Source organism: Capsicum annuum, chromosome 4 (assembly GCF_002878395.1).
Source record: "Capsicum annuum cultivar UCD-10X-F1 chromosome 4, UCD10Xv1.1, whole genome shotgun sequence".
NCBI classification, from domain to species: domain Eukaryota; kingdom Viridiplantae; phylum Streptophyta; class Magnoliopsida; order Solanales; family Solanaceae; genus Capsicum; species Capsicum annuum.
The window spans coordinates 225516448-225641157 of NC_061114.1; the positions used below are offsets into that span (position 1 = coordinate 225516448).

Sequence of the window (124710 nt, forward strand, 5' to 3'; positions counted from 1 at the left end):
CCTAACTTTTGTGTGCAGACATACAAGATAACTTTTGGTCTCATATGTCCCAAGTGAAATTAAACATGGTAAGAAGTTTAGATTGCAAGTTCAAGACCCATCAATTTACAAAAAGCTAAACATAATCATGTTAAAGATGATGGCAACTTGTCAAACTCCAGAATCAATACACATCCAACCCAACATTGTAGAATTTGTGATCCTTCAATTATTATTCATGCAAACACAACTTCATAAATTAAATTAGTAAGAGAGTATGTATCATTGTTTACTGAACCGTTCCATCATGAGGGGTCAAGTGGTTCACCCAATAACAATGCAATTATAATATCCCTGAAGTTTACGAGAGATCCATTCACAAATTAAGGCAATAGATCCCTGCTTTTTTCATCAGGTTTTGTAAATCTATATCAAAAAAAAAAAAAGAACTAGTACTACATTGAGAATACGAAGCTCAGAAGCTGAGCGTAACAAGCAAATTTCATCGAAGATCCAAGCTTTAAATAGATCTCCTTACATGTTGGCACCTCATCACCGCAAAACAATTTGATACTTAAAACAATTTGGCTACTTTAAATTTGAAGGAATGTTGGGGGTAAACAACAACATCCTCCAATCGTGATAAGTAGCAACGTATAGGCACCGTGCAAAAGGTAATTTCTTACGGGAATAAGAAGAAAATACCCGTTGTCTGAGAAATGCCATATACAAAATAGAGCAACAAATACAAATATATCCAAGATATTGTGTCAAGAGAGTATACAATAACTCAAATGGATCTTCATATTGTATATTAATTCATTTAGGCTTCATGCTGCAGACGGGTTACCATTAACCGGCACCGGCTGCAGACTCTTTTTTGAAGCCCAGTCATTAAAGGATTTCACAATGCAGATCTTTTTAAACAATTTTTCTCACAATAATGTTTACTTTGAAGAACAAAATGACACTAAGTGAACCAATCAAAAACTACTGAGTTTTGTATTTACTCTAATAAAATGGATTTAGAGATTACAAGTAACATAGATTCATCTATTAAATGTTTACTCAAATTCACTTTGTGAACTAAAAATTCTTTTGTACTGCAAGTCCGCAGGTGCAAACTAAAATATTAAACAACTTTATATTTGCAATTTATCAACAATATTAGCAAGAGTTTTTCCAATGTAAAATCATACGACAACAACAACATACCCAGTATACTCCCAACATACCAAGGTCTGTGGAGGGCAAGTAAAGTGCACACAGTCCATACCACTACCTCCAAAGAATTAGAGAGACTGTTTCCGATAGATCCATAGCTCAAGACAAAAGAAACAATAAACAAAGCCAAAATAAAACATAAAACATAAAACAAGATGAAATGAAAGAAATAAGACACCAACAGAGCAACTATACACTATTTAACCAAAAGCACACACCACACCCAAACCTCCAATCGAAGAGCATAGCTCTACAATTACTAGCATGACTACACCAAAGCAATTCTATCTACTAGCTACAACCCACTCCCACAAACTAGCCCTCTAACCTAATTCGCGTACTTCATACCTTCCTATCTACGGTCATGTCCTTAATAAGCTGTAATTGCTCAATGTCATGTCCAATCACCTCCCTCCATTGTAAATTCATGCAAAGTACATATGTTGATGATCCAAGTTTTTAACACTATTCTCCCGTATGGGCAAATACAACTAGCCAAAATGCTAATTGGAATTATTCTCCACTTGTGCTATAATTCAACAAAAAAGAGCTTAACATACCCTTGACCAATTCAAATTGGAACAAAATTACCCTCCATCACATCTATTAGACCTCAAATATTCATTAATATTATTAGAAATCATAATTTGTAAAACAATCAGCATACAAAATGCTTAGGAACAGAGAAATAACAAAGCTGCTCAGATATTGCAATTAACTAATCATGTATTTAACATAAGTCCAGACATAATTTTAGCAAATTCATCACTGCAACCAGATAAAACTACAAAACTTAATTAATAAATACCAAAATTTGTTAGTAATAAATAAGAGTAGCAATCAACTCTCAGAGAAATTTCATAAATGGAAGTTTGTGCAGACAATCAACATGGCATCGTTTGAATCGTGTGAAATGTACAAGCACATACTTTAATGGAGGTCCACTAGAGAAAAGCACGAACTACTTACATCGCATTTGTTTCTCTGAATTAAAGAGTGTACAGATAGAGCAGCAAGAATCTGCCAGCAAGAATCTGCAGTCATGGGTGGCTGTCTTTCTGTACTCGATGTTCTTCAACAATTCTACTCTCCTGCAGCATATCTGCTTTTGATGCCTTCAGCACTAGTCCTATCCCAAACACTTTCTTCTTCTGCTTTATTCTCAGTTGGTGTTTTCTTTGGAACAAGCTGTCCCACCTGGGCATACTTGTCCATAAATTTATATTCCCAGTCTTGCAGAATTTCAAGTTGAGCATCACTTAGGCCTTCAAGGTTCCCATTAATATCTTCAGGTTTGAATGATAACTGAGCTAAGGCTCGGCTTGCATCTCTTCCAGCAAACATTGCATATGAACCACCAGGACCATAGAACATCTTGGAGGTAGAGACATCGTAGATCTTTCCTTTGATAGCCATCAACAATGGTTTTTCTGAGTCAGAGCCATTATAAGCTCTAAGTTCCTCTTCCGTCATGTCGCCGAGGTGGAGAGGCTGTCTTTTGATGGGAACAAAGTCATCAGCAGAGAAGAACATGCCACAAACAACTTTGTAAGTCACAACCATCAACGCTACAATGGTGAAGAACGCTGTCGGCCATAACCCCGTGTACTGCAAGATGATCTCAGTCATTGTCGTCCATACCGCCGTCGTCATTCTTCTCTTTTTAGTTTGGTGGAGAAAGAGGAAAAATGAGTTGGAATGCCTACCAACTAAGTTTTAGCACTTTCAAAACAGTTCTTAAAAACCAATTTTTTTTATTCTATCCAAACGAGCTCTATATCCTGAAATATAAAAAATCATTGTATACTTAAATTATACCTTAGTATACCTCTACTTCTTTAGAGGTAGAAGTATGGACTACGTACATCTTACCCTCCCCAGACCTCACTATGTGGGAATAGAATACACTGGGTTTGTTGTTGTTGTTATACCAAAATTCAGAAACTTCAACCATAAATTGCACACCATACAGTCGGTAGAGTTTACAAAAATGTCGGGATGCTATCTAATAGGACTGCATATCGGTCGGTTCAGTTCGGTTTTGAAAATTATTGATTTTACTTATTCATTATCGGTTTGTATATATGCTAAACCATTAAAGAACTGTTAAGATATTGGTTAATCGGCTATCGGTTTATCGGTTTGTATATATGCTAAACCATTAAAGAACTATTAAGATATTGGTTAATCGGTAATCGGTTTATCGGTTTTCTATTGTTATCGGTTCGGTTATCGGGTTAACCGTTAACATTGAACATATATATTTTAAAGTCCAAAGCTACTGCGGACTGCTTACTGCTTAGTGCTCAAAACTGTCCAGCACAAACAGAACACAAATTACAAAACATTCAAACTAATGTCACAAATTTAAAACTGTCTACTGGTTTGGTCTAGCACAAATTGAATAGGAAAAATCCAAAGACCAAAACAAGTACTGGAAGCCCAGCTATAAAATAAGCAAGAACTGACTTTGAGGATCGAAAAGATTTCATTCACATTCAGCACCATAAATATCAAGACAATTTAATAGAAAACAAAAAGGGTTCAATATCCAACTTGACAGCTTTGAATTAATAGATACTGAATTATCACAAAGCATATTACTTGCACAACGTTAGTTCATCAAACCAAAAATATATCTACTGAATTTTCTTTTCTATGACAAAAATACACCTTACATATCCATTTGACTTAACAATCAAAATGATTCCCAAAAGCCAGTAGCCATGACTCCACAAATTCAGTACAAAGAAAAAAAAAATTGAAAAATTGAGAAAGATGTATTCCCTTGTGCCTCATAAAATTCCACAAAAGGACCAATTTGAAGCACAAAGTCAGCGGAAACCTAAAACAGACAAGACTTTCAGATGACCTTTAGACTCCATACCTTAACGAACACAGAAGAATAGTAAATTGATAATCAACATCCAGGAATAAAATTGGCAGTGATCAGTTAACTACTATTCATTACCTATAAATATCAAGAAAAAAGAATGAGATAGACAAAAATTGAAAAAAGAATTAGATAGACAAAAATTGTTACCTAAGTGAGTGATTGTGAGCAGCAAGCCAAAAGACGAGCAAAAATCGAGCGAAAATTCAACTAAGTGAGCGATTGTGAGCAGCAAGCCAACAGACGAGCAAAATTTGAGCGAAAATTGAACAAAAATTGAGCAGTTGTTGTGAGACGGTGAGACTCTTAGAGAGAGACAGATGAGACTTGAGAGAGGCGCAAACAGTGCGAGTGAGTGAATAGTCATAAACCCTATTACCTTTGCCCTTTGGGCTTGGGTTGCCTTTTGGGCCAAGATAATAGGTATTGGAAAATTTATGTGGGCTGTTAAATGTTGTTAATCTGGTAATGCTTGTACTGTATAGCCTATTTGTCATCGGTATATCGGGTAGCCCAAAAAGAAAATTATACAAAGACGCAAACCAATAAACCATTCACGTAAATACAAAATCCATAACCCGACCCAAAAAATATAGAAACCGACCCATAAACAAATTATCAGTTTGGGCTATAATTATGAAATTCGAAATAACCTGGGAAATTAGATTTTTAAATCGAAGTCCATGTTTACATCCTGATATATTGCTTCTAAGCCCATAATGTTTTATCCAGAGTTGATTCCTATCATTATTATTTAGTGTTTTTTTTTGGCCATTCCACGCGCCAGTACATTACACATATTAATCGTGATCGTCCTTGAGCAACTATATCATCTCATTTTACGTATTGACCATCTTGAGCAACTATATCATCTAATAATGTAAGTTCGAAGTCACATTCTCGCACTCCACGAGGTATTGCCAAGGTCTTGTTGAACTTGGACAAATCTTATTTTGCTAGAAACTTCGTAGACTGGATTTTAAAAAATGTTTGTTATAATGTTTTATTCAAAGTCTTGAGACTTCTATTTCATTTAGTTTAAAAGACTTTTCTTGATTTTCATTGTACCTCCACACTTAAAGTCAGATATACCTTCCTGATCCGACATGCCCATTGCAATCAGAACCTCAGCTCGAATAGTGACACCTATCAAGTTTACATAAAGAGCAACCATTTGTGCTAAGGACAGACTACATAAAATTGTAATTATTGATTTTCATGTGTGCAGACATACAAGACGACTTCAGGTCTCACTTGTCCCAAGTGAAATTAAACATAGTAACAAGTTTAGATTGCAAGTTCAAGACAATCAATTTCCAAAAAGCTAAATATAACCATGTTAAAGAAGATGGCAATTTGTCAAACTCCAGAATCAATACTACAACATCCAACCCAACACTGTAGAATTTGTGATCCTTCAATTATTATTCATGCAAACACAACTTCATAAATTAAATTAGCAAGTGGGTATGTATCATCGTTTACTGAACCATTCCATCATGAGTGGTCAAGTGGTTCACCCAATAACAACGCAATTATAATATCCCTGAAGTTTACGAGAGACCCATTCACAAATAAGGTAATAGATCCCTGCTTTTTTTCATCAGGTTTTGCAAATCTCTATCAAAAAAAAAAACTAGTAGTACATTGACAATAACGAAGCTCAGAAGCCAAGCGTAACAAGCAAATTTCATCGAAGATCCAAGCTGATCCAAGCTTTAAATAGATCTCCTTACATGTTAGCACCTCATCACCGCAAAACAATTTGATAGTTAAAACAATTTGGCTACTTTAAATTTGAAGAAAATGTTGAGGGAAAACAACAACATCCTCCAATCGTGATAAGTAGCAACGTATAGGCACCATGCAAAAGGTAATTTCTTACAGGAATAAGAAGAAAATACCCGTTGTCTGAGAAATGCCATATACAAAATTGAAAACAAATACAAATATATCCAAGATATTGTGTCAAGAGAGTATACAATAACTCAAATGGATCTTCATCTTGGATGTTAATTCATTTAGGCTTCATGCGGCAGACGGGTTTACCATTAACCGGTACCTGCTGCAGACTCTTTTTTGAAGCCCCGCCATTAAAGGATTTCACAATGCAGATCTTTTTAACCAATTTTTCACACAATAATGTTTACTTTGAAGAACAAAATGACACTAGTTGAAACAATCAAAAACTAGAGTTGTGTATTTACTCTAATAAAATGGATTTAGTGATTACAAGTGGCATAGATTCATTTGTTAACTGAAGGAGCACACTTAGATATTAAACAACTTTATAATTGCAATTTATCACCAACATTAACTAGAGTTTTTCCATTGTAAATTCATACAACAACATACCCATATATTCCCGCGGGATCTAGCGGGGTCTAGGGAGGGTAAGTAGAGTGTGTATAGTCCATACCACTAGCTCCAAAGAAGTAGAGAGACTGATTCCGTTAGAGACCATAAAAAAAGCCGTAATAAAACATATAACAATATGAAATAACAGAAATTAAACACCAACAGAGTAGTACTATACACTATCTAACAAAAAGCACACACCTCCCCAAACCCTACGAACAACAAAACTCCAACAGCATAGCCCGACTACTAGCATGGCTACACCAAAGCAATACTATCTACTAGCTACAACCGACTCTCAAACTAGCCCTCTAACCTAATTCGCGTCCTGTATACCTTCCTATCTACAATCATGTCCTCAATAAGATGTAGTTGCTCAATGTCATGTCTAACAGAAAAGAGCTTAACATACCCACCTATTCAACTTGGTACAAAATTACCCTCATTAATATTATTAGAAATCATAATTCGTACAACAATCGACAGAGAAAATGCTTATTAACAGAGAAATGACTAAGCTGCTCAGAAATTGCAACTAACTAATCATGGATTTATCATAAGTCCAGACATAATTTTAGCAAGTTCATCACTGCAACCAGATAAAACTACAAAACTTAATTAATAGATACTAAAATTTGTTAGCAATAAATAAGAGTAGCAATCAACTCTCAGAGAAATTCCATAAATGGAAGTTTGTGCAGACAATCAACATGGCATCAATTCAGACCGCCCGTCTGCTTGTATCTCATCATTAAGCCAACAAAATTAATTTAATAAACAAAACATTCCAAAAATAATAATTAATTAGGAGGCATCAGAAAATTAATTGAGAGTTTTAATTTCTTCATTTAATTTCAGTGTGTAGTATAAGATTTTGTTTAACATCATTTGCCTCCCAATAAAAAAATTAAATACATAAAAAAAAAACAATGACACCCAGAATGAAAATTCAACATAATTATTCAGTATTTACAGTTAACAATCAGCTGCAAAAGGATTGATCATAAAAAAAAAAAAAAAAAACAATTAGGAGTAAGTGAGCATACCATTCATTAGATCTGAATCTAAGAGACAAAATGGCATCAGATAATAAGCGGAGTAAATAATCGACATGATTATTCAGCATTTACATAATATATCATCATCTGCCAAAGATAAATCACAAAAAAATCATCGGACTTACAGAAAAAAATCGTAAATTTTGGGATTTCGGTAGGACCATTTGGCACAAAGGCAATAAAATAAAAATGCAATGAGCTGGTAAGCCAACCGTATTAGTATATGCATCAGCTTTATCTCCTTGTTCACATAATTTTTAGTACAAGAAGAGGGTAAATTTGATGCTATAAACACCCAAAAAATAAATAAATTATACAAACAAATATAAAAATAGAATAAATTCAAATTTTTGTAGAGTTGATTAATGTAGATAAGCAAATTGATTGAAAAAATTGTGGAGAAAATGTTGTTTAAATAGGGGGATGGAGCGTGCTAGGGTTTAGAGTATGCGGCGTTTGGCGGAGAAAAGTGAATGAATATCCATTTTTGCCACTGTAGTTTTGAGAAAGTACATTTTGAGTCCTAGATAATTGTTAATTACCAAAATACCCCCAACTTGTATGTGTGGTGTGACTATGAGAAATGATATCGAAGGAAGGGGTCGTTCCTCAGTTAGAGGAGTTTCAAGTCTTGGTATCAAAATGTTTTTGATAGAGAATATTTTTATTGAATGAGTCTTACATGTTGTGAACTCAGATTAGTCTGATCTATTGAATGGGTCCTATCTGTTGTGAATTTGGATTAGTCGAACATCATTGAATGATCTCTTATTTGTTGTGATTTCAGATTAGTTATAGGAGTTTCAAATCTTGGTATGAAAATATTTTTAGTTGAGAATATTTTTATTGAATGGGTCTTACATGTTGTGAACTCAAATTAGTCTGATCTATTGAATGGGTCCTACTTGTTATGAATTCGGATTAGTCGGATGTCATTGAATGATCTCCTACTTCTTGTGAATTTAGATTAGTTATAGAAGTTTCAAGTTTTGGTATGAAAATGTTTTTGATAGAGAATGTTTTTATTGAATGGGTTTTACACGTTGTGAATCTAGATTAGTTCGACCTATTGAATGGATCCTATCTGATGTGAATTCGGATTAGTCGGATGTCATGAATGATCCTTATTTGTTGTGAATTCAAATTAGTCAGACCTAATGCAAGTACTTAATATCGAATGGGAGTTACCAATATCAACAATTTAACAACAAATGATGGAACCTAGGGCTCCTCTAATGAATCAAACTTTATTCAACTTCGCTTGTGAGTGTACGTAGTCGTGATTATAAATCATTGAATACTGAATTACCAATTGAATTAAGATTTAACATATTGAAGTTTGATTTATAGAAATTGAATTTTTAAAATATCAAATCAAATACGGAACATATTCTCCTAAAAAAAAAAAAAAAAAGGGTTTCAATCAGAAAGAAGGGTGGTCTTAAACTCCTTCCCGATTTAAAGAAACCATTTCTGGTACCATTCGGAACTTCCACCATCTTCTCTCTAACGGCTCTCTCTCTTCTCTCTCTTCCTCCCTACCCTCTCTCTCGCTCGCACCGGTCACCGGCCCCCGTCGCCATCGCCGACCCAGCCCGACCTCCGGCGCCGCCCTCCGGCGCCGCCCAAACGGCTTTCTCTCTCTCTCTCTCTCTCCCTACCTTCTCTCCCTCCCTCTCGCGCCGGTCCCCGGCGCCGTCGCTGACCTTCGGCGCCGACCCGACCCGACCGCCGGCCCCGACCTCCGGTCCCCGGCGCCGACCCGACCGCCGGCCCCCCACCCTTACCTGTCCTGTCCGTACTCCCCCCCAGCGGGGTACACCAGCCCTCTCCCCACCTCGACCTTCAGCCAGCCAGCCGCCGCCCGCCGTTCCGTCTCCAGCAGCCGCAGCTCCAAGCGTAATCCGGTGACTTCTAACCTTTGTTATTTTCGTTATTTCATATTCCATTTTATTTCATTATTTCATATTTCATTCTTAGTATTATGCGAGTAGTAGCCCCTGTACTTTGACTTGCATGAAATTTGTGGACATTGTCTGTTGTTGCTGTTGCTGTGGTCGTTTCTTCCACTGCTTTGGATTGGGTTATTGGCTGGGAACCTGTATTTGGGGCGGTGGGTGTTGAGTCCGGTGGTGTTTGCCCCCTAATTGAGTATAGTTTTATTTCGGGAGTATTCCTTTGAATTTGTGTGAGCCTTGTATTTCCTTGCTGCTGATTTGATACTACCACCGTGTATATCTGTATATTTTTTTATACTTTCGTGTAGTTGTGGCTGTGGGCGGTAATGGGTGGATAGGGTCATGTTCGAGGGGGTTGGGAGTGGGGCCGTGGTGGGGGCGGGGGATGAGGAGAGGGCGGGAGTGGGAGGGAGGCCAAGGTTTGGCTGCGGGGGGGGAGGTAGTGGAGGGCGGGACGGTAGGCTGAGGGTTGGGTCTTGGAATATAGGGACCCTTCAGGGTAAGTCCATAGAGCTTGTGAAGATTCTTAGGAAGAGGAGGATCAACATTGCGCGTGTCCAAGAGACCAAGTGGGTAGGGTCTAAGGCTAGGGATGTGGATGGTTACAAGCTGTGGTACTCGGGGAGCGACAGGCGTAGGAATGGAGTTGGCATCTTAGTAGATGAAGAGCTTAGAGGTCAGGTAGTGGAGGTGAAGAGGATCAACGATAGGTTGATGACTATTAAGTTGGTCATTCGGGGGTTTACCCTGAACGTGTGTAGTGCTTATGCGCCGCAAGTGGGATCGGAGGGGGAGGAGAAGATGTGGTTTTGGGAGGCTTTGGAGGAGGTGGTGAGAGGCGTGTCTAGTTCGGAGAAGATTGTTGTAGCAGGGGATTTCAACGGGCATATCGGGGCGCTACCGGGAGGCTTTGGTAGCGTGCATGGTAGTTTTGGTTTTGGGGAGAGAAATGATGAGGGGGCGACCCTACTGGAATTTGCGAGGGCCTTTGGGCTGGTGGTGGTGAACTCGGGCTTCCCGAAGAAGGACGAGCACCTGATCACCTTTCGAAGCGCGGTAGCCAGGACTCAGATTGACTTTTTGTTGCTTAGGAAAGGGGATAGGGCGTTGTGTAAGGACTGTAAAGTCATCCCGAGTGAGAATCTTTCGACCCAGCATAGGCTCTTGGTTATGGATTTGGGTATAAAGAAGAATAGAAAGAGGAGGACTAAGGAGTGTAGACCGAGAATTAAGTGGGGCGGCCTGACGCCAGTGAATGCGTGGGAGATAGGGGAGAGGTTGGCGGGAATGGGAGTGTGGGAGTGTAGGGGGGACGTGGATAGTATGTGGGACAGGGCGGCAAGGTGCATCAGGGAGAATGCAAGTGAGGTGTTGGGTATTTCTAGGGGCCGGGCCGGGCACCGTCGGGGGGATTGGTGGTGGAATGAAGAGGTGGAGAAGAAAGTGGGGACCAAGAAAGGGGCATATGCTAAGTTGGTGGAAAGTAAGGACGAAGAGGAGAAGCGGGTAAACAGGAAAGAGTACAAGCTAGCGAGGAAGGAGGCGAAGTCAGTAGTCACGGCAGCTAAGACGGCCGCTTTTGAGAGCTTGTATGCAGGGTTACAGGAGAAATGAGGGGAGAAAAAGTTGTTTAGACTCGCTAAGGCTAGGGAGAGGAAGGGTCGTGACCTCGATCAGGTGAGGTGCATTAAGGGGGAGGACGGTAGAGTGTTAGTGGAGGACGGCCACATTAAGAAGAGATGGCAGTCGTATTTTCATAGGCTCTTGAATGACGAAGGGGATAGAGCTATTGTGTTAGGGGAACTGGAGCACTCAGAGGAGTGTCGGGATTTTAGCTATTGTAGACGTTTTAAGGTAGAAGAGGTTAGACAGGCTGTCCGCAGGATGCGAAGGGGTAGGGCGACGGGGCCGGATGAGATACCGGTAGAGTTTTGGAAGTTCGTTGGAGAGGCTGGTGTAAGGTGGTTGACTAGATTGTTTAATGAAATCTTCAAGACGGCAAAGATGCCCGAGGCGTGGAGGTGGAGTACCATGGTCCCTCTCTATAAGAATAAGAGGGACATTCAGAGTTGCAATAACTATAGAGGGATTAAGTTATTGAGTCACTCTATGAAGATCTGGGAGAGAGTGGTCGAGGTGAGGCTGAGACGGATAGTGTCTATTTCGGAAAACCAGTTCGGATTTATGCCCGGCCGCTCGACGACGGAGGCAATCCACTTGGTGCGGAGGTTGGTGGAGCAGTATAGGGAGCGGAAAAAGGATCTGCACATGGTGTTTATCGATCTGGAGAAGGCATACGACAAAGTCCCTAGGGAGGTGCTTTGGAGATGCTTGGAGGTGAGTGGAGTACCGCTGGCATATACCAGAGTAATTAAGGATATGTATGATGGAGCAAAAACCCAGGTGAGGACGGCGGGAGGAGACTCAGAGCATTTCACTGTCCTGACAGGATTGCATCAGCGATCTACTCTTAGTCCCTTTTTGTTTGCGTTGGTGATGGATGTGTTGACGCGGCGCATTCAAGGGGAGGTGCCGTGGTGTATGCTTTTTGCAGACGATATAGTTCTGATAGATGAGACTCGAGGGGGTGTGAATGACAAATTAGAGGTGTGGAGGCAAACTCTTGAGTCTAAAGGGTTCAGGGTGAGCAGAAGCAAGACAGAGTATGTGGAATGCAAGTTTAATGACGTGAGGCGGGAAAATGAGGTGGTAGTGAAGCTGGAAGCATAGGAGGTATGTAAGAAGGATAAGTTCAAGTATCTTGGGTCCGTGATCCAGAGTAACGGTGAGATTGACGAGGATGTCTCGCACCGTATTGGGGCGGGATGGATGAAGTGGAAACTCGCGTCGGGGGTGCTGTGTGATAAGAAGGTGCTGCCCAAGCTTAAAGGCAAATTCTACAAGGTGGTAGTCCGTCCGGCCTTGTTGTATGGAGCGGAGTGTTGGCCAGTTAAGAACTCCCACATCCAAAAAATGAAGGTGGCAGAAATGCGGATGTTGCGCTGGATGTGTGGACTGACTAGAGGGGATAGAGTTCGGAATGAGACTATCCGGGAGAGGGTTGGTGTGACTTCAGTGGAGTGCAAGATGCGGGAAGCACGATTGAGATGGTTCGGACACGTGAAGAGGAGGGGCATGGATGCCCCGGTCCGTAGGTGTGAGAGGCTAGCGTTGGATGGTTTTAGGCGGGGTAGGGGTAGGCCGAAGAAGTACTGGGGCGAGGTAATCAGGCGGGACATGGAACAGTTACAGCTCACCGAGGACATGACCCTAGATAGGAAGGTCTGGAGGGCGCGAATTTCGGCAGAGGATTAGGGTCAGTTTGGGTCGCTAGTGTAGGAAATTACTTGGTGGGGGTTTTATTCCAGTTATGATTTCGTCTTCCGTGTTCCATGTTTTATTACGAATCTGTGTGCTTTCCTCTGCTTTCCTCTGTTTTATATTATTTATGGGTGCCGTATTTATGTTATGTAATCTGCTTCTGTGCTTTACTATGTGTTTGTGTGGTATCTCGTGTCTTGAGCTGGGGGTCTATCGGAAACAGCCTTTCTACTTCATCAGAGGTAGAGGTATGGACTGCGTACATCTTACCCCCCAGACCCCACTAGGTGGGAATACACTGGGTTTGTTGTTGTTGTATTCTCCTAAAAAATTAGTGTCTGGCTTCTATTTAAAATATAAACCGAATAAGTTAAGATCGTCAATTTTTACTAAACAAAAGAACTTTTAAATTATAATATGATCAAGAAAAGAAAAATAAGTTTGGTACTCAAAATTTGGTAAGATAAACTCATCAAACTAGTGTTTGACTAAAGATTTTAAAAACTATCTTTAAATATCTGTTTGACCATATATTTTGTATCAAATTTTAAAAATCTATCTTAAAAAAATCAAATTCCAAAAATTAATCCAACTAGTAATCTACCAAACCTCCATTAAAAATCCTATCACCATTGTTTTATGGTCCTATAAAATGTGAAGTCCCTCCATTTGCACAACATCACAATTGGAGAAAACAATAGCACATTTTCTTCTTGGCTTTCTATTCATTTCCCAATATATATGGTCATAATATAATCCAAAATGACATAACCTCCTTATCTAGATTGTACTTGGAGTGGAAATCAGTGCAAACATTTTGGATTTCCAAATCAATGTGAGTAGCCAGAGTTGGTAGCTGTTGATGTCATGAAAGCTAAAGCCGCAATAACAAGGACAAATCCCGATTTCACTTTTGTCGTGCTAAAGGATGGCTGTCGTGCAACATCGGGCCTATATGTTGCAATCGTGTGTCGCTTTGCCCTGATGGCCAAGGTCGTGTTAGAGACCCGCCTAGGATTGGGATATAAAACTTCATCGATAGGAGAATTAGATCTAAGTATATATATATAGATCAGAATCCTCAACTTTTGCTCATAAGTTTGGTAATATAGACTCATTAAGCTAGTGTTTTATCATAGCTTTCTAATCAAATTTTGTAAATTTATCTTTAAACATCTGGTTGATCATTGATTTTGAATAAGATTTTATCTTTAAAAATTGATCCAAACTAGGTTTTAACTTTTCAAGACTTCTACTCACAAAACTTAAATTTTTTATTTTTTTTCAAGTAAAATGTATGTCAAAACACAACTTCAAATTTTAAAAATCAAATTTCAACTTTAAAATCTATGCCAAAACTAAAGCTAAATTTGTGTCAGGAGAGATTCTTTTTTTCTAATGCATTGAACACATAAAACATTTGTATTACGTAACTTGATAGGAAGAGAATGAAATTCAAAATCTACATCTCACTTTTCCATGAATGGTAATTGACATAAAAAAAAGTACTCCATATCCATAATTACCCAATAATACACATGAATTGCCTTATATGTTCCCATTACTGTAATAAATTTACATCAATCTTGACAGATTATTACATTAATCTACTCCCTACGTTTCATATTAGTTGGCCCCTGTTGACTTGGCATATTCACTAAGAAAATATTAATTAGGGATTTATTTTATCAAATTAGCCTTATTAATTATGCTTTGAAAATATAAATTTGAGTAAATACATTTGTTTAGTCATTTGATGTGAAGGATAGTATTGAAAATACATAATAAACAACTAAATTGAAATAAATATTTTTTTAAAAAGGTTCAACTAAAACGAAACGGAGGAAGTATCAATTCTCTATTAGTAAGCCTATCACCATTATTTTATGGCCCTATAAAATGTGAAGTCCCTCCACGCCCTTCTTGTCTAGATTGTACTTGTACTGGAAATCAGTGCAAGAGTGAAATACACCATCAATGTGAGTGGCCAGAGTTGGTAGGAGTTGATCTCATGAAAGCTAAAGCCATAATAGAAAGTACAAATCCCTATGTTACCGCCGTCGTGCTAATTAAGGGTAGCTATCTTCAATCATTGGACGTATGGTTCAATCGTGTGTCGATTTGCCTGAACAAACGACACGCTGAAGATTGGGATATAAAACTTCATTACATAGGAGAATCAGATCTAAGTATAGATCAAAGCGCCGTCATTTTGATAAGACAGAATGATACTTTCCCATTTTCTTGTGTTTGATTGATCAAATAAGTGGCATTCGCTGCTCTCCGGCCCCATACACCCCTTGACTAGATTATATATAAAGGCTTTTGCCATTATATTTTTACGTACGCTTACTAACCGAACACCATAAAGTAAAAGTAAAAAACCGTATTCATTGAGATACGACACTGTCTTTAATATTCTGATTTAAGCTCCATCAACTATCGCAAATAGTATTAGTCGAAACGTACCAAATAGTTCAGGATGTCCAAAAGGAGTATAAGGAAATTTTGTTTTGATGTTACTAAAAGTTTGAGTAATATACAGCAGCAAGATAGAAAAAACTTCAGTTAATAAAATGCTATGTTGTAATTGAATATTTCTTACACATGAGTTTTACACAAGGTATCGACGTATGAATTTATTTTCTTTGTGATCTTTGCAGTTAGTTTTTGAATCCAAGAAGAATACAATAATATAGGCTGAGAAATCACATCAAATGGCGAAAATCAGAATATTGTTTCCTGGTATCTCAATTGGTCAAATTCGAAATCAAGCTTCTCCTTTAGATGGATGATCGAAAGAAACACTTTACGTAATGAATATTACTTGAATTTTGAGACGAAAGGACTATTTTGCTATCAAAATATCCAATATTTTGGGGGAAAACAAGTTACTGATTACCCATAGTCATGGCAATAAGAAGAAGAGCTAACATGCTATCTATCTTATATATACAAGAACATTTTCGGATTAGCATACAGTTCTATTTCCAGCTAAAGAGCTCTAGAATCCCATTCTCCATGTTCATTTTCCTTGTTAGCATCGGCAGGAGGCAAAAAACAGTCCATCGACAAACCACTTATGTTAAAATCAATCTCTTCAATCCTCCATGTTTCCTCAAGTTTTGCTCTATAGTCTATGTTCTTTCCGTATCTATAAATAGTTGCTGAAGTTCTCCCACAGTGTGCTATGTTGATACCTTCGACATTCCTATAGTCATTAAGTGTCGATTCCATGCTTGTTTCCCAGAATATACTGTCACCGTCTTTTGCTGACTTCAATCTTACTAGTTTTGAGTCCTCGAATTGGATGAGAAGTCCCGAGCGTTGGCTGAAGTAGCCCCATATGGTGTGACGAACAACTTCTGTGTTGGCCGTGCTCTGTGTCTTCAACGTGTCTTTGCTTGTGTCAAGTTTTAGTATAAAGCATCCTTCATCCTTAATCTTCTTTTCTCCAATACAAACAGCATTCAGAAATAAATTGGCAGTTGATCTTGGGTCTAATCCCTGTTGATCAAGAATTCATAAACAAGACATCGAAGGAATCTGAACGTTATCAACATTGATAAGCTTTCTAGCTTGTGCAGGCAGCAGAACTGGTATACTTAACCATGTTGACTGTAATTGAGTAGATCTAGTTGTAGTATGATTCCATAAAGAACACAAAGGAAAGAGTGTGACTCGCAATTCAAAAACAAGAAGTATGTTACATTAGCCCATCCATGAATGATAATGAATACAACAACAACAAGAAGATACCCGGTGTAATCCCACAAAGTGGGGTTTGGAGAGGATAAAGTGCATGCAGACCTTACCCCTACCTAGGTAGAGAGGCTAGTTCCTATAGACCTTCAGTTCAAGAGAAAAAAAGTAAAAGAGTTACGTTTTATGTCTTGATGATCTTAAAGCGTTTACACAATCAGTTCACATGGTAATTACAAGTTATGGTTGTTGCTCATATACTCCAAAAATGTTCTTGGAAGATCCGACATGGGAGCAGAGGCATTTTCGGAGGATCTGAACAACACTGAACTTTTTGTTACAAGTTTAACTAATTATACTGTCAATACATGTAACTTTCTTTAATCCTAAAAATTATGTAATTCAGGCCTGGAAAACGACTGAAGCGAAAGAGTATACCTGAAAGAACCTCCTGAGTGGTCTTGGAGGACCTTTTGATGCATTAGAATTGGTGGAAGAGTGACTCCAAGCTACTGTACCATTACTACCAGCACTGACCTTGCAATCGGAAACAACCAATTCTAGGAACCACAGATCAGGATTCTTTTGCCAAAGAACGAATCCTCCGTCCTCACATGTCCTTTTGGAGTTCATTTGGTTACCACTTTGTTGAATGTCTGACATTGCCATCTGCAATTGCCCCACCGCGTACATGCTATTGATTGAATTTAATGCAGCCTGACCTCCACTAGCTGCTAGATATTGTTGTACTATGTATTTCGCAGAAGAAGCCATCTGATGACCACGATATTAGAATGGTTTCAGCATGTTTTTTGTTTGAGAAATTTAAGCAAAATCAATTAGATAAGGTATTCTGATAAAATTTAGTAAATAAAAGTGCGCTCTTTCTAACAACTTATGTTTTGAGATGAGATGGTCACGCAGACATAGGTCTTATGATTGAGTCTTGCCACCAAATGTTACCAAAAAGAATTTCCACGTGTTTGACCCATGAAAAAGAATCAAGCACACAAGTGAGGGGATCAGAGTATCGAGAATACAATAAAGTGTGCTCTCGCTAATAGCTTCAGTTTTTAGATGGGATCGTCACACACTTCAACGCTAGCAAATGAGGACTTTCATTTACATTTTAGTAGCCAAAAAACTGCTGCTAGAGTCTGCCACGGATAAACCTTGGACACCAGTGTATAATCAAGTTACTACTTATTAGCAGCGGCAGAGCCACATATATTCAAGGGGTATCAATTGATTTCCCTTGGTTTCTTCGTGAGTTCACTCCTTTATATTTTGATACTTAAAAAAAATAAGGACCTTGCCACTTCTTATTAGCAATATAGTATTTGGAACTGGACATTGTTTTTAACTCTCTCAAGATTAACATAAAGCATGAAACACTTGAATAATTTAAAAGCATAAAATTAGTACTTGATTTTGCAAGATTATTACAGTATGATCAGTTTCATAGAGATAAACAATTCGATTAAAAAAAATGATGCTGATGTATTGATTGATTGATTGATATAAAAATACTAACATTCTCATTAAGGAATATTCAAATTTCATCAAATTCCTTCCGATTTATGAAAATATTATTTTGTCCAATACGAACTTCCCAAAGAAGGACGGCTTTGGAGCAACCGTAAATTTAGTCCGAGCGTGATCTATAGGTCAATACCAATAACAACATATCCAATATAATTCCACAAGTAGGGTCTAGCAAGCAATGCAGACCTTACGCTCATCTTGTAGAGATAGAAAAGCTATTTCAAATAGACGCAATTTGAAAATGGGGATTCCGAAATGACAATAGCAACAAGAACGAAATAATGTGAAATGGAGACCCAATACATAATAGGGAAAAAGGTGCGAAAAATATATATACTTTAACGAAATTTGCAGTTACGCTTTCTGAAATTTGCGGGGTTCCATGACCCTATTAGACTATTTTTTACCGTATTTAACTGCATATATTTGGCACTTGGACCACTCGTGTATTTGTATTTCACGCACATTGAGCGCGTGAGAAAAAAATGTTTGATAAGAGACAAATATATGTCAGTTAAATACCGTAAAAAATAGTCTAGAGGGTCATACGATCCCCGCAAAGTTCAAGATGCGTAATTACAAATTTCATCAAAATACATGTATTTTTCGCACATTTTTTCCTATCTAAAATCACTAATATTTTCTTTTACATAAATATCCAAAAAAAAAAAAATATATGAGGAAGGAGAGATTTACATAGGACTTACAATGCAACCATCTGTAACAGGCAAAGTAATAGCATGATCCAATTGAACCTGAAAAGGTATAAGAGCCGATCCAACGAGTTTCAGTAAGAACATAAATTGATCATTATTTCTAGAACAAACAGACTTTGATCGATCATCTAATTTATCAGCGCGCATTATATGCAGCATATTCCTCCATCTGATCGCTGCACCACCACAGCCCGTCTTGCTAAACATATCCTCCGGTAAAGGCACCTCCAATACTGTATCCAATCCATCTTCTTTCTCCAAATTACGACTCAATTTTCTCATCGCGTAAATTTTCTTATTGGGAAAAGGAAAGGAAAGGAAAAATTTTATTTTGCACAAATAATTGAGAAAATGGTGTTTCCTTTTTATTTATTTTTTCTTCTTTGAAAGAGATTTGAATGGATCAGATGATTTTGAGAGAAATTTGGGGAGAAATGTATAGTTTCTGTGACACCTTTTATCCAAGGAGGTGTTTATTTGGTAGTTGCTATTGTGTGGGTATGATTTTGGCGGGAGTAATAATAATCTTACTTTAAAAATAAAATAAAATTAAAATTATGTAGTACATATTTTTTTTTCTGATTTTCTACCTCTGTTCATATCCGTATTGGAGTTCCGACTAATTCGGATCACACTGCAGAGCCTATTGTGGGGGTAGCGCTCCCAACATAATTTCTCCTTTCTCCATACCCAGGACTCGAACCTTTGATTATGCGTGGAGTAGTCCACCACTACACCACAACCTATATTGGTAAATTATATACATATTGTTTATGGGATAAGTAGGCACGTTGAGATGAATTTGAGTAGGTGGAAATAAATTGAACGAATAAGAAAGACATTGGCAATAGTCACTTTTGGGATATTTACACAAGCGGTAGTAGGTGTAGTAGTGGCGGCGGTGAATATAATTAGAATAAAAGCGGTAGTAGGTGTGATAGTGGTTGACAATTGTGGTTGGCAGCGGTATTTTTTGTCGATGGTGGATGTGGTTGGTGGTTTACAATGGTAACGGTAAGAAAGGTGGTTAGTGTTGGTGACTGTTGAATGTGAATAGAATAGTGAATATTATCTACACTAGAATATCCCTTCAGACTAAGACTTGATTCTAGATGTGAACCTATTCATACCTATTAAGAGTTAAAACCTTAATAAAAAACAAATGCACTTAATGGTCTAAAGTCTGAACCATTCAGATTCAAACCTTCATTAAGTGCAAATAAATGAGTCCTTAGTAACACACAAAAAATTGTATGAAATTTAAATGGAGGTTAAACGTTTATCAATACAAACATTAATGACTCTATACGGAGATTGAAATAAAACTTCAAATAAACACAATTTAAACGTCATAAAAAAATGTTGGAGTTTGTAGTTAATTTTATAAGTCAATGATCAAAATTTATGTAACCAACTTTTTATCAAAACATGTCGTTAACAATGGTGCACTTATCCTACTATGGTGATATTTCACATTATAAATACTTAATTTAATAATTTTTTCACTTTTAATTAATATTATTAAGTAGTAAATTTGTTGAAATTAACCCAACAAATCACTACTTGTTATATAATATGAATGTCATGTGTGATGTGACATATATATGTGTGAAATATTAGAGATAATAGTGATTGGTGAAATGAAATTTGGATAGCAAGAGTTACTTGTTCAATTTGAATTTGAATATCTAAGATAGTTGGTCAAATTATCAGTTTGAAACTACTTATTTAATTTGAATTTCAATAAGATGATAGTTAGTCAAATTGTTAACTTGATGGTTAATATATAGTCACTCTTTTATACATTTTATAGATATATCAAAGTAGTAAATAAAAATAATATTGAAATTCTCTAAAATTGCGTAAGTGGTTATATTAATATTTTATCTTTATTTTACCATAGTAGTGGCTATTTTTCCAAAAGGTGCCCAAACTTTTTTCTCCTCTTCGCCGCACTGGAACAGACGGGGCAACCACATTGGTACGATACTGACCCTGGAAAGGTTAGCTATTTACAATGTTATTCTCATTTTCATATCATTATTACTAGTAAGTTCGTAAGTTAGTAAAAGTTTTCTTGTGTTAAAATGATAAACAAGAATAATAAAAGGAAAAAAAATCTGAATAAAGTTAATTTATTGATGTCCAATGCAATATAGTATGGAAAGGGAAAAAAACTGAATAAGGTTAATTCTATTGATGTCCAAGAATAAGGGTGTGGTCTAGTCGTTCAATAAAGTTGTATTGAACGCCGTGAGGTCTCACGTTCAATTTTCAACGGAGATAAACACTGCGTAATTTTTTTCTATATGTTTTAGCATCTTGGTGGACAGAGTTACCTGGTACCAGTTTGTCATATAGTTAGTTTAGTTACTGTGATCATTTTTTTAGTTTTACTGTTACATTGATTTACGGTGCATCAAGTTAGTTAGTTACTCAATCAGTCGTGTGGTGAGCTGGCAGCTTAGAGTGTAGTGTGGCTGAGCTGAGAAGCTTCTAGAGGATTTTAGAAGTTGTACATTCATCTCTCTCTATATATATAATATAGATAGATGCCTAGCTGGAATAATGCAATGTAATGTGACAGTTTCTGAATAACAGTTTTCTTCCTCTCCTTCTCTGTTAAATGGAGCTTGCTTAGACAAGCTTTCTACTTGCTAGTTAGTGTAATTTTCTCAAGGTGCGCACAAGCTGGCTCGGACATCACAGTTATCAAAAAAAAATATTTGTCATGTCCAAGCATAACCGCAAGTAAATTAATGACATACCCACTGCCATAACCAGTTCTCATACAAACTGTCGAAATTGCAGTGGATTGATTTATTTGCTCCTTAGTTTGCTTATGTAACTTATTCGTCCAAAAATAAAAAGTTGGCTTATTGTGATGGTAATGCTATGGCTTGATTTGGTTTCTGATAAGGCTTGAAGTTCCCTTGCGTTTTCTTAGTTAGGTTGGCCTCGTCTTTGAAAGTTGGCATTGGCATTACTTGTGGAGGCAAATTTAGAAGTTTAAGCTAGTTAGGATAGAATACATTATATCCACTGCTACTTTGTGGCGAGGAATATATAATTCGTATAAATAAATAAACAAACAAATGGAGAGGTGTTTGCGTGTGTGTAATGTCTAAATTATTCAAATATACTCTCAATGTATACCTTTGCTACAATACTGCACGTGGCCCTATGACGGGCTTGTCTAATTTGCAGCCTCCCTGTGGTATCATTTATGCTACCAAGAGGGAATTTGTTTTTGATGATTGAAAGGTGTGTCAAGAGCCTCCGTTGCGTAGACCTTATGAGCTTGTTTTGAATTGGCAGGAGCTATCTAAGATGCTTTCAAGAATTGCCAAAATCCTTCTTGTGAGTTCACATCCTGAGGTTTATGAACCGTGTGATGATTCATTTGCATTGGTCGATGCATTAGTAGCTGATCGAATTAACTTGTTACAACACCAGCCCTCGATTTGTATGGAAATTGGTTGTGGCAGGGCATGTTATTACTTCACTTGCAGTTACGCTTGGGCATGAAGGAGTTTTTCCATACTATATTGCAACAGACATTAACCCTCATGCACTAAGGGTGACTAGTGAGACCGTGGATGCTCATGGAGTTTATGCAGAGTTGGTAAATATAGATATTTCATCTGGACTTGAGAAGCGATTGACAGGTTTGGTTGATGTGATGGTTGTGAACCCTCCTTATGTTCCTACACCTGAAGACGAAGTTGGTTGTGAAGGCATCACTTCTGCTTGGGCCGGAGGAGAGGATGGTCGAAGTGTTATAGATAAAATACTGCCTGCGGCTGACAATCTTTTGTCAGCGAGGGGGTAGTTATATATGGTCACGCTTACCGCTAATAATCCATCAGAAATATGTCTTGAGATGAGAAAGAAGGGTTATGCATCTTGAATTATCCTGCAGAGATCAACTGAGGAAGAGAGCCTTCATATTATCAAATTTTGGCGAGATTCAGATAGCCAGTTGGAACCAAAGAATTCGAATTATTGGACAAAAATGGTCAGAAATTAGTCAGTGATCGAGTCTCATTTTGCGATGGATGGAGGTTTGTCATCTTTATTCAAAGGATCCTCAAACAAGCTGACTCGCGTTCTCAACTCTATCAAGTACTTTTGTTGATTCTTTGAGCCGTGCTCCTCACTTGTATACACAATTTTTGAATAATTTGCACGTCTGGACAAGCTTGTGCATTAATATCATCCAGTGAAACATGAATCAGTTAATGAATATGTTTGGATGCATATTATCTGGATGATTGACTCATTTTGGTGTCTTACTAACTTGTTTTCTTTGAAGGGGAGGGGAGCCTTGGAGTAATTAACTGGTAAAGTTGTTGCCATGTGATCAGGAGGTCACTGGTTTAAGTCTTGAAAACAGCCTCTGATAGAAATGCAAGGTAAGACTATGTACAATATACATCCTTATGGTGGGGCCCTTTTCCAGACCCTACCCTGCACATAGCGAGAGCTTTAATGCACCGGGCTGCCCTCTCGTTAACTTGTTTTCTTACTGCAATTTAAGTATGTCTGTGCTGAATCTGGATAGACTGTACATACGTAGGTGAAAGCCCGTGGAGACATACGCTGGAATCCCAATAGTCACATTCTTAATATGTTGCAGATTAACTAAAGATAGTGCGCGTTGGAAGAAAAAGATTCATATCGGTGATATCTACTAGTAGGAAATATGTTTGTCTTGTTAGTTCGTTTCGAATAACATAGCTTTTCTAAGAGTATTTTGACTTGTCTATAAAAATACAGAAAACTTTTCTTCATTTTTTTTTTGGTATGATGATGAAGACATGAGTTAGAGCTTAAATGGAGAAATATGGTCGGTGAGATTTATATTCCCGACCCCAACTTGTTTGAGACTAAGGCATATTTGTAGTTAGTTTTGTCTAGCATAGGGTTCTCAACAACTTCACCCTAATGACTTTGTTGAGTTGTTGGTTCAAATCTAATAGTAGGTAAAATTTATTAGATGTAACTAACTCTGGCTGGCATCTAATAAAGCTTATGACCCCACCTTCAACAATTTTGAATTTTTGATTTTGTATCTTTTCCATTTCATTCATGAATTTTGATTTTTTGCATCAGAATTGGATTTTGTTTGGTTGTATTTGGTTTTTTTCTCTATAATAGTAACTAATATTGTCTAGCTCACCCAAAATGAAGGTTCAACACCTAATCAATTTTATTCAAAATTTGGAGCAGTATAGTTTTCAGATGATTCGAAAGGGCAGCAGGTGCACTAAGCTCCTATTATGTGCAGGGTTTGAGGAAAGGTCTGACCATGAAGGTTTATGTACGTAGTTTTACTTTGTATTTCTGCAAGAGATTATTCCCGCAGCTCTAACCTGTGACATCTTAGTCACATGAAAATAATTTTACCAGTTACTTTAAGGCTATGAGTCGATTCACATAATCTAACAATTAACTTAACTCTCAAATATCCTGTCACTTTCTTAGGACCAAATTTATGGTATTGAATAGCAAGGAATTCTTCAACGCACGGCTGGATGGATACATTGTAAGATTTTTTCAAAGTAAAACTTTTTTCAGATGGCTAATTGACGACCTTTTATATATTTTTATTTAGAATAAAAATGAAGACAAGAAAAATATATTGATATAAATATTGGATCTTGCTGGCAACAGTTGACAAATTTTGCATTTGATATTATGGAAAAATCCAATGTCCTTTAAGTGTGTTTGGTACTATAAAAGTCATTTTTCCGAAAAATATATTTTGGTGTTTAGTTAGTGTTAGTGATTGAAAGTGTTTTTCAAAAGAAAACATACTTATTAAAAATTAATAAATTGAAGATTGTTAATATATAATGCAAACTCCAACACCATGCATTAGACTTTTTTGTGTTTCACTGAGGTTGTCTCAATCTAAAAAAGTGATTATTTTTGGATTACATTTAAATAATGACATATTCATAGGCGGTCTTGAAACTGGCTAGCTCACCTAATTTTCCATGGAATGTCAAGGAAGTTGAATCCAAATTATTATTAAAGTACAAAAGATAAATACAAGAGAAAGAAAATCTTTGATGTCACACTCAAGAAAAAATACATTAAAAAAAATTTTGAGACCATTTCCTATATTTCTGGTATGACCTCAAGGGAATTTCTATGTAGCTTTCACATCTGAATTATATTACATCACTCAGATTTAGTCGGTCAGGAAACTCCTTATATAAAGGCAAAAAAAAAAAAAGTTCTATAAAGAGTTTTATACCGTCCTAGTAAATATTGTTTTACACTATCAAGTCATTCAAAAGATATTTACATATAAACTTGAGATAAGCATCCAACATCCCCCACCCTTCGAACTGTGATCAAAGTCGCTACGACACACTCTAATTTCATAGGGATCATGTTACCTCTGAGCTCAATTTTAACGTATTTTGTCACCTTTTTGTGCTGATATAGCACTTTTATTACATAAAATGAGGTTCACGTCAGCTAAAAAGGTTAGACAAAAGATGTCAGGCCAGTTAAAAAGGATGACAAAAATACGTAAAATTTAGTTTAGCTGTAATAAGAAATCCGTGAAATTGAAGAGTGTCGAAATAAATTTGATTATAGTTAAGGAAATTTACTCTGTAAACTTTCTTAAAATGTGTTACCTGTGATCTGATGGTGTACAATTATGTACACTGACGGTGTATATTAGTTACTTGTTAAAATTCTTTCTTAAAAGACTTGCCTACTGTCAGCTGACCAGAGCCGGCAATTCTCCTCAATTTTTCTTATATAAAACAACAGCATATTCTTGAACTCTAAACTCACAGTGCATATAGCTAATCGGTACTGAACATTCCGCCTGTAATTGTACAGTCGCTTGTAGTAAATAACATATTTTGGTTCACGCATTTTGCTAGCGAGTTTCTTTGATATTTCTTTAATACGAGCGACCATAGCTATAACATATTTTGGTTCAGGCATTTGCTGGCGATTTTCTTCAATACTTTTTAGGCTCAATATAAGTGCATCATCTCTTCTGCTACTAAAAGGAATTGTCTTTCTAGATATGACAAGGAGATTTAAACTCAAGCTTTCTATGCCTTCTTTTCGATTCTGTCGATCCAATAAAGCTTCTTTTCTGCCTAAAAGTCCTCTGCCAATTTCACTTTACAAATTTTCAAACGGCAGTATTCTTGATAACTCTCCTGTTCCAGTACCTCCCTCAACCCCACATCACTATTCTGCTTATATATTCAGAAAAGATCACAATTTGGCACATAAAACGTACAATTCGCCGAGTTCTGAATATTCTGATCATGACAATAACAACATGAGAAGGAGGAGAAGTAGAAACAGTAAGTTGAATATGAGTTTTTCCTCTGCTGATAGTGGTTGGCTCAATTTCACCAGTGAATGTGATGATGAGAAACCTAATGATGAAACTGAAAGCTTTATTTTTTCTCCAAGTTTTGAATCTTCATTCGATGTGGATTATCCGATGGACCCTTTAACCGGGACAATGAACAGGACGAAAAAGAATAATAACGCGAAAGTAAGGAGGCTCAAACGTTACCTTTCGAATAGTTTTAAAGATTCTGTCACAAAGGCATCTGTTGTGGAGAGACTGATGCCATCATGTATGGCTGACGGCAAAGTGAATGAGAGTTTTGCTATAGTGAAAAAATCAGCTGATCCTTACGACGATTTCAAGAGATCAATGATGGAAATGATACTGGAGAAAGAGATGTTTGAAGCAAAGGATTTAGAACAACTTTTGCTTTGTTTTCTTAGCCTCAATTCAAGACACTATCATGCAGTTATTGTTGAAGCTTTCACTGAGATATGGGAGGAGTTATTTGATAAATCTTTCGAAGTCTCTGGATCTAAAGATCCCAAAATTTCAATGAACAATCATACTTGACATCATATTGGTTGAAGTTCAATTTCCAAAACCTACATGAGGTGCATCACATCACATGTTATTTTTTCATTTGCTTGATCATATTTTTCATATGCTCTTGTACTCTGGTTAGTGTTTCTTTTGGACCCCACACATAATGGGAACTTTGTGCACCAAGCAGCCCTATTTGAACTGGTAAAAGTACTTGATTTCTTTGTCAAATTTTAGTAGTAATTTTGCCAAGCACCTTTGCATCACCTCTTGGGGAGACTTAGCTAACAGTGGTTTTATCTAAAGTAGATATCAGAGTATTAACTAAAAAAGTATTAGGTTCTTGACAATAGAAAAAATGAAATTTCATGTTACATTATTGGACACAAACAATCAGGAAGATACACAATAATCCATAATTTGAGATATCTCCAGAAGATGAAAGTCGAGGCCTCAGACGTCTTCTTGTTGTACACTATCAGATTCCAAAGTTGTATCGGTATCCTCAAAATAGTTGAATTGACAGAGCATACCACCAGATTCGTCAGCAAAAGAAATTTTCCTCCCCTCTCTGTGGACTGAGTTCTTGGAATCTGTCACGCCATTTTGACTCAATTTCTACATCACAGAAAAATAAATTTGACTTAATGATAAGTCATGAGGTTCATATTTTAACGTTAGAAAAGTTTGAAGTAATGAGAGGTACGAACCATGATTTTACAGAATCTGGTGCAGTCCCTAGTCATCATGGACAACCACTTTCGTGTTGTCTCTTCAACTTTCGTAGCACTTTTTATGGCAGTCTTCACCTGGCAAACAAAAGATATAGCACTTGAGAACAATGCGCATACAAGCAAAGTGCTTCATCCGAGCATGTTGTTCTAGCATAGTCATATATCATTAGCCTTTTTCCGGTTTGTCAAATGCCTATTTCATGTTATGACCATTCCTCATGAACCAAAATGAAGATCAAATTGATATGTTTTCAGTTGTTAGAATTCAGAACGCCACTAGTACTTAAATATTTTAAGAAAATTATCACTCACTATACCAGACATAACAGGTTCGCTATGACATACTTTGGTTGTTTAACTCAAGTATATCTGGAAGAACATACCTCGTCAGCATCATTTTTCAAGGAACTGGTTCGATATGCTTCAAAGAGTAATTTTTCTTCTACCATATCCTTCATGGACTTCATTTCATTCATAAGCTTCAATGCTATAGATTCAATATCATGCATCTGCCGCTGTGAAAATGCTATAGCACTCTCTGAACAACGCTTAATTGAGGTGCACCCAGTGCTAAGATGAGGTAGAGAACGAGAAAGACGAGGACCTTCTAGATTGCCCTTCGGAGGGGAACTTCGTTTTTCTAGATTGCCTTTTGGAAGGGAACTTCGTTTTCCAATCTTCAATCTCCTAGCGATCTGCTTGGGGCCTATAAAAACTTTAGCCTTAATAAGCTGTGGAGATCCTTCAGATTCTTTAGTTGTGCTAGCATCAGCAAGGGATGATCTTTTAGAATCCTCATGTTCTGCAAAACTGAGATTCTCTTTACATTCTGGACAAGAAAAAACTAGTCAGCTAGAGTCCAAGACAGTTGAGGACATTTAGGAGGAAAACTATATTATCTTATTACAAGCATACAAAAGGACAGCATCATGAAGAGTAAGAGAACCAGGAAATTCAGAGCCAAAGCCTCTATCATCACACCATTCTATTGATTAATTCGAGTTTATTGTCCATAATAACAAATTTGGCAGATAAATTGAGTTAGAATTGCAATGTTGAAGTATGAAATCAAAAATACATCATTCATTTGCCAAGATCATTCACTTCAACTATAAACTAAAAACTAGCTTGCTAGTTTTGCCACTTCGCAGGAGACGTAGCTAAAAGCAGTTGAAAATTTGATATAATGCTAGAGTAGAGAAGGTAAGGTATAGTAAAAATTAAGTCTGACAAGAAGTAGCTGTTTTTATTCTATTTTCATTTTATTACAAGTTCATTTATCAGCACATAAAATCTGGATGACATTTTTTTTTTTTTCACAATTAAAATCTGGATGACATTTAACTTTGCACGTTGTACTAATTTGTCAGAATTACTGTAAATAAAAACACAGCAGAACTGAAAAAAACGACATCTTTGTTTAAAGCAAAACCTATAGAACAAAAGATAAGTTTCAGACATCCGCTGGATTTGCTTCGTTGGTTATCGGTTCCTGGGATCCACCAGAAGTACCAACCAAAATGCTTAAGATAATACAGGTGAATTAATTTCTCTGATGACAGGTTTGTCGTTAAAGAAATTTGAAACATCATATAAACTGTGATTGTATTTGCAATGCATATACATCGATTGAATTATATAGGAAGCGGATAAAACACAGAATTAGTCCAACATATGATTGCAAACCAATTTTTATCTATGACTTACTGTAGTTCTCCAGGTCATCAATTAAGTCTATGGAGTTCATAGCCAAACAAAGTTGCTCTTGAGAGGATGGAGAAATAGCCTGCATAATAATATATTGTTTAAAACACTTTAAGAAATACAAAGAAAACAAATTATCTTCAGCAAACACCCTTACCTTTCGTGTCGAAAGAAGTCTCTCAGGAGGCGGTGACAGCTCTGGTGCTGAGATCTGATCTACAACATCCGGAGGTGGACTGCTTAACATCATATTTCTTTCTTCCAAAATATTTGAAGATTTCAGAGGTTGATTTTCATCATCCAAGCAATTTCCTGAAATCAAACTAGTTGCTGCATCAGTAAAGCAACAATCTGTTTGCTGCCCCTTGTCATTGATTTTGACTGAGGATGGCAAACAATTGTCACTGCCTGAGCAAGCTTGCAAATTACACGAGGAGATACAATTGTCAACATGACCATCAACTGAATTAATCTTCTGATTTGAGAGCAAAACTTCCTTGTCTCCATCTCCAAACATGCAAACATCATCTGCACAATGAAGACTGGCACTGGTAGTGCTAGTTGGTACCATTGCCTCAGGAACACTATCGGTACTCTGATCAGAACTCTTGACTGTACCAGAACAATTCTTCCGGCAGTCATACATGTCTAAACTCTGATCATTTGCTGCTGCTATCATTTCTGTAGTTCTTGCTGGAGGAAACAACTCATCTTGACTGGTATCTGAATTACAACTGTCCGCCTGATTATTTACATCTGCAAGCACTTCACTAGCTGAGGAGACATATTTAGGTCCTACAGGTTCCAAGTAATCACTGGAAATCTGATTAAGAGTACAAAGTTGCTGATCTTCAGCAAACAAAACTGGTGTGTCTTCCTCAAAGTCAACTACATTTGGAAATTCACTGCATGTAATTGTACCAGAATCCAGTTTGCTAGCCATCTGGATATTAGAGGAGCAATTGGAGGAATCTGGGCTTTGGTACACTGAGAACTCAGGTTCAGAAGTTTCAGCTATGGGTTCCGCCACTTCAGGCAAACCACTTATGGGCTGTAGAGAAATTTCAGGCTCAAAAACCACTTCAACTTTAATTTGTACAGGCTCTTTTGGAGATGCAAAGAGATATCTGTTGGTACGCCTTTTTTTACCATTTGCTTTTTTGGATATCCCCGACTTCAACTGGCTAAGGGGTACTTCAAAATCATCATCTTCCTCTGGCTGATAACATCCACTAGCCTGGTTTGGACTAGTAGAAGTAGGACTTGGAGTAGCAGGTTTCCTTTTCTTAGATTTGCATCTATACTTGAGTTGTTTCAGTGTTATTTCTCCAGAATTATAATCATCAAACTGACTGACCACTTCATCATCAGCATGGCAACCAAATTTGTTTATTTCAGGTTCTATTGCCTGTAGTGTCCTGTCTACCACCGGCAGACATTCGCTTTCACACTTAATATTTCCAGTATCATAGATGTCTTTTAACTTCTTGAACATTAAAGCTGGCTTTCCAAGAGAATCTACATTAGGGACTTTTACTATCAAACCTCCACTCCTAACCTGGATAAAGTGCAAGTTGTTGCAACTCCTTCGCTCCATTGTCTGACAGGTTTGATTCAACTTCATGAACTGCTGGTAGAACTGCAGATGCCTGTTGAGTCTTACTATAGCTCCAAGATGCCACGCCAGTCTTCCGGAAACTGCAAAAGAAAGAAACCTTAGGCCACAAGTAGAGTAGCAAGAGAGCAAAGAAAGAATCAATGAACATTTCCACTTAATTGGCTTTACAGCCTACAAATTTCACTTAGGTAACCTCCTTCGAGTCAAAAAATCCTATTTTGACTATTCTTACAGGAGGAAAAAAAAATAGACCGCAAAAAGAAGTAAATGGAACAAATGGAGAAATGAAGCTAAACCAACACAATAATGAAGAATAGTTCAACAAATGACTGAACAATGGTAAGAAACAGCAATGCCATACATTCCACCTAAGTTGCTTGGACTCTTCAAAAATGTCTACGGGTGCGTCTGATCCTCCAAAAATAGTGTATTTTTGAAGGATCCGACACGGGTGCGGCAACATTTTTGGAGAGTCCGAGCAACTTAGCATTCCACAAAGCTAAAGATCAAAATATCTATCTATGCCCAAAGTTAAAAGGGGATGATACTCCTACCAAGAGCTTTCACAAAAATTTATCAAGTTTCTAGTTAGTTGTGTCTAATAAGGTGAGATCCAAAACTCATTAAAATAAGTCAACATTTCAATTTACTTGGAGCTGAATTAGAATGAGAAAAAAAAAGTAAAGGAAAGCAAAATTTCAGTCAGTAGATTACAGAAACGCGTAAATAACAGCAACCAAAGTGTTAACAGTGAAAAGATATGTAACTTACGCAATGCCAATTACTTATAAAAGAATTATGGCACGCAGGTTTCTATCGAATAATCTTATAAGTTTTCTCTTGACTATACAACAACATAACCGGTGTATTCCCACAGAGAAATAACCACAAAAAACATAAAAATAAACAACAAAATGAGACAACACACCACTAGATAATAAAAGAAAGAAGACATCGATGTTTTCTCTTGACTATATTGAGAAATAATCACCATCCCTTACCTCAAACAAGTTGTTAAACACCATTTTACATTCTGAAACTTGTAATTATGAAAAACTAGATCTCGTTTCAACTAAACAATATCTCAAACTGTGTATTACACTTTCAATTACCCTATAAACTCAACTAGAATTGTCACAAATTAATCTCTCAATTTATTAATTTAATTAAGTCACATTTTTTCAAAGAAAACACAAATGAGTTTATATAAAAACAATTTATTTAACGTACACTCGCAAACGGTTCTTAAAGGAAATTGGGCCCTGAAAAATCACCAAAATACTATTAACTATGTACCAATTTATGTTACATACTTTAATTTTAATCCGTTCAAAAAGAATGTAATATTTCCATAATTGAAAACAATTATATTTTTACTCTTAATGAAATGATTCATAGACTGGGATAAACTTCCTTCAAATATGTACCCAATTTCTTCGATTCTAATAAAAGGTGGTTAATAAACACACAAATAGTTGGAAAGTATGTTATCATTTATTTCTTAAAATATATGTCAAATCATACGGCCAATGACGCATAAATTGGAACGGAGAAAGTACTGTTTTGCTATAAATCTTCTGGTTTCTTTTAATCGTACAATAATGCAGTAACAGAAAAACAAATCAATTATCCCCAAATATTTATTTTTTTTAATTGTACAAATAAACAAAAAATGCACTAACAGAAAGACAAATCAAGAACTCTAGAAAACAGATCTAAGATTAAAAAAAAAAAAGCGAATTGAGCTCACCTGATTTTGAATCGTTGGATTTCAGCTGCAGATTTAGATTCAATAGTAAAATGAAAAAAGCTAAGAGGAAGAATGGAGAGTGAAAAATTTCGCGGGAAAATAGTGATATATATGGAAAATAGTGATATATATGGATAATATGTTGGTTAGATGTGAAATCGTGCCAATAATATTGGCGGGAAGTAGGGCTTCGTATTCTTTACAATTGGGCTTCTTCTTGTTTTTTTTTTTCATCCGGTGTTCGGTGCCCGCATTGAAACCCGACTAATCCAGATCGCACATTGCAGCGCCCATTAAGTTGGCAGCTCTTTCAATAGAATTTTCTCCATACCCAGAGTCGAACCTTCGACCTCTGGTTAAGGGTGGAGCAGCTCCATCCACTGCACTACAACCCATGTTGGTTACAATTGGGCTTTAACATGCCAATGACCGGGTCCTCTCTGTTTTTTTTTTTTACGATCAATAAAAATCCCAATAGTTTGCGGTTTAATTACAAAAAATTCTAATATCTTACATAATTATCAAAAAAATTGATTTTGAATCTATCGAGATATATAATTAGCTCTCGATACATCAAATAAAGATGCATTTTTTCTTGTAAAGATACATAATTAGCTCCCGGTATATTTGTAAGCTTGTGAAAGCTTGAAAAAATAGATTAACATCTATTTCTTGATTCTCTTACGGATTTAAGAAATCACTCTTTTTCTTAGTAATTCTTGATTAAATTCTCAAAAATCCAAAAATCTTAGGACTTGATTTTAAACTCAATCTTACTCATTTTCACTTGAATAGTATTTTAATCTTATGATTACTATTTTTTCATCAATTTAACCTTCAAAACAACTTCAATTTTTTATTTTAACCCAAATTTCAAAGATTTTATCACGTAAAGCTTAAAACTAATTTTTCTTGGATGTGAACCTCGTATTTGACTCCATTTGGCTTGGGTTTTCAGCTGTAGTTTCTTAAAAATATGGGACGCACATTTTTAAAGTAACGTTGTGATTTTACCCTTCTTTTTAAAAAATCTGTATCGGGGGTCCGTTTTGATCCCGAACCAAAAATAATCAATATGAATTTCGTTAGTTTTGTTTTGATGAGTAGATTCCATATTTGATATTTTAGTAGAGTTTGGAACCGTTCGTGAGGAGTAAGACTTTGGGAAAATACTTAGATTAAAGACAAAAGATAGGCAAAAATTGAGAATAAAATTCCTAGTTTGAGATTAAGTGTTAAGAACCCTAATTGATTTTAATATTCAAAATTAGTGGATTGGGACTAAGGCTGCATTTGTTTTTTCAAAGACTCAGGCATCTGAATTTGAATGCACATCTAAATTATTGAAATATTGTTTCTAGATCTGAAAACTAAATGATTAAGACTGTTTGTTTTTCAACATCTGAATGTACAAAAAAAAAAATATTTGTATATATATAAAATAAAAATACAATTCAAATAAAAAATTAATTATATATCAGAAAATATGTAATTTAATACAACAAAATTATAATTTGATTGAAAAAAAATTTATGTTTGTTAGTGATAGTGTAGATGGTTTATAATGGTTGTTCCGGTGACAATGATTGATGTTAGTGATTAGTAATGTTGGTGGTGATAGTTGGTATTGTAGTGATTGTTATGATGATGATGGTTGATAGTGGCAGTGGTGGTTGTGACGTGACGTTACTTGATGTCAATACTTGGAGGTGTTGATTGTAATTGCTGGAAAATGAATGCACGATAGTTGACGATGTGTTGGTGCTAGTTGGAGATATTGTTAGTTGTGATGGTGGAGATAGTTGTTAGTGGAGATAAATTGTAGCGATGGTAGTGCTTAAAGTGATGGTAGAAGTTGTGTTACTAGTGACAATGGTGGTGGCGACCGAAGAATGTGTGAAGGTTGTGATGTATTAGTGGTAGTTAGCGGTGGTGTTAATCGTGATAGATTAGTTGGATAGTAGGGATTGGCCGGTAGTGATTGATGATGGCGGTAGTGGCGGTGAATATAACTAGAATAATAGAAGTAGTAGGTGTGGTAGCGTTTGACAGTCGTGGTTGGTAGTGATATTTGTTGTTGATGGTGATTGTGAGGGTGGAGGTGGGTGGTGGTTGACAATGGTGGCGATGGCAGGGTGGTTAGTGGTGGTGACTGATGATTATGAATAGAGTGGCGGTGAATACTATCCAACATCAGGATACTCTTCAGACATATTAAGGTTGCATTTGTTTTTTTTAAGATTCAGACGTCTGAATCTGAATGCACATCTGAATGATTAAGATTGTTTGTTTTTCAATATTTGAATGTGAAAAAAAAATATTTGTATATATAATAAAATAAAAAATACAATTCAAACTAAAAACTAATTATATATCAGAAAAGTATGTAATTTAATATTTATTATTTGAATTATTTGATTGAAAAAAAAATATTTATATTGGTTAGTGATTTTATAATGGTGATTGCGGTGATAATGCTTGATATTAGTGATTAGTAATGTTAGTGGTGATAGTTGTGATGGCTGATTATAATGGCTGTTATGATGATGGCGGTTGATAGTGATGGTAGTGGTTGTGATGTGACGTTGCTTGATGTTAGTAGTTAGAGGTGTTGATTGTGATGACTGAAAAATGAATGCATGATGGTTGACGATGTGTTGATGCTAGTTGGAGATCTTGTTAGTTGTGATGGTGGAGATGGTTGTTAGTAGAGATAAATTATAGCGATGATGGTGATTAAAGTGATGGTAGAGGTGGTATTACTAGTGACAATGGTGGTGGCCGCCGAAGAATGTGAGGAGGTTGTGATGTATTAGTGGTAGTTAGCAGTGGTGCTAGTTGTGATAGATGAGTTGGTCGATAGTAGGAATTGGACGATAGTGATTGATGATAGTGGTGCTGTTGACAGCAGTGGTTGCGGTAAATATAATTAGAATAATAGAGGTAGTAGGTGTGGTAGCGGTTGACAGTAGTGGTTGGTAGCAATATTTGTTGTAGATGGTGGTTTTGATGGTGGAGGTGGTGGTTGTTGTTTGGTGGTGGTTGACAGTGATGATAGTGGCAGAGGTGGTGACTGATAATTATGAATAATGTGGCGGTGAATAATATCCAACACCGAAATACCTCTTCAGGCCTATTAAGACTTGATTCCAGGTCTGAATGATTAAGACCTATTAAGAGCTAAAATCTTAATAAAAAACGAATGCACTTAATGGTTTGAAGTTTGAACCATTCAGATTCAGACATCTATTAGGTGCAAACAAATGAGCCAGACTTGATTATAGATCTGAACTATTTAAACTTATTCAAACCTATTAAGAGCTAAAATCTTAATAAAAAATAAATGCACTTAATAGTATGAAGTCTGAACTATTCAAATTTAGACCTCCATTAAGTGCAAACAAATGAGCCCTAAGCATATTATAATACTAATAGAGTCAAATCAATTACGTGGATAAAAAATTATATAGACTCATATTTCGAAAAGATCAAAGACAACAATTAGTTTAAGGCTAATTACCTCCTTTAATTAACATTAATATATACTAAAAATATCAAATTAAGAATTAATCTTAATTCATAAAAGAATATGTAACGATCAGTTTTTTGATGAAATATATGAATTGTGTGTTTGTGTGTGATTTGATTGTTTTACCCCTCTCCGTAGTTGCATTAAGGTATTTTTGGGGTGTGGTGTGATTGACATAGTTTTCGATGTACTTTGGTACCATTTATGTGATATTATGTTTTTTTATGGCTTCGAGAGCCTTATTTTGGACTTATATGAATATCTTTTGATCCGTACAATGAATGGCTGAATGGACTACACTAGCAACTCCGGAATATTGATTTTAGGCTAGGTAAACTTTTGATTCGGGTCCCGATGCACCTGGGCTCATTTCGACCTATTGGTCAAAAAGTTGAAAAATTAAAAATATGGGTGTGGGACCTACATTCGATCGAAGTAACCTCAGATGGAAAATTTAACTTCGTCAACAGACCTGGAATGTCAATTTTAGGGGGTAACATGTTTGGTATGATTTTACGACTTTTAAATCTACTTTCGACCCTCGATTTGAAAATTTGTGATTTTGGATTTTGGAGGTCAATTTTATGAAACCGATGTTCTTTTAAAAATCAAATATCTCCATTGAGTCTGGAGCGTTGAATTTAGTATGGTTACTTAGTTCGTTTGCGTATATCGGACTCCAAACGAATCCCGAACACCCCGTCGAAGTCCGTTTGAACTAATAAAACTGGCGCACCAGGTTGCTGGTGCAACCATGAAATTTAAAGGGTAAACCGTATTCCCCAAGTGCGATTTATGCCTTATTTTACCTGGTACCCGGGTACAGTATAAATAGTCTTTTTTATTCAATTTTTGATCATTCTTTCACCTTTCTCTTGAGAGTTAAACCCTAAAATAGTGTGAGAACTTAAAAGTGAAACTTGTGGGAGCTTGGAAAGCTATATTAACATCTATTTCTTGATTCTCTTACGGATTTAAGGTAAGAAATCACTCATTTTCTTATTAATTTTTTATTAAATTCCCAAAAAAACAAAAATCTTAGAGCTTGATTTTAAACCCCATTTTTTCTCATTTTCACTTGAATAATATTTTAATCTTGTAATTACTAGTTTTTCATCAATTTAACCTTCAAAACAACTCCAATTTTTTATTTTAAATTGAATTTCAAAATTTTATCCTGTAAAGTTTAAAAATAACTTCGATTTGAACCTCGTTTTTTACTCTATTTGACTTGAGTTTTCAACTGCAGGTTCCTAAAAATATGAAAAGCACATTTTTTTAAGTAACGTAATAATTTTGTCCTTCTTTTTCAAAAATTTGTTTCGGGGTCCGTTTTAATCTCGAACCAAAAGTAGTCAATATAGATTTCGTTGGTTTTGTTTTGATACGTGAGGAGTAAGACTTTGGAAAAATACTCAGATTAAAGACAAAAGATAGGCAAAATTTGAGAATAAAATTCCTAGTTCGAGATTAAGTGTTAAGAACCTCAATTGATAATACTAATAGAGTCAAATCAATCACTTGGTTCAAAAGTTATATAGACCCCTATTTCGAAGAAATTAAAGACAATAACTAGTATAAGGCTAATTACCTTCTTTAATTAACATTAATCTAAACTAAAGATATCAAATTAAGAATTAATCTTAACCCCAAAAGAATCTGTAACGACTATTTTTTTATGAAATATGTGAATTATGTGTTTTTGTGTGATTTGACTATTTTACTCCTCTCCGTAGTTGCATTATGGTATTTCTGGGGTGTGGGAGTGATTGACATGGTTTCCGATGCATTTTTGTACCATTTATGTGATATTGTGATTTTTGATGACTTCGAGAGCCTTATTTTGGACGTATATGAATATCTTTTGATCCGTGTGACGGATGGCTGAATGAATTGCACCAGCAGTTCCGGAATATTGATTTTAAGCTAGGTAAACCTTTGGTTCGGGTCTCGGTGCACCCGAGCTCAATTCGACCTATTGATCAAAAAGTTAAAAAATTAGAAATATGGGTGTGGGATCCACATTTGATCGAAATGACTCCCTATGGGTCCTGCGTTGGGAGGCTTGCCTCCATAAGTATATACAGGGATTGTACGACAAACTCGTGCATCATCATCGTCGTATCATATACATTGCACTTACTTTATTATGTTTATGTTGTGTTGAATTGCCATGTTGACTTGTCATCTATGTATTTGTCTTACCTTCCTTTACTTGTATTTGATGAACTTGTATCTACATTTCCCCTCTTGTTCTACTTATATGTGACATAATGCATACTTGTGTTCTATCTTGGTGTATTGTTGTAATATATGTTATATATTAAAACTGTCAGTGCAAGTGGTGTGGGCTACCATTGTGGGACATTTTCTGATTGCAGGTAACGTGCTCTTAGTGTGTATTTTGTATGCTTTATTTTCTACTTTGCTCGATCGGACTATGATATTTACTAAGTAAAAGTGGTCCATATTCACTCCTACTTTACCTTTTTGGTGCAACTTTAGGTTTGGGTGCGCCTCAGACTGATTGATTTCGGGCGCCTTCAGATTTCTCAAGATAGTGATTGGACATTCATACGTCTAAAGTTCACCTTTATCTTTTTTTATTAGTGATATCTTTATTAGTGTTCCGAGACTTTTTTTTTTGGTTATTTTTCTAATGTACTTGACTCTATGATTGTATTAGCAGTTCTTATACTGTTGACGCCAGGTTTTGGGAGTTATGGTTGCAGTGTTGGTTTTATTCCTTCCGCTTTTATTATATCTATGTGGTTCGACTTCATTTTAGAAGCTTTATCTTGGGAAATTTCTGTCTTTTCTTCGTATGTATCAGTTTGGATGAAATACTTATTTGTCTAGGTTCACCGCGAAAAGTGCCATCATAACCTATTGATTTTTGAATCGTGTCAGAATCGTTCTTGTAGGATTACAGGAGAAATTCAAGTAGTCACACACAAAGACAAAGGTGTAAAGAAGAAAAACCTCTCTAATAGTATTAATCATCTTGTTCTTCAAAATAACAAAATCGATCTTTATATATAGGAAAAAAACTATCATGAAATTCAAATTCTACTTTTATGAAAATAAATAAATCTGAAACACTTTAAACTAGAAACTATTTTAACTGGAAACTCTAAAACTAGGAAAGTTTAAACTAGAAAACTTTTAAACTAGAAAAAATAAAAAAATAATACCGTTCTCCCTTAAGGAATTAAGGAAAAGTTTTCAAATTTAATCAAAATTCATATCGGGCCAATCTCCTTCCATTCGGGCTTGAACTTGAAAATCATGAAATATGTATAGCATTTTGTCTCTGCTTCTCTATAATTTGGGAAAAAGACACTCACTGGTCATTTTAAAAATAAATGGTCAGCATTTGACCAAATTACCACATTATGTTCCGTCGGCCAAATTTATCAATTAATAGTCATTGAGCTATTTTGGCCATTTTCTATATATACAGTTTTTATACCAAATCGACACAATGCTTATACCATATTGATACACTTTTTCAAAAGAGACGGAACTCATGCATACATATACAATTTATATACCAAATTGATACAACGCTTATACCATATTGATACACTTTTTTTTTTAAAGAGATAGAATCAATGCATGCATATACTGTTCCTATATCAAATTGATACAATGCTTATACCATATTGATATATTTTTTCAAAAGAGAGGGAACCTACACATACATATGTAGTCCCTATACCAAACTGATACAATGCTATGCTACTTTGATATATTTTTTTTTTTAAATATAATAGTGCAATAAAAAATATATAAAAAGATGAATTCCTTTTTCATACAAAAATAGACAATGTTGTTTTTTAAATGGAACAATAAAAACTTTTTAAAAAATGGAGAAGGAGATGAAGCCTACAACGAAATGGCTAAAAGTAGGAATTAATTTAGTGTCTAATTGGAGGTAATTAGTTTTGGGTGACTATTATGATGGAATTACTCATTCCATTCAGTTTTACTTGTCACATTTTGAGTTGATACACCTATTAAAAAATAATTAATAATATGACTATTTTACTAGAATACCCTTATTAAATAATGCTTACATTATATCTTGAAATTAATTTGAAAAAAAAAAAATTAATGTTAAGGGTAAAATAAGAAAAAAGAAGTTGTCTTCTCTTGATATGTCAAGAATGACAAATAAAAATAGAAATTCAATTAGGAAAATAGTGACAAGTAAAAATGAACGGAGGAAATATTTTAGAGTGAAACGTTATTTTTGTTCTTTCCCTATAATTTTAGACTTATTTTAAGCTCTTCTTTAATCATAAGTATCTTTTTTATTTCACATTGAAATCGGTCCACCTTAATGCAAGTGGGTCAAATTGGATGTTGCCATTAGGCAAAATGGTTCGATGGACCTCTGTACTATATCGATTTTGTAAGTTAGACACTTCTACTTACATGTTTGTCATCTGAACCCCTGAACCCACTAAAAAACAATATTTTAAACACTTTTTTGGTGAGTGTAACACACCCGCCCACATCAGCTGCCACTTCATCTTCCACGTCATTTTTATATATATATAATATTAAATATTAGAAAAAATAATCTTTTCTCTCTTCCCCTTTTTCTTTCTTTTCCCGTTCTTTCTTTCTTTATTTCTTTTTATTCTTCTTCCTCCTCTTCTCGTTCTTCTTTTCCTTTATCATCTTCATCTTCTTATTCTTCTTGCTCTACGGAAAAATTTAAAAGTGAAGGCCGATAATTTAAGAAGTATGGAAAGAAGAATTTTTTGTGATTTGGGTTATTCAATAAACTTGAAATTCAATGTAAAGACTCAATTTTTATGCTTTCTTTGATTTTTTTGTGATTTGGGTAATTCGAGAAACTTGAAATTCAATGTAAAAATTTATTTTTTGTGCTTTCTTTGAAATTTCTGTAATTTGGGTAGTTGAAGATTCTTTAATTGAGTGAATTTTGTGAATTGGTTCCTTTGTGAATGGAGGTTTCTTTGTTGTTGGGGAACTGGTGGGGCAGCGGGGGAGAGGGGCTTGGGGAAGGAGGCTGGGGAAATGGTAGGAAGGTGGGGGCAGCGGGGGAGAAGGTTGGGGGAATGGGGGGTGTCGGGGGATGGGGTGGGGTGGGGGGCCTGGAAGGGGCTGGGTGGGTGGGGAGGGGATGAACGGGGTGGGGGGTTGGGAAAGTTTTTTTTTTATTTTTAAATTCATTATTTTTAAAAATATTTTAAAATTTTAAAAGATGGAGGAAAAAAAAAGACCTTTTTATTTTTTTTAAATTTTAATATTATTTTTATTTTTTTAACAAAATTATTTCAATATAAAATTGATCAAAAATTGACCCCATTCGCACCCTAGGCGTGTGCCTACACGTGCCTCGTCCTAGTCAGCATTTTTAATGCCACATAAGTCTGGTCAACGGTCAAAGGGTTTGAAATATTGCTTTTCAATGGGTTCAGGGATCCAGATAACAAACAATCAAACATGTAAGTAGAAGTGTCCAATTTATAAAACCGATATAGTAAAGGGGTCCATCAAACCTTTTTGCCTATTTATTACTCATTTTTATTTAATAATTTTTTTTTTGTACTATATTAATATTTCTTCATATTTATTACTCCCTCAGTCCTATTTTATTCGTCCCAATTTTTTTTAATTTGATTTCTCATTTTACTTATCATTTTTCATTAATCAAGATAAGACAATTTTTTTTTTTTAACCATTAGTATTAATTCTTCTTTTTCCAAATTTAAATATAAATATTATTTAATAGAGGTATTATGGTAAAGTAGTTATATTATTAATTATTTTTTCTTAGTTAATGTGGAATGTCAAATTGAGATGAAAAATAAGACGAAGAAAGTATTAAGAATAAAAATAAAATTAAATATTAATTAGTTATGTCTTGATTTTATGAAATGATAATTATTAAATTAAAATATTTATTTTTAGTAAGGTGAGTACTATATGTTTTATCTTTTCCATTAAATTGGACAAATTATAAAATCTGCCGGAAATGCTTGACCCATCCAAAATTCCTCATTCCTAAACCTCAATTTCCCCATCTTATCGCGCTCACAAACGAATCAAAAAAAGAAAAGAAATATACAGTCCATTTTCCCCTCAGCAATAATGAAGGCTTCATTGAAAGCTCGATATGAGCCGGAAAAAGCCGCCGCCGCCGCTACTGTCGCCTTCAACGCCGGCGACTTTAAGCTCAGAGCTTCCATGACTGATGCTACTGTTGTCAAAGGTCCCAGCTTAAACGGCTTAGCTCTCGCCGTTGAGAAACCCGGCTCATTTATCATTGACTATAACGTCCCTAAGAAGGTCTTGGAATTCGACTCTGCATTTGTCAATTTAGTGGAAAATTCTCTCATTAAATTTAAATGGAATATATATACATATAATTTAGAGTCAATTGCTAAAAAACACGCCTATTGTCTCCCAATTTTATTGAGTTTCATGCCTGGACTATCGGGTGTGCGAGTTCTAGCCGAAGCATCACCAACTATCTATCATATAACACACCTCAACTCTTAATCGTTCAGTTTTTCTACTCGAATGATGGTGATATTTTGTGTAGGAGAAGTGAATAAATTGATAGTTAGTGGTGTGTATTGATAAATAGTTGGTGATAGTTCAGGTAGAAACGCACACCCTTAATAGTTCAGCCCGTTTAGGTATAGAATTCAAAAGTTGGGGATATTTTAGGTGTGGTTTTGACCTTTCATTATATTACTTACGTAACCGATCTTAACTAATTAGGAATTGAAATGTAATTGATTGATTGAAATGATTACTATTGAAAATTTTGTTGTTTCTAGACATTCGGTTTCAATTTAGGCTTAGTGAAAGCTACTCTACTTAAATTGAGTAAAGTATACTCCGTTGGAATTGCTTTGTCTGGTTTTGACATGGCATAGAGTTTAAGAAAGTAAAGAAGACTTTTGAATGTTGTGGTCTTAAATGAAAGATACGTAGAATGTACCAAAATGTCATTAATCTTGTGGTTGTAAACATGTCATGTGGAATATTAGAATTAAAGAGTTGTCAAAAAAGGAAAGAGACATTATTTTTGAAACGGATTAAAAAGGAAACTAAGGCAAACAAATTGAGATGGAGGGAGTAGACAGTTGATTTGCATAACCAATCCTAACTAGTTTGGAATTGAGATGTAGTTCAGTAGTCGGTTAATTGATTGAATTGTGTTTTAGCATTTCGCTTTAGCTCTTAATGTTCACTATTTAAAGTTTTGTAGTTTTTGGACATTCTGTTTCAATTTAGGCTGTCAATTTAGAACGGGATTGAGATGTAGTTGATTGATACGTAGTGTTTTTAGATTGGCACTAGCTCTTAATTATTAATGTGGTGTGGTTTCAGGACATTAGGTTTCAGTTTATGAACTCAATCAAGGTTCTGGAGAAGCCATTGAATATGAATTACACCCATTTTCATGTAGACAATCGAACAATATTGGATGGAACTTTGGTGTTTGATTCCGCAAACAAGGTGTCGGCTAATCACGTGATGGGCTCTGGAAGTTGCAAATTGAAGTACACATATGTCCATGGAGGAATAACTACTTTCGAGCCCATCTATGATACGGCTAAGAATGCGTGGGACTTCATGGTATCACGTAAAGTTTATGGGGACGATGTGTTTAAGGCTACTTATCAGACAACAAGCAGGAATTTGGGGCTCGAATGGTCCAGGAGTTCAAAGTTAAATGGTTCGTTTAAGGTATAACTTTCGAGCTTTCCATCCATATTTCAGTTGTCAATTCCCATTGTAATTGAATTACGAAGCTAAACTATTCTACAGTTGCCACTGAAATTTCAATTGACTTGCTTATGTTTTTGGGGCTTATTTCTGTCAGCTCTAATCTTTTTGAACATTTGTGAATTTGGTGGCTCACTAGCTTGTTGATCCCATTTGCCAACAATAGTCATTGTTGGCAACACTGCTTTTAAAAGTTACTTGATACTAACCAGAAAATTCTCTTCTGGTGAACATTAAAGAATGTGTTGGATGTGTACATATTCCACTTGTATTTGCACTGTCCATGTGCCAAAATTCTTCCTAAATGCCAGATGGCTGTGTCATTGCAGACCTTACCCACAGAATATGGGTTGGCCCCTTTTTTTTTTTTTTAAATTTAAGTGGTCGGAATGTAAATTTACCCTGGGGTTTAATGAGGATTTAGTGATGAAGGGATCCTAGTGCACTTGTATAAAGTCTCTGTGATGTTTATAGATTTTGCTTGTTTTTTTATCTCTTTTGCTCAGTTAATCAAACACATTTGTTGATATTATTTGGTTTGTTCATTATTGTGAGTCAACAGACAATGTCTAGTCTAAGATGCGTGATGGGTCTATCCCTCCCTGATGTCACACGTTTAGCAATTAGTCAATTTCTTTTCTGGACGAAGGTTGTTGTATGTTGAAGAAGAAAAGATGGAAGTTCATTTTATGTTTTTAGCAATATAAATGTTCACGTCATATTGATTCAAAGACTCATTTGTTTGAGTTTTCTGATTTGATGTGCATCAATAAGCATCCACCAAAAAAAATTTCCCCTGATAAGTGTAAGTGACCATTAAAGTCATTCTTCATTGGTATTGTTTCCCTGATAGCCATTTGATAAGGTCACTGCATTGTTGGATTTGATAAATAAGTAGGACACAAGACATATCTCTATGATCTTTTGCAGTAATGTTATAGCTTTTGAGGAAATCCAGATTAGATCCATTATGTCGCCATAAATGTGTGTAAGTTAGATTGTTCTGGACAGATGAACCAGTTGAAAACTGGCCTCCAATTGTTAATGGTAAAAGAGAATGTTCTCATCCATGTACACCTATAAGTGATCGATATGCTATCAGAACGTGCAAAGAAATGCACAAATTATAACATCTATTATCGCCATGATAGTTTATCACGTCATTATTGTTATGTATTCTGTGTTAAAGTCTTTGTTGAAGTATTTGATAGTTGAACCATAATGAAATTGTTTTTAAGCTTTTGTTTTTACCTGGGCAACTACTTATTGCAGGGGTTGAGCCAGGTAGATGAACGCCCTTTGTGTGCAAAATTACAATGTTTATGCATGATTAGAATTATTTTTTTATCTATATATAATAGATGTTAAACCCCCTTCAGATTTTCGTGTGTTTACTTTTCATATTTTGAACCCCCTTAGTGAAAATCTTGGCTATGCCACTGACTAATAGAGTGTTCCCCAGTTTCTGATGACTTCTAAAATGAACATAAACCTTCAAGCTAGATTATATCCGCATGCTATACTTCAAAAACATGCGCTCACTTATATTGGATACTTCATCATAAAAAAATGATCATCTCTTGTAGAATGAACTTTTTTTTTTTACCCACATTGGGCCCGGCTAAATCCGGATTTGCGCCAGTCCCACATCGGGGGGTAAAAAGCTCCCTAACAAACCGGTTAAGAATGAAGGAGTAGTTGGCACTCGACCACATCCTCTGGTTAAGGATGTAAAATGAACTTCATAAGTGGACAGTTTCTTATTTTCATTTTTTTTTTAAGATTTGCTAGTGTAGTTTTTTCTTCTTTCCTTGTATGCTTCATGCCTTATTTTGTTACGGACAGATTAGTGACGATAATGGTAGCTCATTTCATGCTTGTTATTTGCTTTTTCTTCTGTGAAATCGATTCGATGTGGTCCTCCAGATCCTCGCATAGCGGGATCTTAATGCACATGGCGGTCCTTTTCTTTTTTAATATTAAACCATTGCTTCTTGATCATGTGTTCAAGGTTTGTTCTATTTTATAACTAGTGTAACTAAGTGAAACATCTAAAAAAATTCTTCACTTCTTGTTTTGTTTCCTCTCACTCTGACTTGAGTTCTTCCTGTCTCCAGATTTGTGCATCTCTCTGTTTGCTTGAGGAAAGCAAAGTACCGAAGTTAAGTGCCGAGACTTCGTGGGACTTCGAAATGTGATTCTATTTCTTCTGCAATAATTCAGATACAACTACTTCTGGCTACTCATCATAGTTGGGTTTCATCTATTGTTTTCTAGCTCAATTTGTTGATTCACAAGTGGGCTGTTATTAGTATTGATCCACAATTTCTTTTCTTCCATCTTCCGTTTAGACGCTTCCATGTTTGATGCTTTGGCTTTACCCAGCTTAATGATTTTCGCCTGAAGCTTGCCCCTTTAACACTCCATCAAAATGATGGCTTTTGAGATATTCGATCAGAATCTTTTCGCGCTCTTGCCTTTTTGTAGTTGTCCCAATTACATTAATTTCGTGTTTTCTTCGTAGAAGGCTGGGAAGTTTTTCTACTTGATTGGTACATTAGCATCAATCTGTTGCCAGTTTATTGTCTGAACAGCTTCATGTTTGTTCATTTGACCATCTTAGGAACTACAGAGTAGTACAGTGAGATGTTCCTAGACAGGATGCATTTAAGTTTTTGCTAATTTTGGCATTTCATAATCTAGAGGTATATGCTTTTTGATCTAGGCAGAGGTATATTGACCACATTCTCTCCTAGTAAGTTTTCTAAGTGAAGTAGTAACTGATCAGGAAGGGTAAAAAAAGGAGATTATAGATTGTTTTTGTTAATCAAATATATTTGTACAGATGGGGCTGCTCATTCGTTAATCAAAGGTCTCGATTTCGATATCTTGGGAAGCGCTTCTCTCGATTGGGTTTTATGTGGCGCAAATTTGAATTAAGCGGGCTCTAATGCACATACTGCCCCTACAGAATGGAAAATCAAACAACAATAATACGGCCGAAAGGCACATGTGACAGTTCAAAAGTACTATTGTATCATGATAATTGTAAGACGTAAAGTGAACTCGAACTAGGATTTTACAAATATATTTGATCATCTCTTGAGTTGAGTGATTCTTGAAGAGTGGCAAGATAAAATACAAAAGAAATTCAAGTATGTTTTGGTATATTCTTGAGCATGTTTTTTTGTTGAAAGTATTAGTATGTGTTTTTTGGCGCTTGTAGTGTGTTTTTAAGTAAAAGAAATTGTGGGTATGTTTGGGTTTTGATTTTCATGCTGTAATTTTTTGAGTTGAATGGTTCTTGAAGAGTGACAAGAGTAAAATACAAAAAAAATTCAAGAATATTTTGGTATTTTTTGTTATATTCTTGAGCATGTTTTTTTGTTGAACGTATTAGTCTCTGTGTTTTTGGTGTTTGTAGTGGTTTTTTATGCAGAGGAAATTGTGGATATGCGTGATTTTTACACTTGAGTCAAGGGTCTTTTCGAAAATAGCCTCTCTACCTCCCTGAGGTAGTGGTAAGGTCTATGCATATGCTCTCTCTCCAAACCTCACTTGTGGATTTTCACTGGATATGTTGTATAATAGAATTGATTATTCTATAACACTCGCTAACTTCTTTAGTTAATTGAGAGGTCTTCTATTTGTTTTTCCAGTTATTGTTCTTTCAGAAAACTATCATGTATCATGCCCCAGTGAGAAATTTGATTGAATGCTTTATCTGAGTATGTTTTTACAGAAGCTATAATATCAAGGGTTTATATTCCTTTGGTTGTTTGATTAACTAAGACCAATAATGAGATGGTATATATTCATTGATTTACTATCTTTCTTTTTTCCTTTGTTGTGAAATATGGAAGAACAGATATATAGTGTCAAGTTTGAAGAAATTAACTTGCCAACCGATACCATGTGCACGCAACATTATCAAATTTGCTTTTATTAATTATTATTATTATTAATGTGTGTGTATATATCTATATCTATAATAATAATAATAATAATAATAATATATTAAAAGTGTGAAAGAATTGAACTTTTTATCCTTTATTAAAACAATGCACTTTAGACAAAACCATCTTTTACCCTTTTCCCTACAATTAAATTCTTCAAAATAAATATACTAAAATTTTCCTACAATTAAATTCTTTCCAAATTTAGCTTTTTTCCTACTTCATTAAAACATCCATTGTTTTAAATCTCATTTGCTTCCTACTTCATTTCTTTCAACCAAAAAACACACTAAAATTTTCCTTCACAAATTTAGCTTTTTTCCTTACTTAGATTAAAACACCCCTTTTCCAAAAAATTTCCAAAGTCAAAGTACCTAATTAGTCTTGGTCACAATTACCATCACTTTTGGTATCAAAGTGCACTAGGAGTCTTAAAAAATTTTCAAGTTTAGAGGAGTCTTTTTTTTTTCGTTGGAGGTATTTTAATACAAATCATATGCATATTCAAAATTAATTTTTTATTTTGATTTGGGAATCTTTTTGTTTGCCTATTCTAAAACTTTTATAAGAGTTATAATTTTAAAAAAAATTCATTAATTCTGTCTAGCGTTTTAAAGTTTTTTAGGTCATTCTTTCACACAATTACACTTAAATCTTCTCTGTCTATGCATACTACTAACATGTCATTGTTGTTCAAAATCAATTTTTAAGTTTTAATTAAAAATTTGGCAACCTATTGTCGCGGTATTTGTTCATCTTATGTGGATTAATTCTGCTTCTTCAAATATTAATTGATATGATTTTCCGCAGTTGTTTTCTTCCTGTAATTAAGTTGATTAAACAAATTCTTTGGTTATATATATAGTTAATGTAGAAATTGACTGTTTTCTCATGATCTTATGACAGTTTCAAACTCGTCGTTAAGCAATACCAGCCTTTTTGGTACTACATCAACCTGTTCCTCTTTTTGGAGGTAAAAACTTAATTTTATTATGACGTTTTTCCAAATTCCATGATTAAATCCAAGCCAAAAAGAATAGGGTGTGCAATTTTCTCAAAAAAAAAAAGAGAAGAAAACGAAAAGAATCACTATCATCAACATGTTTTTTTTGTGCAACTTGCTGCAGTTAAAATTGCATCTATTTCTAGCTTAATTTTGATGCATTATTATGTCTTATCAACTGAATTTAACATAGAATTAATGCTCTCTCATCTCTGTCTGTCCAAATTCGATCAGAAGAAAGACCACTTAGACTATTGCATGGGAATATAATGACCTATACACTCTTTAAATATGTTTTTTTTCAAATGACCGCTCTCTAAATGAAAGTAGATCTTTCTTTCTCGCCTGTGGTCCAGGTGTGGATTGGCATACATAGATAGATGCTACACTTAATACTGCCAATTTCATGTAAGGAGTATTGATCTATAATCCATGTTGAGCTTTTATTAGATGCTACTAAGTACTATTTATATTCTTACTTTAAATTTTGGATATCTTAAGTATTCAATGTTGATCAAATTTGCAAACTAGGAGAAGAAAGTATTGGAGACACTAATACAAACATCAAAAAAGTGTTACATGATACTCTCTTTAGTATCATTTGTAGATTTTATAGAGATGAAGGGTTGGAGACACTAATACAAACATCAAAGAAGACATAATTGGTAATTTTAACTGCCAAGAATAAATTTAGTTAAGGTTTTTTTTTTTTTTTTTTACTACATATTTTTAGTTTATAAAAAGGATCAACTATATGTTTAGTTTATAAATCCGAACTACATGCTGCAAATTATTTGCCATATTAGAGAATTTGAAATTTTGTTAATTTTAACTCTCAAGAATAACAACACTTACCAGAGAGTAGTATTTGTTTTTATTTCTTTCATTTTTATTAGATATCTAAAATTTAGTTTATTGTGTGACACCATATTGTCCTCGGCATAAAGTTACACTAACTATTTTAGATTATTTCAGATTTCTTCCTTTATTATTTGAATTAACAATAAATTGAATTAGCAAGTTATTAATTCAAAGTGCATGCTATTATTCTAATAGAAGTTGAAAGAGTAATCTTTTTATCCTCATTTTTCTAAAAAAACAAAGTGCTGAATTTTTAAAATTTATGTTATTTGACAATAATTTCCAAAGAATTTTATAAAAGTATATTTTTTAAAAACAAATTATGATCTATTTTGGCTAAGAATGGAATTAATGGAATTATAATAATTTTTAAGTTTAATAAAATGTATATTTGGGTCATTCTTAATATTGTTCCATCTACTTAAATTTGTGTAGGTTCGATATAAAAAATTTCTTACTAGAGTCCTATTGAAAATCAAAAAATTACATAGACTTAAATAATATTAAGAATTTTCAAGCCGTTATAATATTCAATTTAATATTATTAACGTGACATACATGTGCAACACACATATACTACACTAATATATATATATATTATCTACGTGATTTTCATGTGAATCATTCTTGTCATATTAGTCAAAAACGAATTGAAATTTATGGTTTGTTGATTTACGTGTAATTCAGAATAGTATATTTTTATAGACGTTTGAGGTTCACACAAAAAATTAGTTCATATCATAGATTATGTCATTCTAGAAAGAATATATTTTTGTTCCTTTTTTTCTTGAAAAGAATAATGTGGAACTATAGTCATCGGGATAAATGATCCAACATTTGACTATTTCTTTGACATGTAGGGTGTGTTTGGCATTTAGGAATGTTTTTCATCTAAAAATAAATTTCTTAAAGATGAGAAAAATATTTTTTGGGTCAGAGCGCAAAATATAAGTTTCATAAATGATAGTATGTCATTTCGACTTTTAACCCTATCTAAACCTACCTAATCCATTTGAATGAGTAAATGAAGTATATAAATATTCTTAAAATAATATTTTTAACATACTGTTCAGTATTATTAATGTAAAACAAATCAATTTTTTTAATTTTTATAAAACTCAATTTCATTTTCAAATAATAGCGGGAGAAATGTAACTACTACAATTTAAAAATTACTCTTTAAAAAGGTCTAATAAGTAACCGAGATTGATTACAAAAAGCTCATCGATTTACTATCTAACAACTATTGCTTCTATCAAAACTTAATTGATGATTACCGATTCCTGTCCAGTATCCTATTAATGTAAAACAAATCAATTTTTTCAATTTTTATAAAACTCAGGTTCATTTTCAAACAATGACGGGAGAAACATAACTACTACAATTTACGTTACTCTTCAAAAAATCTAATAAGTAATTGCGATTGATTGCAAAGAGCTTGAGCTCATCGACATACTATCTAACACCTATTGCTTTTATCAAAAGTTAATTAATGATCACCGGTTCCTATTGGATGAGCTAAGAAGAGCATCAATCAAGCATATATCGAAAGAAGTTAATAAAGTTGCGGATCAGTTAGCCAAAAAAAATATGTGAGCTAAATTTTTTAAAAACTTAACGATGTACCTCAGACTTCTACTTTTATTATTTTTTTTAAAAGAGACTTATAAGTACCATATCACATATTAATCTCTCTATATAACGCGTCTTAAAGTTTTATTTAATCAATAAAATTTCCTCATTACCAAAATAAATAAATAAACAATTTAATCACTTTTTAATTTAATCTAATTAGCTTTCCACTTATTAGACACCCATGTTAAGTTCTACTGGTACACCGTACATACAATGGGACTGCAACGTACAAGATCCTCTCTCATTCTTAACAGTGACAATCTTGGACTTCCCCTGAAGACCAAAAAAAAAAAAAAAAAATTCTGAAAAAAAAAAAAACCTCGTTTGCCCTAAAATCTAAATCCACCAAACCACAGTACTATAGTGAAGAGGCCAAAAAATAAATAAATTTGATGAACAACTGAGAAATATTCAGCGAAAAAAAAATAAAAAAATATTCAGCAAAAAAAAAAGAAATTAAATCTTGAACATTAAATCTAGAAAAAAACGACCATCAAACAAGAATCAAGATCTGAACTTTGTATACTTAGCTAATGACCCAATAGCTTTGATATCAGTTTGTGCAATGGCAAGCTCATATAAAGGCAAGTTTTTCTTGTTTACTTTGCTTTTGTTATTTCATGAATCATGGGTTTTTAGTTCTGAATCAGTTGTAATTGAAGAAGAAAACAAGTTGGAGAATCTTGAGGTTGAAGAGAAATTTGAACATGTGGATGCATTAGCTGTGTTAAAAAGACACCAAATTCAATTAGAAAAGTTAGAGGTGCTTGTTGAAAATCTTGGTTTGCTTGTATCTAAGTTAGAATCAAGATTAGTGGATTATCCTAAAGGTCAAATCTTGGAAGATAAGAAGTTTGTTTTGGGTGAGAAGAAGAAGATTCAAGATGAGGGTAGTTTAGAGAATAAGGTAGTAGATGGGGAGAGAGTGGGAAAAGTGGTAGTTACAAAGTATAGTCCTATGTGGTTGGAGAGGTTTCAGTTTATATCAGCAGTGAGATTAGGATCAGATGCAACTAGTATCAATGTGTTACCATTTAGGGATGCTGAAGGACTGAGTAAGTATGTTGTCATTGGGGATGACCGCGGGAAGGTGTATGCGTTTTCCAGAAATGGAGAAGTTTTGGTTGATTTTCAGACGTCGTTGAGTTCACCAATAACAGCTTTTGTGTCGTACTTGTCCGTTTATAAGAATGAGAGTGTGGTTGTTACGGGGCATGAGAATGGTGGGATTTTGATGCATAGGATTTGGGAGGTGGTAATGCCTGATGGTGATGATAGGGCTGCTCTTCATATGGAAACTGTAGGAAAATTTGCTTCACCAGATATTGAGGAAGGTGGGTCTTCGATTTTAAGTTTGGAGGTGCATCATGTTGGGAGAAATAGGTATATCTTGTCGACAGATATTGGAGGGAAACTTAGAGTTTTTAGGGAGAATGGCACTGTTTATGGGGTGACAACGCCAAAGAGTAGGCCTCTTGCATTCTTGAAACAAAGGCTTCTATTTCTAACCGAGACTGGTGCAGGGTCATTAGACTTGAGGACCATGAAGATTAGGGAATCTGAATGTGAAGGTTTAAACAATTCTATTGCTAAGAGTTATGTATTTGATGCAACTGAACGATCGAAAGCATACGGCTTTACCTCTAATGGTGATCTGATTCATGTGCTCCTATTAGGTGATAATATGAATTTCAAGTGCAGGGTTAGATCCCGAAGGAAGTTAGAGATGGCTGAGCCTCTATCCTTTCAGTCAATTAAAGGATATCTGCTTATTGCTAACCGGGAGAGGGTATCACTGTATAACGTGTCATCGCTGCATTACGTGAGGTCTGGCGGACCGAGGCTTTTGTTCTCTGCTGGTCATGATGAGATTATAGCGTCATTTTTGAACTCTCAATCTTTGGAACTAAATGATGAAATTAGAAAGGTTATTCCTTTAGTAGCCAGTGATCAAGAAAAGCTCGTTGTTCTTGGATTGGGAAGTGGTTACTTGGGGGTATATCGCTCAAACCTTCCAGTTTTCAAAAATGAGTTCAACACTATGCTGTGGACGAGTCCTGTTTTATTTTTCATCGTTTTCCTTTTATTTGCATATTATTTTTTTGCCAAGAAAAAGGAAGCTCTTACCTCCTGGGGACCTGATGATCCTTTCACTTCTACGAGTGTTACAAGTGGGGCTCCATTGGGATCCAGCCAGGGTGAAAGATCTTATCCTGAATCATCGAGGGGTGACAGACCTTATCCTGAATCATCGAGGAATGCAGATATTATGGATCTAAGGGGTAGCAGCCTCAGAGGTACATCTGGAAGGTATGTCTCTCCATCTCGCTATTCTGGTGGAACGACGGGTGCCTATAGATCAAATTCTGCTGATACAAATTCTAGGCCTTCCTCTGTTGATCCCAACTATAGAACTACCTCGGAATTGAAATTTAGGGGTTCAAATCTAGAAACACCAGGTTTTCCAAAAAGAAGAGATAGCTTGTTTGTAAACAGTCAAATTGTGGATGATGGCAAGTAATCTGCGGTTCACGCCAGGTGCATGTGTTAAGTCCAGCCCCGTACTGTCATTTAGACACGTGGGGAAGCTGACAATTTATAGCTGGCTGTAAACGGTTACTTTTGGTGAGAGGAAATAAAAAGAACATTTTGAGCTTTCATTTCTGATTGCCTTGAATTAGTAATCAAGTTAAGCAGATGTCTGTTATCAATTTTTTCTCTCTTTTCCATTTATGCTAAAAATTTATCCCAAGTATCCTTGCAATGCAGCTGTAAATTCAGTTCTAGTATAGATAAGATATCTGAGTTTGAGATCAAGGCGGTAAAGATAAGCAGAACCCCCACCCTCAAAAGGAAAAAAAGGAAAAAAAAGTAAAGGAGAAATTATGATCAATGGAACTCAAAGGAGTTTTCAGAATTTCTTTGTTTTTTAAATCATAAATAATCGCCAACAAGAATTTGCTACTACTTTGGTGTGGTCGTCGAGTGCAAAACTAATACGTGGTAGAATAGCCTTCACTTTAACTTATCTTAGATGGAGCCAAAGGAGCCTCGGGGGAACGATTAAGGTACTTATCGCTTGAACTCTTTTAGTTGTATAGTTATTGTCACCATCATATCTTTCTCCCTATTACTTTGTTCGATGGAAACTAAGGTTAAAGGTTAACAGGAGAACTTCCTTCAGGAATTTCAGGGTTCTTAAAATTCCCGCTTGTGCATTTAATGCTGAATTCCTCATGTAAGTTAACACTTTATTCAAATTTTATCATTGGTTGAGGCATAATCTTTCAAGGTCATGTTTGTTTGCAGTTTATTTATGCTTGTGTATTCATGAACTGCTTGACATCTCGTACATCAGGATCTAGCAGTCGGTCATTATTTGGCTTTTGAAGTAGATTAGTCAATGTAAAAAGCGTTTTGTTATGGCTTCATTTTGTGAGGACTTGCTCATGTTTCTCACTGAGATATGATAATCTTCTTGGTCTAGCACATCTACTATATCGAATGGAAGTGTCACAGTGAAAGATCCTGATGATTCTAATAGACAATTAAGTATTAACCTTTAGTGCAAGTGATGTGCCATAGGTACCATAGTTTTCGCTCACGAGCTCGTCTAGTTTAAGATCAGCTGAATCTTTTCAAAATCCCTTTTTTCCTTTTTCTTTGGGTGGCTGGGAAAGGAAAGTATAATCCATTTGTTTGCAGGATGCCTTTGGTTTTGTCCACCTACTTCATTTGCTTACCAAAAAGTGCTTCTTGAAACAACACATTTAACCTTTAGAAGGTAGCGTTAGGCATAGTTAGTCAAGATATAGAAGAAACATAAGGGTTATAAAGAAGTGAGATGTCATTCTTCACAAAATGGAAGTTACTGCAAATTGCAGTAGAGTAACTTTATACTGAAACTCCATAGTTGCAAAGAGTCATAAGTTGGTAACGATGAACTAGATATTTTCAATTAGATTTAAAACCTTAGTGTTATTTTAGTGTAAAGTCTGTGTGAATTCCTAAGATGCCGAGAAAGGTGTGTTTTGTCACGTGGTTAGCTGCTAGAGTTGGGTGATCCTGATGGCGGAAAACCTTAGGAAAAAAAGGCTGTTTGCATTAGTTGGTGTTATTTATGCAAGGAGGTGGGCGTAGATGTGGATCGCCTTCTACTTGATTGCATCATGGCCACGAGACTCTGGTGGGATATGTTTAGTTGGTTTGGCATGTCTTCGGTGATGCCAAGGTCTGTGAAGGACCGATTGTTATGGAATATTATTCCTATGGCTTTGATGTGTGGATTATTTGAAGGGGTAGAAATGAGTTTTTAGGCCGTTAAGGAGTAGTCTTCGATTCCTTATTTATTTTTGGTGCACCCACGTAGTTCCGAGATGTATAGAGGTACGAGTGTCTTTGGGAGAGAAGCATGTTGTTTTGTAGGTTCTTTACTTTTGGTAAACTGCTTGTATGCGATCGATTTTTGGCTTTGTTATCAATGAAATTGTCTACAATATCAAAAAAGTATAGTGTAAAATGATCATAAAAGGTTGTGACAGAATGGTAAATACTCCTCTATCCTTAACCAAATATCTGAATTAACCAAGTCCTAATGGGGGTAGGGAAAAGCTGGTGGAAACAAAAACTATAGTGTAAAATGTTTTTGTAGAAAATATTGTTCACCACTAATAGTTTGTACAATGGAATAGTAATTGTTGTGTTAGTCATTATCAACAATTGGTTGGAGATATGCAGCCTTGCCTGTGGCGTGGTGACTAATGAAGTAGGTTGAGAATCGTGAAATTTCAAGTAAATTTCGATAGAGATAAAACCCCAAGTGATTTTTTCCTACGGTGGAACATGACAAGTATCACGTGAAGTGAGGGTGAGGTATACGCAGGCGAACTCGAATATCACGATTATAAAAAAAATACACTTGCTTGAACATAAAGTTGCACTAGTGTATGATGACATCATGTGGGGGAGGGTGAGTTGTATCAGTAGTGTGTGGTGATTTTTATTAGGACTATCAAAGAGAAACAAAACTTCATACGTAACTCAGAAAAAGTCACATGTGGTATAACTACAAGTTATTTTCTCTATCAATCACTATTTTTTTTTCTTTATTTCTATTATTATTATTATTATTATTATTATTTATTTATTTATTATTCTTTTTTATTTCCTTGTTTGAAGTTTGTTGATAACATAAGAATAGTCTTTACTAGGATGAATTCTCTATAGGTACAAACTACAAAGGGTTCTTCCAATAAAAATTAACTAGCTCATTGATAAACTACAATCATTGAAAAGATATTTACAAATAAATACATATTATGTAATAAAGTTATCAAAAATAGGTTCATTTGAGAAATTTCTAGCCTGCCAAATTAGGAAAAATAAGTGAAAGGGCAATCATCTATTTTTAGAAGTGTTCGTCATTCGTGGATAAAATTATTTCCTTTACGATTTTCCAAAAAAAGGGATATCAAATAGATAAAGGTCCAAAAAGGTAAAAATCATCCAAAATCTTGAGGGGCCCCACCTTCTTTTCCTTTTATTTCTGATTTTTCCATTTCGCCGTCAGATATTTAAGTTGGAGCTTGATTAAATAGAGTATCTGATACCTGTATTATAGTTCGAGCAAATTATATTTATGTCAAAAAATTCTATATTATAGGTAAAACATTTTTGAATTAGAGATCCCTATGTAAAGATGTAGTAGTAGTTACTTTTGCACCATAACTCTAATTGGTCAACCTTTTTTTTTTTCAAGGAAAAAAAAATACTGTGTAATACTTTTAAAAATAAATAGCCTAAATTTGACATTTTTTCAAAAAGTGACCAGTTGGGTATACTATTTTTACTTTATAGTCATTGTCTAATTTGGGTCATTTTGGTCCATGTAGTTCAAATACAATTTATATACAATTATGATACGGTCTACAGTTTTCAACTTGGGCCATTCGACCCTTTTAAAAATATTTCATTTTTTTTGGCTATAAATTAACTTAAAAAATATTCTGCTTTTTTTTTTATTGTTTAGAAATAATAATTAAATATAATTATATAAAAATGGTATAATTGTTATATAGAATACGTATCTATATAAGATATATGTATAGAAATTGTATAGTTCAATCAAATATGTATATGCATAAAATATATATAAAAAAATATATAGAAAGTGTATAAAAAATTATATAATTGTTGTATAAAATATGTAAAAAAAAAAGTATAATTATTATATAATTTATGTATCAAAACTGTATAATTTTCGTATAGAATATTTATATATATAAGATATGTATAGAAACTGTATAGAAGGTGTGTAAAAATGATATAAAATAAGCCAACAAATTAAAATGGCTAGAAAATAAAATTTAAATTTCATGACTATTTTTATGAAAATAGTTTAATTTGAATTGCGGTTTCTCTTCTTTCCCTTGAACATGATGTATAGTCTTGATACTTAGAATTTTCTTTTTAGAAAAGAAGGCAAATTGTTCATTAACCTTTATGTTTTCATTCCATTACCAAGTAAGTGTGATGGCCTTTCGAAGTGGTGGAGGGGACCATGTATGTATTTGGTTGAATATTTGTAAGCAATACATCATCTTTAACAGCCATCTTTTACTTGTCACCTATTATTATTAGACTTATTATTAGTGATAGTTTACTAGTTGGAATTTACTAAAACGACTTATTATTAGTGATAGTTTACTAGTTGGAATTTACTAAAACTTCTTCAAGTGTTCCACGCCGTGTTGCCAAAAAATTGGCATGCTGGACCAAGTCAAATGCATGACAATAACTATATAATTTACAAGTGGAATATGAGAAAAATAGGATTACGTAAATTTTATCTTTATTTTTGTGAAATCGAGTGATCATTTTTGATAGACCTTTGACTCAAAAGAAATGTGTTTGATATACCTATATAAGAAAAGAGGTAGCGAAATAATAAGATACGAAACATCCTAGTAATAAAGAGTAATATATATGGAAGTAAATATTTATCTATAAATTTACTGACTTGAACTTATCAACACACAACACACTTATAAAAAGGATAGCTCGGTTCACTAAAACTCTCGCTATGCGCTGGATTTAGGAAAGGGTCGGACCACAAGAGTCTATTGTACTCAACCTCACCTTATATTTCTGTAATGGGCTGGGTTTAGGGAAGGATCGGACCATAAGCGTCTATTGTACGCAGCCTCACTTTATATTTTTGTAAGGGATAGTCTTCACGGCTTGAATCTTAACCTCCTCACCTTATATTTCTGTAAGGGACAATCTTCACGGCTTGAATCTGTGACCTCCTAATCGGTGGTGGAGCCAGGATCTTCATTGAAGAGGGTTAGAACTAAATATACGAACTAATCGAAGGGGGTCAACATGTACTATATATGCATAAAAAATATTCTTTACCACGTAAAAATAGTATAAAAATAATATAATTTTCCGTCGAATCGGGTTCAGACGAACCCTCGAACCCCTCGGAGCAAAGGTAGTTCTGCCACTGCTACTAATCACATGACAACAACTTTATCAATTACTTTTAACATTTTTCATGTAACACATACCTATCTTGCCAATACAATGTAAACTACCTCTTAGTCCATGCAAGTTGAAATTGACATAGTTCCTTTGTTATTTTGGTTTGCCGTTGAGAAAAAAATTGTTAGCCTTAGTCCTGTTTATTCTAGTTTCTTGTTTTGTGATTTCTGTTAATTAGTACTACATATATATTGTTCCGTGTAATTTGATTATAGTTGTATTTTGTGATAGTATTGTTCTACTAGTATCGGTTGCGCTTATTATCTATTGTATTTTCATTATTTTTTTTTTAAAACTATTTTTATTTTTAACCGAAGTTCTATCGAAAACAAGGGCAAACCACCTTATGTTTTGGGGTTCATCCGAACCTTATTCGGCGAAAAATTATATTATTTATTCACGATTAAAATTATTTTTTATTATATATATAATTGATGTTGAACTACCTTTGATTAATTTGTGTGCCTACTTTTTTTTTATTTTAAGTACTCTTTTTTAAAAATTTTTGACTCCGCCATTGGAGGTAACATATGTATTCAACCAGGTAGTTGGTCTATGTCACTATTGTATATGCTAAACGTCATAGATAGGAATAAAACAACTCAAAAAGAAAACGATGTATAAGTACCGTTGCAAATCCCATCACCATTCCTAAGAGATTTTTATATTTATCCAAAAATTGAGAAATTGCCGTTGCCTAAACACGACCAAATCAGTCCTTGTCAAACTGGAATTATTCTTCATTTATTTGCCACCCCATGTTTTCATTTATTTATTATATATTTTGTACTAAAAATAACTCCTAAAAATTCTTTTGTCAACATAATATATTTCGTTTATTGTTTATTACAAGGACAATTAAATAAACATATAGTTAACTGTCAGTATAGATGGTCAAATATTAAATTATTTTTGATTGTGTGAATATATAGCAGTATATGTTAGGAAAGTAATTCTCTTATATAGAATATTATTATGAGGTAAATAATATCGTACTCAATGTATTTTCATAAGAGAAAAAGCTTTTTGATGGAATATTATTTTATGAAGTAAATAAAAAAAAATTACTACATTACATATTAATTATTTTGTGATAATAATCACAAAAATATCTGAACTTTGATCAAATTTTTAGTTGAGCATACTGAACTTTATGGGGGTTCTATTACCCTCTAGACTTTTTTTTTTCTTCCGAATTTTAATGGCATAATTTGTTCACTTGGACACGTGTAAATATGAGATTGGCGTGCATATTACACGTGTAAAAATGAGATTGATGCGTGTATTACACCGCCAGTTGCCGAAACTAGGTATAGAGTTTAGGGGTAAAATTAAATCCATTTTAAAAAAGTTTAGGGGTAATAGGATCCCCAAAGTTCACTAAGCTCACCTAAAAGTTCAATCAAAATTCAGATATTTTTGTAAGTATTATCCCAATTATTTTTATAAAATAAGTCACTATAAAACCGTGAACTTTCACCAGTAAGCTCCTTTTCTTCAGAAAAAAGTTTGGCATTCATACACGCATTTTTATGGTGAAGTAGTAGTTAGTAGTAAATAAAATGTGGACAGCTTTAGGTGATATTATGGTTCTGTCCAATTTTGTGCATAACTAAGACATACTTTTTCAATTTCAATTTTTATTTATTTATTTTTGGCTAACATAAAGTTTGAGAAGTTCGAAATATATTTTTATATTTTTTCATTATTGGATAGTGAAAAATTTTAAAAATCACTTTTTAAGAAAAAGAAATTTTTAAAAATAAAGAAAATAAATTTTTTCCATAAAATTGAGGAAAACAAGTGAGATTATCTCCTCCTATGCTACTCACTCCACCGCCACACCCCTCACCCACTCCCACTCAACCCCCACACCCCCTACCCTCGTCCATCATCCACCACAACATTCATCACCCCACTCATATTCATCCTCATAATTTTATGTGAAAATATATAAATACATTCGAGATGATATTTATTTACTTGTATATCAAATACAAAAAATTAAGAAGTTGTTTGTTTTTCTTAAAAATATTTTCTCGAAAAATAATTTTCATGAAAATGATTTCCTCTATAATACCATATACACCCTTAATTTAACTAAAAATATATAAAATGTAGTAAATTATTATTTATTCTCATAATTTTAAACAAGTCATGCAGAAATTAAACATATCATGCAGAAAATTGAAGTTAAAAGAATTACTTTAAAAAAAAAAAGTAAACTTCTTTTTAACTTAAACTTATGTTAAGTTTAAAATAAATACTAAAACATTCCGAATAAACTAATACTAAAAAATAGAGAAAAGGACAAAATCAGTTTTTTCTATTTTTTGGTTTAGATGTCCTTTTTCTCTTTTCAGTGAAATTACTAAAAAAAAAAATAACAAAATCATTTTTTTTTTCTTGGTTTGACTGTCTTTTTTTTTTTTTTTTTTTAGTGAAACAGATCCATTATTACAGTAAACAATAAAAAGGGAAGAAGGTAATAAAAGAGAATTAAAAGGATTTATCTTTTTGGTAGAATTCAATTCAAACTACTCTGAAATAGGATCAGAGTTGCAATAAACACATTGCAACTCAGATCCTGAAGCAATAAATACAATATAAACACAAACAAAAAAATTAACTTCTCATTGATTTTCTATATATATAATTTTCTCATCTCGTACACGCTACCACTCCATTTCTCCCCTTCCCTTTTTCCGTTTGAAACTTGTTAACCGTTACACCTTCCAACAGCAACCGCTCACCAACAACTCAAGCTCTTCACTTAATAAACTCCGTTTGATCAATTTTCTCATTTGTATTTTTCACTGTTTTCGTAATCGTGTTCATCGTAAATTTGTTAAACGAGTTTTTATAAAATTTTTTTTTGAATTTTTAGAATTATTTTTCACTTTATTCGTAATCGTGTTCATGTAAATTTGTTAAACTAGTGATTTTTTTGATTATTTTTACTGTATTCGCAATCGTGTTCATTATATATTTGTTAAACTAGTGATTTTGTAGTTTTTTTTTTTGAACTGTATTCGTAATCGTTTTCATAATAAATTTGTTACTAGTTATGTAGATTTATTTTTTGAATTTTTTTCACTGTATTCGTAATCGTGTTCATCGAAAATTTGTTAAACTAGTTATTGTAGATTTTTATTTTTTGATATTTTGTGATGGCGGAGTTGAGTCGGAACGGCGGTGAGTCGTCGCCGCCGGAGACGGCGACGGGAATACCGACCGGTTTGAACCGGATCAAAACTAGGAGACTTGAGAATAAGGAAAGGCCGAGTTCAAGGCTTGTAGTAGATTCCGATAAGCTGAATAATGAGTCGTCTCCTCGTTCTGGAGCTACTACACCTCGTTTAAAGCAGGATCAAAGAGCTGCAGCTAAAGGACGGAAAGGTCATTTTGCTAAATCTGCTTTTTCTCAACTGTTAAATACAGTTGATATTTGTGTTGTATGCATTGCGATGTTTGTTGGCGCTGTTGACGAGTTTTTGATTGTGAGGTTTTTAATTTGATTTGTGTATTGTGTTTGTTGCAGTGGAAGAAATATTATCGACTTAATAGTAATGGACAAAAGTGGCGTTAAAGTTTAAAATTTGAATAGTTAAATGAACTATATTATGCACGGATGCCCCAGTACGGAGGTGTGAGTGTTGGCTATGGACTGTTTTAGGAGGGGTAGACTGAAGAAGTGTTAAGAAGAGCTGATTAGACATGACATGATGCAGCTTCAACTTATCGAGGATACAAATTAGGATAGAATGTTAGTAGATAGCAATGTGTTGTCTTGTTGTCCGTTTATACTAGTAGTCGTAGCGTTGTTCCTGTTGTAATTTCTTGTCCTTTGGTTTTTGTTACTATATGTTGATTTCTTGTACCTCGATTACCATATTACTTTGTTGTAGTTCCTGTTCTTTTACTATGTGTTGTTTTTTGTTATTAGCTGTTGTTTTTTGTACTTCCGTTACTTTTTTCTTCGCTGGATTGCTTTGGACTGTTTTTCTTGAGCCGAGTGTCTATCAAAAACAACCTCTCTACCTCTAAGATAGGGGTAAAGGGTCTGCGTACACTCTATCCTTTCCAGATCCCACTTTGTGGAATCACACCGGGTATGTTGTTGTTGTTGTTATTATGGAATAGTACTAGTATTATTTATGGAGTGGTGTTAAAGCATTTTGGAATGCTAGAGTGTAGTCTGCATTGGAATGGAAGGAGTAGGAACTTTCTATTGTTTGATCTAGTTACATGCTTGGCTTATCATGCAGTAGTCATTGCACATCCCGATGCTGTATTGGCCATATTTTATCTGCATGTCTAAAGATTATACATTTTTTTAATAAGGATTTTAAATTCTAGAACTGTCAGTGATAAGTAGTAGATTTTAGTTAAGATGAAAGAAGATATTCTTTGGATTTAATGGTCTCCTGTCTAAAGTTTGGATCTTACAGAAAGAAGCTCTTAGTGTTGGGACCAGGGGATTATTGAAATTTTGGAACTAATATCCACTTCTGATTATTTATGTCCTTCAGGTGAAGGATCCTTCTCAAAAATTTGAAGTCCTTCAGCTGAAAGCTGTATGGTAAAACTTTAGAAAAAAGTTGGTATAGGTAGAGTAACTTGTAACTTGTGAATGTATGCACAGTTTAGCGGTGACGTCTATCAGTAATTGAATGAACCAGTGTTCAAATACCCTATCCTGCCATATGAATGGAGAAGCACGTTTGCAACGGGGAGCTGATCATATATCTTCCTGAAATTGCAGTCTGAGCAAGTATACTTTAAGCTATTAAACAATCCAACTGTTATTTTTGCTTTTACCCATATTGTATTAATGGCTAATGCTTCCAGATTACTTATTATTACCTAAAGTTTTGAATTCCTTGTTAAGGTTTAAATTCGCCTTGATTGTAAATTCTCTAAGTTTGTGTTTTCTCAATTGGATGGAATCTGCAGGCACTCAAAGGAGATCAGTTCTCTGATTCTCGGCAGCTCTTCTTTTCTGTCTAATTGGATCTCTGTTCTAATGAATTTCTGGCCCCTTTATTTAACAGGACACCGTAAAGGCAGAAAGATAGCTAGTTGGTTTGCGTCATATCTCATTAAGGATTTTGATCAAGCTGGTAGTGGCTTATCTTTAAACCAGGTAAGAAATGGTTCCGCTTGCATGTATAATTAGCTTCAAGTTATTCTGGATGTGCTATGCTATGTTTCTGCTCTTAATTTGATGATAATTGGTATCCCATGTGTCTCACTAGATGATAATTTGCAAATTTAGGGGTCTGACAAGGAGGGTCCTGGAAGGAATGTGCATAAGATGGGAAAGCATGTGAAAGTGAAGCAATCTTCCCAAGGAGCACTGCCTAACAGTAAAGCAAACAAAACATTCAAAAGCTTCTCACATGAACTAGGTCCAAAAGGCGGGATTCAACCATCACCTCCACGAGCTCACAGCTATAATGATCTGAAGGTATTTCTTTTGACATTTCTGGTTCTGGTATTTCCAGTTATTATGTGAGGGTGGTAAGTGATAAGCATAGGTAGGAATTAGGTTCCGGTGCTTCCAGTTATTATTTAAAGGTGTTAAGAGATAAGCATATGAAGGAATTACGTTCATTTGAGAGTAAAATGGTCAAGTTAAGTCAGTTAGAGTGGCTGATATGGTTTTTGATGTTCTGTATTAACTTCCATTCCATTGAATGAATGCAGGAGCTGCTCGGATCTCTTCGTTTGAGATTTGACGCTGCAAAAGAAGCTGTGAACGCAGAGCTAGGTGGTTTCTTGCAGGAAGTTGTAGAGATTGTACAGAAGAATGATTCCTTGCCTCTGGATGGACAAAAGATGGCTGAAGAACTTGTTGTTCTTGCTCAAGAGTGTATCAAGATGACCTGCTTAGAGTTCCGTTCCAAGTGTGAATCAATTGTCCAAGACCTGACAGTGAAAAGACAAGAATGCCAAATGGGTCTTTTGAAGTGGTTGTTGACCCGCATGCTTTTTATATTGACACGGTGCACAAGGGTGTTGCATTTTGCGAAAGACAGTGAGCCAATTGATGAGACATCTCTGGCCAAGCTTAAAGAGTGTCTAAATAGAATCCCTTCTGTTAAAACAGATTGGGTTCTCAAGCGAAGGATTTCTGATACAGGAGCAGGTTGTAAGTTGAACAAAAAGTCATGTGGCAAATGCAGTTTGGAGGAAGAAAAAACATCGAAAAATTCCTCTCACTCACATCAGCAGAAATATGAAGTTATCTTGGATGGAAGTGTCACTGTGCTCGAAAAAGATCCCATGTCTATTGAACCAACACCATCGTTTAATAATAACCCTCCAGATATTCAGTCTAACATTAAACCATTGAACAATATCAGCGACCAAAGTAGTGGAGAATTGCGAAACGAGTGTAGACAACAGTTTCCCGATGATTCTAATTTGGTGATTTGTAGAATTTGTGAGGAACTTGTTCCCACTATTCACTTGGAGCCTCATTCCTATATATGTGCTTATGCAGACAAATGCGATTCGAAATCTGTAGATGTCGATGAGCGCCTTTTGAAATTTGCAGATTTACTGGAACAGTTTATGGAGTCACGTAATTTAGGATTTCAGGTAACTACTGAGATCCAAGAAAATTCGAAATTGAAAAGTGAAAATTCCGGAAACACATCTGAAGGTTATTCACCTAATATGGGTGAGTGGAGAAGCAAAGGGATAGATGGAATGTTTGAGGATCTTCATGAGATGGATACTGCCAGTATAGAAGATTCTCCATTAGCAGCATTCGTTAATTTGAAGAGTCACTTGGGCTCAAAGTTCAATCACTGTGGTCCACCATCTTCAACTGGGAGCATGACATCAGTATCCTCGACAAATACCCCTCGGGCACTAAATTTTGACTTCTGGTTAGATCATAACAATCTTTCTGAGCTAGAGGATGTTCAGCAGGTTTGTCACTATACTTTGAATGAGAAGTACCTGTAGTGTTTTTCCTGTAATCCACCAAGTTAGTAGTGAAAAAGCACTGGAGTTGAAATCCTAGTATTCCATTCCATATATTAAAGTTCAATTAAAGAAAGTATCACTTGAAGTTCTATTGTCTTAGAGGAGGAAAAGGGAGTTAGAGAGAGAGAGAGAGAGTACGGATCATTAGCAATATGGATAGCTACAAATATTGGGATGAGTCTTACTTTGAGTGTACTAGATTTTTATATTTCTCTAGAGTGGCTTACTTCAAAGGGGAGAGCCTTGGAGTAACTGGTAAAGTTGCTGCCGTGGAGCCATGTAAACAACCTCTTGCAGAAATGCAAGGTAAGTCTGCGTACTATAAAACCCTTGTGGTTTGGCCCTTCCCGGACCCGCGCATAGCAAGAGCTTTCATGCACTAGGTTGCCTTTTTTTTTTTTTTTTTCAGGGTGGCTTACTAGACGCTTCAGTTTCTAAAAGTCTTTCCTTGATCATTTCCTTTTTGCATCTGTGTGGAAATCATGGCCAAGCAAATAAAGGAGTTTTTAAGAGTTTGCTTATTTTTCACTGCACATTTTACATGTTGGTGCTAATAAATAAAAAAGAAACTTCTTTAATGACACTTGGCAAGAAATCTATTTACCAATTTGGGCTAATCAAAATAGAGTAGTGCTTTGTTTAGACAATAAACAGATCCATTAATGATTATCTTCTGTGATTTATCATCTATATATTCTTTTTCCAAACTTCTTTTAACCAGCTATTTCTGTTTTTGGTTATTAATATTCTTATACCCTCTTTTTCTCTTTTTTTTGAGGCAGTATTGCACAAAGTTTAAGATACTAATTTGATTTACCTATTAGATTAGTAATGGTGGAAAAGACTCTGAAGTAATGTTTGAAATGTTAGTTTGATAGTTTAATGAATTTGGAATTCTTATCCCAACTAGTTGCGATTTGACGTTTAGTTATAAATTGTGGTAATGAATTTGAAATTCTTAAAAGTTGTGAAAGAGGTATAGAAATAAAAATGATGCCAGACGTCTTGAGATGTTTCAAATTAGTAAAAGTATCATAAAGCATCCCGTAAAGCACCCATGAGTTTGGTTTGATGGTCAATGGAGTTTTAAAGAAGACCATAGAGACGAGGGTTCGAGTTCCAAAGGCAAAAGTATTAGGTGATTTCTTCCATATGCCTTGCCTTGGTGTAGTTATCCAATATCTATTCTAGTAGGAGGATGCAGGTTCCTAATGAAATAGTAGAGGTGCACAAGAGTTGGACAAGACCCCACCCCCATCAAGAAAATGGAAAGAGCACATATAAAGTGGTACAAGAGAAGTATTAAATAACTAATAAGAGTATATATTCAGATCAATTACTGGGATGAGTTTGTATAATTTCAACTTTTCAATTGAAACACATTACCTACCTATGTTTCGTTAAAGATAATCCAGCTAATAATAATTCTCCAGGAATTCTTTTGTTTCTCACTTGTTCTTCAGTTTAAAGATAAATAAAATCAGCCCGAACTTGGCATTTTGTAAAATATCTTAAAGTGATAATGATGTGAAGCTAATGCTAGTGTGATTCGGAAGTTGATAGCTCATGTGCATTAGCTTACTTCTTTTCCATCTCCCTAGATTATTATTGTTGCAGTATTAACTATCTTGCGCTTGTATAGATCAATTATTTCTTTAATAAAGATCTATGCTTAACTCGTTCCTGCATGTTACATGGACTGACTTTGTCCTTCCCGTTTCTTTTTTGTACTTAGATGGCTGATTTAGCAGATATAGCACGTTGTGTGGCGGGCACAGATCTTTCAGAAGAAGGATCTCATGAGCTTTTAATTGCATGCATGCAAGACCTACAAGATATTTTACAAAATAGCAAGCTTAAAGCTCTTGTAGTAGATACATGTGGAGGACGAATAGAAAACCTTTTGCGGTATAACTTTTTGTGCTCATCTATATTTCAGAATTTATAGATGAACTAGAGCTGACACCTGTTTTACTACATGCAGAGAGAAATATATACTTGCTTGTGATATTGTGGATAGAAAAGATGGGTTTGGACATTCAGAAGGTTCCAAAATGTTAGTGGATAATTCTTCTCATTCTAGTATAATGTCAACTCCTTCAAGTTCGTCACACAAGGAAAGAACAAGCATTGATGATTTTGAGATTATCAAACCAATCAGCAGAGGTGCCTTTGGCAGAGTTTTTCTGGCGCGCAAGCGGTCAACTGGTGATTTATTTGCAATCAAGGTATCATCTTAAACTTCGAATCAACCAATGTATAATTATATTTGCTTTCTGATAAATGATGTAATTTTACTCTTGTCCTTATCATATTTGTGTTTACCAGTAGTTGTGCATCTGTCATTCCTTCATGACGAAGATTTTGTGATTGTTGTTTTTTTGAATGACTTTATTTTGGGCTACAACTTAAGTTATCCCACCTGTAGTGCTGAGGGATAATCTTGTCGTGGATTCAATAAGAAGAATTATGGACCTTTTCCGTGGTGGGCTAGTGGAACACATAGTTTTAGCATACAATAGAGAATTTGTTTCCGATGATGAATGTATGAGTCATGCTGAAGTACAATGGGAGTTGGGTTGTAGCTGTAACAAGATGCAGATTTTGTCCAAGTGTGCTTGTTATAACTTATAAGTACCTGAAAGACATGGAAGTAACTTATATGCTAATCAATTTACTGCTTTGTACTGCACATTTTTGCAGTGTATCCTGCGAATAGGAGAATAAACAAGTTGGTGAAGTTTGTGGTTAGATTAAGCTATCTTAGTTATGCAGCATGTCTTCTATAAATATATACCTCATCAACGTATTTATCTACCATAAGATTGTCAGTGAAAACTTTTTTTTTATAACCACATTGGTATTGATTTCTGACATGATGCCATTCATCTTATATTAGGTGCTCAAGAAATTGGATTTGTTGCGGAAGAATGATATTGACCGCATATTGGCAGAGCGTAATATATTGATTACCGTCAGAAACCCTTTTGTGGTGATTACAGTTTACTTTATTTTTTCCTATTTTCCTTCTCAGTAGGATTTTTTTATCTATTCCTTGATATATCAACCTTTGTATCCGATGGGACTTACTCTACCATTATCCTCATTTCTGTAAAGATTTTTGTTGCAGTTAATGTTCCTTAACTAATTTAGTTTGAGTATGCGATCATGAAGATGCTTTCACTGTTGTAGGTACGGTTTTTTTATTCATTCACTAGCAAAGACTACCTTTATTTGGTCATGGAGTATCTTAATGGCGGTGATCTGTTCTCTCTTCTTAAAAAAGTCGGTTGCCTTGAGGAAGATGTAGCTCGAACCTATGTTGCAGAATTGGTACTTTCCTGATCCATCTTTGTCTTGAAATTTTGCAACATTTTGAGCTCTTTGAAGGATGAGTTTTTCCCTTCTTCAGGTCCTTGCTCTCGAGTACCTTCATTCTTTAGGAATCGTTCATCGTGATCTCAAGCCAGACAACATATTAATTGCACAAGATGGGCATATAAAGGTAGGTTCAGAGATCTTTGTAATGATGAGGAAGCTAAAAGATTGTTTTGCTGAAAGACAAGTGATTCTCAATGTGCCACTATTGATAAAACACCTACCCCACCTAGATGTCCCCATATTAATTGCACAAGTTTATGTTTCTACTCTTTATTGACGGATATCATGTTCTAATCTTGGGTATGCTTAAACCAGCTTACAGATTTTGGTTTGTCAAAAATTGGACTTATGAACAGCACAGATGATCTGTCTGGACCCGATACAAAGGATGTAGTGCTTCCTGATGTTGGTAGTCAGCAAGATCCAGATCTATCAGACAAATCTCAGCGGTCAGCTGTTGGTACCCCTGACTATTTGGCTCCGGAAATTCTTCTTGGAACTGAGCATGGTGAGAAAGAAATTGCTATGCTAAACTTGGTGACATGCTGATACTCCCTCCCCATGTCACCTTTATTTGAACATAAGATGAACAGGGATGGTTAGGTGTGAGAATGAAAGGAACAGAAGTTGAATTTACTATCTGATCATTTGTAACAGGTAGCGCTGCTGATTGGTGGTCAGTAGGAATTGTTTTATTTGAACTCATCACTGGGATTCCGCCTTTCAATGCCGAGAATCCTGAGGTATTATAATACAGTTCGCTGTTACATGTACGATAGTTCCCTATCTGAGCGCCATTCACATTGCAATTATTTTGATATTATTTTTTGGTCATATATTGAGATCATAGGAAATTTGTAACTCTGTTCAGTTTTAATTTTTCTGTCATAATATTAAATAGGTGTGACCTGATCTTATAAGGTTGGTCTTTCACTAAAGCTCATTCTGCAGTTTAAACAATTGTCGTGTATGAATGTGGTTCCTTGAGGGACAGATATTGACTCCAGTTGACAGATGCTAAACTGCAATGCAGCTAGCATGAGCTGTCATTCTTCACATAGTTGCAGTTGCAGGAATTTCCTTAATGATAGTTGACAATGCTTTCCTTTTTTGGTTTTATTTGTTAGTTGCATGACATTTAAGAAAGAAAGCCACCCAGCAAATATAGTGCACTGGATGAGTTTCTAGTTTCTCAATAGGTATGGAGATCTCCTCAACACATTACAATTTCTGGTTTGACAGGTTATCTTTGATAATATGCTAAACAAGCAAATTCCCTGGCCATCTGTCCCAGAAGAGATGTCCTTCGAAGCACAAGACCTGATTGACAGGTTAGCTAATACCGTTTAAATTCTATACATGAAACATCCTCTGGGAACCAATTTCACTGGCAATCTAGCATCCTCTAAAAGGATTATCAAATGGTCAGATCCAAGCTGCTTTATTCTTTCTTAGATATTCATTCTGTATTAAAGAACCCACATAGATTTTGCATAGACTAGTTTGGTAGGTAAGACTTCCTCTAAAAGGATTATCAAATGGTCAGATCCAAGCTTCTTTATTCTTTCTTAGATATTCATTCTGTATTAAAGAACCCACATAGATTTTGCATAGACTAGTTTGGTAGGTAACACTTTGGTGCCTGTAGTTTGATTATTTGGAAACAAATGTCTCTAGTTCTTATTGGTAAGTTTTCACCTCATAAATGATGTTCCAGCTCCTAGGTGCTCTGTCAGCACCATATTTCCAGTGCCTAGGAGCTCTTTTGTATTTGTCAAAAAAAAAGGGCTCTTTTATATACCTATTTTATATTTTTTCCTTGATTATATTGTGCTTCGATGACTCCATCTCACTTCAGTTACCCCTGCTTGATTACTTCATGAAAATTCAACTAGGAAAAGTCCCTGCTTGATTACTTCATGAAAATTCAACTAGGAAAAGTCCATTGATGCTGTTTCCGTTTATTTTTCGTTTGATACATTAATAGTACCATTCATCCGTGAAAACACGAGTTTAAATTACTTGGCAAGTTTTTATATTAATTGGGCTACAAATTCAACCATTCTGTGTTTTCAATTTTTTCTGCTGGATGATCTAATTCAGTGGTAGAGTTTTCCTGTAGGCTTCTTGTTCATGACCCAAGTCAGCGCCTTGGAGCAAAAGGAGCATCAGAGGTTATCTTGTGCATATTATAAAGAATAATACCTTCTTTGTTTACTAGCTATATGGAAGAGAAACTACCTTGATTGGTACTAACCTCCATCATTTATTCCACATTCCTACAGGTAAAAGCACACCAATTTTTCAGGGGAGTTGATTGGGATAATCTTGCCTTACAAAAGGTAGGCCTTACGACCTATGATCCCTCATGCTATGAAAGAGAGAAAATTATTTAGTTTGACGCAGATTCTTTTCTTTGATTTTATAATTGGTTGTCTGTAGGCGGCATTTGTACCGCAGACTGATGGTGTTGATGACACAAGCTATTTTGTATCCCGATATGGTCTAAGTGGAGTGCAAGATGATGAAGATTGTAATGAATCTGGTTCTGACACGTCTGAGTTCTCCTCAAACTTTGGGCTTGAGGTAACTTATGTCCTCCATGTAGTCATTCAATTGTCCAATTATACTCAATACTCATTGTATCGACATGTATCATTTCATAATCAACTATTGAAGCTATTCTTCCCTTTACATAAAACGGATGTATAGTAGTTCAACTAGGTCATTAGATGGACCAAGATGGTTAAAGCTTGATGACGAATAGCTAGCTACGTATCATATTGAGGAAGGGAACTTGTCGCGATAATAAACTTAAAGCAGGATACCATGTCTACATTACTCTGACATGAATGTCTCTATTGATATTTACCTTTTGCAGAATATGGATGAATGTGGTGATCTCGCTCAATTTGATCCTTCTCCTCTTGATCTATCCTTGATGAATTTTTCTTTCAAGGTATGCCGTGATGTTTACGTTATATAATTGTGTGTTCAACCACAATCATATTGTTAGATTTAATCAGACTACCAACAAATTCTTATGCCAAAATGAGTCATTGAACTCATCACTACTTCGCAAGGGCTTTGCAAATTGTTTTCTTTTTTTTTTTCTTTGATTTAAAACTTTTTCAGAAGTATTGAAAGAACCTTTGCTTAGTTGAGAAAACGTTTTGAGGTATATCTAACTTTTGATTTACGATTGGAACAAGTACAGGACATCCGTGTAAAAAAAATTTAACCATGTGTTCTTTCTAATTGCAGAATCTGTCTCAGTTGGCATCCATCAACCATGATATGCTCTTACAAAGTGGTATCGATTCGTCAAGATGTTCATCTCCATGTAAGGGTCCAAATGAATAAGCTCATCTTCATTTAGTTTCGCATCAAAACCCAAATAAATGGAACTAAATTGAAGGTGTTGTAAAGGGGGGGACGTACTCCGGCATTCGCATAGACGTTGGTCAGATATCTCTCCATGCTGAGAAGGGATGGTACTATCTATACCTGTGTGGCATTCTAACCCAATGTTCTCACCAACAAGGTTTATAGCTTAGTGGTACTGGTGAGAGTTTTGACACAATAATCTCTCATATCCTTCCGTTGGGACTCGCTAGCCACACTCCTTGCTGCTTCCCTGCTTGATGGTGTCTGGTGAACCAATGATAGAGATCTCTAGCTAGTAGTTCAATCCGTCCCTGAGGGCGAGAGGAGTTGTAGGAATTCACATTGTATAGAATAATCCTTGAGGATTCGATTATCATTATTCTCTCTCCCCTTTTCTCTTGCAATAGAAACAAGTTTGGAAATATCCTTTGGCATGGTCGAAAAAACGAAAAAAATTAATCCGCACCCAGCACCGAGTTTATACCAAACCAATATATGCATGTCATGTGTTTGAATATAGGATTTATTTTACTTAACCATACTTGATCAACATGTATTTTAACTTCATTAAATCACTTAACCATGCTAAAATTACATTAATTTGGTATAAACACGGCAGGGTGTGGGCAACTCGAAAAACTGACGACAATGGTCATAAACGCAGGTTATCCCATGTTTTCCAGAACTTGTTAAAATCGGTTAAATTAAAATCTGCATCGATAAAACTGCCCTGGATGATTTCAGTAATACAATCACTTGCAACGCTTCACCGGACCTAATCAACTTCGGAAGTTGCCAAGACTACACAGCATTTACCCAACCCGAGTGCAGACGGAAAATAGAAGCCGGGAAGCGGCACAAAATGACCGGTTATGATTTGAATAGAAGAAAATGCTATTTGAAGAAATGCCACTAAATTAACATTTATATTCATAATAGATCATTGAACTCGGTAGAGGAAGCGACTAGCCCTACCCGGGAACTTGTACCGCTCTTTAATTCACTACTACTGGCAACGATCTAACAATATCAGTAAACATGACAACTGAGAAGCTCATATTACAAGCCGTAACAGGCTGCAAAAATAGGTATGTCATGTACAATGAAAAAGAGTTTTAAAACTGGAGAAAATATAGAATGACACAAGTACAACAAATGGTATGGAGGAGGAAGGAGTGCCTCAGCATTGTAGTTGATTCTTCAAAATTCGCCAAAAAATGAACAAACTAGACAGGAATAGGGAGTCCTTTCTTCGCCATGCTATCAAGAACATCATTTAGAGCTTGACAAAGACCCATGATCTGCAAAGATTAGCACCGGTGTCAGCAGTACACACTCATTTCAATAAAATCTTGGAAACAAGTGTTCAGAGTGAAAAATGTTATGTTAGAAAATAAATCACCTGTTGATCCCATTGTTGCAGTCCTTCAGTGTCATCCTCAAAATGTATGACGCCTTCAACCTGACAATAAAATCAACTTAAAGCAGAGCATGTCGAGAAGAAAAGAGAAGAGGGAGGATGTAGTCGCCATAATTAAACGTGAATAGGGACAAAAGGAGGAAATACTGTACATGTGATCCCTAACACCCCACGCACACAGACATAAATTTGACGTTTTCAAAAGACTTAAGATGCTAAAACTACAACAAACTCATATCATCTCCAAATCATACTTTTTCTTAGTTTGACAATATATCATACATTGCTCGCAAAATACATCTCATGTGCATAGTCGTGGAGAATTATTATACAACAAACTTGTAAACAAATTTATCATATGCAACAATATCTTCCACATCAAACAAAAATCAAGGCATATTCACAATCAAAACTACAGATAGGACATGGAGTTCGAGAATGTATATATGGCATACATATATAATCTATACCTAAAGATAGCCAGTGACAAGTCATCACCCCATATCATTTTCCCCTCTTTTCTAGGACAGAGAAATGTATAGGTGGCATTATTGATTGAGAATTCACCTGATCAATAGATCCCCGCATTCTATCTTCGAAAATCATTCTTGAAGCAATTTTCTCAGCCTGCATAAAAAAATTGTTAGAACCAACTTAGTTACAGATGGAAATGAAGTCGCACAGTTGCTAATTGATCTAGGTACACAAAACAGCAATGGAAAACAATTAGAGAGTGATGGAAACATTTTGGCATGTATGATTGAGTTAATTACATGGTAGCACAACTGCAAATTGATCTTAGTACATAAAAACGCTAATCAATAAGCGAGAATGAGAGAGGCATGTCCAAATACTGTGAAGCATAGAAACAGATTTCCTTTTTTCTTTGAATAAGGCATCTCAAAAACAGATTTCTACTTGAAGACCTCAAAAGGCTGAGCAGCATACGCTCAGAATCAACTTCTAAAAATGCAATCAAAATAATATCACCTTCATTATCATCCCATTATCCATTACTTTTTAAACTTGACTTATGGAATTACCGAGAACAATGGTGTAAGTAGGATGATAGAGTGATGCTTTTTGCAGCATAGCATGAGAAAACAATTTATCTGTTTCTTTCATTTAATATCTGTTTTGAGGATTAGATGTCGCCCGACAAATGGTCCAGAAGGGACTAAGAATTACTGCAAATAGATTAACCGAGTCACCTACCGCCCTAAAACCTCCTATTTTAATTCCTACAAAAGCCAAAACCACTCAGAGTCCAGCCTATAGTTATAAAAAATAGCCCAAGAGTACAACTACTATGCCTCAACCCTAGCTAGTGGGGTCGGCAACAAACGATGCCTCAACCCTAGCTAGTGGAGTTGGCAACAAATCCAAATGTTAACTCAAGAACGGGAAATAATTAAGAAAAATAGCTAAGCAACATCATTAGGTACCTTTGGAGGAGGAATGCCCAACAAAGTGCCCAACTCATTAAAACTGTCACATATCAAAAAGGGGATTAGATTAAGATAATAGCACATGAGCTATGACAGGAGAAGATAAGCTTTCTTTTCTACCTTATATTTGTATAAAGTTTGCTAGCACTCAAGAGATTATGCTCAATCATAGCACGATCCAAAACAGTGAAGTTATCAGGCAAAAGTGCTTGCTGTAGGAAACACAAAAAATAAGATACATCGAGAATATCAGACAATGTATTTTGACATTTTGGAAAAGTGATACTGAAAAAAAAGGGAGGGTGGGGGCTTTGGGGGGGTTACCTGATGTGGTTTCAACTCTTCTGCAAAAGCATCAATTTCAGGTTTTCTCAAGATCCTCTCAAGATAGACCTGAATATTTCAAATTAAACATAACTTAATTAGTATCTAGGTAAAAAAAAACTGCCACAGCACTAGATGCACATAAAAGATACACACTTAAATGCAGAAGAGATAACAGCACAAGGGCAAATCTGCATAAGAAAAGGAGAGTTGACACTGAGCTGTGCAGATTATATGAAGCACCAAGTGAAGTACCTTCTGCAAAATCGGGTAGATTTTTAATTTGGAGCAACGCTCATCCTGTCATCCAAAACAAGGAAAACAGAAAAATTGTTTTAGCAAAAACTGAACAAATAGCACAGAGGAGGGGATCAATGTATCTTTTAGGCAGTCATTTGAGACCAATAAAATCCAAATACAATGACATGGTGGCCGATCTAGATTGGAAAATGTCCAAGAAAACTAATTAACCTCAACTTTTCAAAGGTTATGGTGACAGCAAAATTAGGCAGATATTAGACAACAGAATCACATCCCCTCCAAATATAATCACCCATTTGTGGTTTACCATTTCCTTGGTGCTATGCACCTGCCCTTTCTCGTGAGTGGTCTCACATTCTTGGCAAATGAGAGAAAATATCAAATCATTGCATTAGATAATTCATACAACTATTACTAGCAGTGTTACAAAAGTGAAAAGCGGAAGAAAGACACAAAATACTGGGGGCTTAAGGAAGAAACCAAAGCGCACTCACTCTTCATTGAACTTAGCCCATGATGACCAGAAAGAAATATAGTTTATAACATCATAATTACAAATACCATTACCAACTCCAATAATTCAAGATACACCCATGATAGTATTAATCCCAATAACTTGAAATAATATCATTAAATTATTATCAACAACCACAGAAGATAACTTCCACCAACAACCTGCCAATTAGTAGCACTCTTTGACAATAATATTCAAAACGTTTAAAGCTCTAAGTAATTGCACCCTTACTTTGTACAGTGTGGCAAGTACACGAGATCGTTGAGGACCTGCTGCTGCCAAAATTGTGCACGTCACAGCAGCTGCCAGAGCTTGCTCTAACGCAGCTTCATCAATTTCTCTGTAGCACAAAGAACCCATTAAGCACTATGCTTTGCTCAATTAAATACTGTAGACAAAGTACCAAGACAAAGATCACGGACATCGTGATGTGTATAACCTAAGTTGCTCGGACTCTTCAAAAATGTCTATGAGTACGTGTCGGATCCTCCAAAAATAGTGTATTTTTGAAGGATCGGACACGGGTGCGACAACATTTTTGGAGAGTCCTAGCAACTTAGTGTATAACATCATTCAAGCCAAAAGATAAACTTTTGATCTCGGAACATAAGCATATTCTTAGTTTTCCTAAGCCATGGACCTTATCAGTTTCGCTTGGATTAAAGATCTATATTGACAACGAATTATTGTGTTAAAGTGACTGGTGCCTTTTTCCATAAATCATAAGCAAGACAACTTTAAATAATCAAAAAGCATTAAGGGAATCATTATTTTAACACAGTAGTATTTTTTGGAAAACCTACTCGTCACCAATTTGTCGCTTCTCAATCTGAGATATGTCATAGTAACGCAGGGCAGCTTCCAGGAATTTTCTCTTCAAATCTAAAATCCTAGCATAGCAAACCTGAAATAATTGTTCACGAAGAAGTTGGCACATTAGCCAGTGATGGTGACATACTCAAAAAAACATCATATAATACCAACCTTGTATTGCAAATGCAATACTTCATTCTTAACATTGTTAAGTTTAAAGGAAGCTTTACGTATAAAAGAGTCTGCATTAACTGCATCATCATCCTGCCAAACAAGGAATTGGACATATTTAGAATGCCAAGGAGAACTAAAATAATGGAAGTAAACTGAACTTCCTCAGATCAATGCATTAACATTAACAGCAGACAAAAGCAGGACACATAGAAGCAGTAGAGGAACCAAATCTACAACTCTAATTTTCCTTTTGATAGTAAGCAGAACAGTGCAATTGAAAGGACAACAAGAAGGGGATACTTCAGATGGACATAGCACATTAGTTAACAAATCACATTAGCACCATACAAGGTTTTACTCGTCAAGAAGAAAGATAATATTGGTACCTCTAGCAGAATAAATGCCACATAAAAAGGATCTTACATACTACAAATTCATTTGTTACCTTTTTTAAAAAAACAAATCAGTATACACTTATTTGTTTCCTATTGATCTAAAACAAAAGAAGACTCGTCTTTGCTCTTTTGGATTCCATGTCATTTTTTCCATAGCCATAAAGCAAAAGAAACAATTTGGGATAATAGAGAACAGGATAAAAGTTTTTTCTCTGTTTTGATACCTCCAAATCCCAGTCAGCTTCCCGGGAAAATCTCACAAAGAATACAAGGCTAAATAAGAAATATTTTAACAAATTTTAAACTACCAAATTGTCAAACTAATTTAAATAAAACTACCAAAGCTAGAAATAGATTGTTTCCTGCTCTTGCATATATATTTATTTTCCCCTCATATTCCACCAAAATAATGTTCCCGAAAGTACTTAATGATTCAGAACTAGACTCGATTTCTAAGTGGGGAAGACCAATTCTGCCTTGAAATTTCATTCTCAGTGAGGTAGACGTTCGTCTTATGGCTCTTGCCCAACTCATTTTGTGGCCTTCTTTTTCCCATTATGATTCTTCAAAGGCGTTATAAAATTTACTATCTCATTTTTTCCCAAGACTACCATCAGTGTTAAATGAGAACCTCCCAGCAGAGTCTTCCAAAAACTTAACACTGACGGATTCTCTTTCGGAAACCGAAGCCCAAGGGCAATCGCTGGGTGGGGTGATTACAAAAAGGAATGGTGAATGGAGGGTATACATAACACCAAAAATATTATCTGAACGGCTAACTCTTATGCAGGGGATTAAAGTTGCATTCAAAATTCCTACTGTCTACAAAGGTAATTAGAATTATTACAGTAATCATCTATGTTAAAGATCTATTATTCACAAATGAAGGTCTCTGATACAAAGGCTGGAAAACCCATAGATAACACATAGCTATAGAGAGCATAACGGAGTTGCGCACCTCCTTCCCAATGAGCGAGCTAGGAAAAACTTATTTTTTAATAATCGTGGTGTTCGGTTCAGCTTCGCACACCTAGACTAATTTTACCAGGTACCTACAACCTCCTACCGGCATAGATACAAAGTAACTCTATCAAACGAGGCTTGGACAGATGAGAAGAAATCCCCTAGCTTTTTAGCCTCCGCTGGGAGTTAAACCTGAGACCTGTCTCAACCCACTTCTAGGTTACACCGTTGGGTGCAACTAGGAAAAAATATTTTGACAAAATCAAACTTTTGGTATTTCCTCCGGTGTTTGAAGCAGACATTCTAGAAACTATTTTTGATCGGGAAGTACCAGTTTGTAATAGTATCCCAGTAGTCCAAGAGTACAGTTTGCAGTAGTATCCCAGTAGTCAATACTCCTGGACTACAATGAAGTCCTACATCTCAAACTAATATGTAATTATATTTGCTCTCTAATACAAATTATCTTATCCAGTTTACAAAATTTTTTAAAAGAAAAACGATAATTCAATCTAGCGCATACATCCATGGATTGATTTCACCTATTCCTCTTTAGAGGAGATCAACTGTCACGCAAGTTGAAAGGTGCACCACCAGACAAGGATCTTTAACTTGGAGCTGTTTACTAGGCATCAAAAAAAAAAAAAAAGAAAGAAAATGAAAAAGAGAGAAAAATCCAACCTCGAGATAGAGACGAGCAATTTGGACACATTTTGAAAATATGAACGTATCATCGATACCTCTGCAGAATAAGAGACAGTGCAAAGATAACGATTTCAGGTTTCAAAGAAAAGTTAAAGGACACAGCAGGCAAGCAAAGATAAGTAAAAGTATAAACGCAGACCTCATTGCAGAGTCGAAATCAATGCCACTAAGCATCTGGGCTGCTTTTGACCATTGTTGTTCAGACTCGTATAATTCAGCAAGTTTTTCCCGGATGATCAACACCTGCAAAGAAGGGATTTTGTTTTAGAATTGGGCATTAAATACATAAAAGATCAAAAGAACCCGTACGTGTGGAGTATCTCTTAATGACAATAGATAATATGCTGAGTTCCAATATTGACCTTCCTCTTTTAGCATTTTGTCAAAACTAAAATGCTCGAGGCACGTCAAATTTAAGATGACTATGTCCGGAAGAAACTTATTAATCACAAGATAAACAAATAATTCAGCGACTTTGGTGCTAGTCCACTCTCACAAAATTTAGATCTTAAATCACTTCCATCAAAAAGAAATCAAAGATATTGATATGCAATAGTTCCAATCAACACACCAACTCAAAAATACACACTTCATAACAAACAACTCATGGTTTTAGTGTGAGATCTGGCCCATTTATTGAGTCCCTGGTACTAGTTTACTACACTCAAATTCCTTTTTTCACCTATTACTTTAATTGATTTTAAATAAAAATTAAGATGCTGAAATTTAATGGTCAATTAGAAAGAGGCTACTTTCTGAAAGACAACTATTTTGAGACTTCCCATCCCTTTTTTTCTGACAAGTACTTCCGTATCCCAGTATGAATAAAAGAAAATGATTTCATCCAGCAAAATCTGGCCTTCTCTTTATAGGTGGTAGCGATGCTGATTCAATACTTCTCATTCTACATACCATGTTCCTCTCTATAAATTTTCTTGATAGAGCATTCTTCTTGGTTTCTTATGAAGTTCTAAGAGATGAAATTACAAATATCCAAATGCTACACCCTTACAAATACATATACACCACCAATGATGCAATAGATAAAGAAAAATAAAAAACAATTAGAACTGGCCCTAGTAGAACAGAGCCACTCTGAAGCACCAAAATTTAGAGCTATATAAGCCATTAATCTAAGTCCAAGTATCATTCAGTAGATGCTGCAAAAGAGCTGTCAACAATCTCACAAGAAACCATATAGAAGCATCAAAGCAAACCTGTTCTTCAAATGACACAACACGAGGTTGTATCTGGTTGAGAGTGTAGTGTGCTACTTCCTTTTGAACATCCGGTTCCAATCTGCTGAATTCCTGTGCAAATGTCTGCAGTAACTGTCTTGATACCACCAATGGCACATCATCCGATAGCACTGCACAATGTACACAATCTCGATCAAACAACAGCGGCTCAACCCAAAACCAGTTAGAATCTGACTATATAAATCTTTCATTTCAACGGAGAAATATACAACATGAGCATAAAATTAACAGCAACATTCAGATTAAACAGACGCTCAATTGAAAATCAGTTAAAATCTGACATTCTGACCATATATAAATCTTCTATATCTATTTCAACTGAGAAATATACAACAAGAACATAAAATTACCAGCAAAATTATGATTAAACATCGGCTTGATTGCAACTGAGAATATACACCATGAACATAGAATTTAAAATTCTGATTAAACAGAGGCTCAATCGCAAACCAGATGGAATATGATTATATTAATCATCTACACCTATATCAACAGAGAAACATACATGATACAACACGAACATCAAATTCAACAGCAAAATTCTGACAAACAGCTGCTCAATCGTAAACACATACAACGTGAACATAAAATTATCAGCAAAATCCTGATTAACCAGCGGTTCAATCTCAAACCAAATAGAATCTAACTATATAAATTATCTATATCTATTTCAGCTGTAAAATATACAATAAAAGCATAAAATTCAACAGCAAAATCATGATAAAACACTGGCTCAACCGCAACTGGAGAATATACAACACAAACATAAAATTAACAGCAAAATTCGATTAAACAGCGTCTCAATCGTAAACCAATAAAAATCCAATTATATAAATCATCTACATCTATATCAACGGAAAAACATACAACATAAACATAAAATTCAACAGCAAAATTATGATTAAACATCTGCTCAATCGCAACTGATAAACAAATTAACAGCAAAATTATAATTAAACACCGGCTCAATCGCAACTGATAAACATATAACAATAAACAAAAAATTAACCGCAACAAACCAATTAAAACCCGATTACATAAATCTTCTACATCTATTTCAGCTGCAAAACATACAACATAAACATAAAATTAACAATAAAATTCCAATTAAACAGCAGCTCAATCCTAAACCGATTAAAATCCGATTATATAAATCATATATGTCTACATCAACCGTTTGAACATACAACGTAAACATAAAATTCAACAGCAAAATTACGATTAAACATCGGCTCAGTCGCAACTGATAAACATACAACATCAAACTAAAATTAACAGCTAAATTTCGATTAAACAGCGGCTCAATCGCAAACCAGTTAGAATCTAACATATAAAATCGATTTCAATAGAAAAAATATACAAAATAAACAGAAAAATCACGATGAAACAGCGAGAAAAAAAATTACTGTGATCGATAAATTGCTTGGCTTGTTGAATGTCGCTTGATGCGAGAACGGTGGAGAGAATGTGCTTATACTGTTCGATTTTCTGGCGTTGGTCACTGATCGCAGAGGCGCTAGCGAATGCACTCTCCATTGCGATTTTAGGGTTTGTCTCTTACCAAATCTTCGAGAACAAGTAACTGGTGAGTGTTTGTAGAGTTGTTTTTCCAAAGCGTTAATGGAACTTCGAGCCAATTTTTGGCCTATAAATAGGGAGGGTTAATGGAACATGGAATGTCAATTTATTTATTTATTTTAAAGAAAAAATAACATAAACAAGTGACTTAAATTATGATATTTACATAAATTTTCATCCTTATAAAATAATTATAAAAATCTTAATTAACGATGTATCTTCATTAGATGTATAAGAAGCTAATTATGTATCTCGACAGATTTGAAATTAAAAAATATACATCAAAAATTAATTATATATTTTTTTATCTTCGGTGGTGGATGTTTTATATATCTCGATAAATACAAAAGAAAAAAAGAAAAACATAATGAAAACTAATTATGTAAATTTACAAAGAAAAATACATATCTTTATCATCAGGAGCTAATTACATATCTCGACAAATCCAACATTGAAATTTTGGTAATTATGTAAATTGTTAGAATTTTCTCTAATTAAGTTCCAAATACAAATCCAAAATTGAAATTTTGGTAATTATGTAAACTGTTAGAATTTTCTCTAATTAAGTTTCAAATTGTTGGAATTTATGTTGTTGGTTTTCTTAATAACCGTGATGTGTGCTGTCTTGCCCTCAACTCGACTAATTTTACACGATAACTGTCACCTCCACCAATAATAAATACCAAATAACTGTATATACTAAGACTGAAATAGATGTGACAAGATCACATAGCACAAAACTTCCAATTGTCAACCGAGTGATCTTTAATTGTGATGAAGATTTTTATCTTCAAATTACTAGTTAAGTTCAAACGAAGTAGAAAGTTTGAAACTTTAATCTCCAGAAACCAAGCAACACAGATTCTGAAAATTAGTTATTTTCTTAAGATTATTGTTTCGGGTACACAATCTGTATTATGTCAAAACAACTTCAACACAAGTTGATCAAGATTAAATCAAGAACACTTGGGCCTGTTTGGATTGACTTTTAATAAGTGACTTATAAGTCAAAAGTCATAAGTTGGTAGTATCTACTTTTGACTTTTGGCTTATAAACATTTATTTTGACTTAAAAATAAGTGCTTAAAAGCATCTTTTTACTTGCCAAGCACCGCCAAAACTGAAAAAGTACTTAAAAACTAAAAACAACTAAAAATAAGTCAATCCAAATACTCACTTATGAAGTTTTTCAACACCTTTATTACAAGTTCAGTATGAACTATCAAAGAAGTATGTTATTTTATTTTAAAGAAAAGTAGATGAAGCAAAATAAGTCAACTCCTTCGAATTCACGGAGTATCCTTAAGGAAATAATTCCCCAAAAGTATACGAGGTTGTGAAATTTTTCTCTCAGAATAAATTGGCTTCACAATCAGAATGTAGTAGTACCTCAAACTTTTTATTTTTTTCGAACTCACTCAACGGGAGATGATCACACAAGATTTTTAGAAGCAAGAGAAATGTTTTTTCTATACAGAAATTTTCATCCTAAACCTGTGGAAAAAATGCAGGTTTATATAGCCATGAAGTGCCTCTTCGGAAAGGAGATAATGGTTCATCGAAAAGGTGTATCATTTCGAAATAATCATGTCTGTCCATTCCGAAACTACATGTTTTTTCTGAAGTCACAACTGACCGAACAATAACCCCTTTTCCGAAATAATGTGTCTTTTCTTCGAAAAGTTATATCCCTTTTTTTTTTTTCATTTACACCAACTGAACCCAACACTTTATTCATTAGTATCTTCACAAAAATGACTAACTTTTAAAGTTTATAAGTTTAAAACAGACATTAAATACTTATGTGCTTTTAACTCATTCCACTAAGAAAAGTAAAAGAGAAATTCAAAAATTAAGTTATTTCTAATTATAAAAATATGACTTTCTTTTGATACAAGCATTATAACAAAAGATGCGACATAAATTGAACATAAGGGATGAACTTTGTCCAAGTTTGGGCAACCAAACTCAGGGTGTTGGAATTGACTTATTTTTAAGTGTTTTTGACTTTTAAATATCCTTGTTTTGGTAACTATTTGTGAATATTACCATAGCAAAATCAATCAATTACAACCAAAGAGCCTTCAGAGTGTAATCACCTTCATGTGATCATCACATCTAGACCTTAAAAAGAAACAAAATAAATAACATTTAACTACAAAGTTTCCCGACCAAAGCCTGACATCTCCCAGCTCTTCTGGTGTGTTGCAACATGTATAATCTCTCTCTTATTTCCTTTTGTATCTATACCAGCTTAAGGTCCACCTGTACATTTTGTTATTGAAATATTCTGCTATTTCTAGCATGCCATGCATAGTAAAGTGATGCTCCCCAGACAACAACTACAATTTCCTTTTTGATTTGGCTCCGTCTCCTTGTCTTGATCCATTTAAGAGTAGTTATAGTACTGCCATATATAATTGTAGTCCCTAGCCATTGACTCAGCTTATTCCTCAGTTGTGTTATCCACTCACAAGTAGCAAATAAATGCAAATGTGTCTCTTCCTTGTCATCATCACATAAACAATATTTGGTGTTATCCATCGAAATATTCGGCTTTCTGATTTAAATATTTTTTATTTGTGAAGGTTTTTGATAAAAATAAAAAATGCTTTTAAGCACTTTTAAACTTAGAGGGTTCTTATTTTTTTTTCTTTTTTTTCAAAAAAAACAACAACTAAAAGTCTAAGGTATTTCTATAAATAACATAAATACCAACTCTTTTGGAAGTAATTACATTCTCTCTCACTTTTTTTAATTACTTTACTCTCTCCCTATTAATATCCATAATATAGCAGACATATAGATAGCATTCTGTGTATATATTGAAATTTTTGTAATATATTTAGGGAATTGAGATTTTTTGTAATATTGAAAATATAAGTGGTATATTTGTGTAATTTAGATAAGTCACTTTAAAAAGCCCATTCAAACAGCCTGAGTTGTACCAAATTAGAAGTTCAAGTTCAAGTTACCTTTCTCCTCATAGGCCCAAATCGAAACGGTATACGGGCCGGGTTGCGAATCCACGTTGCACAACTTTTACTAATATTCCATTTCTACCCTTGAGTAGTTCATCATCAGCTACATAAACCTCAATACAACTCTCATTTTCATCTCTGTATAATTAAAATCTATTAAAATTATCAATACAATACAAAGCAACGATCATCACCTGTACACCAGAATTCGCTATCGAAAATTATCTCTTCCTTCACTATTAACACTAATGGAGAACTCTGGTTAGTTAGTTTATTAGTATCGATCTCTCATTTTTTCTATGTCATTTCGATTCAATTTCGTGTGTGTTACTCCGTTTGATTGAGTTGAAATTTGTTCGTTATTCGTAATTGATTTTATACGTTTTTTTTGGATATTGGAAATGTTGTTTGAGAATTGTGTTAATCTGTCGTAGCTTTGGGGGACGGGGACAGAGTTACGTGATACCTGTTGGTGGTGGGAGGCTACAGGTATCCCGTAGAATTAGTCGAGGTTAGTGTAAGCTGGTTAGGATTTTGTGAGAAGTTTGTAGTTTTTTTTTTTTTTTTGATATTAGAAATGTTGTCTGAGAATTGCGTTAATCTGTAGAAGCTCGGAGGTGACAGGTATCTTGTAGAACTAATCGAGTTTAGTGTAAGCTGGTTAGGATTTTGTGAGAAGTTTGTAGTTTTTTTTTTTTTTTTTTAATATTAGAAATGTTGTCTGAGAATTGCGTTATTCTGTAGAAGCTCGGAGGTGACCGGTATCTTGTAGAACTAATCGAGGTTAGTGTAAGCTGGTTAGGATTTTGTGAGAAGTTTGTATTTTTTTTTGTTTTTTGGGATATTGGAAATGTTGTTTGAGAATTTGTTAATCTGTCGTAGCTTTAGGGGACAGAGTTACGTGATATGTGTTGCTGGTGGGAGGTGACATGTATCTCGTAGAATTAGTCGAGGTTAGTGTAAGCTGGTTAGGATTTTCTTAGAAGTTTGTAGTTTTTTTTTTTTTTTTTTTTGATATTGGAAATATTGTTCGAGAATTGTGTTAATCTGTCATAGCTTTAGGGGACAGAGTTATGTGATACGTGTTGCTGGTTGGAGGTGACAGGTATCCATTAGAATTAGTCGAGGTTAGTGTAACTTGGTTAGGATTTTGTGAGAAGTTTGTAGTTTTTTTTTGGATATTGGAAATGTTGTTTGAGAATTGTGTTGATCTCTCGTAGCTTTAGGGGACATAGTTACGTGATACCTGTTGCTGGTGTGAGGTGGCGGTATCCCGTAGAATTAGTCGAGGTTAGTGTAAGATGGTTAGGATCTTGTGAGAAGTTTGGAGTTTTTTTTTTTTTTTGATAACCATGGTGTCCGAGCCAGCTTGTGCGCACTTCGACTAATTTCACGAGATACCTATCACCTCTCACAAGCAACAGGCATCAGGTAACTTTGTCCACCAAGGCTAGAACAGATAGGAAGAAATATCCTAGTGTTTGTCTCTGTTGGAAATTGAACCTGAGACCTCATGATGCTCAACTCAACTTTATTGAACCACTAGGCCACATCCTTGGGTGCAAGTTTGTAGTTTTGTGTTGTTTTGATAGGTTTTGAGATTTGATGCTGCTCGGTATAAGCAGTGGGTAGGAATTTTGGTATAGGAATTAGGATTATAGTGGATGTGTATTTATTGGATATGGTCTCTAGTAGGCTTTCACTGTCACCACCTAAAATGATGGTAGTTAGGGAAGAGGGATAAGTTCAAGTATCTCGGGTCCGTGATCCAGAGTAACGGTGAGATTGACGAGGATGTCTCGCACCGTATTGGGGCGGGATGGATGAAGTGGAAACTCGCATCGGGGGTGCTGTGTGATAAGAAGGTGCCGCCCAAGCTTAAAGGCAAATTCTATAGGGTGGTAGTCCGTCCGGCCTTGCTGTATGGAGCGGAGTGTTGGCCAGTTAAGAACTCCCACATCCAAAGAATGAAGGTGGCAGAAATGCGGATGTTGCGCTGGATGTGTGGACTGACCCGAGGGGATAGAGTTCGGAATGAGACTATCCGGGAGAAGGTTGGTGTGTCTTCAGTGGAGTGTAAGATGCGGGAAGCACGATTGAGATGGTTCGGACACGTGAAGAGGAGGGGCATGGATGCCCCGGTCCGTAGGTGTGAGAGGCTAGCGTTGGATGGTTTTAGACGGGGTAGGGGTAGACCGAAGAAGTACTGGGGTGAGGTGATTAGGCAGGACATGGAACAGTTACAGCTCACCGAGGACATGACCCTAGATAGGAAGGTCTGGAAGATGCGAATTACGGCAGAGGATTAGGGCCAGTTCGAGTCGCTAGTGTAGGGAATTAATTGGTGGGGGTGTATTCCTGTTATGATTCCGTATTCAATGTTCCGTGTTCCGTGTTCCATGTTTACTACGAATATGTGTGCTTTCCTCTGCTTTATATTCCTGCATTCCTGCTTTACTCTGTTTTATATTCCTTATGGGTGCCGTATCTATGTTATGTCATCTGCTTCTGTGCTGTACTATGTGTTTGTGTGATATCTCGTGACTCGAGCCGGGGGTCTTTCGGAAACAGCCTTTCTACTTCATCAGAGGTAGAGGTAGAGGTATGGACTGCGTACATCTTACCCCCCAGACCCCACTAAGTGGGAATACACTGGGTTTGTTGTTGTTGTTGTTTTTTTAAAAAATAATCATGGTGTCTTTGCCAGGTTGCACGTAACTCAACTAATTCCACGTGATATCTGATACCTCCCACCAACAATAGGTACCAGATAACCATGTTTCAAGACTAGAAAAGATAGCAAGAAATCACCTAGTGTTTTCGTCATTGAACCTGAGACCTCATGGTGCTTAACCTGCTTCATTGACCAATAGCCCACACCTTTGAGTGCGGTAATCGGGGTTAGATTAGTGAATTTGCCAAGCAAACTGCTTTACTACCTATTGTTGTTTGAACTTAGCTAATAGCAGCTAGTATGGAGTGATCCTAATTGTTTACTGGTTTCCTATCCATTTATTGACCAGTTAGAAATCACATTTTACATCTCACTGCTGATGACATTGAACTAGGCTTTTTGACAAACTTTTAAATATAGCAAATCACACAATACATGCATCAGGAAATAACAATCACACACAAAATATAATTTCCAGGGACTTGTACACTGGATTGTTGACATGAGAATGTTCTGAGGCCATAGTGAATAGGGGCCAAATAAGGTTGAGAGATTGATTTCATGGAAATATACTTGCATGTTCTGGCTGTTAAACATAAAAGAAAAAAAGCTGTTATATGAAAGTGTAAAATAGCATTTATGCGTGTATAGGAAAGCTGTTACTAAAATAATACACATGGATGAACAGGAAACTACATGATTACTAAATCACACTACTAATAAGGAGAAGAGGAGAGAAGGTTAGCCAATGTCTCTCCTGCATAAGTGCAACATCAACTATCTACTAACCTTCTAGCCCAATCCTTAGGCCTCCATATCTTCCTATCTAGGGTCATGTCCTTAGTAAGTTAAAGCCGTGCCATGTGCTGTCTAATCACCTCCAAGTTCTTCTTCGGCCTACCTATACCTCTCCTAACTCTTGTTACAACCAAATTCTCACTCCTACATTGCTTACTGGTGTATTCATGTATCTCTTCTTCACATACCCGAATCATCTTAGTCTTGTTTCCTTCATTTTGTCTGCCATGAAGGCGACTCCCACCTTGTCTCGTATAACTTCATTCCTAATCATATCTCTCCTAGTATGTCCACACACCCATCTGAGCATCCTCATACCCGCTACTTCATCTTCTGAATGTGGACGTTCTTGGCTGGCAACTCGCTATCCCACACAACAATTGGTCTAGCCACCACTATGTAAAACTCACCTTTAAGCCTTAGCAACACATTCTTATTGCACAGTACTCCGGACATCCCACTCCAATACAATTACAATGTGCGACATAGAGAGAAATATATTCGGCGGAATTTTTTCAACATACCTAAGCTCTCAACTCTTCTCATGGAGATGTATCTGTGAATATCGGTTTTGATATATTTGCAGCATGGTCATTACTCTGACTTGACCAGTTGAGTTACTGAGTAAAACTGGAGTAGGCTAGATGTAAGGACTTTTGTTTACTGTATCTCTAGTGAACCTTTCAATTCCACAAACCTAGATTGGTCCTTTTCTTCACTAATGCCATCATGCATATAGGACATAGGTATTGAGTTTGCAAGATGATGTTTTAATTAAAGCATGTATGACATCAACGGCTTTTCTTTGTTTTCCCTTTTTTTCCATTTAGTCCAAATATGGACAATGAACAGTTTTCAGTTTTTTTGGGTGGGTGGGGCTGTTGCATTTCTTCCTTACCTGTGATTAATGTGTTTTGACTCTCTTCTATTCTGCTAATTGCAATTTATTTACATAGTTATGGGTAGTGGTTCAGATTATATCTTCTTTTGTTTGAATTTGGACATTTCTGTAGGAGACCACCAGGAGACGGTTCCAGTTGAAGGTGTTGCCGGTGGTGGTACAGCTTATGGATGGAGTGATACTGGAGTTAATGATCCCAGACCATTAAGGGGTGCAATTGATCCTATGAAAGTTTCATCTTTGGAGTTATTGAATGTATGGTGCATGCCAAATAGTGCTAATGTTGGACCACAAGATATGCCTCGTGAATTAGAACCTGTACGTGTACAACGTATCTGGTGCTACATAAACTGCTGATGATATTTCTGTATTGCATTTTGTGACTCTTTCTAGACATTAAACACTCCCTTTGATTGAGAAACAATGAGTCCTCATCAAGGATGTTGCCACTGTCCAAAATGTTTCTTATAATTATCTTTTGGGAAGGGGAGGGGGAGCATTGTTGCAACAGTAAGAGTTTTTGTCATGTGCCCCGAAGGTCAAGGCTTGAAGCCATGGATACAGTCTTTTGCAGAAATGTAAGATAAGACTGCGTACAGTAAATCCATTATGGTCCTGTCCATTATGGTCCTGCCTTTCGCTGGACCAGCGCATAGTGGTAGCTTAGTGCATCAGGCCGACCTTTTAATTATTTTTTGTCCTTTTAGCTCATTATTAGTGGATGTTATAGTTGAAAACGATCCCCTGCATTTCATATTGATTATTCCACTTTTGTTCTTTGTTTGTTATTCTTAATACTTCCTTAAGATGAATTGCTCTTATATTTAAGGGGAAGTAGGGAATTTCTTTTTGCTCTCTCTCTCTCTATCTCTCGTGGGGGTTATGGGAAAACCACTGAAGTTTCTTACATTTGTTGCTTAAAGTATTAAACTTCATTCTGAAAAGGTGAGAAGTTTGAATTTCTGTTGTCTTTCTGGTCGCAAGAGTTTCTTGGTTTTGACTTGTAGTTTATCTGATAGATATCACTATTAGCAGCAAGAAATGAAAGAGAAAGCATTCAGATTGCTATACGCCCAAAAGTTTCTTGGGGTGGATCTGGTATTGCTGGAACTGTGCAGGTCCAGTGTACGGATCTTTGCTCTCCCTGTGGTGCTAGGTTTGTCACTAATCATGTCCTTAGCTTCCTTCGCACCTATCTAGGATATGATGTGAAGTGATTGATTCTTTTTTGGTGAAACTACTGATGATATTGGTTGGTTGCAGATTGGTAGTTGGCCAGTCGCTGACATTGCGCAGAGTAGTACCCGTTTTGGGAGTTCCTGATGCACTTGTTCCACTCGATATGCCTGTCTGCCAACTGAACCTTTTTCCTGGGTAGACACATGACACTCCCATTTCATATCATTTATGTTGATTAGAGTCAAGTCTGAAGTCACGATTTATTATACATGCTTTGCAGAGAAACTACAGTAATTTGGATATCAGTAGACGTCCCGAGTGAACAGACACCAGGGCATTATGAGGGAGAAATAATCATTTCTGCCACCAAATCTGAAGCAGAGTGATTGTCTATCCCCTTTACTTCAGTTAAATATTTGTATATCAGTTTTGGATTTTCTGACGTCCCAATAATATTGTCCTGAGATTTTTAATTTTTGGGATAATGAGGCCTGTTTCGTGTTGGTTCATTCAATATTTGTCTGTATTTTCTGTTTGAAATAGATCTACCAGCCAATCCCTGACCAAAGTGGAGAAACATCAATTATACAGAGAACTGAGAGACTGTCTTGATGTTGTGGAGCCCTTAAAGGGAAGACCATCGGAAGAAGTGGTTGGTCTCTTTCAAATTACATATCTCATATGAACTTCTATAATTCCACATGTTGGATTTGCAAAGCCACTGCTCATAACGAACTTTTGTTGTTTTAGGTAGAAAGGGTCAAATCTGCAACTTCATCTTTAAGAAGAGTTCTTCTATCCCCATCATTTGCTGATTTCTTTTCAGATTATGGGCCCATAGATATGATGGAAGAAGATGCTGTTTCTAGCCTTTCTATCCGTTTGAAAATAAGTTTGACAGTCTGGGACTTTGTGCTTCCAGTTACTCCTTCTGTCCCTGCTGTGATTGGTGTATCCTTTTTTATATACTGGGTTAGGAATTACATCAAGCCACTTAACTGGTTGTGGAGAATTTCTACTGGTAACAAATTGCTATCAATTGAGTTCACGTTATTTTCGGTTTGTCAGGTTTAATTGCCAATTGATTCATGATCTATTGCATCATGTTGACTTAACATTTTGCCTGTGAACAGTTGATTTGACTGTTCCCTTTTCCTAATTGACGATCTTCTTCTTTGGAATGTCCTCCATATCTGTTGACTGATGTATTCTTAAGAGTCTATTCACATGTTGCTTACATTTTTTGTAGTAGTCGTTCTGTTCTTTTTTCTCATTCATTTCATTTAACTAGTATACCATAGCAGTTTCCTGGAAGCACCAAATATTCTGAAATTCTCTCCCTTTTCTCTCTCTTACTTACTGGTGACTGCTGGTTCTAGTCTCCGTGATAGAGCTACTGAATTTTCGAATGAGGATGGAGTTCTTTAATTTACTCTAGATATCCGATACTGTTATTGAAGATCGATTTGGGGTTGAGCACGGAACCAATGAATGGTTTGAGCTGTTAGATCAGCATTTCAAATGGCTACTTCAGTATCGAATTAGTCCATACTTCTGCAGATGGGGCAACGGCATGAGAGTTTTGACATACACATCGCCATGGCCAGGTAGTATATGATGCTTATTGCGTAATATACTTGTACTTACAAACCCTCTACTTTTAGATCTACATGAACTCTAAATAGATAAATTTGTAAAGGAGCTGAACTGGAGAACATCGCATCTCCAGTTCTATTCTCTACTGGCATTTACCTCAAGTGTGTCGACAATAAACTAAAATTTCTTTCTCTAATGCTGTTATAGCTGATCATCCAAAATCAGATGAGTATTTCTCTGACCCTCGTCTTGCGGCATATGCTGTACCTAATGGTCCAATAGTCCCCTGGTACGTTAGACACTTCTTTTGCCAAAAGTTCTAGTATGTATTCTGTGTACAACTTGATCAGTTTCCTTTGCCTCTTAATTTGGCATTAGCGGCGATACTGCGAAGGACTACTTACGAAGGGAAGTAGAGATACTAAGAACAAAAAACCATTGGAAGAAAGCATACTTCTATCTGTGGGACGAGGTAAGAAAGCAGTTTGAGGCAGGTTGAATTGCTAGTTTTTTTAGCATATGTGACAACCTTTTATTGTTGTAGCGACACTTGCAGTTCAGATTCACATTTTCTCCTGTTTGTAGCTGGGAAAGGTCTTTGCTCTATTCGTCTGATTTTGTAGATGAGAAACATCATAGGTTTCCTAAAATATCCTATTTTCTGTCTTAAACTGCTGACTCGTTTTGTTCATACAAAAAAGGAGAAACCATATATGTATATACTTTATAGTGCTTAAACTGTCTTTTGCAAAAGGTAAGACAACCATGGGCTGGTGTAAACTTTTTTCTTGCTTCCATTCATGGCTGTATATATAAGACCAAATGTGATCCGACCCTTCCCCAGAGCCCGTGTCAAGTGGGAGCTTAGTGTACTTGGCTAACCTTTCTTTCCCTATTCAAACTCTATTACTGTTTATTGTTTTATCCCTTCCCGTTTACCTCCTTAGATTTAATTACACTTTTTACTCTCTTCTCCGGCTTCACAAGAGGGGACATTAATGGTAACCACCTTATCTTTTATGTTTCTATGTTCTAAACTAGTTTTGTTTGCATTTGTTCAGCCTCTTAACATCGAGCAATATAATGGCATCCGCAGCATGGCCAGTGAGATTCATGCCTATGCACCTGATGCTCGTATTCTGACAACTTATTATTGCGGTGAGCATCAGATTTCTCTTCATTACATCTATTTATCTCAATGAGATGTTGTGCCTGGTAGATATATGTCGATTTCCATGTCTTTTTTTTTTCCTTTGGAGATTGAAGAAATCTATCTTACTAAATAGAATTGTGCTATATCTGTCTGGATAATGAACCTATTATTTTATATTGAAAAGGCCAAATATGTAAGAATAGACCTACTAGTGTGGAGTTGAAACAAAAAGCTTATTTTGGCTGCCAACCCACGCTGGATCATATGCTAAGCTGCTGATTGAAGAGTATTAGCTGTTTATAGTGATGAAACTCCTCTTTCTTGAAGACACTTATATAGAATCGGAAGAGCAGTAAATGTTCTTCATCTTTATGATTAGTGAATTTCGTTGGTGCTTGTGTTTGTGGCCAGTTCTTGCAGAAATTTCATAGTTCATACTTATTCCATGAGCACGGGGCACGAGTGATTCTTGCTCTTTGTCTGAAGTAAATTATTGGACGGGCATTACTTTGTCTGATATAATTCAGGGTCAATGCTTTCTTTGAATATGTGCAACTGTTGTGCTAATGTAGCTGGTGTCTGCTATTTGTTGAGACAAATTTTAAGGTGAAACTGTTAGATGTATCACAGTTATGCACAGTTTTAAAATTCCATCTGTTTCATTTAACTTTCTTCCAATGGATACTGTTCTTACTTTACAGGACCAAGTGATGCACCTCTTGCTTCGAATAACTTTGAGGCTTTTCTGAAAGTTCCCGAGTTCCTAAGGCCTCATACCCAGATATATTGCACAAGGTAGTTATATAGTATTTGAGAAATCCTTTGTTTTATTTCCAGTGTACACGTATGAGAATGACTGAGGAACTATTACATTAAAAAAGAATGTTCTGATGTAACTGTTGTGAGAAATGACCTTTTATTGTTATAACAATCCCCTGGCTTCTCTTTTGTTTCTTGGAAGCCAAAACCAAAGCAAACACAGTTCTTCTTTTGGCTCAGAAGTACAATTTGTTTTTTACTATAAAGCACCAACTTAAGTTCTGAAACTAAATAGGGACCACAGAAAACTCTTAATTTGTGTATATTTTCTTTTCTGTAGAGAAGTTTTTCATGAATCATCTGTATGGTTTCTTTAATTCATAGATTTAAGTTGAAGTTGTGATGGGAGAATATATCAAAGGGGATTTAACAATTTGAAAGGATTCTAAGAGCTGTCGTGAAATTTCTGAATAAGAATGAGGAAAAGGATTGATCAGTTGCAACTTGCATTGTTGCTATTCTAGCTCCCATTCCTTTGGACAAATTTATATAAGTATCCACACATGTTAGGTTCATTATACGTGATATACATTACATTTTTTAACTTTAAATCGGAAAGGAATGAACATTATGCCTCTCACTGATACGGATATAACATTTGAACTATTCCATCAATAGTTAGAAACTTTGGTGCACAAGAAACTATGGAGTAACATGTAAGTGTACCAAATCAACAAGAACTTGAAGCTAACAACTAATAAAATGTGACCTCATAAAATTTACACATGTATAAAAAAGCTTCACGGTATTACTTACTGGTTTGAGGTGAAAATGAGCAAATAAAATGAAGTTAGAACAGGCATCCCGAAGGTAAATTGTTACATACCTGATAAGTTTGTTTCATCCAACGGTGGGCATATTCTTGATGTCCATTTATAAGATGCTTACTGAGCTGAATTTAACATAAATTCATCGTTAGTGCTAACTGATAACTGAAGGACAGCTAAGAGTTCTCAGCATACGAAAACTACAAAGCCAGAAGATGCTATAAGTTATTTCATGGTAATTATTTGTTGTAGCAATTATTTAGCAGTTAATAGGATTTCATTAAATCATGTGCCCACTATTAATATCTAAATTACCTGTAAGTCATCCAGAAATGTGCGCAAGGTTTTGCACGTTGGAACAATAATATTATATCCAGTGTAATCCCACAAGTGGGGTCTGGTGAGAGTGGTGTGTACACATCCTTATCCCTACCTTGTGAAGATAGATAAAATGTTTTCAGTAGACCTTCGACACAAGTAGCGCATATCAAAAACAAGTATCGAAAGGAAGACTAGATAACGCTCGATTACCTACTCACCTTCTAGCTTAATCTTCAATCTCCATATTATTCTATATAGGATCATATACTTGGTAAGTTGCAAGTGTGTCATGTCTTGCCTAATCACCTCTCTCCAATACTTTTTCGGTGTACCTCCACCTCTCGTCGTATCCACAATCGTCAACCTCTCGCACCTCCTCACTGGAGCATCTGTGCCTTTACTTTTCACATGCCCGAACCATCTCAGCGTCGCCTCTCTCATCTTGGCTATCTTTGAGGCCACTCCCACCTTGTCCCAATATCTTCGTTTATAATCTTATAATTCATCTCGGAATGTGTAAATTTTTGTACGTTAGAAAGCTTGGAAATATGTAAAGGCATTCTTTCCATGTAACGATTTATCATTTATTATAGGTATTAATTAGCATTTAATATGATATCGTTAAATTAGACGCCCCTTTTTAATATTCGTTCATATTAATACTACATGATTCAGCCAAGAAGTTGTGAGGTATTTGTTTCCGTAAACGTGTAATTTTTTCTTTTGTCTTAGTGTTCTGCTTTTTCGATGATATCCATAAGAAGGAATACCTGTTGTAAGATAAATAGGAGATGCTGGCTCAAGCGATATGATACCAACTGAACGTAAGTAAATTCTTTATTTTAGGGAAGGAATTCACTCTAAAAGCTAGTCTTCTTTTATCCAAAGAGTCCGATGTAGTTAGCGAGAGTCGTGGTATTTCAGTTCGAAAGGAAAGGCAGTTCAGTCATCCGCGGGTAGAAATCCTAAAAAAGGAAAGTACGCTATCTCTCCTGGCCTTCTTTCTTGCTGTGATTCCATTTCCTGCACCAAGCTAGCTCATCAGTCATCATTAGGGCTTTTTTGTTTTTAAGAAAGGCGTAAGTTCTTCCTTAATTAAGGTAAGGTTGGAGAGTTTTGGATGAGGGGTAATTAGTCGATCACCGTTTGAAAGGTATTTCCGTAAACCAACTTTGAACTATGGGGCATGGCTTCTCACTTCTAGAATATTAAATATTAAAATTTTTTTTGAACAAAATATTGTTTTCCTTTTCTGTAGCTAGTTCTTTTTATCTCATGCACCATAGTTGTTCTATCTTACTTTATAGCCGTTATATGAATTTTAAACTAATTGATGCTAAATGAGATTGCTTTCTAAACAAGGTTGTTGCACACTAATACTTCATGACATGAGAATTATTGGGTGGAATATTAAGCCAGATTTTCCATGATTACTTCACGGTTGGAGGTTGGAGGCATTCCTTAAAAGAATCCGACAAATAAGATATTATATACTACTTCCTTATCTATAAAGAATGATGAAAGGGGGTACAATCAGTTACTTAAGAAGGGGGTAACTGAGCTGAAAGGTCTAGAGTTGGACAAGTTCATGAGTTTTGGCACTAGAAGTAGAGGGCGATATCTGGCCATAAAAGATCGATGAAACTAAATATAGTATCCTGGAACATAAGGGGGATGAATTGTGCTAGGAAAAGGGTAGTAATAAAAAATATCTTGAAAATTTGGGACGTAGATGTGGTCTGTTTTTAGGAGACAAAAGTGGAAGGAGAAATCACAGACATAGTCAAAGAAGTATGGGGAATAGGTGGGTAAACTATGCTCAACTGGAGGCTAGCGGAACTAGGGGTAGTATAGTTATCATGTGGGATAAGAGAATGTGGGAGGGGGAAATTAGTAGTGTGGGGAGGTATTCTGTATCATGTTGTATGCTTGCGATGTTTGACTGAGGTCGTGGTCTTTTTTCTTGAGCCGGGGGTCTATCAGAAACAGCCTCTCTACTTCTTCGGATGTAGTGGTATAGACTGCGTACATTCTACCCTCCCCAGACCCCACAATGTGGGAATATACTGGGTTTGTTGTTGTTGTTGGGGAGGTATTCACAGGGAAGTGCCAAGATATCAGTTGGCATCTTACAGGAGTCTATGCTCCAAGTGAGGGAGCGGAGAGGGAAGAAACTTCGTGGGAAATCGGAGCAGCCAGAGGTCTAGTTATAAGATCGTGGATCCTTTGTGGCGACTTCAATATTGTTAGACATCCATCGGAAAAGAAAAACTGCAGCAGAATCAACAAAGGCATGATAGATTTTTCAGATTTCATCGAGGACATGGAGCTGGTGGACATAGAATTATCAGGGGGGAAGTACAGTTGGAAGAAAGGGGACAGACACATAACAACTTCCAGACTGGACAAAATACTTTTCTTTGAAGAATGGGCATCAAATTTCAGAAATATAAGGCAGAATTTACTGCCTAGAATAACTTCTGATCACTCGCCTATAATGTTACAATGTGGTGATTGGGAGACCACTAAGTCCTATTTCAAGTTTGAGAATTGGTGGTTGGAGACGGATGGCTTCAAGGAGAGAGTAAAGGGGTGGTAGGATTCCTTTAATTGCACCGGGAAACCAGATTATATCTTGGTTACAAAACTTAGAGCATTGAAAGGGAAATTGAATGAGTGGAGCAAAACTTTCTCGGGAAACTTGAGAGCCCGAAAGCAAGAGGTGTTGAGACAACTAGCTGAACTAGAGGAGACGCAGGAACATAGAGCTTTAGAGGCAGAAGAAATAACCTCTAGACTAACTCTGAATATGAAATTTGAAGACGTAGCCAACAGGGAAAAAATCGCATATAGGCAAAGGTCCAGGGCGGTATGGTTAAAGCAAGGGGATAGGAACACTGACTTTTTCCATAGAATTGCCAATGCACACAGGAGTACAAACACAATTGATAAGTTAAAAGTAAGAGGTGTGATCCTGACAAAAGTAGAAGAGGTTCATGAGGAGATAATAAGTTACTCTAAGAAGCTGTATTCTGAACTAGAAGACTGGAGACCACATCTTGATGTGAGGAACTGTCCAATGATCGGAGAAGAGGAAAATAGCTTGCTGATGGCACCATTTGGGCAACAAGAAATTCTGGAGAGTATAAAAGCATGTGCAGGTGACAAAGCACCAGGACCTGATGGTTTTTCCATGGCTTTCTTTAGCCAATGTTGGGAAACCATCAACACTGACCTAGTTGCAGCATTACAAAATTTTCACAAGGAAGAAATCTTTGAGAAGAGCATCAATGCCACATTTGTAGTTCTAATACCGAAGAAAGTAGGGGCTATGGAGTTGAAAGATTTCAGACCTATAAGCTTGATAGGAGGGGTGTACAAGATCATAGCCAAGCTCATGGCAGAAAGACTGAAGAAAGTTATACATAGTCTTGTGGACAGACAACAAATGACATTCATTAAAGGAAGACAAATCATGGCACAGTGTTGATAGCAAATGAGTATGTCGAGTCCAGACAAAGAAGCAAAAAGTCGGGGATTCCATGAAAGCTAGACATACAAAAGGCCTACGACCACTTGAATTGGAACTTTTTGATCCTTATGATGCAGAGAATGGGATTTGGAGCTAAATGGATCAACTGGGTGAAATATTGCATTAGCACAGTCAAATTTTCTCTACTAATCAATAGAACTCCCAGTGGTTTTTTCCCTTCACAGAGGGGCTTGAGACAGGGAGACCTCTGTCTCCCTTTTCATCCTTGCAATGGAAGGACTTAGCAACATGATTTAGACGGCTAAGGAAAGAGCTTGGATTAGGGGTTTTCAGGTTGGCACCAGGGCAACAAACAACCTGGAAATAACTCATCTGCAATATGCAGATGACACTCTAGTCTTTTGTGAAGCAGAGAAGGACCAGATGTTATTCCTAAGGGTGATTTTCATCATATTTGAAGTTGTTTTTGGTTTACACATCAACTGGGGAAAGAGCTTCATTTATCCTATAAATGAAGTGGTAGAGGTGGACAATTTGGCAGCAATCTTGGGTGGCAGAGTAGGTGAGCTACCAACCATATATTTAGGCATGCCTTTGGGAGCCAAAAGCAAGTCTAAAGGGATTTGGAATGGGGTAATTGAAAAGTGTGAGAAGAAGCTTACCCATTGGAAGAGCCAACACCTCTCTTTAGGAGGTAGATTGACTATGATTAATATTGTGCTTGATGCACTTCCAACATATATGATGTCTGTTTTCCTAGCACCAATCAATGTGATAAAGAGGATAGATGTCCTAAGAAGAAACTTTCTCTGGCAGGGAATGAAGACAAGAAAAAATTTCACTTGGTCAAAATGGGTGGTGGTAACAAAAAGTAAGAAAAGAGGAGGAATGGGGATCAGGGATATGAAAATGCAAAAAAGGAGCCTAATGATAAAATGGCTTTGGAAATTTGTTACAGGGGAAAATATGTCGTGGAAAGAGGTAATCAGGGAAAAATATGAAATGGAGGATAAGTGGATAACAAAGATGGTGGTTACACCATACAGATGCAGCATTTGGAGATCCATTAGGAATCTTTGGCCACTAGTCTTATCCAGGTTGAGTTTCAAAGTAGGGAATGGTCAGAAAGTATCATTTTGGGAGGACAAATGGATAGATCAGAGGCCTCTGAAGCAGCTTTACCCAGACATTCACATCCTAAGCCTACAACAATAGGCCACTGTATCTGAAATGTGGACAGGACATGGATGGAATTTGTAGCTTAGGAGAAATTTAAATGATTGGGAGATGAAGAGTATAGGTGCTTTCTACAATACTATGGAATCATTTAACAATCTAACAGGGTAAGAGGACACAATAGTACGGAAGATTGGTAGTAAAGGGGTTTTTAGTGTAAACTTTGCATACAATGATCTCATCATCTCACAAAGAAGAGAAGAACTTTGGCCATGGAAGGGTCAAAATCCCTTATAAAGTCAACTGTTTCTCCTGGTTGTTGGCTAAGGAAGCAGTGTTAACACAAGAAAATATGAAGAAAAGGGGTTTCCAACTATGTTCTAAATGCTATTTATGTGCGGAACAAGCCGAGACAGTTATCCATCTCTTTTTACATTGCAAATGGGCGGATCAGCTATGGAGGATATTCATCAGCCTAAGGAAAGATCACTTGGGTAAAACCAAGGAACATTGAAGGTGTTCTTAAGTGTTGGATCAGAGTGGAAAATACTACAGAAAAGGAGGAGAGATGGAAGATTGTCCCGGCATGTATATGGTGGACAATATAGAAAGAAAGAAATCAAAGGTGTTTTGAGGGAAACAGAACAATTTACAGAATTTTAAGATGATTTGTTTAGCTTACACAGAAACTTTTAGGACAAACAGAAGATATTTTTGATGTTCTAGACTATTTGTAACAAAAAGTACAGATAGGAATCAAATAGTTTTGTAATGTAATACCTTTGGAAGGGGGACTACACATTTTTGATGTAGTACACTTGTGGATATATAGATAAAAAGTTACCTTCTCAAAAAAAAAATAAAGAATGATGAAGTTTGGACTATGAGAATCAAACCATCTAATTTGGTGAGAATTCGGATGTCGATTTATTGTTTCTAAATGACATTTACATCTCTAAAATTACTTAAAAGTACCATGGATCAACTTTCTATAATTATAAATATTTACAATTGTTTGAATAAATCCTCAATAGACAGACTAGCTGTGCATACCTTTTATCTCTTTCCTTTTCTGTTTTGTGATTACCACTTGTTGCATCTGGAGAGCTGGTCTAGGTTCTCTTCCTTATTGATAGGTTACTACAGAAATCTTCATAGTTTGAGAAGATACACTTACTAGGCTTCTAACGTATTTCCATTTTTATTCAGTGAATGGGTTATTGGTAACAGAGAGGATCTGGCGAAGGATATTATTGCAGAGATACAAACAGAAAATGGTGAGGTAATTAAAAAATATACACTTTGTTTTCGATGGAATATTGTTATGGAGTAAACAGTGGATTCACTTAAATTACTGTTCCACAAGTGTCATTTGGATTAATTTACTTTTTGATCCACGGTTCCTTGCTGATATCACTTCTTTTTGTTTTTTCTCGCTTTCCTTTTTTCCTCTAATGCTGTAAGATAAGTTATTACCTGCAGACACTGCTGACAAATGACTCTATTTTGAGGACTAGAACTTAGCATCAGAGATTCTAGGACGTCAATGGTTTTAACACAATTCCATATGCTAAATATTCGATATTCTATTTGAGTTTCAAGAACAGATTGTACACCGTTCCTCATGGATTCCCTCACTAGTGGAGAAGAACACTCTTATCTTAGGACTTATGTCTCATGTCTTTTTTGGATCCATTTTTTATAAGAATGTATGCTTGATTGGAAGGATCAAAAATAAGTTAAGGAATCTGTGCAAATTGTGGTCCCTGTCAAGTTCTAAGGTATGTGCATGATTTTTGACCAAATGGGTTCAGCAAAGGCCACTTTATATGGTTAACATTCTACTGATCTATTTGCATGGAAGCAGTGGATAATTGCTAGTGTATATATGACATATTGATTCATAAGAAGATTAGAGTGACCTGAGATAGTTTTAACATTTTACTTTTTCTCTCCCAATGAAAATTGGCATCTTATTTTGAGAAGTTATTCTGAAGCTTCATGGCTAATGACCTTCCCGAAGTTTAGTACTTGGTTAATGTGTTTGAGAGTCTCTCAGCATAGAACCATTAAGTGCTCTGAAAAATTGGCATTATTTGAATGGATCAATAATTAATGAGTCCTCCTACAGGAATGTGGATCTTCAGGTTTAGTTTTATGAATATGCAGGAAATTATTTCATTTCAATACCTCCTCTATGTTGCTCCTTGAACTAATCTCAAAAACATTTTGGCTATTTAAATTCCTTTGTAGCTTTTCCTTATTTCTGTATGTAAACTATGAATGAATTTGATCTCTTAAGAGCTAAAGCAAAACTATCAGCATCTTTATTTAAAAAATAAATAAATTTAAGACTGGCAACATATTCTTTTTGTATACATCAGCTGTTGGCACGGTGCTTGTTATGTTCTTTGCAGGAATGGTGGACATATGTATGCTTGGGACCAGGTGATCCTCATCCCAACTGGCACTTGGGGATGCGAGGCACTCAACACCGTGCTGTGATGTGGCGTGTGTGGAAAGAAGGTGGAACAGGCTTCTTATATTGGGGTGCTAACTGCTATGAGAAGGCAACAGTTCCTAGTGCTGAGGTTAGTGCATCCCTCTGCATGCGATGAAACTGAAAAATTATGTTACAGGTTGATGGTTGTGAAATATTTTATGTTTTTCTCTTCATGCCTGAGACAAGTAATATTTGTCTGCAGATTAAGTTCAGGCGTGGCCTTCCTCCAGGTGATGGAGTATTGTTCTACCCTGGTCAGGTGTTCTCATCATCTCAGCAACCTGTTGCTTCACTGAGGCTGGAGAGGCTCTTGAGTGGCTTGCAGGTATTCTTCATATTTGACATTTCCTCTCTCAGTAGTATTTTTGCCCTTCTGCAACTTCTGATTCTTGCGAACCATGTAGAGAGGCATCAACCCTGCAGTCCCTTGATCTTTTAGGGATGGAAGGTGCCATGTTTGTCTGTTTTTACAGAACAACAAATTGATGCACTTCTGCGAAAACAAAAAACAATCCTTTTGATGTCTTAACTGCAGGACATCCTTTAGTAAATACGTCCTTTCTTGGTTTCAATTTAATTTGCTGTCTCTTAGTAAATATGTCCTTTCTTGGTTTCAATTTAATTTGCTGTCTTTTATCACTTACTATTTGTTATTTTTGATACTATCTATTGTCTTTTGTACTTCCATTACATCTTCTTTAAACTGTTTTTGTCTTAAACTGGGGGTCTATCGGAAACAACCTCTTTACCTCGTCTCTGAGGGTTGAGGTACGGTCTGCATACATTCTACCCTCCCTAAACTCCACTTCATGGGACTACACTGGGTATGTTGTTGTTGTTGTTCCACTTCTATGAACCGTTTGCTGATATTTATGTTCTGTTTGGATTACACTTCTTCGGTTATAATGTTTTTCTGCATTTTGTTCAATGAGATACCTATATATGATTTTCCTGTTCTTAATCTCTTATTGTCTGATCACTTTCCTTCTCCTTCTTGTATCAACTCTTCTTTTTTTCCTAACTGATTTTCTTAGGATATTGAGTACCTCAAGCTATATGCTTCAAGATTTGGTAGGGATGAAAGCCTCAACCTTTTGGAGAAGACAGGAATGTATCAAGGGCCTGAGCGATACACTTCAGAACACACACCAATAGATATAATGAGGGGTGAGGTTTACAGGACATGCCGATCCTAGATTTGAATCTTGAGTTTTGACACCCATTTGTATTTGTGTTCAGCATCTCAAGCATATCGGTATGTATGATGTATATGGTAACTTCGAGAATCCCTCTGAAGTATACATCTCAATCATCCTTGCCTAGGCCAACACAGTATATTTAAAGTCAGTTGGCTCAGATCTGTAAATAATATCATGTTTAGGTAGCAGTAAATGCATGGCATCTCTGTAACATGGTTTTGTATTTTGATGAATTATGGCTGATTCATTTCAGCAGGACTGCAATTATCATATATATCATCCTGTCTAGATTACTTAGATTAAGATTTGTCATTTGAGCCGATCTTTATTATTTTTAGGGACTTCATTATGTAAAAATATCGCTGGGGTACCATTTTTGGACACCACTGCTTAAGTTGTAGACCAATTATTGAACAACTTTTGACGTGTGCTATCTGAAGTTGACTTTAGACGAAATGTTTGAAGTTTCATATGGCTGAACTTCAGGCAAAATGACTGCAGTATAATATATGGTTGAACTTCAACCATATGAGACAGATATTTTATCAAGTCTACACTTCTGGCTGCATGTTTGAAGTTGTTTCGTAGTGGGTACAACATCAACAACATCATACTCAGTGGGTTTTGGGAGGGTAAGTGTATGAAGTCTATACCATTATTTCAGAGATGAGATAGAGAGGTTTTCGATAGATCCCGGCTCAAGATAAGACAATTTAGACAAGGAATAGCAAAGGACAAGATACAATAGAAATTATCATACTTAGTAGTACTATAGATAAGATTTATCAAGTAATACAACAAACGATACAATATTCTGAAATATATTAATTCTCTAGCCAATAACTTGGATAACAAAGTTCTCCCACCTACTAGCACTGATGCACTCGCTACTACTATTTTTCTACCCTAATCCGCCTCTTCCATACTTTCTTATCTAGGTCGTGTTTTCGGTAAGCTGGAGTTATTTCATGTCATGTCTAATCACCTCCCTCCAATATTTCTTTGGTTTACCTCTACCTTGCCTGAATCCATCCCTAGCCCTCTCATACCACCACACTGGGGCATCCATGTCCCTCCTCATCACATGTCCGAATTATTTCAACCTTGCTTTCCTCATTTTGGCTTCTACTGAAGTCACTCTCACCTTTTCCCGAATAACCTTATTTTTAATCCTATCTTTCCTAGTACATCGAGACATCCATCGTAGCATTCTCATCTCCACCACCTTCATCTTTTGGATGTGAGACTTCTTGACAGGCCAACACTCTGCATCATACAAAATGCGGTATGACTTAAAATGGCGGTTCCAAAACTGAGCATTTTGTGCACTCCTCCCACCCCCACATCCCCACCCCCATGACTAAAGATTATGTTATGATATTTCTACCTCACTTGCTGACTGTGTGGTGGAAAAGGAGGAATTTTGTGTACAAACAAATGAGTAGAGGCATTGACCGGTGCAAAGGATGTAACCCCACGAACTATAAGCATTCGATAAATTATACCCATCTCAATCATAATAGCAGGATTGGCTTTAGCACTTGCTTTTATATGATAAAGTTTTTGAAAGAAAGGTGGTGGGGAGAAATTATTGCTATCAAGATTCATTCAAGCTAGACTTTTTGTAGCAAAACCTAGTGATACTGGAATCACAAAAGCAAAGTATGAAAAGAAAAGGCAATCAAAAGTTTATCAAACTGGTGATGATTGCTAGTTAGCATCTCACTCATTGTTCTCTTTTTGTTCATGTTACAGCTGTAATGTGTGTGTGCTAGCTAGATTTGTCCACACCAGGCTTATCCATATATATAGAAGTTGAATTTTTGCTCTGTTTATTGCAAGAGGCACATAGTTATTTGACATCAAATCGCATTAGCTAATCAAGTAATATTTTGAGGTAAAAGTATATAATAAAAGTGGTCAATGGAATGAGTGAGAACCATAAAGTTTCAGGTTCTAACAGCTGTCGAGTTCCTGCAAGTCACATTTATCGGTCAGAGGTAGATCCAGAATTTTTTGCAATTTTCATAAATATGGGCAGTGGCGGAGCTAGAATTTTCACTAAGGGGTTTCAAATAGAAAGGTGTAAGCACACGAACTAGTCGAAGGGGGTTCAACATCAACTATATATACATAAAAAATAATTTAACGAAGTATAATAGTATAATTTTTTGCTGAAGGGGGTTCGGATGAACCCCTGGCCATAAGGTGGCTCCACCCCTGGATATGGGTAGTTAAATTTTGTTTCGCATCTAAAGTATTGCACTCAGATGAACCGTTACTAGTAATGTGTATCTATCTAAACATGATGGACAACGTGAGCTAATACATGTATTGGTGAGAGATAGTGGACACCCCATAGAATTACTTAGAGGTGTATGCAAATTAGCTCGGTTATCACAGTTAACAGAAAAGAAATTAGTGAATCAAGATTACGTGATTAGAAGTACTAGTGAAAGAGGATCAAATAGCTTGTTTCAATTTGTTCCATTAGTATGGACAGCAATTTCGGGGTTGCCAATTTTTTTAATCGAATTTATACCACTAAGCAGAGTGTTTAGTTTTTTTAAAGAAAAAAAAAAACTAATAGGAGCTACGTCTTATCTTACCAATTCTAATGAGTTAGGAATATTAGTCCATTACATCAAATATTTACTCTTCTGGTGTGATGTCCCATCTTTGACACTTTGTGATAATAATTATCTATAAAACCTAAATAATTGCATTGCAACAGTGTAAGAACCATGAAGAATGGAAGAATAGGAAAAAGATTTTGTATAAATTGTACTATTAGCATATTGATGTGGTTTAAAATTATGGATCCGTCTGTGTGTATTATCATATATACTGACTCCTAATTATAGTGACGACTTGAGTGAGTTGAATCGAATTTGGGTGCGCTAAAATAGGTTAAATTAATAAATATGATTTGATTTAACTCATTCAAATTTTACTTAAATCAAAATAGTTTAGTCAGCTCAACATGTTTCAAATAATGAATCATACTCCAACTCTGCTCAACATGACCCAACCAAGCAACCTCTCCTCCTTTTTCTTATTTTTTTGTTTTTGCAAAAAGTAATGAAACTAATGTATTTTTCTTAATTACTAGCTTAAGTTTTCTCCCAAACTTTCTTAAATTTTAGTCTACAAACTTTATAAGGTTGCAATTTGACATGTTGGAGTTATGCTATATCAATCCACTGAAACACAAGTGCACGATCTACTTTACATATTTAATCCTTCAACTTTTGCCTATTGGTTTGACAGGCTATATAGATTTTAAATCAATAAATTTCGATAGTTTGAAACTTAATTACAGAAAATTTCGATTTTGGATCTGTCAAGATACACAATTAGCTTCTGATATATCCAACGAAGTTACATTTTTCCTTATAAAGATACATAATTAGCTTTCGATACATTTTTTCGATTTTGGGTCTGTCAAGATACATAATACATTCAACAAAGATACATTTTTTTCTTTGTAAAGATACATAAATAGCTCCCGATATATTTTTTTCGATTTTAGGTCTGTCGAGAATCATAATTAGCTCCCGATGCATCCAACGAAGATATATAATTAGTTGAGATTTTTGTAATTATTTTGTAAAAGTGAAAATTCATATAAATGTGACAAATTTGTATGTCTATGTTATTTTTTCATTTATCTAACTTAAATGGGTTATATAAGTTACAAACACACACAAGAAAAGGTGAACTTTACCACTTTTACTTCTAATAAACAATGAATGGATAATTAAAACATTTGAATTTAGTGGCAATGGGAGGGAATGTTTCTTTTTAGTGATCAAAATGTTGGTGACAGGATAATATGAAAATGAGTATATTTTCAGTTTAACCCTTTAAAAAAGACACATTCCTTTAGTAGTGGTACTATCTACCCCATCAATTTCACATAATTATGAGTTGACGCTAACACCATTTTTTTTTTTATCATTAGAAAGAGAAAGACAAGATGCTTAGTACTCCTTTTGTTACCAAATACACGAGACGTTTGGTAGTTTGGTAGGAGAGATAAGAAATAACTAATTTTGAGATTAATTTTAGGATGACCTTATCTCGTATTTGATTGGGATAAAATGCATGAACTAACTCATTTTGAAATTAGTTATTACGGAATTGTAGTGTTATTTTTATCCCTTCTTGAGCAGTAGTTGAGCCAGAATTTTTATTGAGAGGATTCAGAAGTAAATATACGAACTATTCGAAGGGGGATCAATATGTACTATATATACGTAAAAAAATATTTTTAACCATGTAAAAACAGTATAATTTTTCATCGAAGGGAGTTCATCAATCCCCTGGAGCAAAGGTAGCTCCGCCACTGTTTTTGAGGATGGGATAGTTAATTTCAAAATAAATAATCTCGAAATACTTGTTTCCCAACCAAATGACCCCTAAGTGTTGTATTATTGTCTTTTTACTTCATATATTCTTAATCGTGATCAAAATAAAAAATTTATAAACCTTATGGTGATTTAAAATAAATAAATAGTACTTTAAAATTGGTTTAGCATCCAAATACTTCGATTTGTAGAAAGAGTAAGTAGATTTCTTAATTATATATAAGATATAAATATTAAAGTCCCAATAAATTCATAATTGATAGCTTATATTGTATTTTTGTCGTTTTTTCGTGAAAATGAATAAATGATCATATAATTAGAAGAAAATTGCTTGACCCTTCACCCATTTGGCACCCAAGTATTTCTTCTTTTTGATTTATATATTACACATAACTCCCATCAATATGAAATTTTGCCTGAAAAAAAAAATTAAAGGTGAAAAGAAGATACTAATATTAATATATTGAATTGGCTTAATTATTGATCAAATAGTTATGTTTTTTTTTCTCTTTTTTTTGAAGTAGTTATGATTATATATGTTCATAGGAAAATAAAGTGAAAAATTGATAAATGACATATGAGAATTCAACCGAACATATATTCACTTGAAAATATTTTTTTTTTAAATATAGTTGTCAAGCTTATCAATGATTTTCTAGGTAACTCAACGACTTTCTATGAAGAAGGAGGCTCGAAGGGCTTATTAAGGAAGGCGATAAGAACCGATAAAAGGTAAAACATAACAGGTATTTTTTGATAACAAGGGAGATCATCAATAAAAATAATTTATAATTAATCTCCCTCTAGTGATATATATCGATCTTCGCTAGCTAGTTCAATCAGTATCAAGACTGTGAAGAGATATAGATTAGAACATACATATTATTCATGAAGTCTGAAGACTATATTGATATTATCTAAGAGTCAATAACGTAATAATTAAACGTAAATATTACCCACTTAGATCTCTTTTTATCCACACTCACCATAGTATAGGTATCCTAACAATAACATACAACCAAGCGTTGGCCTAGTGGTTAGCTCACTAGGTCGCTTAAGCAAATATCGGAGGTTTGATTCCCACTTTGTGCATACAACAATCAATTGACCAGCGGCAAACCCTTAAATGGAGCTCAGATCCGCGGAGGATTAGTACTTCACCTGTCGGACTAGGGGATACCTTAAAAAAATAAAATAACATACACTCTTTTGTTTTCTTGAGTCGAGGGTCTGGAAAATAGTCTCTCTATTATGATGTAGGAGTCACGCATGCATGCGTACATTTTACTTTCTGCAGACTCCCCGATCAGGGGCGGAGCTGCCCTTCGACGCGGGGTTCCTTCGATGAAAAATTATATTATTTATATATTATTGAAATTATTTTTTATGTGTATATATCGTAGATGTTGAATTTCGCCTTCGATTTGTTTGTATGTTGTTTTTGAATTTTCTTATTAAAAATTTTGGCTCCGTCATTGCCCACGATTATACCGGATATATTGTTATAGTGTATACTCTTTCACACCCATGCATCGATTTGTTGGAACTAACATCTTATATTTTCTTTTTGGTTTATAAAAATACTAATATTTATGTGTAGAAATATCTTAAATAGTGATACAGTTGAAGTTGGCACCAGTAATAATGAAACACATGGTTTCAAAATGGGCATTTTAGGGCAAAAATGTTACTATTGCCTGTCTATGAACCACAAATTAAAAAATACTAATACCCTCCATTTTAGGGCAATTTAGTCAATATTATTTGATTAGACACTCCATTTAACATAATATTTTTTGAGAAAAATTATGCTCTTAAATATGTTACATTGAATATAGAATTAAAATTATTAAATATATAAAATAATATTATTTTTAATCAATTTATTTTAATAAAAAGGGGATATATAAAAAAAAAAAAAAAAACACACACACAAGGGTGTGACTTTGGAAAACTATGCGGCTCAAGTTCAAATCTTAAAAGAAACAAAATTACAAAATGATTTCTTTTATTTGTTCAAGATGATAAGTGATAAAATTTCATGAATTTAATCGAAACGGGTGAAAGCTGATGTGAATAATATAAAGGTAAAATGCTCTATTGGACCCCTGTATTATGTCAGTTTTATAAGTTGGACACTTTTACTTATATGTTTGTCATCTAGATCCTTAAACTCATCAAAAAATAATATTTTGCACCCTTTGACCGTTGACTTTGCCTATGTGACAAGGTCATGGTGATTAGGACAAAGAGAGTGTAACCACTCACCTATGGTGCGAGTGGGGTCAATTTTTTGTCAATTTTACATTAAAATAATTACAAAAAAATAAAAATAATATTTAAATTTAGAAATATAAATTAAAAGGAGTCCTTTTTTTCCTCCATCTTTTTAAATTTAAAACTATTTTTAAAAATTTAAAAATAATTAAATAAAATCTTTTTTTGCCACCCCACCCCCCTCTCCATCCCCTCCCCACCCCACCCAGACTCCCCACCCAGCCCCACCCACCCCTCTCCCTCAGCCCTCCACCTCACCCCAGCTCGTCCCCTGCCCACCCAGTCCCTCCCCCTACAATTAATTTAAATTAAATATTTAAAATATGTAAATCATATTTAAATTAATTAATTATTTAAGTAAAATTTATTTAAAGTAGGTAAGAATTTTAAATTTGATAAATTAATTAATTTAAAGTTTAATTAATTTAAATAAATTAATTAGTTAAGAATTTTAATTAATTAATTTTTTACTAATTTAAATTTAAAATTTAAATTAATTTTAATGCAATGCTTTTTTATTATTTTTTTATTTTTTTATTTTAAAAATAATTATTCAAATTTTTTTATAATTTATAATTTTTTCTTATTTAATTAAATTAATTTTAATATTTAATTTGTTATGTAGCATTTTAAAAATGACTTGGAATTTAATGTAATACTTTTTCTATTTTTTTTAAATAACGTGGCAGATGACGTGGCACGCATGACAGTTAAGGGGTCCAGAAAAATATTTAAAATATAACTTTTCCATGGGTTCAGGGATCCAAAAAACAAATATGTAAGTAAAAGTGTTCAACTTATAAAACTATCATAGTACAAGGATTCAATAGCATTTTGCCTAATATAAATATCATAAAGAGAGAGTGTGTAGTGCATATTATAATTATTGTGCAAGGAAATCATGAATTCACGTATACTATATGTTTTGCACGACAAATAAAAGCAAACCGTTTCTGTTTTACATCATAAATTTAAAAATATACAAGTTAAACAATGTAGTATCATAAATTGAAATAGATGGAGTGTTTTATTTATTTATTCATTTTTAATATAAGGATAAAAAGAAATTAAAAAAATACTCCCTCTGTTTCAAATTATGTGTCATCATTTTTTTTAATTCGTTCCAAAAAGAATGTCGTCTTTCCTTACTTGATAAGTTTTTAAAGACACAATTAAAATTTTACCTTTAGTAGTCCTACTTAATTTTAAATACTATTACTTCTTTTTTATTTGTTTTTCAATTAAAAATGATCCCACTTGATTTTAAATATTATTACTCCTTTCTTTAAGAAGAATAATTTTGTAACTTTAACAAAATCAATACTTATTTCTTAAATATCGTATCCGGTCAAATGAGCGACACATAATTTGAGACGGAGCGAGTAGTATTTAGCCTAAATATATGTATAAATAACATAAATATCAATTTTTTTAGAAGTAATTATACTCTTTCTTACTTTTTTAATTATTTTACTCTCTCTTCTTATTAATATATATAATATAATCGATATATATATATATATATAGTATTTTGTGTATATATTGAAATTTTTGTAATATTTTTAAGAAGTTGAGATTTTTTATAATATTAAAAATATAAGTCGTGTATTTATATAATTTTTAGTAAATATATAGTGAATGTGAGTGTAGACTTTTCAGCCCACAGAATCGGAGGTGGATAAATACAAGATATATGAGATATTATTTGGTACAGTTTGATCATCGATTTGTCATTATAATGGGACCTACTTTTCCCTTATATTTACGGATACTGCCATCCAAGTTTACTAAAAATAGGCACACTAAATTGTCCTCGTTCTATCTCTGTTCCAATGTTTTTTTCCCTTTGACTCTTCATTGACTTGGCCAGGCAGCCCTATCAATACATCAAATTTGTACTCTTTCTAATAATTCATTTTTTGTAATGCTTGTGATTCTCGAATTTAGTTTTAGCATAACAGACTTTGCCTTCCAATTGAACACTTTGTAGTAATTTGTTGTTGTGTAAATAGTTCATAAATTACAGAAAAAATTATCAATCGTCACAATTTTTGTTAAGGGGTTCAAAAGTACACTTACGAATTAATTGAAGGAGATTCAACATTTACTATATATACATAAAAAATATTAATTATGTATAAATAATATAATTTTTCGCCGAAGGGGGTCGAATGAACCCCCTAGGTTTAGTGTAGCTCCGCCCCTGCTTACAGATAATCTTTATGCAATGAATTTATTATTTAATGACGGACGAAGAATAAATTTAAATCTAAGTCTTTTACATGAAAAATTCACCTTCTAATCACTCAATCATGCCCTTGTTTCTATTGGGTTCATAGTATATGAAATAAGTGTGAATGGAAAAATGGAAAATAAAATGATGGAGGGGAAGGAGAAATGAAAAGTGTACTCCCAAATTAGAAAGTTTACTCTTTCTCCCACATTGGTGGAAGAAGAGAACTTGAAAGTGTTTATAATCAAGAACACTTACTCCATATGGCAAGTGAGGCAAGAAATAATAGATGCCTTGCGCCATCGTTGTCGTCGCTCGCTCGGCTTTGGCTTTGGATTTGGAAAATGATCGATAGATGAGATTTATTTTTTTGGACAAACTTTATTTGAATTCCGAAGAATGCCAAGGAAAAACACAGTAAAAAATTTTCTGCAGTGTTTTGAACTTCCATTTATATATACATGCAATAACAGTTGCACTGTTTCAAGTGAACTGATGCATTGTTTTCGAACTGGTGCTTCAGAAATGATATATTGTTCTAAACTGAGGCTACAGAAGGTTGTCATGATCTGAAATGATGCTTCTGAAGGATGTAATCCTTCAATAAAGTGATACACTGATTCATGAAATGAGATGACTGTTCAAGAAAAGATGCAATTTTTGATGAACAGACATGAACTTACAGCAAAGATATAACCTTTGGAGTGAATCATTGCCTCTTTTTAGAAGAGACATGTTATGGGACGAAATTTCAGAATACAAAATATTCTTCTTCTCTTCAAAAATTCTGTGTGATCATTTAAACTGTTGAGTGCGTTCGATGAGTCCAAATATTTGAGGTACCGCTATATTTGGATTGAAGGTCATTTTATCTTGGGAGGGAAAATTTCATAAACTCGGGTACAGTGAGGGGAATTGTTTCCTTAAGGAAACTCCGTAAATTCCGACGACTTGGCCTTATTCATTTCTGTTTTATCTATTTTCTGAAAAAATAAAATACACCTCTTGGAAAGGTCATTTTGATCTTATGTTGAGGGTATTTGATATACTTTATTGTGTTCTTATTTATACTTGAACTCTAGTTGAAATTGTTGTTCTGCATATACAGATTCTGCGTACCCATAGAAGGAAATAACAGTTTCGACATAAATATAAAGTAGTATTAGAATTTAAACAAATAAAAATCAACATCAAATACTTTTGCCCTAAGGTTGAAAGTTTGAATATCACACATTTATTATCAAGGTATAGCTTCGTGCACCATTTTATTTAGTTTTTTCTTTTAAATAAACTACTACTTTGTTATTTTGATGAATTTGTGTTCGCTGTTAAATGGACTTTAAATTTATTGCATTTAAAACGTTGATTTAAAGCAGAGAATTGTTTAAAACCGTTCAAGAAAGATATTATTTTCAATGTTAAATTTCACTTTATGTTATGATAAACAAAATTGATTAAGAACCTAATTTAATCTCATATGTTAACTTAAAAGAAAGAACTAGGTCATATAAAGAGTTTACAATCCATCCACGTTCAATAAGAAATTCATTTACTACGTATACCTATATATGACTACAAACACAATAACATGATAGTTTTATATTTCTATGAAAAAATGTTTTGTTTCTACTTTGAAATATACACGAATTTTTTGAGACACATTCGAACTTTAGGAGGGTTTTATTATCTCTTGCACTAATTAAAATCATATTTTTGATAATTTTAGTACCTGCGTGGCACATCAGTGGACCAACATACTGAAGGTCCTCGTAGGCACATGTATATGCCACGTAGGTACTAATGTTGCCAAAAATATGATTTTAATTAATTCAGGGGTAATAGGAACCTCCTAAAGTTTGGATATATCTCAATAATTTCGTATATAATTTAAGACGGAAACAATGCACTTTCTCTATTTCTATATCTATCAAACTTTGAATAGATTTTTGAAAAAAAAAAAAAAAAGTATTTATCCTCTTGAATTTAAACAAATGATCTACTAATAATTTTTAACTCGATTTATGGACTACTAAATCACTTTATTTTATTTTTTCCGTTTAAATATTTACAATACTATAAAAAGATTCCAAATAAAATAAAAAAATTAGATTTTTATTTTGTTGGGCCCAACGCTTAAAACCGACAACCGTGTGTGGATTTGTCCTTAACGATTAAGGTCCCACCCACCACCGTCCTTATCGATATTACACCGGGCCGTCATTGCAGTGGCATTTTTGTAATTAATTCCAAAACTATGCCCTTATTATAACCACTGTAGCATAAAAGCTCATAATCCCTCCTCGTCATCAACTTTAGAGGACACGAATTAGGTTAGAGGATTGATGTGTGTGGATAAGTTTTAGTCAATAAATACGAATATTTTGGTGTACGTAGTTATGTTGATAGTCGTAGGATTTTACACGTAGATTGAAGTGTTTAGTTAAGAGAATTTAGATAATGTGTGTATTTTTAATTAGATAGTGTATTTTATTTCTGTTATTTATCTTGTTTCATATTTTATTATGATTTTCTTTGCTATTTTTTGTATCGTGAATCGGAATTTATCAATAACAATCTTTCAATTTTTTCGAAGGTGATAGTATAAAACCGTACATTCTATTCTCCCCAAATTCCATTATGTGGAAGTATCCTAAATATATTTTTGATGTGTTTAAATATGAAAAGAATTGTTATTTATAATATTTTTTTAGAGATTTTGCTTATCTAAATTGTAAATTTAAAATATTACTCCTTCTATTTTATTTTACTCGTTTCAAATTGACATTGCACATTAATTAAGAAAAATAATTAATGATATGATTACTTCACTATAATACCCTTATTAAATGATGTTTACATTTTAATTTTGAGAAAAAATAATTAAGAATAAGAATAAAAAAAATTATCTTGTTTTAATTAATAAAAAAAAGATAAATAAAATAAGAAATAAAATTAAAAAATTAGGGATAAGTAAAATGGGACGAAAGGAATATTAAATTAATCTATTTAATTTAGCTTTTAAGTTTAATTAAATTGACTTTTTGAAAACAAAACGAGTGAATGAATCACTTTTAATACATTCACTTTTTGGATCAAGTAGCAATTAATTCATGCAAATCCATTCTTAAGTAATTAAATTTCTAGAATTCTCCCTATAATAGATCCCGATTTGACTTCTTCATGATCAATGTGTACTCCCTTTTTTGTCTCAAATAATAATAATAATAATAATAATAATAATAATAATAATAATAATAATAATATGAAGAAGAAGAAGAAATACATTAACAACAACAGCATATATAATATAATTTCACAAATAAAATTTAAGAAAATTGTGCACAATTTTATCATTATCTTAAGAAGGTAGATATAATCACTGAGAGATAATAAAATAGTGGAATAAGATAATAATAGTAAAGTAATAAAATAGTGCTAGAATGAAATTAGACAACACTCTATTATCTAATTTTTTATTTTATTTCAATTTTTCTTCTAATCTTCTTATCTGTGTCACACCCCTTTTTTACGTACTCAAAAAAATTCATTTTTAAAGTTCGAAAGGGCTTTATTATTTAAGTGACAAGAAATGAAAATTTGTTTTGAAAAAGGATTATTTGCATTTTTTATTCAGAGTCGCCACTTGGCATAATCCGATGTGCCAAGTCACCTTTGGAAAATCCTTTTCGAAACCATTTGACTCTTAAACTGATTTGCGAACAGAGATTCCGACTAAGGAATTCTGTTGACCGAGGGGAAAGTGTTAGGCACCTCTCGATCCCGTGGTTTAACCACGGTCGCTTGGGTAAAGTATATCAACTATTTTTGGCATTACGAATGTATAAACAACACAAAAGCACGCAAAATAATCAAACAATAACAAAACAAAAACAAAAATGTAAAGTCCAGTCCAATTACTACAACCCGAAATAAAAGTACTGAAATAACCTACACTAGTCCTAAACCATGCTTTACCCGATGCCTCGGGCCTTGACACGAGCATCCTTAGCGTACAAAATTCTTCGGGGCATTCCCCGGTGAGTAAATACAAATTACCTCGGGGCATTCCCCGGTTAAATAAATACACTTTTCCAAATACGATAAACAAAACATTCAACAAATATTCCAATCATTCCCACACCACACCAATCCTAAACTTGCCTACCCGAGCTTACTCTTTGCCTACCCGCTCGACAACATATCGCATTCAACATCAACAATGTATCAAAAATATCATAATATTCACTTTTATCAATTTTCGATTCCCGTCCCCAAATTTATTTCAACCAACATGATTAAATAAGTCTCAACCAAACCAACCACGGTAATCGCAATTTCTCCAACACAATATCGAAATATATCACCACGTCACAATCATCAAACAAACACAAACAACGAAGATTCAAACCAAACACACAACAAATAAAGCATCCATACCCACAACATAAAAAAAAAAGTCAAGATAAAAGAAAGATTCGGTAGAAGAAATGGACCTCGATGGAACTGATCCTTGTCGATAATAAAGAAATTCGAAGACCAAAATACTCAACCGGAGAACCTCAATCCGAATCTCTAAATCAGTGTCCCGACATCGCCATCTGAACAAAATTCAAACCAAGAAGAAAAACCCGAAGCCCCGAAATCTTGCATTTTCCGACCAAGATGTCCCTAAAATCAAAGGAAGATCAAGAGATTTCCGCGATTATGAGACTGACTCGACCGAACTGACGACGGGAAAACTGATTCCAGCGTAGGTGTCGCCGGAAAAGCTCAAAAGGGATCCGGGTTTTTGCCATTTTCCTGTTTCGTCGCCGATGGTGGCTGGCTTTACTGTTTCGCCGACGGAGCCGGCTGGTCTGCCAGTGGTCGATGCGCCGTGGCTGGAGCAACGACTGCTGGCGGCGCTGGAGGGGACAACGGAGGAAGCTGGCGGTGGTTTGATAACGGTTCTATCGATTAGGTTCGCCGATGGTGTCACCGGTGGGGTGAGATACAGCTGGAGCAGCGACTGCTGGCGGCACTGGAGGGGAGAACGGAGGAAGCTGGCGGTGGTTTGACGGCGTTATTGCCGCCGTCGTTGGTCGGACGGAGAGGCAATGCCGCTTCTCCTTTCAATTTTTGGAGAGAGAGAGAGAGTAGAGAGAGAATGGAGCTGATTACGGCGATGGTGAGTTGAACGTCGTCGTTGTGGTTGAAGTGATGGCGGCGCCTCGTCGGAGAGGGAGAGAGGAAGAGATCGAGAGAGAGCTAGCTGATGCAGCTCTTTTTTAGTTTTTTGATCGTGCCTTTTTGTTGTTACTGTTAATGCCAAAAAAAAATGTTCCCCCGAGTATGTGTGTATCTGTGTATATATATATGTATTTTCCCCTTCCTGGTCCTTTTCTTTTTGGACAAGAAAAAAGAAGGGGGGGGTGTTACGTGGGGTAGGGTTAGGTAGGGGTAGGGAGGTGGTTTATTTTGATTGGGTAGGTTGTTAGGATAAGATAGAATTAGTTAGGATAGGTTTTGTTAGGGATTTTGTTATATATTTTTTTGTATTTTGTGAGGGTATAATAACATGGGTGAGGGTACACGGTAGGATAAAAATAAAAATGGGTAAAAACGACACCGGGGAGGGACGAAATTAGGTATCTACATCATGCCCCCTTTGAATGTAAACACGAAGTGTTTTCAGGCATTATTCAAAGAAAGAAACAGAAGTAAGAAGGACAACCGGGTCTTGACTTAAGACATCCTTCCTACCCAAGTTATGAGAGAACCAAGTTGCGGGTATTTCAAAGGATTAGAAGAAGTAGACTATACCGAGTTGGAGAGTCGAGTGAGGTTTCGTCGAGATTTCGGTCCGCAGCTCTGTAATTACATCAAAAATGAAAATTACAAGTTAAAACATAAATGAAATTACGAAAATCCTATCTATACATCTTCTGTTGGTTCTTGACTCGACTTTCATCACCCTATTCTTCAGGCGGACTCCTGACTTGCAATTTCTTCCAACTTGTTGCTTGGCTTTCAATTACTTCTCTTTGTTGCATGACTTTTCATTTCTTTACCCTATTCTTCAGGCGGGCTCCTAACTTGTTATTTCATCACCCTGTTCTTCAGGTGGGCTCCTGACTTGTAATTTCATCACCCTGTTCTTCAGGCGGGCTCCTGAAACCCAAAATTAAAACTAGAACGAAAATTATCCCAAACAAAATAATAATAAAGTAGTATTTCATTTTTGAAAGCGTTGTCCCATTTTGCAGGAGGGTCCTGAACAGAAAGTAAAATCCCATTTTGCAGGAGGGTCCTGAACATAAAGTAAAATCCCATTTTTTAGGAGGGTCCTTAACAGAAAGTAAAATTCCATTTTTTAGGAGGGTCCTGAACTGTAAGTAAATTCCCATTTTTCAGGAGGGTTCTGAACATAAGGTAAAATCCCATTTTTCAGGAGGGTCCTGAACATAAGGCAAAATCTCATTTTTCAGGAAGGTCCTGAAAAGAAAGTAAAATCCCATTTTTCAGGAGGTCCTGAACTGAAAGTAAATTCCCATTTTTCAGGAGGGTCCTGAACAAAAAGTAACATCCTATTTTTCAGGAGGGTCCTGAACTGAAAGTAAATTCCCATTTTTCAGGAGGGTCCTGAACAGAAAGTAAAATCCCATTTTTCAGAAGGGTCCTGAACAGAAAATAACATCCCATTTTTCAGGAGGTTCCTGAACAAAAAGTAAAATCCCATTTTTCAGGAGGGTCTGAACAAAAAGTAAAATCCCTTGGATGTGCATTTCCAATGATAGCTGAATTAAGTGAAGTGAATATGCCCTTATATCAACAAAGAAAATTTGTCTGTTAAAAACTTAGTGGTGGCTTGCAGATCTTGGATTTTCACGTATCTGCCCAGCACTCGTTCCTTTCATCTTTGTTCCAAATCGCTAACAGCCTTGTCTTGCCGCATCATCGACCCGGATCCAGATTGAGGGAAATGAGTTCTAACTCAACCAATGGGTTTCCATTTTACCATGCCCCTGAGGTACACTTTTTTCCCAAATCTGAATGCTTTCACGGATCCCATAGTCGGTCGGTTGATAGACTTTCTTTTCTTTGTGTTGAATTACGATCATATTTCTTTCCTGTGCTGTTCCTTGGTTTTTCCTCGTGTAATTGGAAAGACTGGTAGTAAATTTTGAAATCCTTTCTCGTTTGTTTTAACACAGACTTGACTTAAAATGTAAAGAAAATGATGGTGACTTTTATTTTTGATAAATGACATAAAAAGACAAAAAGCATGAATATGTAAATGAAAGAAAAGAGCAAGGTCCTATATTCAAAAAGAAAACTTATCTGAATACGACAACCAACTCCAATGAGTATGATATGCATTTTGGATTGAGCTGCCTGATCTTCCTATCCAAACTCCCCATTTGTTATTGAGTTCGTGCCTTTGCCGCTTCTTCAAATCCATTGGACTCATACATCACATTCGATTGACGACATCTTAAAAGACTTTTGCCGACAAATCTCTTTCTTCTCACTTTTCACTTTTCTCTTGAACTCTCCATTGCCTTACGGTGCCCGTGAAGGTTTTCACCAATAAGACTCTCTCATTTTTATTTCTCTCCACTCATCATCGCCTTATGGTGCCTGCAAAGGTTTTCACTAGTAAAACTCTCTCATTTTTATTTCTCTCCACTCACCATCGCCTTATGATGCCCATGGGGGTTTTCACCAATAAGACTCTTTCATTTTTGTATTTCTTTCCTGATCTCTTATGCTGAGGGAGACAAGTGGTACCTCACAATGTATCATCATATCCATTGCATGCTTAGCCTTAACATTATCAAAAATTGATCTGAAGGACTTTCTTTGGTTGTAACTTGGCTTTTGGTTAAGGTTAGAAAAGATGGTAAGGGGCTCAAACGATACTTGAAGTGGGGGTGAGACTTACAACTTTTGGAATCGACTCAAACAACACATTCATGCCCCAGCTTTGTTGACTGGGTGAATCTTAGATCTTTATTTGGTTGAACCGAGCCCAAAATAGGGCAGCCTACGTATCTCATTCCCGAGAGAGGAGAATCAGGTCGCACGTAATTCCATCAGCTTGTTCTTTGTTTTGATTTGATTTTGATTTTTTTTTTATTTTCGAACTCTTTATTTTATTCTTATTTTCTTGACATTTATCTTTGACTCTATTTTGATTCCAAAAGAGGGATATGAAAGAAAAATAAAACAAAGTTCAAATGGGTAAACAAAGGATGACACCATGTTTGGATAGAAGAATAAAATGCCTTCGTCATATCAATCTTAAAAAATGCAAGTACTAAACATGCAATAAAATCAACAAAGGATCAAATATCATACATAGTATCTTTTGACTGCATCAGCATTGATAGCCATTTCTGCCATTTTGCTTTCAATATCTGTTAAATATAAGGCTCCATTGGGCAACACTTTCTTCACAACGAAAAGACCTTGCCAGTTAGGAGAGAACTTGCCTTTCGCTTCAACCTGGTGAGGAAGGATACGTCTCAATACCAACTGACCAACTTCAAAACTCCTGGGACGGACCTTTTTGTTATACGCTCGAGCCATCCTCCTCTGATATAACTATCCATGACACACAAACGTTAGCCTTTTTTCCTCAATCAAACTCAAATGTTCCGGTCCGGTTTTTACCCATTCGTCATCATCAATCTCTGCTTCTACAATGACTCGAAGAGAGGGAATTTCAACTTCTGCAGGGATGACCACTTCTGTCCCATACATCAATAAATATGGAGTTGCCCCTGTTGAAGTGCGAACAGTGGTGCGATTACCTAGCAATGCAAACGGCAACTTTTCATGCCACTGTCTTGACCCTTGTACCATTTTTTGTAGTATCTTTTTTATATTCTTATTGGCGGCTTCTACAACACCATTGGCCTTTAGGCTATATGGAGTAGAATTTTGATGCGCGATTTTAAACTGTTGACATACTTCTTGCATCAAATGACTATTGAGATTGGTAGCATTGTCTGTAATGATCATCTTAGGAATTCCCAATCTACAAATGATATTGGCATGAACAAAATCTAACACAGCTTTCTTTGTCACTGACTTGAAAGTTGCTGCTTCTACCCACTTTGTGAAGTAGTCAATGGCTACCAAAATGAATCTATGCCCATTTGATGCCTTCGGCTTAATCAGTCCAATCACATCCATTCCCTAAGCCACGAACGGCCATGGAGAGGCCATTGCATGCAACTCAACAGGAGGAGAACGTATCAGATCACCGTGTACCTGACATTGATGACACTTTCGAACAAATTGAATAAAATCCCTTTCCATAGTAAGCCAGTAATAACCTGCTCGAAGAATCTTCTTTGACAAGACATGACCGTTCATGTACGACCCACATATTCCAGAGTATATTTCAACCATGATTGCCGAGGCTTCTCTCGCATCTACACACCTTAAAAGTCCCAGATCTGGGGTCCTCTTATACAAGATTCCCCCACTTTAGAAAAATCCGCTAGCCAAACGCCTAATAGTCCTCTTTTGATCATTGGTGGCATATGATGGGTATTCTCCTGACTGAATGTATCGTTGGATATCCAAGAACCAAGGCTCTCCATCGAGCTCTTCTTCAACCACATTACAGTAAGCATGCTGATCACGACTCTGTATATGCACTGGATCGATGTAGGCTTTGTCAGGATATTAGAGCATTGAAGACAGAGTGGCTAAAGCATCAACAATATTATTACGAATCCTTGGAATATGCCTAAATTTTACCAACACAAATCGTTGACATAGCTCCTGCAAGCATTGTCGATACGGGATAAGCTTCAAATCTCAAGTCTCCCAATCGCCTTGAATTTGATGGATGAGCAAATCTGAATCTCCCAACACCAATAATTCTTGGACTCTCATATCAACAGCTAACCTCAAACCAAGAATGCAGGCTTCATACTCTGTCATATTGTTAGTACAGTAGAATCGAAGTTCTGCTGTCACCGGGAAATGTTGTCCCAATTCAGAGATAAGAACCGCACCTATTCCGACTCCTTTCATATTGACAGCTCCATCGAAAAATAACCTCCAACCAGGATCAACATCTATAACGACTTCATCGACACACGACACTTTTTCGTCAGAAAAATATGTCTTTAAAGGCTCGTACTCTTCATCGATGGGATTCTCAGCAAGATGATCTGCCAAGGATTGGGCTTTCATGGCGGTTCGAGTCACATATACAATGTCAAACTCGGTAAACAATATTTGACACTTTGCCAATCGACCCGTTGGCCTAGGTTTCTGAAAGATATACTTCAAAGGATCCATGCGGGAGATGAGATAAGTAGTATAGGATGAGAGATAATGCTTCAACTTTTGTGCTACCCAAGTTAGGGCATAACACGTCTTTTCAAGAAGAGTGTGCCTGGCCTCATATGCGGTGAACTTCTTGCTAAGATAATAAATAGCCTGCTCCTTTTTGCCTGTGACATCATGTTGACCCAGGACACAACCGAAAGAATTATCCATGATTGATAAATATAAGATCAAAGGCCTACTAGGCTCCGGGGGTACCATCACGGGCGGATTTGACAAATATCTTTTGATTCGATCGAACGTTTCCTGACATTCTTCAGTCCATTTTACCGCAGCACTCTTTTTCAGCAACTTGAATATGGGCTCACAAGTGATTGTGAGTTGAGCAATAAACCTGCTAATGTAGTTCAGTCTACCAAGCAAACTCATCACCTCCGTTCTATTCTTGGGCGGGGGAAAATCTTGAATGACTTTGATTTTTGATGGATCCAATTCTATTCCTCTACGGCTGACTACAAACCCCAACAGCTTTCCAGATGAAACTCCAAATGCATATTTTGCCGGGTTGAGTTTGACATTATACCTACGAAGCCTTTCAAAGAACTTTCTTAAATCTTTAACATGGTCGGCCTGACTTTTTGACTTAATAATCACATCATCCACGTAGACCTCAATCTCCTTATGCATCATATCATGAAACATAGTGGTCATGGCTCTCATGTATGTTGCTCTAGCATTCTTCAAATCGAACGGCATCACTCGATAACAATAAGTCCCCCATGGTGTGATAAAAGACGTCTTCTCTGCATCTTCATCATCCATAATGATCTGGTGATATCCGGCATAGCAATCCACAAAAGGGGCAACCTCGTGTTTAGCACAGTTGTCTAGCAAAATGTGGATGTTGGGCAGTGGAAAATCATCTTTCAGACTTGCTCTGTTCAAATCACGGTAATCAACACACACTCGAATTTTGCCATCTTTCTTTGGTATGAGAACAACATTGGATAACCACATGGGATAGCGAGCTACTCGAATTACTTTGGCTTCAAGTTGTTTCATGATTTCCTCTTTAATTTTAATACTTACATCCGTTTTAAACTTCCTCAACTTCTGTTTGACAGGAAGGAACGCGGGATCAGTTGGTAATTTGTGAGCTACTAATTCAGTGCTTAAACCAGGCATATCATTATAAGACCATGCAAAAACATCCTTATAATTAATTATTACTTGAATCATTCCATCTTTTAGCTGTGGCAAAGCATGTACACTGATTTTAGTTTCCCTAACATCTTCTTGATCCCCTAGATTTATTGGCTCAGTCTCATTCAAATTAGAATTCGGTTTGTCTTCAAACTGTTCCAACTCTTTGCTTATTTCTTCTAGTGCTTCTTCTTCATCATATTCCCCATCCTGCTTCATTACATCTTGATTAGTTTGGATTTTAAGATCAGGCTGAAAATTTCGCATGCATGTCATGTCATTAGAATCAGCATAAAGAGAACTGTGTAAGAAAAGAAAAACAAAATATATTAGACATGAAACAAAAGGGACATTGCATTTCATTAAATAAAAAGATAGAAGGGTTTAAACACAGATGCCAACA

At 35.3% G+C, this 124710-nt stretch overlaps 8 protein-coding genes, 6 non-coding genes and 2 pseudogenes across 20 annotated transcripts in view; 6 read left to right on the plus strand and 10 right to left on the minus strand.

Annotated features, from left to right (window-relative positions):
* The window catches only part of LOC107867019 (probable steroid-binding protein 3), an 8148-nt gene extending 228 nt beyond the window's left edge, over positions 1–7920 (minus strand). Inside the window, exons 1-2 of one of the 5 annotated variants that reach the window (XR_007054743.1) lie at positions 4247–7920; positions 2173–2984 (exon numbers count right to left, since the gene is read on the minus strand). Coding sequence is in view for 4 of the 5 variants with exons in the window: in XM_016713105.2 (XP_016568591.2) it covers positions 2287–2856 (570 nt within the window). In the remaining variant the exon portion in view is untranslated. Of the gene's footprint in view, positions 1–2037; positions 2985–4246 lie in introns of those variants that run through there. The other 4 variants (XM_016713105.2, XM_016713103.2, XM_016713102.2 and 1 more) reach the window with 4 other exon arrangements.
* LOC124898358 lies at positions 255–388 on the minus strand. Its single transcript, XR_007055328.1, has one exon. It is a non-coding gene; the product is annotated as a small nucleolar RNA snoR74 (small nucleolar RNA).
* On the minus strand, positions 450–541 carry LOC124898328. The gene has a single exon (XR_007055301.1). It is a non-coding gene; the product is annotated as a small nucleolar RNA R24 (small nucleolar RNA).
* Positions 5564–5696, minus strand: LOC124898359. The gene has a single exon (XR_007055329.1). It is a non-coding gene; the product is annotated as a small nucleolar RNA snoR74 (small nucleolar RNA).
* LOC124898329 lies at positions 5755–5856 on the minus strand. Its single transcript, XR_007055302.1, has one exon. It is a non-coding gene; the product is annotated as a small nucleolar RNA R24 (small nucleolar RNA).
* LOC124898338 lies at positions 7262–7350 on the minus strand. Its single transcript, XR_007055310.1, has one exon. It is a non-coding gene; the product is annotated as a small nucleolar RNA R16 (small nucleolar RNA).
* LOC124898337 lies at positions 7530–7607 on the minus strand. Its single transcript, XR_007055309.1, has one exon. It is a non-coding gene; the product is annotated as a small nucleolar RNA R16 (small nucleolar RNA).
* A 7685-nt stretch (positions 7921–15605) lies between the features above and the next one.
* On the minus strand, positions 15606–19240 carry LOC107869419. Its single transcript, XM_016715961.2, has 3 exons — positions 18746–19240; positions 16932–17267; positions 15606–16298 (listed from the first exon to the last, which is right to left on the minus strand). Exons 1-3 carry the CDS (start codon positions 19034–19036, stop codon positions 15786–15788), a joined length of 1140 nt encoding a protein of 379 aa, XP_016571447.2. The 5' UTR covers positions 19037–19240; the 3' UTR covers positions 15606–15785.
* Positions 19241–21739: 2499 nt separating this feature from the next.
* Positions 21740–22850, plus strand: LOC107868559 (annotated as a pseudogene).
* A 2679-nt stretch (positions 22851–25529) lies between these two features.
* LOC107867021 lies at positions 25530–26960 on the plus strand (annotated as a pseudogene).
* LOC107867020 lies at positions 26960–32834 on the minus strand. 2 transcript variants are annotated; one of them, XM_047411218.1, is made up of 6 exons: positions 32446–32834; positions 29235–30775; positions 29081–29159; positions 27757–28202; positions 27350–27448; positions 26960–27257 (listed from the first exon to the last, which is right to left on the minus strand). In XM_047411218.1, exons 2-6 carry the CDS (start codon positions 30699–30701, stop codon positions 27093–27095), a joined length of 2256 nt encoding a protein of 751 aa, XP_047267174.1. In that variant the 5' UTR covers positions 30702–30775; positions 32446–32834; the 3' UTR covers positions 26960–27092. The 2 variants fall into 2 exon arrangements, with proteins under 2 accessions (XP_047267174.1, XP_047267175.1); XM_047411219.1 differs by having other exon boundaries at positions 27757–28175; positions 32446–32777.
* A 9100-nt stretch (positions 32835–41934) lies between these two features.
* On the plus strand, positions 41935–46227 carry LOC107867023 (outer envelope pore protein 24B, chloroplastic). Its single transcript, XM_016713107.2, has 3 exons — positions 41935–42301; positions 43355–43714; positions 45871–46227. Exons 1-3 carry the CDS (start codon positions 42104–42106, stop codon positions 45949–45951), a joined length of 639 nt encoding a protein of 212 aa, XP_016568593.1. The 5' UTR covers positions 41935–42103; the 3' UTR covers positions 45952–46227.
* A 5238-nt stretch (positions 46228–51465) lies between these two features.
* Positions 51466–53868, plus strand: LOC107867025 (uncharacterized membrane protein At1g75140). The gene has a single exon (XM_016713112.2). It carries the CDS (start codon positions 51774–51776, stop codon positions 53727–53729), a length of 1956 nt encoding a protein of 651 aa, XP_016568598.2. The 5' UTR covers positions 51466–51773; the 3' UTR covers positions 53730–53868.
* Positions 53869–54422: 554 nt separating this feature from the next.
* Positions 54423–72942, plus strand: LOC107867024 (probable serine/threonine protein kinase IRE4). Of its 2 annotated transcripts, none has more exons than XM_047411222.1 (17): positions 54423–54446; positions 63808–63899; positions 64032–64223; positions 64463–65695; positions 67488–67660; positions 67737–67980; positions 68652–68744; positions 68945–69085; positions 69165–69257; positions 69449–69641; positions 69791–69876; positions 70376–70464; positions 71256–71307; positions 71419–71475; positions 71576–71719; positions 72015–72092; positions 72398–72942. In XM_047411222.1, exons 3-17 carry the CDS (start codon positions 64071–64073, stop codon positions 72494–72496), a joined length of 2928 nt encoding a protein of 975 aa, XP_047267178.1. In that variant the 5' UTR covers positions 54423–54446; positions 63808–63899; positions 64032–64070; the 3' UTR covers positions 72497–72942. The 2 variants fall into 2 exon arrangements, with proteins under 2 accessions (XP_047267178.1, XP_047267177.1); XM_047411221.1 differs by lacking the exon at positions 54423–54446 and adding an exon at positions 61206–62152.
* A 475-nt stretch (positions 72943–73417) lies between these two features.
* LOC107867026 (COP9 signalosome complex subunit 4) lies at positions 73418–82462 on the minus strand. The gene is made up of 14 exons (XM_016713113.2): positions 82203–82462; positions 80755–80906; positions 79677–79780; positions 79514–79574; positions 77472–77564; positions 77291–77391; positions 76719–76827; positions 75968–76012; positions 75713–75781; positions 75509–75600; positions 75386–75428; positions 74508–74567; positions 73923–73982; positions 73418–73821 (listed from the first exon to the last, which is right to left on the minus strand). The coding sequence occupies exons 1-14, from the start codon at positions 82330–82332 to the stop codon at positions 73747–73749; spliced, it is 1194 nt and encodes a 397-aa protein (XP_016568599.1). The 5' UTR covers positions 82333–82462; the 3' UTR covers positions 73418–73746.
* Positions 82463–85455: 2993 nt separating this feature from the next.
* Positions 85456–104231, plus strand: LOC107867027. Its single transcript, XM_016713114.2, has 16 exons — positions 85456–85616; positions 89841–90046; positions 90748–90884; positions 90992–91102; positions 91188–91289; positions 91451–91559; positions 91658–91858; positions 92346–92514; positions 92711–92792; positions 92882–92975; positions 93565–93661; positions 94358–94451; positions 101442–101514; positions 102650–102823; positions 102938–103060; positions 103770–104231. Exons 1-16 carry the CDS (start codon positions 85604–85606, stop codon positions 103929–103931), a joined length of 1947 nt encoding a protein of 648 aa, XP_016568600.1. The 5' UTR covers positions 85456–85603; the 3' UTR covers positions 103932–104231.
* The last annotated feature ends 20479 nt before the right edge of the window (positions 104232–124710 follow it).

Bases quoted from the DNA above. Each gene is read 5' to 3' on its own strand.
- LOC107869419 (XM_016715961.2), bottom strand. From the start codon at position 19,036: ATGAGAAAATTGAGTCGTAATTTGGAGAAAGAAGATGGATTGGATACA. The intron at 17,268-18,745 runs GTAAGTCCTATG...CGTGGTCATCAG, and splicing joins CTGTTACAGATGGTTGCATT to ATGGCTTCTTCTGCGAAATA. The intron at 16,299-16,931 runs GTATACTCTTTC...CTTGATCAACAG, and splicing joins CACTCAGGAGGTTCTTTCAG to GGATTAGACCCAAGATCAAC.
- LOC107867020 (XM_047411218.1), bottom strand. From the start codon at position 30,701: ATGAAGTTGAATCAAACCTGTCAGACAATGGAGCGAAGGAGTTGCAAC. The intron at 29,160-29,234 runs GTAAGGGTGTTT...ATTATTATGCAG, and splicing joins GACTTCTTTCGACACGAAAG to GCTATTTCTCCATCCTCTCA. The intron at 27,258-27,349 runs GTTCGTACCTCT...TCTGTGATGTAG, and splicing joins CCAGATTCTGTAAAATCATG to AAATTGAGTCAAAATGGCGT.
- LOC107867023 (XM_016713107.2), top strand. From the start codon at position 42,104: ATGAAGGCTTCATTGAAAGCTCGATATGAGCCGGAAAAAGCCGCCGCC. The intron at 42,302-43,354 runs GTCTTGGAATTC...GTGTGGTTTCAG, and splicing joins ACTATAACGTCCCTAAGAAG to GACATTAGGTTTCAGTTTAT. The intron at 43,715-45,870 runs GTATAACTTTCG...TCCTGTCTCCAG, and splicing joins AGTTAAATGGTTCGTTTAAG to ATTTGTGCATCTCTCTGTTT.
- LOC107867025 (XM_016713112.2), top strand. From the start codon at position 51,774: ATGGCAAGCTCATATAAAGGCAAGTTTTTCTTGTTTACTTTGCTTTTG.
- LOC107867024 (XM_047411221.1), top strand. From the start codon at position 61,924: ATGGCGGAGTTGAGTCGGAACGGCGGTGAGTCGTCGCCGCCGGAGACG. The intron at 67,661-67,736 runs GTATAACTTTTT...TACTACATGCAG, and splicing joins CGAATAGAAAACCTTTTGCG to AGAGAAATATATACTTGCTT. The intron at 71,476-71,575 runs GTAGGCCTTACG...GGTTGTCTGTAG, and splicing joins ATAATCTTGCCTTACAAAAG to GCGGCATTTGTACCGCAGAC.
- LOC107867026 (XM_016713113.2), bottom strand. From the start codon at position 82,332: ATGGAGAGTGCATTCGCTAGCGCCTCTGCGATCAGTGACCAACGCCAG. The intron at 80,907-82,202 runs GTAATTTTTTTT...TACATTGTGCAG, and splicing joins CAAGCAATTTATCGATCACA to TGCTATCGGATGATGTGCCA. The intron at 75,782-75,967 runs GTACTTCACTTG...TGAAATATTCAG, and splicing joins TCTACCCGATTTTGCAGAAG to GTCTATCTTGAGAGGATCTT.
- LOC107867027 (XM_016713114.2), top strand. The intron at 90,047-90,747 runs GTACGTGTACAA...TTTATCTGATAG, and splicing joins TGCCTCGTGAATTAGAACCT to ATATCACTATTAGCAGCAAG. The intron at 92,976-93,564 runs GTAAGAAAGCAG...GCATTTGTTCAG, and splicing joins ACTTCTATCTGTGGGACGAG to CCTCTTAACATCGAGCAATA.